Below are 144,179 nucleotides of genomic sequence, written 5' to 3'. Positions count from 1 at the left end.
AAATTGCAGATGAAATTTAATGTGTATAAGTGCAAGGTGATGCATATAGGAAAAAATAACCCATGCCATAGTTACACAATGTTAGGTTCCATATTAGGTGCTACTACCCAAGAAAGAGATCTAGGCGTCATAGTGTATAACACATTGAAATCGTCGGTTCAGTATGCTGTAGCAGTCAATAAAGCAAACAGAATGTTGGGAATTATTAGAAAGGGAATGGTGAATAAAACGGAAAATGTCATAATGCCTCTGTATTGCTCCATGGTGAGACTGCACCTTGAATACTGTGTACAATTCTGGTCGCCGCATCTCAAAAAAGATATAATTGCGATGGAGAAGGTACAGAGAAGGGCTACCAAAATGATAAGGGGAATAGAACAGCTCCCCTATGAGGAAAGACTAAAGAGATTAGAACTTTTCAGCTTGGAGAAGAGACAACTGAGGAGGGATATGATAGAGGTGTTTAAAATCATGAGAGGTCTAGAACGGGTAGATGTGACTCGGTTATTTACGCTTTCGGATAATAGAAAGACTAGGGGGCACTCTATGAAGTTAGCATGTGGCACATTTAAAATTAATTGGAGAAAGTTCTTTTTCACTCAACGCACAATTAAACTCTGGAAATTGTTGCCAGAGGATGTGGTTAGTGCAGTTAGTATAGCTGTGTTTAAAAAAGGATTGGATAAGTTCTTGGAGGAGAAGTCCATTACCTGCTATTAATTAAGTTGACTTAGAAATTAGCCACTGCTATTACTAGCAACGGTAACATGGAATAGACTTAGTTTTTGGGTACTTGCCAGGTTCTTATGGCCTGGATTAGCCACTGTTGGAAACAGGATGCTGGGCTTGATGGAACCTTGGTCTGGCCCAGTATGGCATGTTCTTATGTTGCTGGTGCTGCACATGAAGAAAGAGTATTTTGGTGAGTAACTAGTGTGTGGTACTTGCTTCAATGCCGACAGACGTTCATGGGCCTTCCCCCTGCCTTGAGCGCCCAGGCTGGACGTCCAAGCTGCGACCTTGGACTTCCGGTTTGGACGTCCAGCCGGGCGCTCAAGGCAGCGGGGTCTGTAGGAGAACCATCCACTTTCCTGGTGGAATGACATTTCAAATGACATTTGAAATGACAGGTACCAGCGCACCCAGGATACTGTATAGGCGCTGTATACCGCCCTACACAGTAAAATGGATTGCGCACGCCTACCGCTTCATGGACGCGCTTTGGACGCTGCTTGCATTTGCGTCTCATTTGAATACTGTATCGGGCGGTATGTGAACCAAATTGTGCGCACAGCAAATGAGGGTGCGCCCGGCTCTGCCGCACTCTTTCTTATGCGTCCTTACTGTATCGGCCTGTTAGAGAGGTAGTATAGTTAGGGTAGAGATAGTATAATAAAAATAAAAATATACATTACCTTGGTATTAAATCAGAAGTGTAAGATAATTATGCTAACAGCTCTTGGTAGGCTTGTTTAAAAAGCCAAGTTTTAATCCCCTTTTTAAATAATTTGATGTCAGCTTCTAGTCGTAATTCCTGCGGGATACAGTTCCATAGAAGGGGTCCAGCAATAGAGATACATCTTTCTCTTACATTATTTAGGTGGGCAATTTTGGAGGAAGGAATTGGTAGCATCCCTGTTCCGGTTGATCTGGTTCCTAACGGGGCTCCTCCCCGTGGGAGTGGCCATCACTGCAGTACCCAAGAATCCACTCCAACACCTCAAAACCATAACAGATTGTAATTCCATGGATTTGGCTCAGCTCACTGCTTTGCAGGCCATTCCAGGCCTGGCACAGCGAAACTCCGAACAACAGAATTCGTTGGACAACTTGACTGTTGCCTTTAACCAGTTACATGCACAGATGAATACACCGACTACCGCAGGTAAAGAAGTTACACCACCAGAAGTGACGGTCAAGACTACCGTGCCTCTATCTGCTCCAACACGCTTCATGGGTGAAGTTTGGAAATGTAGAGGATTTATCAATCGATGTTGCATGCACTTTTCTCTGCAACCTAACCATTTTCCTACAGCGTATGCAAGACCACCTATATCCTTTCGTATCTGGACTGAAGAGCGCTGGCTTGGGCCTCACCGCTGTGGGAGCACAATGACCCTATCCTGAATGATCTTGCCGGGTTTCTTGAACTGTTCAAATCAGTATTCGATGACCCTGCCCGGTACTCAACAGCAGGATCAACTTTGGTTCATCTAAAACAAGGTAATAAACCTTTACCAGACTTCGCCATTGAATTCAAGATGTTGGCTTCTGAATTACATTGGGACCCTAGGTGCTTGAAAACCCTCTTCTTTGAAGACCTGAACTCCCAGTTGAAAGATGAGCTGTGGCTCGTGAGATGCCTGAAACCTTAGCAGAACTGATGAAGTTGGCAGCAAAGATTGATCGCCGACTTCGCAACAGGGTTCAAGAGGTCAAGAGTCCCAGAAGACCACTTCAGGGAGAGACTCGAGTCAAGTCTGTACCCAGGCCTACACCCCCAGGTCCTGTTGCTGGTGAAGAAGAACCACTGCAATTGGGCCACAGTCATTTGACTTCTAAAGAGAGATGAACTCGAAAGAGGTTGGGACTATGCATTTATTGTGGACAAGCTGGTCATGCTGTGCAAACATGCCCTATATGTCCAGGAAACTGGCAGACCTAAGTCCTGTGGGAGGACTCTTCTTAGGTCTAACTGCACCCTCTCTTCCACTCTCTCTTCCAGTATCTTTAATCTGTGGGCCTCTAGACTACCAGACCCTTGCCTTAGTGGACTCTGGGGCAGGGGGGAATTTCATTTTGAAAAGTCTAGTAGAACATTTGTGGATCCCCACCACTACCATGATGTCTCCATTACTTTTGTCCTCTATTCATGGAGAGCCCTTACTGGGTGAAGTAACCCTGCTTACAGAACCAGTGAGCTTACGTACCGGTGCTTTTTATACAGAGACTATTTACTTCTTTATGCTAGAGAAGGCCATGCACCCTTTGGTACTTGGGCTATCGTGGCTGCAGAAACATATGCCACAATTCAACTGGGCCACTTTGGAGCTTTCACATTGGGGCCCAGATTGTCATGGCAAATGCTTGATGGAAGTCTCTCCAATACCATGCATGCCAACTACCCCGTTGTTGCCTGGGTTGCCGCCTCAATATGCATCTTTCCAAGATGTATTCTCAAAAGAAGCTGCTGATGTGTTGCCTCCACACAGATCATTCGACTGCGCAATTAATTTGAAGCCAAATATGGAACCACCCAAATGAAGGGCCTACCCCCTCTCCGTAGTAGAGAATAAAGCGATGTCAGAGTACATCCAGGAGAATCTCCAGAAAGGTTTCATAAGACCTTCCAAGTCTCCTGCCGGGGCAGGCTTTTTCTTCGTGGGGAAGAACATTACGTCCATGCATTGATTACAGAGGTCTGAATGAGATCACCATAAAGACCACTACCCCTTACCACTCATCTCGAAGCTATTCGACAGGTTACAGGAAGCCAAGATATTCTCCAAGCTTGACCTCAAAGGAGCGTATAATTTAGTTCGCATCCACTCTGGCGATGAATGGAAGACGGCTTTTAATACCCGGGATGGACACTATGAATACCTAGTGATGCCCTTCGGCTTGTGCAACACCCCGGCTGACTTCCAAAACATGATGAACGATATTTTGTGTGATTTACTCTACTAATGTGTCGTTGTCTACTTAGACAACATCTTGATATTTTGCCAGGACTTGCAATTCCATCAGAAAGATGTCAAAAGAGTTCTGCAGAGACTTCGCAAGAACCGCTTGTACGCCAAAATGCGAATTCCACAAGGAATCCATGCCCTTCTTAGGGTACATTGTCTCAAAGGTTTCCAAATGGACCCTCAGAAGCTTGAGAGTATTAAAAAATGGACACAACCCACTGGCTAAAAGCTCTAAGATGATTTTTGGGATATACCAACTACTACACGACCTTCATCAAAAATTACTCTTCATTGACGGTCGCTCCCTGTGACATAGTGAGGGCAAAGGCGATCGGCGCCATTTTGAAACCAGTCCAGCACCGGCACCGAGGGTATGATTGAAGGGATGGCTCCCGGACCCCCCGCTAGACCATCAGGTACATGTAAAAGGTTTTTGGGGGGGTTGGGAGGGTGGGAGAAGCAAAGGGGTAATTTGTAAAGGGTCGGGGTGGGTTTTATTTTATCGGGCCATCGGCGCCATTTTTATCAGTGGTAGCCAAAATGGCGCCGATGGCCCGAGAGCGGGAGATCGCGCCGGGACCACCCCCCACTGGACCACCAGGTAATTTAACATTTTGGGGGGGTTTGGGAGGGTGGGGGAGGGTAAAGGATTGGTTTTAAAGGGTCGGGGTGGGTTTAGGGGTTGTTTTGGTGTGCCGGTTTTCCCGCCCTCCCCCCAAATAATAATGTCGACATAGTGAGGGCAAAAGTAGCGCCGGCACCATTTTGAATATTGGCAATACGGCCCGCGTGCAGGAGGTTGCTCCTGGACCCCCGCTGAACTTTTGGCAAGTCTTGTGGGGGTCAGGAGGCCCCCCCAAGCTGGCCAAAAGTCCCTGGGGGTCCAGCGGGGGTCCGGGAGCGATCTCCTGCACTTGTGACGTCGGGTGACAGGAACCAAAATGGCGCCGGTGCTACCTTTGCCCTGTCATATGGTAAGGGCTAAGGGCCACCGGCGCCATTTCTTTTAACGCAGCCGTGGCCCGAGAGTGGGAGATCGCGCCGAGACCCCCCCACTGGACCCCAGGTAATTTAAAACATTTTGGGGAGCTTCGGGAGGGTGGGGGATTTATTTTAAAGGGTCGGGGTGGGTTTTAGGGTGCCGGTTTTCCCGCCCTCCCCCGATTTACGATTTTTTACAATTTAAAAAAAACAAAAACCATGACGATCAGATTTCCCTCCCCCCCAGCCAAAATCGATCGTTAAGACGATCGATCACCCGATTCACATCCCTATTAGTTAATAAACCTAAAGGGCATCAGATTCGAGCCACAGCCACATCTGTGGCCCACCTCCACAATGTACCACTCTTAGACATCTGCAAAGCAGTCACTTGGTCTTCTCTACATACTTTCACGATACACTACTGTTTACAACAACAGTCTGCTTCAGATGCTGCACTGGGTTCAGAAGTCTTGTCAAACCTCCAATGCTGATGGGACTGTCTACACGCCTACCGATGGGGTCCTGAACTATCCAAAAACAACAACAGGACTCCATCACTAGCTTGGGACTCCCATACAGCATGGCTAAATCAGCCTGCTATTGGCAGGAAAAAGCAAGTTTGCTTACCGTAAACAGTGTTTCCATAGATAGCAGATGATTTAGCCATGCGTTCCCGCCCTCCTCCCTAGACAGTCAAAAAAAAAAAAAAAGGGGGACATTAGCGACTTCCTTCTATCTTGGCTACAAAGAAACTGAGGGCGAGATGGCCGATTTGCACGGGAACACACCGCGCAGATGCACAGAGTTCAAGCTCTGTGACTCACTGAGGGAAGCTCCGCCTACGAAGGTCGCCCGACGCGCTCCCATACAGCATGGCTAAATCATCTGCTATCTACCTAAAAATCGTTTACGGTAAGCAAACTTGCTTTTATAATGTATATTAGTGCTTTTTCCTTAGGGTATGTATATAAAATATCTTATAGAGATATAAGCAGACTTGTGGGAGGTCCAACCGATTTGCATGAATGAAATGGGGCTCTGTTTGCTCATTACTGATGCTGCTACTTAGTTATTTAGGAAAAATATGAAATTTATTTTGGAGATATTTTCCGTCAATTATGCCAGGTTGCAAGGTTAACTTGACGTGCTTTTGGGAGTTGTTGAGGCATGTACTGCAGGAAAAGTGCATGAGGGAGTCAGATACCAAATGGGCCGGTTTTGAAAATTCCCACAGGCTGATATTTTCCTGCAATCCATCCCTGCCCTTCAGTGGCTGTTCAATAGTACTGTGTGCTGAATAAATATTTCCCTTTGAAAACTCCAGAACAAGGACACTCCAGGTCTCCACCACCCAAAGCTCCTTGAAATAGTAAATACGTGAACGGGGCACCAATGGTGATCCCATTACTCTTGTTTTCTTTAGGATGGTGCTGGTGCAGATTCTGGTTTCCCTCTTGGATCTTCCAGGCTCTCTTTTGTTAATTTTTTATGTGTGTTGTGGGGGATTCTCAAAGCACCACAACTCTTGTTTTATATGACTTAGCTTATGAGCATAAGAAAGACCAAGCTGGGTTGGAACAAAGATCCATTTAGCCCAGAATTCTATTTAAGACAGTGGTCCCAGAGATATTAGCAAATATGTGAATCGTGTGATCGATCATCTTAATGATCGATTTTGGCTGGGGGGGGGAGGGAAATCTGATCGTCGTGTTTTGTTTTGTTTTTTAAATCGTTAAAAATCGTAAATCGGGGGAGGGCGGGAAAACCGGCACACCAAAACAACCCTAAAACCCACCCGACCCTTTAAAACAAATCCCCCACCCTCCCGAACCCCCCCAAAATGTTTTAAATTACCTGGGGTCCAGTGGGGGGGTCCCGGCGCGATCTCCCGCTCTCTGGCCACGGCTACGTTAAGAGAAATGGCGCCGGTGGCCCTTTGCCCTTATCATGTGACAGGGCAAAGGTAGCGCCGGCGCCATTTTGGTTCCTGGCTCCTGACGTCACATGTGCAGGAGATCACTCCCGGACCCCCGCTGGACCCCCAGGGACTTTTGGCCAGCTTGGGGGGGCCTCCTGACCCCCACAAGACTTGCCAAAAGTCCAGCGGGGGTCCGGGAGCGATCTCCTGCACGTGTGACGTCGGGAGCCAGGAACCAAAATGGCGCCGGTGCTACCTTTGCCCTGTCACATGATAAGGGCAAAGGGCCACCGGCGCCATTTCTCTTAACGCAGCCGTGGCCAGAGAGCAGGAGATCGCGCCGGGACCCCCCCACTGGACCCCAGGTAATTTAAAACATTTGGGGGGGGTTCGGGAGGGTGGGGGATTTGTTTTAAAAGTTCGGGGTGGGTTTTAGGGTTTTTTTGGTGTGCCGGTTTTCCCGCGCCCTATTTAACGATACAATACAAATGCCCCTGACGATAAATCAGGGGCATTTGTATTGTATCGTGCACTCTAACGATTTTGGACGATTTTAAAATTATCTGACGATAATTTTAATTGTTCAAAAACGATTCACATCCCTAGATATTAGTAACACTAAATAGACCAAACCTGAGCTCATCTAAGTCATTCCTCTAAAGATATGTGTGTAACAACCTGGCCTTTACTCAATCTCTAATATCTTTTTGTATTCTTGTTTTCTAGGAATCCATCCAGACCCTTCTTGTACTCTGCTCTATTGCTTGCTGTGATTATATCCTGTGGCAGCAGATTCCACAATTTAACTACCCGTTGATTAAATAAATATTTTCCAACATTTGTCTTGAAATTGCTAACATACATGGATGCCCCATGGGAATATTATTTTTGGACAGGGTAAACAACTGCTTGCTTGAAAAATATTCAGAGGGATAGCCGTGTTAGTTTGGTGTAGCAAAAAATGACAGGAGTCAGGTGGCACCTTATAGATGAAGTGGACACTGTCCTCGAAAGCTCATGCTTCAATAAATAGGTTAGTCTATAAGGTACCACTCAACTTATGTCATTTTTAACTGCTTGCTTGTGATTTCTTCTTTTCTCTTCATAATCCTGTAGAACTCTGTCATGTCCACCTTCAGTCTTCTCTTTTCCAGCCTTCTTTATGTAAGGGGGACCTACCCTTACTTGCAAATGTTGCCTTTATATTTAATGATCAAAGTGTCTCAACAAACCTGGTGTGCAAGTAAGTTAGTCAGTGGTCACAATAGACTGTTGTGTTCGTGCCTGTTCTCGCCCTTGCTCCACTCTCTCTACCTTAGTGGCGACTCCTTTCAGGTCTGACGGACAGTTGCTGCCGCGGCTTCTCCTCGCGTACTTCCTGGAATCCCTGGGCTGGCCTGACGCTGCGGCTCTGCCGTGTTTTTGATGATGTAAGCGCGCGTAAGCGCGCTCCAGAGTTGTACCGGCAAGGGTGCGAACCTTGGGGACGTCCCCCCGTAGTGACGTCATCCGCTTCCAGTTTAAAAGATCTTTGCTTGCAACTATGAATCGAGTTAGCAAGGGGTTTGATTGCGGGCATCATTTCGACCTGCTTCATCCTCCACTGCTCTGCCTCCACCAACTTACCTAGGGGTACCCGCTCCTCGGGGGCCCCGCTCTCTCTTCTTGATTTCAGATTGCTAGGATGGGATCCAGTACTCGCTCCATGAGGTTCTACATCCCTGAATGCTCAGAAGACTCCTTACTACCTGGAAGCGATCGCAGATGTGAATACTGTGAGTTCTATTACAGATAGGAATTGGTACTCGCTCCACAAAGGCCTATGTTCCTAATCTCCGAAGACCCCCTTCTGTCTAAGACATTATCGCAGGTACGGAGATCGTGAGTCATTATTGCAGATTGCAGATAGGAACCGGTACTCGCTCCACGAGGGCCTATGTTCCTAAAACCCTCCAAAGACTCTCTTCCTTTTCCATAAGCCAATTCATACACAGATATTTATTTATTTTTTTATTTTTATTTTTTTCTATACCGACATTCTTGTAGAGATACAAATCATACCGGTTTACATTTAACTTCAATTAGCCGTGAGGCGGTACAGAGAACTACGTTAGAAAATTTAAAAAAAAAAAAAATTTAACAGGAAATGTAACACTCTGGTCTAAGCATAGACTTATAAGATCAAGGGAGATTATTTATTGTGGGTTCTCATTCCAGACTGCATATAGGAGCCAGTCCTCGCCTACAGCTCTTGCTCCTGAATATACTGAAGACTCTCTGTTGCATTGAAGCCATTACAGATATCTACAGTTGTGAGTGTATCATCTACTACTGGTTATGTATCCAGCACACCCTGGCTACTCACTACCTATAGTCTCTCTCTACAGCTCAGCAACCCAGAGACCGCAATTCCAGTATCAGAGGGTCTTCAGCCCTGCCAGGCACATCAGCTCACTACTGCCACCTCTGATGGTTCTACTGTCTGTCTAATAAAGAACTATCTGTGTTTGTTTCCATACTCCAGCCTAGCCGGTGGTCCCTCTCAGGATATCCTCCTGGGGGCGCTGTCATCTGCCATCGGCCCAGGGATTCACCAACTTACTTTAAGTGTTCATTCCTTACACTAATAGAGCGGTATTATACAGACTGCCATTCTGTGGGAAGCCAACCCACCACAGATCATTAATTCCGCCTACGGCGTATTACAATTATTAGCTCTTCCCCTTGACAGGGTGATCCATAACAGATTGCTAACTCCCTGGCGGACTGAACAAATTGCTAGCTCCTCCCCTTAGGGGAGCAGCATTGAACACAGACTCTGCCCCTATGGTGAAATTAGTGTAAGGAGGTGTATTATGGAGGTGTGCCACTCCCCAATGGGAGAGGTTTGGAGTCTGAATAAAAGCTCTGAACCCATGTGATGCAGCAGAGTTCTTAAAAGTCAGCCTTAGCCACCTAAGAGCTAGAGGAGTCTAGAGAGTAGGATTCTAGGAGTTGGAGTCTGGGTATCCATCTCTTGATAGAGTGGTACCAGTAGGCCTAATGCCTTCATAGAAAAGGTTCCAACAGTGAGGAGAAACAGAAATATTTCCTGCCTGGGGAAAGTGGTGCATGCAGATCAGAAGACGTATTGGGAGGAGAGGTGAAAGAGGATACCTCATCCAAGGCTGAAATTTTTGGTGATGTTTATGCCTAAGAAGATTTTTGTTTTCAAAGTGGAGTTCTTGGAGAAGGAAACTATTCACCACGTCCTGAGAAGTTCCTGTCCGATACAGGAGTTCAGGCAAAAGTGCCAAATGTTGCTGAGAGAGAGGAGAAAAGTATCTTTCTTAATGAGTACTAAGGAAAGGCCCAGTTGAAGAAGGATTCCTGACCCAAAGAGCAGACCTGTTCAAGAGAGAAGGTTGATAACTGCTGAAAGAGACTGAGAATATTTTTATATCTTTTGTGAACTTGTTTGCAGTGTGGTGCATTATTCACTAGTGTACTAGTATTTTTGGCCTTTGTGGTGCCCATATTCAGTACCAAAAAACTTTTAGTTTTTGAACAATCTTGGTGTTTGACTAGTGTTTTTGATGTTGACTGGTCTGATAAGTAGAGTAGACTCACTGTGTGGGAACCCCCAGGAGGTCATGGGACCTGCTTTGCTCTGTGAGCCCCTGGGACCAAGAGCTGATCGGGACAAAGACTACATTCATATGAGAGATGACCCAATCCTCTCACTATTCTGGTTACCTTCTATATACCTTCTCAAGCTCCACCATATCGTTTTTGAGATGGGATGTCCAGAATAGCACACAGTACTCTAGGTAAGGTCACACCAGACCTTACCTAGGCATAGGCATGATAATATCTTCAGATTTGTTATTGATGCTTTTTCCAAATTATCCCTAATGTATGGCTGACTTTTTTGACTGCTGCTATACACTGTGCTGATGGATTCTGCATGTGGTTCACAGTAATTCCAAGAGCCTTTTTTTATTGTCAATGTAGAGCGTTACATAGAGGAAGAATACATCTTTTTGCGTCAGGATGCAAATTTTGGAAAGAGATTGATTAAGTTATTGCATAAATGTGTAGCGAGTTACCCGGGTAGTATATGCATCAATTTTTCAACAGGTATGTTTATATAGTGTTTTAGGCGGTTAGGCATATGGGGATAGAGTAAAGCAGAATTTCAATTAGTCTTTTTTCATTCTTCCCGTTTGGATTCATTTGTATGTAGCCGGGTTATGCTGATTGAAAGCATAGATTTACAGGTGAATGCAGTGGTTTTCCCAATGTGTGAATCTAGATATAAAGACGTTTTTAAATAACATTTATATGATGGTTTTTGAATGATATTTATAAGGTTTTTTTATTCTCTGTTATATTTACAGCTTCAAATCGATTAAGATTCTTACAAGCCTTTAAACCTTAGGCAGAAGTTTAAACTCTCCCTGCAATAGCATGCATGTGGGGGGGGGTGTTAAGGTAACTATATAATTTTTAAACACATCACGGAGTTTTTATATGGATATGTATAATATATAAAGTAGTAGTTTATATTTATTTTTATTTTAGCTTTTGGAATATAGGTTAAAAAAAAATTTTGTAATAAGTTTTTGTAATTCATTTTTTGTAATTATTTTTTGTATTTCATTTTTTGTTAGTAATTTCATGTTTTTTTTGTCATTTTTTTCTGTTATTAACTTTATAGTTTTAATCAGCATAGTTTGGGGTGTCCTGTTCATGCGATTGTTCCCCTGAGGAAGCCAGTTTGGCGAAACAAGGGCCTTGCCAGGATATTACAACAGATGTAACATTTACATAATTTATTGATTTCATGTCATAAACACTTTTGAGTATTATATACAGTTTACTGATCTGAGGTTATGCACATTTTGGAAAACTGTATTTTATTAGACTAATATAGGATTGATTATATGACATATAAATATTACTTAATATAGTCACATGATTTAATAATTGTGTGTAAAAAAAATCTTTTTGTAAGAAGATCGCTGCCGGCTAGCGCAGGACCGCCCCCCCGGGTCGACCCCCCGCCCATTAGTGAGATTTTCTAAAGTATTGCAGGCCTGCGATACTTTAGAAAATGAGGCCCCTAGTGACTTAATTTTTGTTTGATTATAGTGAAAGTGCTTTTATCCCACTCTGTTTAGAGTGTGTTTTTGCTTTATATTAATTAAGCACTGGTCATTCATACATATTGCCTGATTTGGTTGTTTGCTTTGTAGGTACTGTAATATCGGATAATATGGAAATTGCTTCTGAAATGATGATGTTTAATTATACTGATAAAGCAGCAGCAGCAGTTTTATCTGGCATTCGACATATTTTGATTCTAACTCTGATTCAGGTATAGCTTCTACAGATTGGACTCCCCTATGAGGAAAGACTAAAGAGGTTAGGACTTTTCAGCTTGGAGAAGAGACGACTGAGGGGGGATATGATAGAGGTGTTTAAAATCATGAGAGGTCTAGAACGGGTAGATGTGAATCGGTTATTTACTCTTTCGGATAGTAGAAGGACTAGGGGACACTCCATGAAGTTAGCATGGGGCACATTTAAAACTAATCGGAGAAAGTTCTTTTTTACTCAACGCACAATTAAACTCTGGAATTTGTTGCCAGAGAATGTGGTTCGTGCAGTTAGTATAGCTGTGTTTAAAAAAGGATTGGATAAGTTCTTGGAGGAGAAGTCCATTACCTGCTATTAAGTTCACTTAGAGAATAGCCACTGCCATTAGCAATGGTTACATGGAATAGACTTAGTTTTTGGGTACTTGCCAGGTTCTTATGGCCTGGATTGGCCACTGTTGGAAACAGGATGCTGGGCTTGATGGACCCTTGGTCTGACCCAGTATGGCATTTTCTTATGTTCTTATGTTCTTATGGACATCAGTCACTAAGCTAAGGAAATGGCTCATTCATACGGAATTACATTCGGCTTCTTTGAATGAGTATTGTAGGGTGAAACGAATACCGCGTAGTCTTCGTTTATATAAAGAACCTTTCCTGTATGCGCAGAATGAACAATTCATTAATAGATGGAATGCAATACTCAATAAATGTTCATATGATTTAATGCTTCTCATTATTGAAACAGCTAATGAATCGGCTACAGAGTTACAATCCCAAGTCCAAATACAGATTGATGACATTAAAACTTAGTCATCATTAGAATTATTCACTATTCAATTAACACAATATGAAGGGTCCATGGATAAATATTGGAATGAACTTAAAACAACTAAGGTCAAAAAGTTTCATCGGGATGAAGCTGATTACACAAAAGGTTATGTGTATCCTTGGATGAATAAAAACAGGCCACCACGTAAAACAGGTACATAAGAACATAAGAACATAAGATTCTTTGATTCTTCATCTAGTGATTCATCAAATGAGGATCCTGTGTCCCTGTCTTATGTGAAAAATGCATCCAAGTCTGTTTTGTTTAATTTGCCACATCAGAATGATAGTCAGGGTTTGCCCACTGATTTTTTGTCACTTCCAGTTCATCAGCAATACAATTCTCATCGGAAACCCGGCATTTTACAGGGTCCCCAGACACAGAACCAAACATTAGATCGATGTATCACAAGGTCTCAACATTGAAGACAACATTAGTCTTTAATTTGTCCTCTAGACAGCTTTCATTGACTGAATTGTCTCTTCTTCAAAAGGGTCTATCGTTTATACCTACTACGCGGTATGATGCTTTTCAAATGCGGGTTTCTTTGTATAAATTCATCAGACGTCTCAAAGTTATTCAGTTCTTTGATAACAGTTCTTCAATATTGAATTGGGGTCTATCTCGACTGTCTAAATAGGTACCTCTTGGCTCAGTGGATCCTTCTATTGCTGTGTTTGACAAATTAATGTTATGCGATTTGGAGGCTCTCGAACAAGCCCCTGTTCATTTTAGGGATAATCTTTCTGTTCAAGAGTGTGAGGCATGCTTAATGTTACAAAATGACTTGTCCATTACAATACGTCCGGTGGAAAAGGGAGGTGGCATTGTTATCTTAGATACCACAGCTTATGATAGTGAGGTGATGCGTCAGTTATCAGACACTAATTTTTACATTCCACTAGATAGTGATCCTACAGAGTCCCTTCAAATAAGGATTTTGGAGACGTTGGAGAAAGGGTTAGTCCATCGATATATTACTAGCAAAGAAAAAGATTTTTTATATGAACCTTTTCCATCTACTCTAATGTTCTATATGGTTCCTAAAATACATAAACCACTTGTGGCACCTCCAGGTCACCTAATAGTACTGGGTGTTCGATCAGTCTTGGAACCGCTATCAAAGTAAGTGGATTCATTTTTTAATCCTTTGGTAGATTTAAGTAAATCATATGTACGTGATTCTTCAGATTTTATTCTTAAGCTTCAATCTATCTCAGATGTTCAAGAGTTGTCTATTTTGGTCACCGCAGACATAGTATCACTGTACACTAATATACCTCAGGAGGCATCATTACAGTTAATTCAGGAAACCCTCATCAAACATGCAGTTATACCTAACCTTGCTGCTTTCATCACCGAATTAGCTTCAATAGCTTTGACAAAATATTTCTTCAGATTCAAGGATCAGTTTTATCAACAAATCAAGGGCATGGCCATGGGAGCCACCATGGCCCCCTCCCTGGCGTGTCTTTATGTGTCTCAATTAGAGGAGGCACATATTTATCCATCTTCATATTGAGCCCATATTTAGTTATGGGTTCGTTACATTGACGATATTTTTTTCATTTGGACAGGGTCGGTTCAAACCCTTGAAGTGTTTTCACTCTGGATTAATTCCTTGAATCCTAATTTTCAGTTCACTATTACTTTGCATCAATATTCTATTTCTTTTTTAGACCTACGGGTTTTTAAAGATTGACAATGGTTAGCAACAACCATTTTTTCCAAACCCACTGATCAAAACAATCTATTGCATTATCAGAGTTTTCATCCTTTGAATTTGCGGACGAACATTCCTGTAGGCCAATTTTACACCTTCAATGGCTATGTGAAACTCCTATGGAATACAAGAAGCAGGCGGAAACGATGCATGATAAGTTTTTATCCAGGGTTATCCCAAGAAAGCGGTGAAGAAGGCCTATAAACGAGGCTTAAATGCTAATCGCGATTTGTTATTAAAAACGTGTCTTCGACATCAATTTGATCACCCTGTCTGCGTTCTCCCATTTCGGCTAGGACCCATCAGATACAGGGCATTATATTGAAACATTGGCAGATATTGGCCCTGCATATATCATTACAGGCTAGACCCATCTTTGCCTGTACTAGGGGATGAAATTTAGTGATATATTGGTCTCTTCAGTTCCCTGGGAGGATTTATCCACATTGAGTTGTGGCCAATATACCTGCAATAAGTGTTCAGTTTGCAAACATGTTCTAGTCATACAGTCATTTTCTCATTCTTCCCTATCTTTTGAGTATATTTATTTATTTATTTAAAAACTTTTCTATACCGTCGCTAAGTTATATACCATCGCAACAGTTTACAAATAGGCACATAGGCTAAGGTAAGTAAATGTAGGATATCATACATTCTAACAGGTGCCAATAAAGTTCGGATACAATTTCATAAATAAAATCATTATTTGAGTAATGTTGGTCAAGTCCAGGTATATTATTGAGTTACTATCTCTTTGAGATATTACTTCTTAAATGTAGGATTGAGTAAATTCATTCTCATCTGCATTACCCTGTACTTTCATTCTCTACCCTCCACACTCTTTAGTGAAGGCTTTTTTAAAGAGCCATGTTTTTAAATTTTTCTTAAAAGTTTTGAGATTATTCTGTAATCTGAGTTCAGGGGGCATCGTGTTCCATAGTATGGGCCCAGCCAATGATAAAGCCCTTTCTCTCACTTGGGTTGATTTTGCTTACTGAAGGGATTGTTAGTAGTGCTTTGTTTGCTGAGCGGAGGTTTTTTTGTGGAACGTGTACTCGTAAGGCTGTGTTTAGCCAGTCTGCTTCTTTATCATATATTAGTTTGTATATGGTACATAAGGCCTTGTATTTTATCCTATATTCGATGGGTAACCAATGTAAGTCTGCTAGAGTTTCGGTTATATGGTCCCTCCTCTTTTTTCCCGTCAGTATTCTGGCTGCAGTATTTTGAAGTATACACTTAGAGGCTGTTTTGACTGTAGTACCCGTCAGGTGATTTACGTGATAGTTTGTCCTTGCTCTAAATTACATATTGGGCATAAGATATTGCCCATCTATACATGCATAATCCAACATAGAAGTTGTATCCGCACGCAAAAAATAGAGGCTCCCTTGGTTAAACACTGGATGGAACATGAACACACCATAGAACAGCTGAAATTTTGTCTCTTAAAACAGTTCCAATGCCCCAGGGGGGGCCCAGTATCACAACTTTTCCAGAATGAACAGAAGTTCATTTATCAATGGCATACAGTAACTCCTCTTGGATTGAATGGGAAGCCTTTTTATAAGTTAACTTAGTAGGCAAAGATCCCCCATCACATAATTGTTAGGTTAATGTCATCGATTTTGTGACGTGAGAGAAGGGGGGCGTAGTTTAGGGCCATCAGTTCATGCTATTGGCCCATTCATCTTAGCCAATGAGAGGTTTAGGTTTGTTAAAAGAGTCCTCTCATTGGGTAGTTTTGTCAGTCGGGGGTTTGGATTTAAGGTTAGTTTGCTTTACGCATGTTTGCCTCGACCTCGATTCAGAGGATGTTAAAATGTTGAGGGAAGGGACTTCCGGCGATGACGTCAGACTGAGTGGAGGTCCGACTCCGGGCTCCTTCAGAGTTCACAACGATAAACTTATTTTGCCATTATTCCCCGGACACGAAGATTGTCCCTTTCTAGACGCCCCAAAGGGCGAATTTCTTCTCCTTGCTTTGCTACTTAACTACACGTGGGAAAGCCTCCGGGATGACGAGCAGACTTCGCAAAACTCCACCAGACAAGACCACAGGGGCAGAAAGCAAGATGGCAGCAGAGACCAAGCTCATCTCGGAAGGGCTGTCCAATATGCTAATTTGGGAAATTACTTGGGCGGTCTCCGCAGCCCTGAATGATCAATTGCAGAAGCTGCAGTCCTCGTTGGATAAGCTGTACGATAAGTGGGCGACCAATCAGACACGGCTGGCAGCCATGGAAGCGCGTGTCTTGCACCATGACGAGTGCCATGAGGAGATGGCTCAAGCAGTGGCAGCCCTGTGTGCGAAAAATCTAGACCTGGAAGACAAAGTAGATGAGCTCGAGAATTGGGCTTGGAGGAACAATATTCGGGTGGTGGGCCTCCCAGAATTGCTCCAGGCTGATGCTTTACATCATTGGTTTGAAACTTGGTTGCCAACTGCTTTGGAAGTGGAAGTCGCAGGCAGGCCCATTCTGGTAGAACGGGCTCATCGGTTGGGCCCACAAATTGAACCAAATCGGAGGCCATGCCAAGCCATCACCCGATATCTCAATTTCATGGACAAACACTGTATACTTCAAGCCTATAAGAAAAAGAAGGAGTTGTTTTATGAGGGGCATAAAGTTCTGATTTTCCCGGACTTTTCAGCTAGAGTGCTTGCGGTGTGCCGGGAAATGACCCCGTATTGCTCACAATTGTTCCAGAAGGGGATTTGTTTCTCCCTTCAGCTCCCGGCAAAATTGCGAGTGTTTCATCAGGGGGAAACTCGACTTTTCACCAATAAAGAAGAGGCTCACAGCTTTATGGAGGGCCTGTAACTGACGCTCTTTGCTAAGCCGTATTGGAGCCTCTGTGGGTCGGACGGCTCTGTGGAGGCCTTACTCAAGGGACGCTACGTAGTACCTGTCTTTCATCAGGGGATTGTTGTTACTACTGGATGGTCGCGGACTCTCTGGAGCCCCAGAGTTCTTGGTATACCCCGGTGCCTGTGGTATTTTACACGGGTGGCAGAAACCGGATGAGTAGGGAGAACCTGGGACTTTGGATATAGGGGGTAAACAGTGTATGGGATGGGTAGTTTGTATGGATGGGTATGAATGTGTGAGTGTCTGCGAGTGTGCCCTGTGTGCGGGAGGGCTGCTAAGTTCTTGGACCATTGATTGATTGCAAGGCTTTTTTGCTGGCTGGCTTTTTTCTGCTCCTTGTGGATACAGCACGATGGGGGGGGGGGGGGGGGTCTCTGCTGGGAGCCCTGCCAGCTTTTTGGGATAGTCTGAGCAGCACTCCTGACAGTTGGTCCATTTTAGATGGCTAAGATTGCTATAGGCTCCTTGAACATTGCAGGGCTTCATTAACCTATTAAGCGGAAAAAAATGCTCCAAGAACTTAGGAGAAAAGGGACAACTATTGCTTTCCTGCAGGAGACACATTTGTTGGATGCTGAACATCAGAAGTTGAGGCGGGAATGGATTGGTCAAGTGTTTTATGCCTCTTTTTCTACCAGTCAACATGGGGTGGTGGTGCTACTTGCCAAATCCTTGGATTTTCAGGAGGAAATCAAGGAGGTGGACCCAGAGGGTAGATACCTTATCGTGAGAGGATTGTTGCAGGGCCAGAAAGTCTTACTGGTAAATGTGTATGCCCCAAATCAATACTCTTGCCGTTTTTTTTAGCAGTCTGGTCTCTAAGTTATCCGAGTGGGAAGAATATAGTATCCTCATGGGGGGTGACTTTAATAACAACTCCCTCATGGACTGTAAGCCGGCTAAAACACCCCGAAAAAAACAGGGGGATATAGGGATCAGTTTTTTATGCAAGGATTTGCAGCTGATAGACATTTGGAGGGCGCAGCATTTGGAGGAGGTGGGTTTACTCATTTTTCCCACTCCCACAATTTGTACACTCGCTTGGACTACATACTTTTAACGGAGTCACTATATGCCAGGGCGGAGCAAAGTATTATTGAACCCACTCCCCTTTCAGATCATGACCTAGTGATATGTCACCTAAATTTCCTCCTTGGGGACAGACCTTCCCGGATCTGGAGAATGCCCCCCTGGCTGTATGAGGACCCTAAATTTGTACTTTTTCTGAAAGACAAGTGGAAAGACTATAGTGCTCTAAATGGAGGAAGGGAGGTAGATGACATAGTTTTTTGGAACGCGGCCAAGGTGGTTCTCCGAGGGCATATTTTAGCATACCAGGTTAGCCAGCGGCGGAAGCTCCTTGCTAACCTTTTGGCATTGACTAAAAAGGTAATCATCTTAAAGCGTACTCATATGCACTCCTTAGATGATAAGGCTAAACAAGACTTAATGATTGCCCATAAGGAATTAAATGCCCTTCTCACTCTCAAAGCCCAACACAATTTGCTATTTTATAAATTCCGCTTTTACCAGTGGGGTAACAAACCGGGGAAATTGTTAGCAAAACTTCTTAAAGGTAATAAGGGACCCCGGGGAGTTATTAAACGCGTGAGAGGCAAGTCTGGCCTAGTCACTAGCACCGTGGATGTTCTGCAGGCTTTTACTAGTTATTATTGACAGGTGTATACGGCCCAGCCGCTGGCCCTGGGGAGCAGGGAGGCTTTTTTTAAGGATCTGGCATTGCCCAGCTTTCTGATATTGCGCAGCAGAAGCTAAATGCGCCTATTAACCCGGAGGAAGTGATGCAGGTTATCAAACAACTGTCACTTGCCAAAATGCTGGGCCCAGGTGGCTTAGGTCTGGAATTTTATCGTACCTGGGTCAACAGGTGGCACCCCCACTGGTGGACATGTTCTAGGCCGCGCGTAGCAGGGATCATCTGGACAAGGATCAGAACATTGCCACCATGGTCTTGCTTCCAAAGCCTGGCAAGGATCTGGACAGCCCTGAGGGCTATTGACCGATCTCCCTCCTTAATCAGGATACCAAAATCATGATTGCCGTCCTGGCGGCCCGGCTGAATAGGGTGCTCTCGGACTTAGTACACAGAGATCAGACCGGCTTTGTCAAGGGACGCCTTCCCACTTCTAATCTTTTAAAAGCTGGCCTTGCAGCCCACTTTGAGTTGGAACCCGGATGGGGTTCTTATCAGCTTAGATGCGGCTAAGGCATTCGACTAAGTGGAGTGGCCTTACTTACAGTGGGTTTTAGGGCAATTTGGTTTGGGTGGGGATTTTATTGACTGGGTACAATTGCTGTATACCGACCCCCAAGCTCAGATCCTGGTCAATGGGGGTTCTCTCTCCGCCATTTGCTTTGGGGTGGGAGACTCGTCAGGGCTGCCCCTTGCCTTCACTACTCTTCGTATTATCCCTGGAACCCCTGGCAATTAAATTACGCACACTACCTAGGTTTCAGGGCATACACATTGGCCAAAAGCAGATTAAATTGGGATTATATGCTGGAAGGAAGTGACGTCACCCCTCATGCGAGCAGCTTAACTCTGCTGCTCCGTGAGCACCGCGGGCCAAAAACGCTGAAACCGCGTGATTTTTTTCTTTTTTTTTCTCTTAAAAACGAGCGATCGCAAGCCGAAGGGCTCCTGCACAGAGGGGCATGACGGCCAAACGCAAAATTGGCGATTTAAAAAAGTTCTCCTATACCAGGGACGCCGGCGAAAACAGCGGCGAAAATTGCAAAATGGCGCCGGAGCACCTGCTCTCGGAGAGCGAGGAGGGGGTGCCTGCCATGCTGACTCCGGAGATTTCAGAGCCATTTCGGGAGGAAATCAGAGGTTGGTTTATGGAACTGAGGCAGGACATTAAAAACTATAAAGCAGAAATCACTAATTTAATAGCTGACATGAGAGAGGAGAATGCAGAGCTGGGCAGAAGGGTGGATGAAGCTGAGATCTGGCTAGACACTCAAGGGGAGGGCTGGACTCAGATGCAACTCTGCCATCAGAATCTACAAGCTACTTGCCAAGCTCTAGCCGACAAGGTGGAAGATATGGAAAACCGAAGCCGGAGAAATAATCTCCGGATCAGAGGGGTGCAGGAAACGGAGGAGAATGGGGATTGCTTTGCTGTGGTGGAAAGAATTGCTGCTTTCCTCTGGGAAAATGAAGAAACCTTGAAGGATACCACCATGCCTAATATTCTTCTGGATAGGGCACATAGAGCGCTGGGACCGAAACTTGCAAATAGACCTAGAGACATAGTGGTATGTTTTCATTCTTTTACTCTGAAAGAAAAGCTCTTTAATATCTCCAGGAGCAAGCGCACGTGGCTTTGGGAGGGCCAAGATATTGCTATCTTCGCTGATTTGTCCTCAGCTACTTTAAAAAAATGTCAGGAATTCCACTGTGTTACCACTAAACTTCAGGAGGCTAATATCCGGTACCGCTGGCTTTATCCTGGAGGAGTGTCCTTTATGCTTCAGGGAACTACACACAGAGTCAAGACAGTCATGGAGGCTAGTGCGATTTTGAAGGAGGCAGGTATTGTTATCGAAGTACCACCAGTGGCGAAAGGAACCAGTCCTACCCTGACCCATATCGCGACTACAATCAATTCTCAGCCTTGCTGGCAGTGAGTACCCAAGGGACGAAGACGGCTTTAGAGGAACCCTGCGAATGATCATACGACGGACAACGTGGACTAACTGAGTTTTGGTTTAAATACATGCTGGACCTTTTTTATGCTCGTTAGTAGAAAAATTGGCGGTTATTTTATGTTTAATTCGCCACCCGTTTAGGTGCCATGAGGAGAGACGACGATTTCCTCCATGTTCATTTGGAGCACAGGGTTTGTGCTTCTGGGTTTGATGGAGGGGGAGGGCGGGGGGCTGGGATTTGAGGGGATGGCTTATGGCAATGAAGGTGATAATGTTAATCTCTACAAGACAGTGGATCCTGGGTGGTGGCTTCATAGAGGGAGGTGGCAGGATAGGAGGGAGTTTTTACTCTAATGGTTACTCTAAAAATGTTTCCCTTAACACTAAAGGGCTTAATAGCCCAGGTAAGCATAAATTATTGTTTAAGGAATTAGACCGGATGAAGGCCGATGTGGTCTTACTTCAAGAAACCCATCTCCGAAAACGATATCTGGGCCTTATGAAACATCCTAAGTACCCTCATCAATATTGGGCGGCTGCAACTCCCTCCTCAAAGTATTCGGGGGTGGGAATTTTATTGCACAAAGATGTTCATTTTGAATTTTTTTTTTTGTCAAAATAGTTTTTATTAGCCAGGGTGGCAGAGACAACCAGCAAAAACACCATACAACTTGTAAAACACAATACGTAAGTGCATGAGTAGAACAATACAAACATGGTAGAACCAGCAAAACTCAAGGCACTGCCCAGCCCAATTTTTCGTTTTCCCCCTCCCCCTAGGTCCCCCTCCCAGAACCCGAACCCCCCTGCCCCAAACCCCATTCATTCATCCAACATTCACACCTTACTGCCCCCCCTCCCCTGCCCCTGCCCCTTAGAGGACCACTTTAGAGTATACCCATTGCGACATAGTTCCTCCTGCAACGATTTGGGGAAAGTAGTAAAACAATTATCCCAACAAGCACAATACATGGAGTCAGGTCGCCTCTTGCCCGCCAAGTAGTCCAGGCGTTCCAATTGCGCCAAAGAGGCCATTCTTCCAAACCAGGCGGCCAGGGTAGGCGCAAGCAACGGCTCTGTCCAGCCAGCCAGGATCGTGCGACAGGCCATCAAAACAGCAACCCTCTCAAAACGGGCCTTAGCACAGCTGCCAGGTAAGTGTCGAGGAGACATACTAGAAATTAGCATCCGGGCATGAAGTCGCAAGGACCCACCTATGCATTTCCCCACCACCTCCAGCACTGTCTGCCAAAAGGATTGCAGTGATGGGCAGGAAATCAAGCGGTGCACCAAGGTACCATCAGCAGCTTCACATTTAATGCAGGTAGGCGAGGTAGCCAACTTCATCCGAAACCGCCGAACATCATCATAATAAAGGGCATGAAGAAGCTTAAACTGAAGCTCCCGGAGACTGAGATCAGGTAACAGCTTATATAAGTCCCGACACCAGCTGGACATCTGCCTCTCCGTGATCGGAGAGTCCAATACTGTGGACCACCGAACAGCCATACGTTGCACTGGAGCAGCATCCCCAAGCTTCTGTCCCAGTCTCTTCCAGCTGGTGATGGTGTTCCGGAGATACGCCGTGTCAAAAACGGTATTAGCAAACCGTATTTCAGCTTCAAGCGCCTGACGTGTCCAAGCAAAGGCAGTCAAGTAATGGCGGGCCTGGAGATAGGCAAAAAATTGTTTGGCAGGCAATTGGAAGGTCCGCGCCAACGCAGCAAAGTCCAGCAAAGTACCTGAAACAGGATCATACATATGAAAGGCAAACAGCACCCCCTGCTCTGCCCAGTAACGAAAGACTGCTTTACAATCACGCCCAGGGAGAAATTCCACATTATTTAAAAAAGGGAGCAGCAGAGATCGCCCACCCGATAACCGATATTTTCTCCGCAGCCAGCGCCACGCTTTGATACACGGGGTTAACAGAACAGCAGGATAAGACGCTACCCTACGCTGATCCACCCTCATTTGAATAAGATTCAGTGGAGACCCCGGGGTAGACATACGCTCCAACATCCCCGCATCACAGTAACGATAGGACCCCGTTAGCCATTCCCCCACGAACCTCATCTGGCAGGCCACGTTATAAAGCCGGAAATCCGGCAAATTCAACCCCCCACATTCCCGCGGGTATTCCATAGCCACATAGGCCAAGCGTGCCCGTCGTCCCCGCCACAAAAACGTTTGTATGGCAGAGCGGAGGCGGCGCACCTCGGCTACCGTCAACCAGCAAGGGAGCATGTGTAAAATATATAAGAGTTTAGGCAGCAACACCATTTTTACCAAGGCGCCCCTGCCAAAAAGGGAGAGGGGCAACATTTTCCACAACCCCAATTGATCCTGGAACTTGGCAATGCAGGGAGCTATATTTAAGGAGTGCAACTGCCTTAAGTCCCGCGGGATCACTACCCCTAAGTACTTAAGCTTGCCAGCGGCCCAACGAAAGGGGAACTCCCCCACCCAGGTAGCAGAAAGGGTCTCATGTAAGGGCAGGGCCTCAGACTTATCATAATTTATTTTTAGACCCGCAACCAAATGGAACCTGTCAAATAATTGAATGATGGCGGGTACACTGGTACGTGGGTTCCCCACAAATAATAACAGGTCATCTGCAAACATGGCCAACTTCAGGGGATGCCCATCCAAACTTAGACCACCAATGTCTTTTGCACGCCGTATACAAATGGCCAAAGGCTCCAATGCCATAACAAATAAGACAGGAGATAAGGGGCACCCCTGCCGCACCCCCCGAGAGATTGGGAAAGCCCCAGTGGGCAGACCATTAATCAAGATAGTGGCGCTAGGTTGTTGATAGAGCACCTGGAGCCATTTGAGGTACGCCCCAGAGAACCCATATTTGTGTAGCACCCAAAACAGGTATTCCCATGAAAGCGAATCAAACGCTTTTTCCGCGTCTAAACTCAAGATCAGTGCTTCAGCCTCTGCCTGATAGCTTAATGCGGCTATCAAACGTCTCACATTCCTCACCCCCTGACGACCCTGGATAAACCCAGTTTGGTCCTCATGAATGATGCTGGGCAAGACGGGAGACACCCTGGCAGCTAAAACCGAAGCCAGGATTTTGACATCTACGTTGAGCAGCGATATTGGGCGATAAGAGCCCACCTCCGCCGAATCTTTCCCCGGCTTAGGTAAAACTACGATAACAGATTGATTGGAGGCCGGCGTTATGTGACCAGTATGGAGTAGATCAGCGTAATACGCGCGCACAGGCTCAAGCACCCCAAAACTCAGTATTTTATAATATTCAGACCCCAACCCGTCGAGGCCCGCCGCCTTGCCCAGGGAAAGCTTTTTGATAACCGCATAGATTTCTTGAGTAGTGATTGGACTATTCAGCATTTCTAACTGGTCAAATGTTAACTGCGGCCAAGGTAAGTCCGCAAACATCGCATCAGCGAGGCCCTTATCCATTGGCTGGGAGGCATATAGGGTCGTGTAATATTCTAAGAACCGATTCGCTATACCCTGCGGAGTTGTGTGGTGCACCCCATTCCTATCTTTAATTCCCACAATCGAGGCCCGCTGGCCTCGTGGTCGAACCAGATGGGACATAAGCCGACTGGCACGGTTACCATACTTATACAGCTGGTAACGGTAAAATCTAAGGGATTTAGAAGCCCGCTGATGCAGCAAACTATTCAGAGCCTCCCGCGCCCGATCCAATTGGGCTTTAGCCTCCTCAGACAGAGCCCCCATATGAGCGCTTTGGGCCGCTTTAAGAGCTCCCGTAAGCCTCAAAATTTCGGCGTTACAGCGTCTATTTTTCTTAGCCACATACGCAATAATGGCCCCGCGCATGACCACTTTCCCCGCCTCCCACACAGTCGATGGGGTAACCTCCGGGGTCGTGTTGTGCTCTACATAGTCCTTCCAGCAGGCCTGCAAGTACACATGAAATTCTTTATCTAAGTAGAGATCAGGCCGCATGCGCCATGAGTGCGGGGGTCGAACCGTGAGCCCCCAATGCAGAACCATAGTCACTGGGGCATGGTCAGACAATGCAATAGTCCCTATATTAGCCTCCCGTATTTTAGCAAAGCACTGATCGGAGACAAGCAAATAATCCAACCTAGAATATACGTTGTGCGGGTGAGAAAAGTGAGTGAAATCACGCTCTTGCGGATGTAAGATACGCCAAATATCCAGCAATTGGAGCTCGTGACAAAGCAAGTTTACCCCCTCCGTATCCTCCCCTCGGGAAGTGAGCTTGGAGGGTGCATGATCGAGCTGACGGTTGGCCACTATATTAAAATCCCCGCCCACTACAAGACTGTAGCCCGAAAACTCGGTCAGGAGAGTAATCAGGGACACAAAAAACCCCCGGGAATATACATTAGGGGCATAAACAGCACAAAAAACAATACGTTGTTGGTACAAGGTGCCCGCCACTAAAACATATCGACCCTCCACATCCTGGCAAATCCGTTCCAGCTGAAACGGTAGATTTTTGTGAATAAGAATGGCAACTCCCCTTTGGCGCCTATTATAGGACGAATAATATGCTTGACCCACCCAATCTCTGTTTAATTTGGCGTGTTCCGCGTCTTCCAAATGCGTCTCCTGTAAGAGCGCTACCTGCGCTTTCATACGTTTAAATAATGCAAATAATTTGGTCCGCTTAATTGGGGAGTGGATACCATCCACATTCATAGTAACAATTTTAACTGGCTCCATTACGTTATAGCAGGGACATAGCCAATGTGAAAAAGGAGAGGGGTTAGCCGAAGCCGCCCCCTCCCCCCGCCCCAAGTGTTGGAATCCCTCCCGGCCTCCCAGCCTAGGCCTTGAGGGGAAGTTGCAATCCATACTCGTGTCAGCAATAGAATATGCATAAACCAAAATCCCTGAGTCCTCTTCCCTACCCCCCCCCATCCCTGAACACTCACACACACATACATACAACACATCCACGCCAACAAAATAAGTTTCCCCCCGCGGTCCCTAGGGCTCAAACCAATAAGCGCCATAGGAACACCCTTGTTCTCTCCTACTCCCATCTCCTGCCCCGCTCCCCCCCCTGCCGCTGCCGCTAACCCTAAACAGTAAATGCTCAAGCCCACCTAGGACCCCCACCCCCCAACAGCAGATACCTCCATGACGGCCATCAGGTAAAAGCTAATAAAGTCCACAGAGTCCATCCGTATATATTAGGCCCCGAAGCACCTAGGAAAAACTCAGTGGGGTAAAAGTCCCTTCCCCGCAAGAAGCCCAACCTCTCGGAACAAGAGGCTCCCGGTCTCATCACTGAAACCCCACGATCCAGACTTCTGAACCATAGCGGGTGAGAATCCAACAACGAAGTTCCACGTAACAAGAACTGGAAACATTGAGGTCGGTGGAGAGAAAAAAAACCAAGAAAAAGGACAAGAAAAAGGCCCTCCCAACTGCGATGCAGGCCTCAAAGGTTAGGCTCCTCATTCTCCAGCTGCAGAGGGAAGGCTTGCCACGAATCTTTCAGCCTCCTCCTTAGAGTTGAAATACAAGGTTTTATTTTCATGCTGGACACGCAGCTTAGCTGGGTAGAGCAGGGCAAAGCGAATCCCACGCTGATAGAGTGCCGTACAGGCCGGAGCCATCGCCTTCCTCTGCGCCGCCGTGGCGGCTGAAAAGTCATTAAATAACAACAGCTTGTGGCCCTTATATTCCACCTCCTTCTTTTGGCGATATGACCTCAAAAGGCGAGTCTTATGGTCCCAATTAAGGATCCTGGCCATGACCGGTCTCGGGCGCCCCAGGCCATCACGCATGGGCCCCACGCGGTGTACCCGCTCACATTGGATCCCATCTCCAGGCAGTAGGAGGCCTACCTGCTGCGGGAGCCACTGCTCGACAATTTCCTTAAGGTCCCCTTCCTTCACCTCCTCTGGGAGGCCAATAATTTTCAGGTTGTTCCGGCGTCCCCTGTCCTCCTGTTCCTCCATCTGAGCCAAGAGCTCTTGCTGCCTGCCCTGCAGACCCACCAGCCGCTGCTCCGTCGTGGCCACTCGGTCCCCCAGGTCTGAAAGAAGGCCCTCCGCGGTGTCCAGGCGCTTCGCATGGCCCTCCACCGCCGATTTTATATCTTCCATCGCCGTTTGTAATTTGTAGAGGCGGCCATCCAGCGCTTCCGTGACTCGCTGCGAGATTTTTTGCAGGGCCTCCTCGGTGACCGTAGCAAGTAGGGGCTCTCCAGGCTGGGCTGCCGCGGCCATCTTGGCTACACGCGGTCGGTGCGGTCGGCGCTCAAGCTTGCTCCGGGCACTCGATCTGCGCATCACCCGCGGGTCCGCTCAGTCTTTCAGCTGTGCGGCACCACTTCCAGCCCTCGATCGCGTAGTCAGTGCGGCGAAACGGCAATTTTTAAAAGGTAAAATTTGCAGATACAGGGGAGCGGAGCCACGGAGCTTTCCCCCTTCACTTCCGTCTCCCTCGCGTCATCGCCGGAAGTCCCGTTCATTTTGAATTTAAGGATCTTATTGCAGATCCATCAGGTCGCATGGTTATGGTGAAGCTTTCACTGGGGGGGGGGTGAAATCTTATCTTTAGTCTCTGTATATGGGCCTACTGCTCAAAAGGCAGATTTTTTTCGATCCCTAACTCACACTTTGGCTTCTAAAATAGAAGGATCTCTCATTATTGGTGGGGACTTCAATTTGTCCCTGGACCCGGGCGAGGACACTTCTACAGGGCATAGTTCGGATCCAAAATGGCTCGACGGGCACTTAAAGGTCTGATGGCCGATATGGGCCTTTTGGATATTTGGTGCACTCGATTTCCAAAGTCCAGAAACTATACGTTTTACTCTACCCCACATAATAGCTATTCAAGGATTGACATGTTCTTAGGTAGTAGAAACATATTACCTCGGGTGACGAAAGTGGAAATAGAGGCCATTGTGTAGTCGGATCATGCCCCCATTTGGTTTTCCTTACAGCTTAAAGATTATGATCGAGGGGTACACTATTGGAAACTGAATGATTCTCTTCTTAATAATCCGGGTTTTATTACCCACATAGAACAAGAAATTCAGGACTATTTAACATTTAATGATAATAGGGAGGTGAATGCTGGAACGATTTGGGAATGTTTAAAAGCAGTTTTACGTGGGAAATTTATAGCTAGAGCCTCTTATCTTAAACGTCAAAGAATAGCAGAACGAGAGCGCCTAGTGCATCGGCTGACGGAGATAGAGAAAACTCATAAACGGGACCCAACGCGAAAGGGTACTCTTGCGTCCCTTGAGGCTGTGCGCATGCAAATAGCGTCCCTAGATGCTGCTGCTATTGTGTTTCAGCTTGAACGGACACAACAAAAATATTTTGAAGGCGGTAATAAAGCTGGGAAACTATTGGCTCGCAAATTGAAACGCCGACAGGATCAGACGACCATTGTTAAAATTAAAAGTCAAGAGGGCACCATGTTATCCACTGGCACGGAGATCAGGCAGCGCTTCCAGCAATTTTACTCTGAATTGTACTCTGCTAATGGTCAGATAACACAGAGTGACATAGAAGAATATCTAGAGAATACTGACCTGATCGCCTTAGAGCCTTCACAGCAGTTTATCCTGGATAAGGATAGCTCTGAACTTGAAATTCAAAAGGTTATTCAAAACCTCAAACCTGGAAAATCACCTGGTCTGGATGGGTTTACGGGGAGGTTCTATAAGCAGTTTGCTCCACAGCTTGCCCCTATTTTAGCTAAATTTTTCAAGTCCTTGAGGGAAGGACAGTCACTCTCACCGTCGGCTAATACGGCCGGCATAACGATCTTGGCTAAACCTGGCAGGGATCCTACGGTATGCGGGTCTTATAGACCAATATCTCTCATTAATATTGATTTGAAGATCCTTGCCAAGATATTAGCAAATCGGCTAAATGGGTTCTTGTCCCAGATTATTCATCCAGACCAGGCTGGCTTTATTCCGGGTAGGCAGGCCAGTGATAACGTGCATAAAATACTGGATATGATTTGGTGGGTAAAACAACGTAGGATACCAGCAGTGGCTCTCTCGGTTGATGCCGAGAAAGCCTTTGATGTAGTTCATTGGCCCTATTTATTTACTTTATTACAACGTTTGAATTTTGGGCCAAACTTTTTACAGTGGCTTCATCGACTTTACCAGAATCCCTTGGCATGTGTAAAGGTTAATGGGAGGTATTCGTCCACCTTTCAGGTTCAGAGAGGCACAAGGCAGGGTTGCCCCCTGTCACCATTGTTATTTGCTATTTTTTTAGAACCTTTGGCCAATAAAATTCGGAAGAATCCGGGAATTTCTGGGGTACAGGTGGGCGCTTTCTCCACAAAGATATCACTTTTCGCGGATGATATTATGCTCTTGATTACTGAACCGGAGCAATCACTTCCACTAGTATCCCAAACTCTTAAGGCTTTTGGCAAGGTCTCTGGATTTCGAATCAACTGGGAAAAATCAGAGCTTCTTAATGTAAATGTCACAGCCGACATGGAGCAGTCCTTGAGGGGGAAATTTAGATTTCGATGGGCACCCACTAGCCTTAAATATCTAGGAGTATATATCAGCGCTACACAGGATATGACCAAGCTCAATTATGATAAATTATGAGCTCAGATAACTAAAGATTTGGAAGAGTGGAACCGATACAGGATTTCTTGGTTTGGGCGCATAGCTGCCGTGAAAATGATGATTTTGCCCAAATTTTTATATTTGTTTCAAACGCTTCCCTTAGCCATACCTAAGCAAAGCCTCATTATTTGGCAGAAACGCCTGTTATTCTATATTTGGGGGGGCTGCAGACCTAGAGTGGCTCGTAAGATTCTCTACAGAAATAAATCCCAGGGTGGATTGGGTATACCTAATTTAGAAAGATATTATACAGCTGCTAGATTTAAGACGCTGGAAGATTTATTTTATTTATTTATTTATTTATTTGACATTTTTCTATACCGACATTCGCACGAGACATCACATCGGTTTCCAGATAACAGCAAATTCAGCCAACAGGGCTTTACATTGTAACTGATATTATAACTAGGGGGAGGGGAGGGAAGGGGGCAGGGCAGTAACTTGGAACTGAATGAGTATGCTGGGAAGAGAGTAGGGGAATAAGGAGGATTATTTACAAAAAGCAGGAGTTATTTACATTCTGTATACATTCTAATATGTGCATTCAATATATGTACATTCAATATACACGGGGGGGAGTGGGGGGGGACTAGGTTAGAGAGGGATGGGAGGTAGGGGGGGTGAGAGCGGGGTGATAGAGAGGAAGGGGTAGGGGGTGGGGGGGGTGAGGGGGAGGAAAGGGTCTGTGTGAGGGGTGGAGTGGATTAGGGGGGGTGTGGGGGGGGGAATGGAACTGGGATGGCAGATTAAGAGTAGGCGTGTGTGAAAAGCCATGTTTTAAGTTTCTGTCTGAATTTCTTTGGACAGATCTCAAGGCGTAGACTGGTGGGCATTGAGTTCCTTAGCTTGGGACCAGCTAAGGAGATGGCGCGTTGTTTGGTGGAAGCGAGGTGGGATAGTTTGGGTGTAGGAGTGGGTATTGTTGCAAGGTATGGTGATCTGGTTGGTCTTGATGTCGTACGAAGGTGTAGAGTGTCGGAGAACCAATGCATATTTGGGTTGTGGATGGCTTTGTGTATGAGAGTTAAAGTCTTAAAGATGATTCTTGAGGATATGGGGAGCCAATGTAGTTGTTTAAGAATGGGCGTGATGTGATCGTTTCTACGTGTGCCTGTTAGAATGCGTGCAGCTGCATTTAGTAGGAGCTGCAGGGGGTTGTGGTATTTTTGGGAAAGCCTAGTAAGATGGCGTTTGCGTAATCTATTTTGGATAGGATGAGTGCCTGAAGCACAGTTCTGAAGTCGCTGGGATGCAGGAGTGGTTTTAGTTTTTTGAGTGTGTGTAGTTTGAAATAGCATTCCTTAAGGGTGGTTTTGATGAATTTTTGCAAGCTGAATTGGGTGTCAAGAATTACACCAAGGTCTCTAACATGTTGAGCGAAGTTTGGGAGGGGGTGCAGGGAGCTGACATTGGTGGGTGAGGGATTGAGTTGTTGGGGGGCGATGATCATTAGTTCAGTTTTATTAGTGTTTAGCGCTAGGTTGAGTTGTGTGAGAAGGCTGTTGATGGAGGAGAGGGCACTTTCCCATTTTAGGAGGGCATTGGGTAGTGAGTCTGTGATGGGAATGAGGACTTGTACATCGTCGGCGTATACAAAATGTGGGAGACCAAGTTTCTGAAGGAGGTGGCAGAGGGGTAGGAGGTATATGTTAAATAGGGTTGAAGATAGGGAAGAGCCTTGGGGTACTCCGCACGTGATATTGATGGGTTTGGATTCATTCTTTCCTATTTTGACTTTGAAGTGTCTGTCATTAATGAAGGATGTGAACCATAGGAGGGGATTCCTGAGATTCCAATTTCAGTCAGCCTGTCGAGTAGTATGGAGTGATTGATGGTGTCGAAGGCTGCTGATATGTCTAATAGGGCTAGGATGTATGTGTGACCCATGTCTAGTCCTCTGATGATGTAGTCCGATAGTGACGTCAGGAGGGTTTCGGTACTAAATTGTTTGCGAAAGCCGTGTTGTGAAGGTAGGAGGATTTGATGCTGGTCTAAATAATTAGATAATTGCGTGTTAACAGTTTTTTTGAGGACTTTCGCAAGAAACGGGAGATTGGAAATGGGGCGAAAGTTGGTTGGGTCAGTGGGATCTAGTTTGGGTTTTTTTAAAATGGGTTTTACGATGGCTAGTTTAAGTTGGTTGGGCACGTTGCCGGAGGCCAGGGATGTGTTAATGAGGTCAGTTAGGGGTTGTGCGATGCAATCTGGTATAGATAAGAGTGCTTTGGTGGGTAATGAGTCTGAGGGGTGGGAGGAAGGTTTCATTTTACTTAGTATAGATCTGATTTCAGATGTGGATGTGGTCTCGAAGGCATCCATTTGGTGATTAGGGGCTTTCAGAGAGGTTTTGGTGGGTGAGGGAGGGGTGGTAAAGCGTGAAGCGATGTTAGCTATTTTGTTGTGGAAGTATTTTGTGAGCTCGTTGCATTTGTTGTCGTTTTCTTCATCTGGAGTGGAGTTAGGAGACGTTTTTGTTAGGCCTGCGACGAAGGAGAATAGGGCTTTAGGATTGAACTGATAGTTGTGTATTCTGGTAGCGTAGAAGTCTCGTTTGGTTTTGAACGTGTTTGATCTGTAAGTGTGTAGCGAGAATTTATATTTGTTGAGGTTGGAGGCGGATGGGTCTTTGCGCCATAGGAGCTTCTTACAGAAGCCCTGGATAGTGTTTAGTCAACAATTACTGGCTTCCGTACCGTTGTGTAGCCTTCTCTGGCAGCCCAAAAAGACTTGGGTTCTTCAGCCCCGAGATATTCTACCACCCTCAATGCTACTCCCTTTATAGCTATGGGAATCTAAGAAATCTTGGTTGGTAGGAAATCAGGAATTTCATCATAGCACATATTTGTATGCTAATTCCCTATTTACTCCAGGTTTCGAAAGTCAGGCCTTTCAAGGATGGGCTAAGAAGGGAATTCAATATTGGGGGCAGCTATGGGGAGCACAGAATTTATTAAGCTACCGGGAGTTACAACAAAAATTTGATTTAGCGGTCTCTGATGTCTATCTATATCTACAGCTGCGTCATTTTGCTCAGTTTCACCATTTACAGGGGCATTTAGTGCAAGGGAAATCTGACTTTGAACGTTTGTGCTTGAATACATATCAAACGACTAAATTACTATTGAATGTATATGCTTTTCTGGGTAGGGAAAGCTTCCAGAAACCCACTTATGTTAAAGCCTGGGAAGCAGACTTACATCGCACCTTTGAGCAGGGTGCATGGGAGGCGCTCTTTTCTCAAACGGGCAAGGGTTTAATAGCATCACATATCGTTGAAAATGCTTGGAAGATAGTGTTGCGATGGTATTATTCTCCAGAGAGGGTACATCGCATGTATCCTTCATTTCCTAAACAATGTTGGAGGGGATGCTCGGCTACTGGTAGTTTTTTCCATATGTGGTGGGAATGTACAGCCTTGCACCCATTGTGGTCTCAATTGGAAACCTGGTTGACTCAGATTTACCGGCTCCATATACGCATCCTACCTCAACAAGCTTTGCTGGGGTTTCCCTTGTCTCTGGGGAAGGACCAACCCGATACTATGGTCAATTATATATTTTCGGCGACTAGAATAGAAATCACTAGAAGATGGAAATCCCCTCAGGTCCCTACGCTAGGGGAAGTTCAAAGCAAAGTGGAACAAATTTACAGGCTTGCAGAAATTACGGCTCATCTTCGACACACAGTGGGCAGTTTTAGGAGTGTTTGGCATAAATACTACGAGTGGAGGAAGGGGTTGGGAAGTTTTGTCAAGGTTTAAATGCTGCTGTGGGAACTGTCAAGAGATTGGGATATCTGTTGCCTCTTTATTTTCACCAACCACTCAGGAGACTTAGATTAATGTACACTTTACCTTGTTCTAGTATACCTTAGAATCTATTCGCTGGCGGTTAAATATCACTTATATATTATCACCTATATATTATTAGCCGATAGGGGGGAGGGAGGGGGGGGGGGAGGGGAGGGATAAAGGTTCCTATTTTGGTACTGAGCATTCCGGTGTTTAGTAATGATATATCACAAAACACAGTACTATTAATTGATATTTGATGCTTTAATATGCTTTTATTGCTCTATACATACAGGTGTTATCTGATGTTAGTTACATGCAAATTGCTATGTAAACATGTTATATATTTTGTATCGATGCAAAATTGAGCAATAAAATATTTAAAACCAAAAAAAAAATTGGGATTATATGCTGATGACATGATGCTGTTTCTACGGAACCCTGGTGAGGCCTTGGAGGATATTTTACAGGTCATCGATCTTTTTGGCGCCTTTGCAGGCTTCCGCCTTAATTTGACCAAATCAGAGGTGCTGCCGCTGGATATGAACCTCCCGCAGCATTGGGTGGGCCCATTCCCGTTAAGCTGGGCGAATCAGTCTATCAAGTACTTAGGTATACATCTGGATGTGCAGAATAAACGGGTATATGTAGCTAATTTCTTGCCAATTCTGGAAAATGTCGGGCGCCAGTTAGATCGATGGTGGGGACTTCCGCTGTCTCTTCTGGGCAGATGTGCTGTGATTAAAATGGTAATTTTTCCTATGTTTTTATACTGCCTCCAAATGTTGCCATTATGGATCCCGGACAAAGACCTGCGCAGCTTTAAATCGATGATTGGACAATTTGTCTGGGGGAAATGGGCCCGTATCAAATATGACACCTTGAGACTGGATAAGGGACTGGGGGGCACTGCTCTACTGGACTTGCAACTGTATAATGTTGCCTGTTTGCTCTGTCATATACAAGAATGGGCTTCGGGCAAGGCTAAATTCGACCCAGAGGAGTTGTTACCAGCCTGGGCGGAGCCATTTTCTCCACTTAATTTACTGCATACACCGAAAGCTAAAATTGATCCTCGGATCTGCCTTTTGAATGCAGGCCTGTCGTAAGGCCTGGAAATGGTGGCGGATGGCTATTCATTGCAGCAGTCATTTCTCCCCCCTCTTGTCTTTGGTGGGCAACACCGACTTTCTGCCGGGACAAGGAAGTAGCATCTTTCATCAGTGGGCAGCCCGTGGATTGAGGCTATTATGGCAGTGGGTGGATGAGGAGACCATCACCCTTTATTCCTTTCAACAGCTACAAACACAGTGGGTGCTCCCTTCCACGCAGTTTTTCGCCTACCTGCAGGCCCGCCATTATTGCTTTCAAATCTGCGAGGGTGGCCCAAACCAACTGGTCTTGTCTGATGCGGAGGACTCTTCCTTTGATACCCCGCCACACTTTATCAAAATTAGGGTATGGATGTATCAGCTGAAGGCCGCGCTGCCTGCCAATCATCTAGCTCATCTTGCGGCTAAGTGGCAGGACGACTTGGGGGAACCTATCACTGTGGAAATCCTGAAGAGAGCTTTCTCTGGCATAGGGCGACAACTGCCCTCGGCGGTGTTTCAGGAGACGCAGTTCAATTTTTTGCATCGCACTTATCATTCTCGAGCCAGGGGGGCCACCAGACATTTATGGCTGTCGGACCTTTGTCTCAAATGTGGCACACAGCTGGAGACCCTTTGCCACATATTCTCTGGATGTACAAAATTGGGACGCTTCTGGTCGCAAGTCCAGGGATGGTTGGAACGGGTGTTAGGATGTATGATCCCCTTGTTCTATCTACACCTCCTGAGGGAGGGCGAGAAGCTTCCATGAGGGGTCCTTAAATATGTCTGCCTCGCCTTGGTACTGGCAAAAAAACAAGTTTTAATGACATGGAATTCGGACTCCTTGCCATTCACTCCTGCTTGGAAAAGTGCAATCCATCAAACAGCTAGGATGGAACTTTTATGGAAACGTTCTATACCCCACCCGAAATTTCACATCTCTCTCCGGCCATATTTCCAGCTGTGGGAATGTACGATTCAGTTATTGTAAGACTCTTTGCTCCTGTGGATTTGGGTGCAGTGGGTGTGTGATGTATGAGTGAGTGTGTGAATGTGGTAGTGGGAGGGATGGAGTTGGGGGGGTTGTTTGCTACAAACAAAAAAATTTGTAAAACTTGGGATCAGTGAGCAAAAGGTTCTTTGTGTACTGTTCCATGACTACTTTTGTTCTAATGTTCCTTGCTTGTTCGTCGGATGCGTACCTTTTGTTTGTATATGGTTCTGTTTGCCGTAGATCCTAATAAAAGATAATTTAAAACAAAAAAATGCTGAGGGAAGTATGTGTTTAGGGGTAAGCATGGCAGTGCCGTTGAGGTAAGAATTAGTTTTGTTGTTTTGGTTATCTATATGATTTTGTGTTAGTAGGTGTTAAAATATGGGGGTTTGATTTAACGCTAATTGAAAGCAGGTATGCCGGTATGCTTTGTTGTAATGAGCTTTTTTTTTGTCTATGTAGAGCATTGCGCACATCGGGAGAGGACGCATACATCTTTTTGTGTCAGGACGCAAATTTTGGAAAGAAATTGGTTAAGTTATTGCCTAAAAGTGTAGCGAGTTACCCGGGTATTGTATATATCAATTTTTCAACAGGTATGTTTATATAGTGTTTTAGGCGGTTAGGCATATGTAATAGAGTAAAGCAGAATTTCAATTAGTCTTTTTTCATTCTTCCCGTTTGGGTTCGTTTGTATGTAGCCGGGTTATGCTAACTGTAAGCAGTAGATTTATGGGTGAATGCGGTGGTTTTTCCCGTGTGTGAATCTAGATATAAAGACGTTTATAAATAACATTTATATGATGGTTTTTGAATAATATTTATAGGGTTTTTTATTTTCTGTTATATTTACAGCTTCAAATCATTTAAGATTCTTACAAGCCTTTAAACCTTAGGCAGAAGTTTAAACTCTCCTCGCAATAGCATGCATGGGTGGGAGGGGTGGGGTGTTAAGGTAACTATATAATTTTTAAACACATCTCGTTGGAGTTTTTATATGGATATGTGCAATATATAAAGTAGTAGTTTATATTTATTTTTATTTTAGTTTTTGGAATATAGGTTAAAAATGTTTTTTTGTAATTAGTTTTGGTAATTCATTTTTTGTATTTATTTTTTGTATTTCATTTTTTGTTAGTAATTTCATTTTTTTTTTCTTTTTTTTCTGTTATTAACTTTATAGTTTTAATCAGCGTGGTTTGGGGTGTCCTGTTCATGCGATTGTTCCCCTGAGGAAGCCAGTTTGGCGAAACAAGGGCCTTGTTAGGAAATTACAACAACAGACACGAGGAACATCGTTATTATAATACAATTTATAAATTATCATTAGATATTGTTTTTCTCCCAGGACAAGCAGGATGGTAGTCCTCACATGTGGGTGACATCATCAGGATGGAGTCCAATCACAGAACACTTATGTCAAAATTTCTAGAACTTTGACTAGCACACTGAGCATGCCCAGCATGCCACCAACCCTGCATCCAGCAGGGGTCCCCCTTCAGTCTCTTTTTTTCCGCGCAGCAGTAGCTTTGCGGATCTTTGGAGCTCTGTGAGAATTTCTCACAACTTTCCTCAAGGAAACTAACTTTAAAAATTTTAAACTTTTACCCCATCCTGGGGTCCCCCATCGACCGCTGATACCCGTTGACGCCGGTAAGTTTACTTCATCCTTTGCGGTTGGTTTCTGGCAGTGTTTTCATCGGTGCTCGATGGCCACCGATTGCGCGCCGCCCATATTTTTTCAAAAATTATGGCAACCAGGCTCCATAAGTGCCCCGAGTGCCCGAGGACGATGTCCATTATGGACCCTCACGACGTATGTGTTTTATGTTTAGGCCCCGCTCATGACGTCTAACAGTGCACTAACTGTGCCCAAATGATGCCAAAAGGCCACAGGGCCCGTTTGGAAAAGATGGAGCTTCTCTTTAAGCAAGTATCTCCATCTGCTCCAGCTAAAGCAACACCGAGTCGCAAGTCCTCTTCCTCAATGACTCCATCGCCATCGAAGTTTCAGCAACATCAAGTCATCGATGACCTTCCTTCACCATCTTCTGTTCGTTCGAAGGCATCAACGTCATCTTCCACGGTGAAGGAGAAGATCCAGACGGAACACCGAGAGAAGCATCATCATCACCATCGACGAGACATTTCTACCAATGCCTCCACCAGCAAGCCATCGACATCGGCATCGACGGAACCACTGACAAAGAAGTCCCGGGGAGAAGGGGCCCCATCCCCTTCTGGACCTGGGACATTGAGGCATTCCCCACCGGCACCAGTGCTGGGAGCTGAGACTCCACAAATACATGTGGACCCTCTGGCAACGCCCCCTCAGCCTCCACCTCCAAAAACTGTGCCACCAATGCCAGCTTCCAGGGAAGAATTGGACCGGATAGTCCAAGAGGCAGTTCTCCAGTCACTTCGAGGGTTCCAGTCTCCACCGACACCGGTGCCCATGCTGGCATCTGATCCAATGCCTACCATGCTGGCTCCACTGCTTGACCGTCTCAATGTTTTGATTGGTGCTTTGCCATCGGCACCGCTTCCTGCCATGCCATCGGCACTCCTGAGACCACCGACACCGATTCCGTTGTCCTCGGATAAGGAATGGAATTTACCAGTGACAGAGCCTGTTCCAGGACCATCGGGTGTACTGCCACCCCGATGTCCATCGAAAGCACCGATTCCATCGATGCCTTCACTGTCCTCATTGCCTCCATTGATGCCTCCATCCTTCCCATCGGTGCCACCTCCAGATCTGACCGGATTTGGACCAATACCTCCATCTAAACACTCTCAAGTGGCTGGAGATGCACCTTATGATCCCTGGGGTGATGATTCTTCCGACACTCAGGACTCAGATGAAATCCTGTCAGAGCCTTCACCCCCAGAAGAACGTCACCGCTCCCCTCCTGAAGACCTCACATTTGTCAACTTCATCAAGGAGATGTCTGAAACCATCCCTTTTAAGTTACAAACGGAGGAGGATGTCAGGCACAAAATGCTAGAGGTGTAACAATTTGTCGATGCCCCTAAAGAGGTTATGGCAGTTCCAATTCATGAGGTGCTCCTTGATCTGCTACAACACAACTGGGAAAAACAAGGCACCGTTCCATCAGTAAATAGAAAAACTGATGCCACCTACTTAGTCCAGTCAGCTCTGGGGTTTCAAAAAGCCAACTTCCCCACCAATCTGTTGTTGTGGAGTCTGCTCAGAAAAAGTTCAAAAGATCTCGACCTCATTCTTCTGCCCCTCCAGGTAAAGAACAAAAATCCTTGGATGCCTTTGGACGAAGAGTCTTCCATGGCTCCATGCTGATGGCAAGGATAGCGGTTTATCAGCTTTATATGACTCAATACTCCAGGAATCTTTGGAAAAGAGTCCAGGACTTCTCTGCAAACCTGCTGGATGAGTATCAAGAATGTCTTAACTCCATCCTTCAGAAAGGACTCGAAGCTGGGAAGCATGAAGTTCGGGCAGCATATGATATCATGAGAGGTCTAGAACGGGTAGATGTGAATTGGTTATTTACTCTTTCAGATAATAGAAAGACTAGGGGGCACTCCATGAAGTTAGCATGGGGCACATTTAAAACTAATCGGAGAAAGTTCTTTTTTACTCAATGCACAATTAAACTCTGGAATTTGTTGCCAGAGGATGTGGTTAGTGCAGTTAGTATAGCTGTGTTTAAAAAAGGATTGGATAAGTTCTTGGAGGAGAAGTCCATTACCTGCTATTAAGTTCACTTAGAGAATAGCCACTGCCATTAGCAATGGTAACATGGAATAGACTTGGTTTTTGGGTACTTGCCAGGTTCTTGTGGCCTGGATTGGCCACTGTTGGAAACAGGATGCTGGGCTTGATGGACCCTTGGTCTGACCCAGTATGGCATTTTCTTATGTTATGTTCTTATATTTTTGACACTGCCTCAAGAGTATCGGCAGCAGGTATAAGCGCCAGGCGCTGGGCATGGCTCAAATCATCTGACCTACGCCAGGAGATCCAAGAGAGGCTATCAGACCTTCCATGTACCAGGGATAATTTGTTTGGCGACAAAATTCAGAAGGCAGTTATGCAGTTAAAAGACCATCATGACACCTTGCGTCAGCTCTCCTCTCTCCCTTCGGAATTCCCAGCTACAACCAAGAGATCTTTTAGACAGGATCCTAGGAGATTTTCCTATAAACCACATCGGTACTATCCTCCTCTGTCCCGTACTCAACAGACTAGACCTCCCCAGAGAGGCCAGCCTCGACAACCCAGGGCTCCAAAAGCCCAACCAGCTCTGTAGACTGGTCCAGCATCGGGGTTTTGACTCCTTTCTACAGAGCAGCAGTCAACCTCCAATCTCACAGTTATTCCTGTAGGAGCTTGTGCCTTTTCCACAACATATGGTGCACAATTACTACGGACCAATGGGTCCTGTCTGTAGTCAATCAGAGTTACCATCTAAACTTCCTCACCCTACCACTGAACACTCCTCCTTGTCCAGCGGTAGCTTCAATCAATCACTCTCCACTTCTCGAGACAGAGCTCTTGACTCTTCTGCACTCCAAAACCGTGGAACTGTTGCCTCGACTGCAGAGGGGTCAGGGGTTCTACTCTCGGTATTTTCTAATACCAAAAATATCAGGAGGCATACGTCCTATTGTGGACCTATGTGCCCTAAACAAGCATCTCTACAGAGAAAGGTTCAGAATGGTAACCCTGGGCACCATGCTTCCTCTCCTACAACAGGGAGATTGGCTCTGCTCTCTAGATCTCCAGGAGGCTTATATGCACATTGCCATATACCCTTCTCATCAGAAATATCTCAGGTTCATAGTAGGCCACAATCATTACCAGTACTGGGTGCTACCATTCGGACTAGTGTCAGCACCCCAGGTGTTCACGAAATGCCTCGCAGTCATCGCAGCTCATCTCCGACAAAACAACATTCATGTTTATCCATATCTGGACGATTGGCTCCTCAGAGGTCTGTCCCAGCAGGAAGTGCTCCACTCCCTCCATTTCACCATCAGCCTACTACAATCCTTAGGATTCCTAATCAATGACCCCAAATCACATCTGTCTCCTTCACGTACTCTTTCGTTCATAGGAGCAGATCTAGACACTATCCAGGCCAAAGCGTTCCTCCCAAACAACCGAGCACGCTCATTATCAACCTTAGTGAAAGTAGTGCAAACTCGCCATACAACCACAGCTCACCATCTACTAACCCTCTTGGGTCACATGGCATCTACGGTTCATGTAACCCCAATGGCTCGACTAGCCATGAGGATAACACAATGGACTTTAAGGTCCCAATGGTCCCAGTCAAATCAGCACATGTCCCACATCATCCACGTCACCAACCAGCTTCGTCTCTCACTAGCTTGGTGGTCAAGGGAGTCCAATCTTCGCACAGGACTACCTTTTCAGCCTCAAGAACCTCAAATTATTTCTAACAACAGATGCATCCAACCTGGGCTGGGGAGCCCATGTCAACAACCTCCAGACCCAAGGAACCTGGTCCAAACAAGAAGCAAAGCACCAGATAAATTTCCTGGAGCTTCGGGCAATTCGATACGCCCTCTTTGCATTTCGGGATTGCCTTTCCAACAAGGTAATCCCAATTCAAACAGACAACCAGGTAGCAATGTGGTACCTCAACAAACAAGGGGGCATGGGCTCTTACCTTCTATGCCAGGAAGCGGCACAGATCTGGGCCTGGGCTCTTTCCCACTCCATGCTACTGAGAGTGACATACCTGGCGGGCGTGGGCAATGTACTAGAGCCGGACCTTTCATCCCCATGAATGGTTCCTGGATCTCACTGTAGCAAACCAAATATTTCACCAGTGGGGCTGCCCACACATAGACTTTTTTGCATCAGTCCACAACCACAAAGTGGACAACATTTGCTCTCTACACCACAGCCACAACACACCACCATAAGATGCCTTTGCCCACTCGTAGACAATGGGTCTTCTTTATGCCTAGCCTCCACTTCCACTCATCAGCAAGACTCTCATGAAGTTACGGCACGACCAGGGAACAATGATCCTCATAGCCCCTCACTGGCTGTTGGTATTTGAGGTAGTTGTGGGTGGATCCTTGGGCCAGTGGCAGATGACCAAGCCCCGGGGGAAGATCCCGAGAGGGACCACTGGTTAGGCTCAGAGTATGGAGTCAGACACTCACTAGTACTTTTATTAAACAGTATATTGAACCAACAGAGGTGGCAGTAGTGAGCTGGAAGTGCCCGGCTGGGCTGTAGTCCTTCAGATACTGGAACAGCGATCCTGGATAACTGAGCTGTAGAGAAACTGAATATAGTGAGTAGGCAGGGTATGCAGAGTTCTGGAACAGAGCCTTGATGGTAACACTCACACAATAGTCTCCTGAAGCAACCCAGGAGGGGTGGAATGGATTAGGCCCTCGAGAAGCGAATACCTGGTTCCAGGGAAAGCTCTGAGAGAGAGATGGTAACTCACTGGTGTTGTAGGCAGCGATGACTTCCAGGCAGAAGAGGTATTCAGCAACCAGTCCGGGAACATGGGCCCTCGAGTTGCGAGTACCGGCTCCAGACTGTGACCTGAAAACAAGGAGAGAGCGAGGCCCCCGAGGAGCGGGTACCCCTGGTAAGTCCGAGGAGGCAGAGAAGCTTAGGTAGCGTAACCGTTGCTAATTCGATTAGTTAGCGATTCTAGAGACCTTATATATCCGGTACAGATGATGTCATCTCAGGGGGACGCCCCTGAGGTTTGCACCACTGCTGGTACATCAGTCGAGGTTGCGCCGCGCACACGCGCACCCTTAGGCTCTTGTGAATCATGGCGGATTGCAGCGTCGAGCTGTTCCGGGGACGCCAGAGGAAGTCGGCAGAAAGACGCCGCGGCAGCCAACCTTCCACTTGAGCAAGAGGGAGTCGCCGAGGAGGTAAGGTGGGCGTAGTGGAGACGTCGGGCAGCCACGGTCGCAACACTGGCCGCATCAGGTTTGGTTCCCCATCCTATGCGACCTCTCAGTCCAGCAACCAATTCACGTGGGTACAGATTCAACACTGATAACGCAGAACAACGGGCTGTTGCATCATCCGAACCTTCACTCCCTGCCTCTGACAGCTTGGATGTTGAAAGGTTAATACTACAATCCCTTAACCTTTCTGACAATGTGTCCCAGGTCCTCGTAGCTTCATGAAAGCCTTCTACTAGGAGATCCTATCGTTCCAAATGGAAGAGATTCTCTGCATGGTGCACCACAAAGGAAATAGATCCTTTTTCCTGCCCCATTCCAAAGTTCCTGGACTACCTCTGGTATCTCTCGGATTCTGGCCTACAAACTTCCTCCATCCGTGTACGTCTTAGGGCAATTTCAGCTTACCACAAAGAAGTAGGAGATACCCCGATCTCAGCGCAACCCCTAGTTGGACGCTTTATGAGAGGATTACTACAACTGAAGCCTCCAATACGTCCCCCAGTTCCGTAAACTGGAAAAAAAATGGATTAGAAACCATGACTCAACTCTTCTTCAAAAATTCAAATCACTTCTCCACAAGTATCGTAAATCAACAGATGAAGCCAAGAAAAACTATTACACAACAAAAATTCATCAATACCAATTTAATCCACGTGCCCTCTTCCAATATGTCTCTAACATCATCTCCCCATCAACTAACAGCTACTCTGAAAATGAAGATAAAAATAAATGTGAAAAATTAGCCTCCTATTTCCAGGACAAGATTTCCAAAACCATGGCTCGATTTAACCACCTTCACTGTCAGTAAACATATCACCCACAAACATATTGCCCACAAGCACCACAAGCTCCTCTCCCATACTCTCAAATTTTGATACATCTACTGCATCAGAAATTGAAACAATACTAAAAAAAATCAAACCAGCCTTACACCCAATTGACATCATGCCAACTAAAACACTACTTGCCATTCCTACCAGGATTGCACCTGCTATATCTAACATCATAAACAAATCCATAACAGAAGGGGTTTTCCCTACACAACTCAAACACGCTATAATAAAACCCACCCTCAAAAAATCTGACCTGGATCCCTCTGAGCCGGCTAACTATCGGCCAGTCTCGAACCTCCCGTTTCTGTCGAAAATCCTAGAAAAAGTCATAAACAAGCAACTCACAGACTTTCTAGACGAAAATCAATTACTCTTCCCTTCACAATATGGATTCCGGAAGAACCATAGCACCGAAACCCTGCTTGTTTCCCTCTCAGACTCCATACTAAAAAACCATTGATACTGGTCACTCTTATCTTCTGGCCCTACTTGATATATCATCGGCATTTGACACTGTAAACCACAATACCCTCCTCTCCCTCCTCTCACAAATTGGCATCACTGGCACTGCATTAGGATGGATCCAATCTTTCCTGAAAGATAGGACATACAGTGTCAAGATGGGACACCAAACTTCAAAACCCAGAAATCTATCACAAGGTGTCCCACAGGGGTCCTCACTTTCATCAACTCTATTCAACGTTTATCTATCTCCTCTTTGTAAACTTCTTATTAAATTGGAGCTCCGTCATTTCATTTACGCCGATGACGTACAGATCCTCATTCCCATCAAGGATTCACTGGCTAATGCTCTAAAAACTTGGGAAACTGCTCTTGCTGAAATAAAAAATCTACTCATGGAAAACTTTCTTGCTATAAACACTAACAAGACCGAACTCCTCATCATCACACCTCACAAGAATACCACTGCTAACACCTCACCAATTATAACAACAGCCCATCCACAAATACAGCATGTACGCAGACTTGGGGTCATTATTGATAATCACTTTTCCTTAAAGAATTTCATCTCTTCCACAATTAAAAATGGCTTCTTTAAATTACATACCCTGAAAAGAATCAAACCCCTCCTACATGCTCAGGACTTCCGGACTGTGTTGCAAGCTACAATTCTACCAAAAATAGACTACTGTAACGCATTACTTCTAGGTCTACCAAAAAACACAATTCAACCATTACAGATGCTGCAAAATGCTGCTGCTCGCTTAATTACCAATACTCGACGACACGAACACATCACCCCTGCGCTCATGTATCTACATTGGCTCCCTGTTACTTATAGAATCACTTTTAAAGTGCTCTCACTCATCCATAAATCAATCCACAACCGAGAGATGCAATGGTTTTCTGATCAGTTTATTTTACACACATCTAACAGACCAATAAGAAATATCCACCAAGCCAAACTAACCTATCATCCACTCAAACACATCAAACACGTTTCCACAAGAGAACGTTCTTTTTCTATTGCTGGTATCAACATCTGGAACAATATGCCTTTGGACTTGCATCTCGAAGCCTGCCACAAAACTTTCAAACAAAACCTCAAAACATGGTTGTTTGAACAGGCGTTCTATCAATGATCAAGGACTAACATTAAAATACAGTCGCCCCGTATTACTGTGCACCTGATCCTTGCCCTGATAATGCTACACCCTGATAATCCCACTGTTCATCTTTCCCCGTCCTCCCCATGTTTGCAATGTCTGTGAATCAACATAAACTTGTCATTAATGTTGCCTCCAACAGATTAATGGCTTAAGTTTCTCTCGCGTTTAATTATTTTAAATTATATATAAATGGTTGATTATAGTTACAATAGTTATATATTGGTCTATGGAAACATTATGTAAAGCCGCAAGCTGCGAATTGTTTACTTACTCTATAAACTGTTATATGTAAAAGCTGTTGCCAACTTATTTTATTTTACTGTTTAATTATTGTATAAACTGTTTTAATGTAAAGCCTGTTGCTAATATTACTGTTTACTGTAAACCGAGGTGATGTATACCTATACGTACCGCGGTATATAAAAATCTCTAAATAAATAAATAAATAAATAAATAAATAAACAATGTGGGATCTTAATGTTGTCCTAGCACGACTTATGCGTCCTCCGTTCGAGCCCCTGCATTCCTGCAAGCTTCGACACCTCACTTGGAAAGTGATCTTCCTCGTTGCTATAACATCAGCTCGCAGAGTCAGTGAACTACAGGCATTGGTAACATATCCACCGTATAACAAATTCCTCCACGATCGTGTGGTACTCCACACTCACCCTAAATTCTTGCCAAAAGGAGTGTCTGATTTCCACTTAAATCAATCAATAATACTTCCCACCTTTTTTCCAAGGCCTCACTCACAACCAGGTGAAGGGGCTCTGCATTCCTTGGACTGTAAATGTGCCCTTGCATTTTATTTAGACTGCACTGTAGCCTATAGAAAGTTCACCCAACTGTTTGTTTCCTTCGATAAAAACAAATTGGGAGCTTTGGTGGGCAAGCAGACCCTGTCCACCTGACTGGCAGACTGCATCTCTTTCTGCTACCAACAATCAGGCATTCCGCTACATGAACGCGTAAGAGCGCATTCAGTAAGACCTATGGCAACGTCAGTAGCACACCTCCATTCCATACCTCTTGCTGAAATCTGCAAAGCTGCAACATGGAGTTCTCTCCATACTTTTGCGGCTCATTATTGTCTCGACAAGACTGGCAGACAAGACTCAATCTTCAGCCAGTCTCTTCTTCGTAATTTGTTTCCAGTTTGATAACCCAACTTCCTTCCAGTGACCCACTGTGAAACTCAGGCTGCCCTCCTACCCAAAACCACCCCAGTTGTTGTGCCTGTTGCACGTCGTTGGGTGTTTTTGGCTTATTATATTTGGACATCCTTTAGCTCGCTACTCACCCACATGTAAGGACTACCATCCTGCTTGTCCTGGGAGAAAGCAGAGTTGCTTACCTGTAACAGGTGTTCTCCCAGGACAGCAGGATGTTAGTCCTCACGAAACCCGCCTGCCACCCTGCAGAGTTGGGTTCGCTTACGTTTAATTATTTTATTTTTCGCTCATACTTTTTACTACAAACGAGACTAAAAGGGAACCCCTGCTGGATGCAGGGTTGGTGGCATGCTGGGCATGCTCAGTGTGCCAGTCAAAGTTCTAGAAACTTTGACAAAAATGTTCCGTGATGGGCTGCATCCTGATGATGTCACCCACATGTGAGGACTAACATCCTGCTGTCCTGGGAGAACGCCTATTGCAGATAAGCAACTCTGCTTTCAATATATTAATTGGGTTAATTTGCTTAATGTATAAGTTTAGTTCAGTTTGCTGTATGTAAGGTGTGGTGTGGGATATGAATGAGGAGTCAATTGTCATTTGTGAGTGTTTGGGTAACATTTAGTATGAATGTGGTTTTGATGTAACATTTACATAATTTATTGATTTCATGTCATATACACTTTTGAGTATTGTATACAATTTACTGATTTGAGGTTATGCATATTTTGGAAAACTATTTTATTAGACTAATATAGGATTGATTATATGATGTATAAATATTACTTAATATAGTCACATGATTTAAATAATAATTGTTTGTAATAAAAATCTTTTTGTAAGAATTTTTTCTTTGACTTAGGCCTGGGTTTTCTAAGGTCACAGACCTTAGAGAATCCAGTGGTAACGGGGGCGAGGGGGCGAAGCAGGGGTCGGGCTTGCGAAAGCCGGCAGGGATCGCACCTCCACGGTGCAATCGCTGCCGGCTTTCACACCCAATAGCGCCAGATGTAGAGAATGTAACAGATCGTTGATGTTCATTTGATGTATATCTAAATTATCTTCTTCTGAAGAATCACTCGAAATGCTATCGAAAGTACGTGACTTTTTCAAAAATCTATTTTTATCCATCCAGGGGCATATATACCCTTGAGTATAGTCCCGTTCATCTCTTTGAAATTTCTTAATTTTAGATGCCTTTAACTCTGACCAATACTTTTGCATATTATCTTTATATTCAGCCAATTGTAATGCAAAAGACTCCGGTGTTGTTTTAGTTTGGAGTTCTGAAATCTGATTATCTATTACTGACTTACAGGGTCATTTATCAAATAGCGTTAAGGCGTTTTCGCATGCGTTAAGCATCTTTAACGCATGCGAAAACGCCTTTAATGCATGCGATAGCACCATAACATATGGTGCAAATCAGAAAAAGAGGAGAAGTGGGTTCACTGTTAAGCTCCTGGGGGGGGGGGGGGGGAGAGAGAGAGAGAGAGACTAGCCATAATGCCCTCACACTAGCTTGATGGACTCTCTACCTGGGTAACATCAAGCTAGGTTGAGAGAACATTGCACAAATCTCATCTTTGAGTGAGTTTCCTCACTCCAAAGGTCATCAAATCTTCACAAGAGAGTAGGGATGTGAATTGTTTTTTGACAATTTAAAAAAAATCGATATTTTTTTTAAATCGTCAAAAATCGTTAGAGTACGCGATACAATAGAAATTCCCCCAATTTATCATGAAAAATCGTTAATGGGCTAGTGTCCACTAACGGGAGTTATTTGGGGGGAGGGCGGGAAAACCGGCACACCAAAACAACCCCTAAACCCACCCCAACCCTTTAAAACTAAACCCTTACCTTCCCCCACCCTCCCTAACCCCCCCAAAACTTTTTACGAGTACCTGGTGGTCCAGTGGAAGCCCCAGGACCGATCTCCTGCTCTCGGGCCATCGGTGCCATTTTGGCTGCCACTAATAAAAATGGCACCGATGGCCAGATTAAAAAAACCCACCGACCCTTTAAAAATGACCCCTTGCTTCCCCCACCCTCCCGAACCCCCCCAAAACCATTTTTAAATTACCTGGTGGTCCAGTGGGGGTGCGGGGAGCTCTCGGGCCGTCGGCTGCCACTAATCAAAATGGCGCCAATGGCCCTTTGCCCTTACCATGTGACAGGGTATCCGTGCCATTGGCCGGATCCTGTCACATGGTAGGAGCACTGGATGGCCGGCGCCATCTTGTGCTCCTCCCATGTGACAGGGGCTGACCAATGGCACCGGTAGCCCCTGTGACATAGTAAGGGCAAAGGCTATCGGCGCCATTTTGAATACTGGCAGCCGACGGTCCGAGTGCAGGAGGTCGTTCCCGGACCCCTGCTGGACCACCAGGGGCTTTTGGCAAGTCTTGGGGGACCCTCCTGACCCCCACAAGACTTGCCAAAAGTCCAGCGGGGACTTTTGGGGGGGTTGGGAGGGTGGGGGAAGCTAAGGGGTTAGCTTTAAAGGGTCGGGGTGGGTTTTTTGTTTATCGGCTGGGGCACAGCCGATAAACAAAACCGCGATCGGGCCCGATGGAAAAAACCCCACATGTGAATCGGAACCGGAATCCAAACCGATTCCGGTTCCGATTCACATCTCTACAAGAGAGCACTGTTCTGTTCGTACATCTCACTTTGAATGTCAAAGTGGCCCCTAACCCCTACACTAATACCTAAACCTCACCTCTAGTTACTAGGTGGGCCTCCCATAGAGATATAAATACCTATCTAGTGTGAGGCCATTATGGCTAGTCTCTCTCTCTCTCTTTCTCTTTCTCTCTCTTATTCACCCTCCTCCATCCGCCCCCCCACACACAGACACACACACACACTGTATTGCAGAGAACAGAAGGGGAAGGGATGATACTGAAGCAGACACTGTGCAAAGCAAATAACAGACTCAAAAAAAAAAGGGGGGGTTGAATTAGCACAGGGCTGAAACTTATGAGCTGTAGTGCCAATTGTCAAGGCTTCAACCCTGGTCGTGACGAATGGCACTACTGCTCACAACTTTCAAACTTTGTGCTAATTCAACCCCATTTTGAGTCCATTACCAAGGGCTTAATTTCTGGCAGAACAACCTAGAATGGCGTTCTGCCACGTTATTTCTGGGATCTATGAAAGCGGAGCAAAGTTGACAGTGTATATCAGTTCTGGCTCCCCTGAAGAAGCAGAACAGAGCCAGCAGTTGCATGGATCATTTATGGCCATCACCCCTCCCCCCAGCCCTGGCCAGCTCACCCCCCTCCACAGTTCCACTTCCTTTTTGTCTACAAATTAGCCCCTGGTTTGCATTTAAAGAAGGTGCCCCTGGGCGAACTGTTTTGAACAAGATTATAAAATAATGGACATAGATTGTATTTTCCATGAAAAAATCTACCTGCATGAAAAGTGGGTGCCAAAAGTCCATGAGTACTTTGTAACCACTGCAAGTTTCAGAGTGAAAGCATCCGGGGACATTCCCTTTGGAATTTGGTGCAGAGCGCAAGAATAGAAATTGCTCACAGACTCTGCAGCAAAGTGTGGCAGGCTGAAAACAGATATTATACTCTATTATTCCTTCAAAACAGCCATAACAATGATGCTGTTTGGCACTGGACAGAAACTCCCCCCCCCCCCTTCCCCACACACATCACCAAGCTAATACTGAAATTGCATTTGTTGTCCCAGCAAACACAAAATCTGAAATCTGAGGGGAAACCCTAACCAATGGCTACACCGCTAAGTGATTCTAGGTTAATTTGAAAACAAAATGTTCCGACATCTGTATTTTTAAACTTTTTTAGTAAAGCTCAACTCTTGCGCAGTCACACCTCAGGCACCTGCACAGAAAGAAGAACATAAGGTCACAAGAGAACTGCACGTCCCACAAGCAAACCAAAGAGTTTTAGGGATCCTTGCAGACATCTAACTAAAAGATGTTAAAATCCACCTGATAGGACCAGCTGTTCCCTGCTCAGTGGCACAGAGATCCCTGCCATGCATCCTTGTGCCCATCTTAGTAAACTGACAGTGGCCTCTACAACATGCTCTCCTAGCCAGCTCGTTGGTGCAGAGACCCCTTTTAGGCACCATCCAAAAGTGCTGTTGAATTTATGGTAAAGCATCAACCACACCAGCCCTACTTAAAGAGCTTTCCCAGGAAGGCCCCTGTGAGATATCAATGGCCCAAGAGTCCAAAGCTGCAGATGAAAAATAGGGCAGTGTGCAATGAATTATTGCTGGGCTCTGACTCTAAGGATTAATTTAGATGGCCATCTGCTGGCTTTTGGATGGGCTCTGGGCTTCTCCCATCCTGTGACAGGAGCTTGCATGCAGAGTTATAATCTACTAGATTCACAGAAGCTAGCCGGTGACTGAGGTCTGTGAATGCAGAGCTCCTGCTAGCTCAGACTGCCCAGATTAGGAAACAGCAGGTTTTCTTCCAAGGAGAAAGAGGGAGATAGGGAGACAGAAACAAGGGAGAGACAGTGAGAATGTGTATGTTTGTGTGCTTGCAAAATTTGCCCCTGGGGCTTCCGCTTGCATCACTTGAGTAGGTGTATAAAAATGTTGCATACCTGCTCCTTCCAGTTACTACCTGAAGAGTTTATAGATCGAAAAACCTGCTCTGGAGAAGGAGAGGGAGAAAGACATCTTGTGGAAAAAAAAGAAGAGAAAAAGGCCGGCTAGTAAACCTCCCACACAGGTGAGTTCACTGCACAAGTAGGCAACAGGTAACTGCCATGGCATTCTTTATATTTTCTTAGCCTTTTATTCTTTTCTACATATGTTTAGCTGTGTATGTGTTTTTATTCATTAACCTTTAATTATCCTTCTTGCAAATATTTGTTTTAATGGCAAGACATGCAATGGTAGCATATTTTACTGCCATAGGGTAAAAGCTAAAGTTTAGAGGATGGAAATGAAGAAAAAATGCATGGGGGTAACTTGCTGGTGCAGTGGTTACTACCCTTAATTAATAAGCCTTCATACAGTTGATGCAACTCCAACATTGCTCTCTGCTTCAACGGCAGGGGGAAAACAGGAAAAGGGGAATTGGATTCAGACAGCAACCAACAAGGACCCTGACTTTTACAGTCTGGGGAAACAAATAAGCATGGAGGTAACTTGCTGTTGCAGCTGATACTACCCTTAACTAATAAGCCTGATACTTTTGATGCAACTCAACATTGCTCTGTGCTTCAGCGGCAAGAGATAATGGGGAATTGGACTCAGACAGCACTAAACAAGGGCCCTGACTTTTACAGTTTGAGAAACTGATAAGTATGGGGGTGAACTGTACAGCACAGCAGATACTAACATAAACTTGCTGGGCAGACTAGATGGACCGTTTGGTCCTTTTCTGCTGTAAGAAAGAATATAGGCAATAACCTAGAATGATAGCAATCTCAGCCAAGCTGAACTGTGGCAGGGGCAGTGTCCATGCTATCAAGTTTGAAAGTACACACTGTCTCAGGTGGGTACTGCTGAGTGCAGCAAGAACACAGAATCTTCATTTCTTACACTAAAACAATGTGGATAGAAGAGGGTTGATCTGGACCTTCGGAAAGAGGTCACAGGTTTGAAAGTTGTTCTGTTCATGCTATATAATGAACAGTTCTTAGGGCTGTATAGAGATGTGAGAAGAGATTATAGTACTTTGCTTAACATCGGCCTGCATTACACAATGCTAAATTGCTTTTCCTTTGCACCACCCTTCCTGACAGGTTGCTGCCCAGCACACCTGCCTACTTATTGCATCAACCATGCATATACACACCGCATGTGAATATACTAGGACAACTGCAGCACTTCTGATGCCAGCATCCTTAGTAAACTCCTGTTTAAAGGAGTCCTCCAACAGTGTCAGGTAACAGGTAGAATGGAAAGGGAATTTCTTTTCTGAAATTGAGGCATTATTCAATGGTACCTAATTAACTGCCAGAATCTGGCTGTACAGAGGAGGTTGAACAATTAAGCTAGGACTGGAACTTCCTAGCCCCCTTGGATTCCTCAAGGTGGATCTCACATGAGATAGAGCCCATGTGACTCGCGAGACCTCAGATCTCCATTTAGATTCACCCAATCTGAAGTCAGAAATGAGACAGAGATGAATAGTAGAGGTGTGTGCATTGAAAATGTTTTCATTTTGTTTTGGATTTCATTTCTTTTTTTCCCCCGTTTCATTTCTTTGCTTTGTTTCATCTATTTAAAATGAAATAAGCAAACAAAACTAAAAGAAAAGAAACAAAAAAATGACAGGTTTGAGACCTACCCCTCTCTCCTACCATCAAAGGTTTAAAATAAGCACTGCCTAGTCTTGCCCATGTTCTCCCTGGACCCTCCCCAGCATCTTACGCATCCATGAGGTCAAAATGGGGCAGGTGTGATTCCTTGTATACTCTCCCCCCCCCCCCCCTACCAGTGTAGTAGCCAAAATGGCATTGGCCTTAGGTCAGCAGGTATTATTTTGGATTAGGCTGTTGCAAGAGCAATGAGGATCACTCCTATCCTTTTTCAACCCCATAGATGGGGGTAAGGTGTTGGGGAGGGCATGGGGAGAATGTGGGCAAGCCCATTGTGGGAGGGGGCATTCTTTTTAAGAATGAAGTGGCATAAGAGGAAGGAGATTGGAAACAAAGTACAATTTCATTTTCAGAGGGGTAGCTGTGCTAGTCTGGTGTAGCAAAAATGACACGAGGCAGGTGACACAATTATAGACTAACTAATTTATTGAGGCATGACAAAGTGGATTCTGTCCTCGAAAACGCATGTCTCAATAAATTAGTTAGTCTATAAGCTGTCATCTGCCTCGTGTCATTTTTGCTACAATTTTATTTGATTTTCTTTTGTTTCCGAAACGAATGGAAATGAGATATGAAATCTCAATGAAATTTCCTATTTCATTTCACACTAAAGCTTATCCCTAGTGAATAGCTATTGGGGAGGCCAGTGAATAAAAGAAATGAGATTCCACATTTGAACAGAAGCTGCACAGGAGACTGAATTGAACAACAATGAGCATAGAAAGATGGGTTTGGATTCTGCCCAGCTCCAAGCTGCAGAATGCATTATCATTCTCATTATATTATGTATGACCCTCATTATCCTTTGTCCAATATGCAAGGGCAATTGGATAACATCAGTATCCTGTAGGAAAAAATGGGAAACCCGAACTGTGTACACACAGGCCATGACATTATTAGTACTAAAGGTAAAATACAAAGAGGAGGAGTAGCCTAGTGGTTAGAGCAGTGGGCTTATAAACCAGGAGACTAGGGTTTGAGTCCTGCTGTTGCTCCTTGGGTAAGTCACTTTACTCTCCATTGCTTTAAGTACAAAACTACAGGCCAATACAGGAGAGTAGGCAAACACCAATTCTCAAGCCCACTGACAGCCACAGGCATCGGAAACCAAATGCCGGCAAAATTGAGTATCTGGTTTTTGACCAGACAGCCATGGGCAGACTTAAAATTTTTTATTTTTTTTTTACTTTTTTTACCCTTCGGGACCTCCGACTTAATATCGCCATGATATTAAGTCGGAGGTCCCGAAGGGACAACTGCTTTTCTGTGCACTTTCCCAGTGCCTGAAGAAATTAGCGCCTCCTTTGGGTAGGCGCTATTTTCTGAAAGCAAAATGTGTGGCTTGGCTGCACATTTTGTTTTCTGAATCGCGTGGGAATACCTAATAGGGCCATCAACATGCATTTGCATGTTGCGGGCACTATTAGGTTTGGGGGATTGGACGCGCTTTTTCGGCCCCTTACTGAATAAGGGGTAAAGCTAGCGCATCGAAAACGCGGCCCGTTAGATTGTAAACCCTCTGGGGATAGGGAAATACCTATAGTACCTGAATGTAATCCACTTTGAAGTGCTGCAAAAAGCAGAATATAAATAAATATTGCTATTTTAAGTTGCAGGCCTGCCTCATTTGTACTTTCCCCTTCATTTTGTCCTTCTCACCTCTCCCCTTGCCTTTGCTCTTGAAGGAATGCTGGGTGCTGTGTTTGAAGTTTTGCAACTTTCCAATCCTATCTACTACTATCATAGAGTATAATATAGGACCATTAGACTCGTTTAATCTGCCTAATTCCATTCCTGTCTCAATGCAATGGACTCCAGTTGATCTCTGGCTCTCCCCTCACCTCTTGGCTTCTGGAGATCCTCTGTGCTTATCCCAGGCTTTTTTTTTTTTTTTTTAACTCCGTTACTATTTTTATCTCCACCACTCTGCTAGGAGCTCATTTCATGTATCCGCTACCCTTTCTGTGAAGATGTATATAAGAATGTAAGAACTACCATGCCGAGTCAGACAAAGGTCCATTGAGCCCAGCATTCTGTCTCCAACAGTTGTCAATCCAGATCGCAAGTACCTGGCAGATCCCATAAAGCAGAACTAATTCCTGTTACCAGCTCCCAGGGATAACAATAACTTTTTTTTAGTGTACCCAGCTAATAAGGTGTTATGAACTTTTTCTCCAGGAACTTGTCCAAACTTCTTTTAAATCCTGCTATGCTAATCGCCTTGACACATCCTCTGGCAACAGATTCCACAGTCTGATTGTGCGCTGAGTGAAAAAGTATTTACTTCAATTTGTTTTGAATCTGCTGGTTGTTAGTTTCATGGCATGTCCCCCTTGCTTTAGTATTATTTGAAAGGATAAATAACTGTCCTTTATTTACCCGTTCCACCCCGCTTATTTTATAAACTTCTATCATGTTCCCTCTCCGCTGTCTCATTTCCTAGTTGTGGAGCCCCAGCCTGCATAGCCTCTCATCATAGGAGAGACGTTCCATCCCCTTTATCATTTTTGTCACCCTTCTCTGCACCTTTCCTAATTTTGCTATGTCTTTCTTGAAATGGGAAGACAGGAACTCCATACACGGTTGCCCCATGGGTCAATACAGAGGCAATATAATATGTTCTCTTTTATTCTCCATTCCTTTTTGGGTCATTTCTATTTGTTTTTTTTTACCACTGCGATGCATTGAGCCAAGGATTTTAACGTATTATCCATAAGGATTCCAAGGTCCTTTTCCTGGATAGTGACTCCCAATACAGAATCCAGCATCATGTACCTGTGGTTGGGATTATTTTTCCCTATGTGCATCACTTGTACTTTTCTACATTAAATTTCATCTGCCATTCAGTTACCCAGTCTCCTAGTCTCACAAGGTCCTTCTGCAATTCTTCACAATGCGCTGTTTAAACAAATTTGAATAATTTTGTGTCATCTGCAAATTCAATCACCTCATACTTAGTTTCCTTTTCCAAATCGTTTATGAATATGTTAAACACACTTATTCCTCTGCTACCCTACTAATGACCTTTCTCTATTTGGAAAATTGGCCATTTTATCCTATCCTTTGTTTCCAGCCTTTTATCCAGTTACCAACACTGTCTCCTATCCCAACACTGTCTCCTATCCCATAACTTTCGGGCCAATACAGTAAAAGTCACGGGAGAGCCGGCGAGCGCCCACTCTCCCGACGCGCGCACAGGCCAGTGTCTTGGGCACGTGATTCAGTATCAGCCCGTGCGCAAATTAGGGCCCACGGTAAAAGGAGGCGCTAGGGACACTAGTGCGTCCCTAGCGCCTCCTTTTTGACAGAAGCGGCAGCTGTCAGCGGGTTTGACAGTCGATGCTCAATTTTACCGGCATCAGTTCTTGAACCCGCTGACAGCCACGGGTTCTGAAAACGGACGCCGGGTAAATTGAGCGCCCATCTTCCAACCTGCGGGCTGTGGGCAGATTTTTAATTTTTTTTTATTTTTGGGGCCTCCGACTTAATATCGCTATGATATTAAGTCGGAGGGTGTACCAAAAAGCAGTTTTTTCTGCTTTTCTGTACACTTTCCTGGTGCCGGCCGAAATTAACGCCTGCCTTTGGGCAGGCGTTAATTTCTGAAAGTAAAATGTGCGGCTTCGCTGCACATTTTGCTTTCTGTACCGCACGGGAATAACTAATAGGCCCATCAATATGCATTTGCATGTTGCGGGCGCTATTAGTTTCCGGGGGTTGGCCGTGCGTTTTCCATGCGCTATTACCCCTTACTGTATAAGGGGTAAAAATAGTGCATCGAAAACGCTTGGCCAAACGGGGGCTAACAGTGCGCTCAGCCTGAGCGCACTTTACTGCATCGGCCCTTTTGTAATTCTTCTGAAAGTTGAAATACAATATCAACCGAATCACTTTTATCTACATGTTTGTTCACAGCTTCAAAAAATTCTAAAAGATAGGTAAGACAAGACTTACCCTTGCTAAAAACATGTTGACTGTTCCCTGTTAAGCCATGTCTATCTATACAGCCAGTGGCTTTGTTGTCAAGAATAGTTTCTACCAATTTGTTACTCCTGAGTTTATATCATGCCCTCTTGCTAGAGAGTTCTTTAATCTGTAAAAGGTTTGCTTCTTGTGCCTGATTTATACCTTTGAGGTACTGGAATATCTCCATCATATCCTCTTGTTTTTCCTCTCCTGTGCTCTACCACTTCCAGCACTGCAGAGATTGTTGTAATTAGGTGTACTTTTATCTGCCTATCAAAACACATGCAATATTTAAAAGTGATCACCAAATGTTCTCCAATACGCACATCTTATGAAGGGATATAATTTGCTTGCAGAACTTACCACAGTGTAGGAAATCCTGGAGTCGTTTTTTTTTTAATAAACTGTGCTTCATTAGTCCATCATCTAAGAAATTGCATTATGTAGGGAACTGGGCACTTGGATCCTACATGTAGTGTGAGGCATGAGTTGCACAACATGCATCCAATCCCCCAAATAGTTAGGTTTTTTACAGCCCTCAAACCCAACAGTGTTTATTCTGTGTAGAAAATCTTTTGATGCCACACACAAATGACTTTTGCCTTTATATTGAAACATCTTTCTTTTCAGTGAGCACAGAAAGAAATTAGGTTTCTCTCATAGGGTCCTTGTCGCAAGTCAATAACAGTGTATTTTATCTTCAGGAATGCGGTCAGCAAATTCACCTTTCTAAAAAAACAATTGTGAGCCTGAACATTTACATATAGCTCAGTTATTTAAGTCAACTAGTGGAAGAGCCCATCAAAAATGCTAGGCACAAAAGGCAGGTACTCATGTAGACTCACCCAATCACCCCTTCCCCCAGAAATCTACCTTCTTTCAAGCTCATATTCATAAGAACATAAGGATTTACCACACTGGGCCAGACCGAAGGTCCATCAGGCCCAGTATCCTGTTTCCAACAGTGGCCAATGCAAGTCACAAGTACCTGGCAAGATCCCAAACAGTAAATAGATCCCATGTTGCTATTGCACAGTGATAAGTAATGGCTATTTTTTGTGTATTTGGTTAATAACAGTTTATTGACTTCTCCTCCAGGAACTTGTCCAAGTCTTTTTTAAACCCAGCTACGTTAACTGCCTTAATCTCATCCTCCAGTAATGAATTCCAGAGCTTAACTGTGAATTGAGTAAAAAAGAACTTTCTCTGACTTGTTTTGAATGTGCTACTTGCTAACCTCATGGAGTGCCCCCTAGTCTTTTTATTTCTTGAAAAAAACAATTTACATTTATCCATTCTACTCCACTCCTGATTTTATAGGTCTCTATCATATCCCTCCTCAGCCTTCTCTTCTCCAGTTCAATACACACACACTTTTAACTGCAGAGAGGCTGGTCTGTGGTCTGAAGCATGGTGTGTACATGCTCTCACATTTGCACCTGCAGAAAAAGCATAAAATGCAAAATTCAGTCTAATCCTTTAATAGGATTGCTAAGGGACAATTTGGGAATGAAGCCCCAAGAGGAAAGCCTAAGTAACCTGAAACACGCATCAAATAGGCTGAGAAGGCAGAGCAAATATGTATTTCTGAGCATGAAAGGCAAAACCAGTTTCGTTATTATTTCAGATTTTTTTTTTTTTTTAATACTCTTTACTTGCATGAAGGTGTATGCAGCAAATCAATTTGAACAGCATGAGGTAAAAAAAAAAAAAAAATCCACACAACCCATTCCCTGAATTCATCATTCCGCTATAAATATAGCGGAATGATGAGCCGTGAAAAAAAATGGGGCGGGGGCGATAGTGAGCAGGCGGCTGCGTTGCGGCGGTGCATTTTTACCCGCCACGGTTGCGGCCGCGCTGCACACTATCACTCCCGTAGTGCCACTGAAATAGCCTTAGCTATTTCTGGCGCTAATGCGGGCAATAATGTGCGACACATTATCGCCCGCAGTGCTACAGGTCCCAAATTTTCCTAAACCCCGCCTAAACCCTGCCCAAACTCCTCCCCTTTCCCTAATTTACATTTTCAATTCACGAAACAGTAGTTATCGTGTGCGTTAGGGCCCTAACGCACACGCGACAACGGCCCATCCCGATTTGAAGAATGACCCCCAATAGCAGAAAGCAGGTTAATGACTCTGACGAGAGCAAGATATAAAACATAATCACACTGCCAATAACAAAAAAAAAACAGTAGACTTTTCTCCCATTCTGTGTCTATGGGGAAAATGCTTAGTAAATGAGGTCTTCATTTATTAATGAAACCCCTCTCCCCATAATTATTATGTCTAAGGGACAATTTTGAGTGCGACACCGAGAGATGAGTCTACAGAACTATAATCAGGCATGAAATGCCCCAAAAGGTCAACGCAAATAAGCGGTCTTGAGAATGATGAACACAGTAATCAGTACACAAATTTAGAAAATGTTATCCAACACAATACAAAACAGGCTTGAAGATCCTGACAGAGTGTGAATCCAAAGAAAAGTAAAAAGTATAGTCCAAGTACAAAATGCAAGATAATAAGACTTCGTACAACACCAAATTCAGAAGTCATAGTGAAAGTCTGAAAGCTTCAATCTGGTGAAAGGCCAGAATTCAAGAAAGTTACAGCCAAAGTGCAAGTATGCCCTGAACATCTTTAATGTTCAAAGTGGGCTGATCCAAAATTGGAATGTCCAGATGTTCTGTGGCCATTGAACTGCAAACAGAGGGGCTGAATGTTTCCAGGAAGTTGCTGTGGAGCATTGAGCAGCTAGTAAAAGGTTTCTTATGACATTTCTTGGAAAGGCAGAGACATTCTTTAGAGAATGTGCAGCGAGTCAACAAACCTGCTCGAGGAGAGGAATCAGACAGTGCGACAGACCGCTCCTTCCAACCTCCTTCAGGACTGAGTCTTTTCTTACAGCATCGCCAGATGTGACCAAAAGAGCCCAATTCACCACGTTCTCTTCAAGCACAGAGGTGAAGTGGTTTTGTCCCATCTATACATTTTTTCAAGGGTAACGTGTACATATAAGCAGATATTTTTGGGACCTGATAAAATTGAATGAAATAGAGCATTTGTTTTTTGCAGTCACATATTTAGGCCCAACAGTTGGAAGACATTTCTTGTTCCAATAGAAGTTACGTTGGCTAGGTGCATATATAATCTAGAAGTCCTATCTTGTAATAAGGTTTTTAAATAAGTTTTCAAAATCAATACTGTCTAGTAAAAAAAAAAAAAAATAGCAGTTTTGGCCAAGTGAAATAAAGTGCTGAATTTGAACGTACTGAAAAGGGACCAGAAGACTATTGGTCAGAGAATATAGTTCTTATTCAACCAATTTACTTCAGAGGCAAAGAATAGGAATGTTCTTTTTGAATATTGTCCTTAATTTATTGCACTGACAAAATGGGGCATCATTATGCAGTCGAGGGAAAATTAGTTGGTTTTATAATTTTAAACCAATTTGCCTCACCCATGGGTTAGCACTAAATCCCTGCACCAAGAGAGGCATGAATTGTAGTAATGGTACCAGAGCTTAAGGGAAGGGAAAGATCACATCCTAGTATTCTCAGCACAGTGGCCTTTTGAGGGAGATTTTTATTGTATGAGAAGACGACTGTGGAGTGACTGGGCACACCAGGGCAGCCTTGATGTGAGCATGACAGGAGCTTTTACACATCAGCTCCAGCAATAGCATTGGTGCATGGACCCTGGCCAAGAATTCGGTACATTGGGAAGGGGCTATAAAATAAGAGAGAAATTCCCCAGGTAGCTGTGAGTGAAGGTTCATGGTGCCAGATCCCAGCCCTGGTTTTGACTGAACTGGAAATAGAAAGGAGCAGGAGGAGACTACTGTCGAAATAACTGAATAGCGGAGAGGTTCCTTTTTGGGTAGCAGGTGATGCTGCTGATAGGGGAGGAGATAAAAGTAGTGATATTTATTATCGCATTGATAGCAGAAAACAATATATGTAGAAGCAGGACATCAGGGATCAAACCTCAGAATCAGTCAGTAATATACGAAGGCATAAAAAGCTGTGCCTATGGGAAAAGTCTTAATGAGAAAAATACACACAAAAATGCAGAGAGATAACCTGTGTCCTAGATGTATATTTACACACCACTGACATATTTAGAATGTTGTAGGCACCTACAGACAGAATCTACTGACTGTACAGCAAATAACACATTGAAAAAGTATAAATAATTTTTCTTTCTATTGTAACTAGAAAGTTTTCATTACAGTTTAGGATCTAGCAACCAAGAGCTTTTGACTTGTGTCTTGCCTACATAGAAACAATTTACACTGTCTGGTGCATGGCTTCTGAAACCTGTCCCGATGACCCCACAGCCAGCTGAAATTTCAGGAGATCCACAATGAATATGCATGAGGCAGATTTGCATGTTTTGGAGACTCAGCATATATACATTTAACCATCCAGCTAGCATGTTTTGATGGTGTGTTGGCTTATAATGTGAATGTTGCATGTGCTGATGTTGTGTTGACCTATATTGTGAATGTTGCTTTTGTAAATCGTTGGGATCTTCTTTTGAAATGACGGTATATAAAATGCATACATAAATAAATTTACCATGTGCAAATTCATTGTGGATATACTGAAAACCTGACTAGCTGTGGGGTCACCGGGACAGGTTTGAAAACTTCTGGCCAAGTGTATGGTTTGGTATCACATATCTAACCTTAAATATTTTGACATATTTGTATGTTGATGTATTGTTATGATGCATATTGATAGTTTATTGTATTCCTGATGTATTACTTTTCTTATGTATTGCTATTTTTTGTATTAGTTTTTTTTATGAATCATTTTGGGTTCCGTTATGTCTAAGAAAGATGTACAGGAACATAACATACTCTAGTGTGACAGGTCAACCAGGCAAGTGATGACAGGCATGAACTGCAGACAGATTTCACTGATGCAGACTGCTTTTGTCACAGTTTATTAACAGATAGTTTTGCTGCTTTAAACAAATCTCTGACTTCCTGAACAGGGTAAAAGTAGAAGTATTGGTCCATTGCTTCAAGAAATTAAGACAGGCAAACAATTGTACAGCTCAAGTAGTCATTTACCCTCAAGTTAGCAGACTTCTGTCTCTCCTTAGCATAAAATGTATAGTTTATCTGATCTCCACCCTGTTTCAAGGCTGCAGATCTACCCACACGTTTGCTTTCCATCGTGGGGGGGGGAGTCTCATGGTTGTCCCCAGAAAGCTCTCTTTTTCTTATGAGCAGGAGCCCATGTTTGTTCTTCCCCAATCAGCATTTCTAAGTGGAAATTGCTCACTCCTCAGCAGCAAGCACCCTACCTGCAGCTGGGAATGTGCAAAGGTTTAACTCTGTGCTCTCAGTCCATTTCCAGGGACCATAGCAGAGGCATTCACACTACAGCACCTGTCCGATTTCACCTATTAACTGCTTTTATGAACTTAAAAGTCCAAACAAAGCAGAAATAATGTGAAAAATATCCTTATCCGTACTAAAATAACCAAAAAGTTAAAAAAAAACCCCAAAAAACCCCCAGCCTCATTACATTCCCCGCTCAAATAAAGGCTGGACAATCACTATTCACAGTAGGGGGACTACTATTTTAGGGGGGAAAATAATCCATGCTGTAGTTACACAGTTAAGTTTCATGTTATGGGCTACCACCCAGGCAAAAGATCTAAGTGTCATAGTGGACAATACATTGAAATTGTCGGCTCAGTGTGCTGGGATGATTAAAAAAACAAACAGAATGTTAGGGCTAATTAGGAATGGAATAGTGAATAAAACAGATAATATCATGCCTCTGTATCGCTCCATGATGAGACCGCACCTTGAGTATTCTTGTCGCCGCATCTCAAAAAAGATATAGTTGCACTGGAGAAAGTACAGAAAAGGGCGGCCAAAATGATAAAGGGATTGGAACAGCTCCCCAATGAGGAAAGGCTGAAGAGGTTAGGGCTGTTCAGCTTGGAGAAGAGACGGCTGAGGGGGGATATGATAGAGGTCTATAAAACATGAGAGGACTAGATTGGGTAAATGTGAATTGGTTATTTATTCTTTCAAATAACAGAAGGACTACGGGGCACTCTATGAAGTTAGCAAGTAGCACACTTAAAATAAATCGATAAAAATTATTTTTCACTCAATGCACAATTAAGCTCTGCAATTTGTTGCCAGAGGATGTGGTTAGTGCAGTTAGTGTAGCTGGATTTAAAAAAGGTTTGGATAAGTTCCTGGAGGAGAATTCCATAAATTGCTATTAGTCAAGTTGACTTACGGCCGAATTTTAAAAGCCCGGTGCGCATAAAAATCGGTACTTACGCGAGTGGCTAGGCCCTGCGCGCAATTTCAAAAGGGCCAGGCCACTCGTGTAAGTACTGATACATGCACAAGTGCCAGGCCCTGAAAAAGGGGTGGGCTGGGGGGGGTGGCGAGGTCTGGGCGGGATGGAGGCCGGCCGGGACAGCGGCCATTAGCCCCTGTCCTTCTGCTCCTGAGAAGCAGTAAGTATTAAAATAAAAAAATTGAGGAAAGGTAGGTTAGGTTTAGGGGGTGGGGAGGAGAGGGGAAGGGGAAGGAAGGTTAGGCAGGAAGGTTAGAGAAGTTCCCTCCCAGTCCACTCCTTAATTGTGGTGGACTGGGAGGCAACTGGGGAAGGCCCAATTGCGTCGCTGCACGTACTTTGCAAAATTTTAACACCCTCCTTGCGCGTGCCACCTACATATGCATGCGCTGCCAACACATTTTATAACATGCCCATGCCAGCGCGGGCATGATATAAAATCGGCACGTCCATGTGCGAGCGCTGGGAACTGCTTGCACATGGACGCATGTGCGCATCTTTTAAAATCTACCCCTTAGAGAACAGCCACTGCTTATTACTGACATTGGCAGCATGGGATCTACTTAATGTTTGGGTACTTGCCAGGTACTTGTCTCCCGGATTGGCCACTTTTGGAAACAGGACGGTGGGCTTGATAGACTCTTGGTTTGACCCAATATGGCAACTTCTTATGTTCTTATGGCTCTGCTCTGAACACAGTCATGCCTTCTCCTTCCAACCTTACTCATCTCTTTCCATTCTTTTTTCTTAGAATAAGTTGGAAAAGGAAGAGATGGAACCTGGAGAGCGCAGTACTCTGGAAATCACAGCCATGGATTATGATGAGTGAGTGATTGCCTCTCCCTACCTTCCTTTTTCTTTCCCCTCCCTGTTTCCATCTCCTTGAGACTTGCTCACTGTCAGGCTGCTACAATAAACTCGCGTGGAAAACGGGAGCTCAGTGTTGAGCACCCGCTTTTCCAACGCGCGCCCAGCCACCTCTCCTGGGCACACGATACTGTATTTAAGTGAGGGGTCACACTAAGAAAGGAGGCGCTAGGGACAATAGCGCACCCCTAGCGCCTCTTTAGCAGCGGAAGCCCAGGAGAGGTGGCTGTCAGCGGGTTTGGAAAAAAGACTCAATTTTACGAGCGTCCGTTTCCCTAACCTGTGCACAGCCCCGGGTTAGGAAAATGGACTCTTGTAAAACTGAGCATCTGTTTTCCTAACTCATCTGCCGGCACGCTTTTTTTTTTTTTAACCTTTTGGTTCCTCCAACATAATATCACCACAATATTAAGTTGGAGGATGTACAGAAAAGCAGTATTTTCTTCTTTTCTGTACACTTTTTCGGGCTGCTCATAAATTAACCCCTGCCTAAGGGTAGGCATACATTTCTGAGTGTAAAATGTGCGGATCAGGTGCACATTTTATTTTTCTGTATCTGGGGTCAATGACTAATAGCCTCTTCAACATGTATTTGTATGTGATGAGCGCTATTAGTTTCGGGGGCTATGGATGCGCTAAACCCCTTATTGTATAAGGGATAGTGGACGCGTGTCCAAAATGCGCGTCCAACAGCGGGTTAAACAGTGCACTCAGCTGAGCGCACTTTACTGTATCGGCCTGTGTATGCCTAATGTAATAATGTAGGGTATGTAGTTTTACCCATGGCTGTGAGCACATTTTTGGTGTGCAACCTAAATTCCCAATGTAGCAAGGTGTTTTGCACACAGAACATGTGCACTTAAAACTATTCGTATTGCTTAGCATCCTCACATAGAAATCCCATGCTAATGAAGGCATTAGATATTACTCCCCTCCCCCATCCCCACCAATGCAGGGGTGTGCTGGCTTACCTCAGGTTTTCTTAGTGCTGGAAATTTTACTTTGGGTCAGAGGTGGAGTAAAGTTTCCAGAGCTGATGTTAGGAAGAAGAAGGACTTATGATGCCGGGACCTGTAGTCAGATTTTATGCACAGAAAACTTGCTTTCTGCACACAGAGTGTGTTTTCTGTGCATAAATATGATTTACGCGCACAATAAATGTTTTCTGTGCTGAAAGCATTTTTGTGCACATAAATCATATTTTATGTGTACAAACTTAAATCATGTTTTGTATACATAAAAGTCTTTTATGGCACAAAACATGATTTTTGTGTGCAAAAATCCTGAGAGACTTCCAGAATTAAAATTTGGAATCAGCCTGTGCTGAGTGCACAATTTAGCTCAGGTTTGTGCATGTTTTGTGTTTCTGCACCTTTCCTAACTCCTGATGCATTAACATAACAGTTGCTTACTGCACTAGGAGTTTGTATTTTTTTTTTTTTTTTTAGCACCTGCATTAAGAAACCGTGCACTGAATTTCAGCCCAGTGTTAATTCTGGGCTTATTACATTGGCCCTTGTCAGAGGGGCAGTTAAAGGTTGCATGCTAGCCCATGCATTTCATTGAAGGCAGTCACTGTGGAATGGAAAACTTTCTGCACAGGCAGGGGCACCATTCCCAGAGCGCTGATCCTCGTGGAATGTGGAACAGCTGGTGTAAGAAACAGCTTATGTGTGACTACAAGAAACATGTCCCTGGCTAGAAGAGAGAGGGATAGAGGATGAGCAGTGAAAGAGGAGGCAGACGGGAGGACACACCAAGGCAGGACTGAAAGAGGGAAAGTCAAAGAAGAAGAAGAGGAACGTGTCAAGTTACCACAAGAGAACAAAAGGAGAGAGCTGAGCAAGGGGAAAGTTTGAAAGAGAGAGGAGAGACAGAGACAAAAGAGAAAGAAAGAAGTAGAGAAAAGGTTTATTTTTCTGTTTTATACTGAACCACTTTATTTGTTACTTTGGCACCACATGTATAAATTGTCATGCCAATAAAGTTTCCTGACTCTGATAAAGAGGGACAGAAAGTTCTAGCTAACAAGTTAGGTGAACTGTACAGTGCTAACAGCTAATGTGGGAGCCGCACGATCCCACTGATGAGGAATTACCATGTAGCAGACAGGCTGTGTAAACAAACATATGTTTTTTGGGGGGTTTTTTAAGAGAGTTTCTAGCCTGTCATGAAGCTTATGGCAGCAGAGTCTATTTTAGGGGTCATGATCATATATCACCAAGAGAGACTGGCTTTCAAGGTTGTGAGCTTAAATAAGAAATGTGTCCATCCATCTTTTTCCAGTAGTCAGTAACCACTTACTTGATTTCTGGGTTAACAAGCTTATGTGGGATGGAGCTGCAAAAGAACTGATATGTCTAATAAGGATGTGCAATATGGTAATGGCAAGAAGAGTTCAACCTTCAGAATAGACACAACCTTATATGACATTATTTTGTTCATAAAGACTATATATTTACATAGTTGTAACACACACACCCACACCCGCACAAAACCAAACAGAATAGGGGGAGCCAAGAACCTCGAGGCCCATGAGTCTGCCCATTCTTGACAGTATGGCAAAGTCTACCTGATCTCAAGCTTGATTCTTACATCATATCAAATCCTCTCTGCTTATCCCAGACTTCACTTCTGTTGCTGTTCTGATCTTCAGCGGAGGACAGTGCTCTGGGTGAAGAAGTGAGCCTTGCAATGTGATCCTTAAACAAAAATCCTGTAAGTCTGGCTATTCTGGTTAAAATGTAATTGGAAAAAAATGTTTGGTTCACTTCTTTTAATTCCCAAATCCTGTGGGGTTTTTTTTGTTTGTTTGTTTGTAGGTACTTTACCTTTGGATTTAATTCTAAAGGAAAGAATGACAGCATTACTAAATAATCCCTAACTTCCTGAATGACAAAAGTCAGTGCTTTCTTATCCTGTGAAGATCTATCTTGCAGTCCTTTACCCTCTTCTTCTCTGGCCACATGCTGGGGAAGCCAAGGCACAGGGAGGGGATCCAGGACCTGACCCGGCGAAACCGGGTGTTCATACCGTGCATTTGCACGGGGAGTTGCACACCCGGGGGAGGGGGATGGCCGCCGACGGAGAGGCTGTAAGCCGCCAGCGGCCAACGGAGAGGCCCGTCTTCCGTTTGCGGAAGCGATGGGGGCGCCTGAGTGTTGAATCCCGGTGCTGGTGAGGTGGGTTCACACTGCGCGGGAGGGGAGCGTGAGAGGCTGAGATTCCGGGGGAACGTGGAAGTGGCTCGCACTTCCAGGCATGGCGGCGGGAGAAGCGCCTTTCACTTTCACCTGCACAGACTCCGCGCTGACCCGCAGCGTGGGACGGGAGAGACGAGAAGAACCGCGGGAGTTTGTGGGGGCGAGGGAGGGAGGGACTTTCCCGGGACGGGGGTTTCTGGGAGCCGCGATGTTCCAGCTCCTCAAAATGGCAGAGAATAATTTTACGTGAGAAGGGCGCAGCTTCTTGGCCCTGGGATTGGAGCCAATCTCTGTCTGCTGCTCTCTTTCCTCCCAGAACCGCGCGGCGGGTGGGGGAGCTGAAGAGCCGCAGCGGGACAAAGACAGCCGAGCCGCTCTGCTTTAATTTATTAAACTTTTTAACCCTAGACGCACAACCTCGCTCCCCCCCCCCAAAGCAGCAAGGCCCGTGGGGCCATGGTGGAGCTCATCCCATCACAGCCAAAGACAACACGAGGCCATGTGTGTATGTGTGTGAGTGACAGAGCATGTGTGTATCTGAGAGCTTGTGTGTTTGTGCACGTGTGTGTACCTGTGAACGTATCCGTGTGAGAGCCTGTGTGTATGTTTGTGTGCCTGTGAGAGCCCATGTGACACACACATAATGTATCTGTGAGGGAGAGGGAGTGTGTGAGAGAATGAATGTGTTACTGTGCATGTGTGTGAGACAGCAGATAAAATCTGGGCATTCCTACCTCCCCCAATCCACGACAATCTCAGGGTGACTGGAAATAAGAAGCTCACAGGTATGGAGAACAGGAGAATTTTTGTAATCCTTATTAGTTTTAATTATTGGGTGTAATTTGCTAATTCTGCTCTTCCAAAATATTTAATTTTGGGAGGTGGGAATAGAACATTTTTTAATTATTGAATTTTTTACTCATCAGATATTTTGAAATATTTTCTTGGTGTTTAGGAAATTTTGTATATTTTATTCATTAACTTTGAACTATTTATTCTTTTTATGAATATGATTTTACTATTATGATTGTTTTATATTTCTTGATTTTATTATTTAATGTTTTTATGAACAATGGTAATGTTTCTGTTATTCCATTGTTGCTCTGCATGTAGAGACTGGCTTGTTGTGGGTTCCACTTCAGTTCTCAGCACATTTCTGTTTATACTTTCTGATCTCTTTATTCTATACTTGGTGAGGGTCTGTCTGTGTTCTGCATATGTGACCGAGGTGAGATATTTTGTTGGCATGTAATTTCTGTGAAGGCGTCTATAGCAGCCTGGTTTACTAATAAGAGTTTTATTGGTGTTCTAGGGTCTGGCATAATATGTGCATAGATAAGATTGTTAGGGTTATTTTGGTATGGAAGGTTTACTATATTGTAATGCTAACTGCCTAGGATAAATCTATGTTTATGTATCTTATAGTTTTTGTTGATTATATATTTATCTCTCTCTAATTGTTTCTTAGTTTAAATTCTGTACTGTCTTCCATTGCCCAGGTTTTACGCTCCCTGTTTAATGTAACTTTACTTTCTACCTTGATGTTAATTGGTTTCCCCTCAGTTACATTGTAAACAGGTACGATAAGACCTAGTCTTGAGCATCAGTATAGTAAAAGAAATTAAATAAATAAAATAAATAATTCTGTTCATTCATGGCTTTCTGAGGGCCAAGCACACACCCAAAACACATTACAAAAAGTCTAATTCCATAGGAGTTCCAAATGTCTTTTTTTTTGTAGTTTTCTGGTTTGCACCAGAGGAGTGCATGTAAATATAATATGCATGTTGTGTTATTTTTGCCTCAGCAGACTGTACTTTTGAATGTTCTTTTTCATGTAAAATATAGTATAAATGCATATATTTTATGTGTCTGAAAAGGGTGTGTGGGGTGGTATGTGTGCAAGGCTGTAAGGTTTGCCTAGGTTACCTAATACTCTTCCCTATCCATGGGTTCTGGGGTGGGGATGCCAGTTTTTTAAAAATATAGATTGCAGGATATATTACAAATAGCTTTAAAATCATATAGTGCTTAGAACTCGAAATCTGGAGACACCAGATCAGATCCTACTTCCACCAACCACAATTAGCCTCTTTATGCTAAAACTGTAAGCTCCTTAAGGCGTGCAGAGCCTTTGTATTAAAGATTTATCTCGTACAGGCCTGTGTACACTGAGAGCGCTGGATATGTAGTAAGAGTTATGTCATCAGCCATGGAGCATTTCAGCGGAGGAGGGCACCCCTCGCACGTGAGCAGAGCGTGAACTGTTTACGGGATTTTGCTGCCCTTTGGGAATTACTACAAGCGCTGATGTACCTACGAAAGGAAGGAAGTCATGTGAAACGTCAGTAGATGGCATAAATGAGTTTAAGCCGAGCTAAAAAACGCCACTTCCTCTGGAAGGGGAGAAGCTGGCCAGCCTTCCCAGGCTCTGCAGCGAGAGCCGACAAGGCAGCTGGACGGCGATTGCTGGGAGCCCCAGGCAGGGGCAGCCTGGCCCCCGCATCCTGGACCCGGGCGAGCTGGTGCAGAGCGGCAGGGAAGATGTTCATGTGAAAACAGCGATGGCTGCGATGTAAAGTCTTTGCTTCCTTATTTCTTGCTGGGGTGGGGGCCAGACGAGGCTTCACCGATGCTGAGGGTGGAGGGACAGGTTCATTGATGTCGAGGCAGCTTAGCTGCAGCCGGGGGGGGGGGGGGGGGGGTTACTTATGCGGGAATGAAGGTGGCATTGCACGATGCCGAGCTGGGGGGGGGGGGGAGTTAGTGGTTTTGCGTAATTCGGATAGAGGATGTGAAGGAGATGTTTTATGATGCCGAGTATGGGTGGAGGAAGAAGTTGTTTGATCGGGGCGGGGGAGTGGGGAGAGAGAGTGGAGGTGGTGTTGCATGATGCGGAAGTGAGGGTGGAGGTGGTATTGCCTACTGTCGGGGGGGGGGCGGTAAAAGTGGTATTCCGTGATTACGGTCACGGAGGGAGTGGGAAGATGGGAGCAGGGTCGCATGCAATTTGCCCCGGGATCAGCGATTGAGTTTCCTCGACACCGGCGGAGGGAGGGGGAGGGGGATTTGTCCGAACTAGATATTGCAGCGGGTAAGCTAAAGGCTTTTCGTCGCGGCTCAGCCTGTGCCATGCAGGGTCAGACCCATGGTCCATGGAGCCCTCTATCCTGCCCCGGGTAGAAGAAGTATCCAATAGCTTAATCCTCACAGCCCTTGCTGGGAAACTTTGCACTTTTCCTCCATGTCGTAGGAGCCCTGCAGGCTCAGGCAGGTGTCCGTGGCTCCGGCCACTTCTCAGCATCCTTCCCGGGCGCTCTCGGTATTATGACCCCTTTCTTTACTGTTTGAGGACGGCCGTTGCTTGGTTTCCTCGGATTTCATTTTCTTTATTGGCAAGAATTCCAGCAAGATTTGCCATTTCATAATTTCCGTTGCTAGGAGACAGTAGAAGGCTCCAGGGAATAGATTTTGTTTCCATGGCAACCAGAGCTGGTGAGCTCTTTAAATTCCCAGAAGGGGAGCACGTGGGAGTGTGTGGGTAAAGGAGATGGCAGGAGGGCAGCCACAAGGTTTGCTTTGGCAAGGCACTGGGTGTGAGGGACTTTGGAGGCAGAGCTGAATGTGAGGGTATAGGGCAGTAGGAGAGTGTGCCAGCTGTGGGGGTGAATGAACAAGCCAACCTAAGATTCACCCATGTTTCTTTGACTCTCTGGTTTTAAGTGTTGAGTGTTTATGGGATTTGCTAGAGCTTTTCTCCCCACCCACAAAGACTGCTTTTTCTCTCTGTGAAGTGCACAGCTGTAGTGTCCTTTGATATCTGATCAATAATTCATTACAAATTGCTTCCAAGTTTAGAGAGGGCCAGTGCTAGCTTTTTTGCTGCCCTGTGAAAAATTACTGTGCTTCCCCCTCCCCCCCGATTCATTCAGTGTCTGTCCCGGGCCCATCAAATAAAGCCCAGCTCCGTCCTGCAATCTATATTTTTAAAAACTGACACGTCCCCCCACCCTAGCACCCATGGATAGGGAAGGGTATTAGGAACCCTAGGCAAAACTTACAGCCTTGCACACATGCCGCCCCCCCCAGCACACACACACACTCTCCGACACCCTTTCCAGATGCACACAATTAAATTATGCTTTTATAATATATTTTACATGAAAAAGAACATTAAAAAGTACAGTCTGCTGATGCAAAATTAACACTTACAACATGCATAATAATAATTTACATGCACGCCTGTGGTGCCATCCAGAAAATCCTGCAAAAAAGGCACTTGGAGCTCCTATGGAATTAGACTTTTTGTAATGTGCATTGGAAGTGAGCGTGGCCCTCAGAAAGCCATGAACAAACAGAATTATCATTGCAATATAGTAAACCTCTCATACCAAAACAACCCTAACAATCTTATCTATGAAAAGGCAACACTGCACACATTACATCAGGCCCTAGAACACCAATAAAACTCTTATTAGGAAAACAGGCTACTATAGATCCTTTCACAGAAGTTACATACCAGCAAAATACCTCACCTTGGTCACATATGCAGAACACAGACAGACCCTCACCAAATACAGAATAAAGAGATCAGAAAGTATAAACAGAAATGTGCTGAGAACTGAAGTGGAACCCACAACAAGCCAGTCTCTACATGCAGAGCAACAATGGAATAACAGAAACATTACCATTCTTCATAAAAACATTAAATAATAAAATCAAGAAATATAAAATAATCATAATAGTAAAATCATATTCATAAAAATAAATATTTCAAACAGTTAATGAATAGAATATACAAAATTTCCCAAACACCAAGAAAATATTTCAAAATATCTGATGAATAAAAAATCCAATAATTAAAAAATGTTCTATTCCCACTTCCCAAAATTAAATATTTTGGAAGAGCAGAATTAGCAAATTACACCCAATAATTAAAACTAATAAGGATTACAAAAATTCTCCTGCTCTCCATACCTGTGATCTTCTCATTTCCAGTCACCCTGAGATTGTAGTGGATTGGGGGAGGTAGGAATGCCCAGATTTTATCTGCTGTCTCACACACATGCACAGTAACACATTCATTCTCTCACACACTCCCTCTCCCTCACAGATACATTATGTGTGTGTCACATGGGCTCTCACAGGCACACAAACATACACACAGGCTCTCACACAGATACATTCACAGGTACACACACATGCACAAACACACAAGCTCTCAGATACACACATGCTCTGTCACTCACACACATACACACATGGCCTCATGTGGTCTTTGGCTGTGATGGGATGAGCTCCACCATGGCCCCGCGTGCCTTCCTGATTTGCGGGGAGGGAGCGAGGTTGTGTATCTAGGGTTAAAAAGTTTAATAAATTAAAGCAGAGCGGCTCAGCTGTTTTTGTCCCTGGCTCTTCAGCTCCCCCACCTGCCGTGTGGTTCTGGGAGGAGAGATAGCAGCAGACAGAAATGTGCTCCAACCCCAGGGCCAAGAGGCCGCACCCTCCTCACACAAACGTCTTCTCGATCATTTTGAGAACCTGGAACATCACAGCTCCCAGAAATCCCCGACCCCGGGAAAGTCCCTCACTTGCCCCCACATCCCCCACAAACTCCTGCGCTTCTTCCCCGTCTCTCCCTTCCCACGCTGCGGGTCAGCACGGAGTCTGTGCAGGAGGAGGTGTGTGGTGCTTCTCTCACTGCTCAGTCTGCACAGAGACGTCATCATGCCTGGAAGTGCGAACCACTTCTCACCACCACTCCCACTTTCCCTGGACTCTCTCCTTACCCCAAAATAGAAGCTGGAATCTCAGCCTCTCACCCTCCCCTGCCGCATGGTTTGAACCTCCCTCCCCCTGCCACCAGCACCGGGATTCAACTCCCAGGCCCAGATTCGACACCCAGGCACCACCCTCCCCCAATCTTCTGCAAACGGAAGATGGGTCTCTCTGATGGCAGCCGGCTCGCTGCCTCCTCCGGGTGTGCACTCCAGGACACGCCGGGCCTGTTTATAGTTAGGATTTCTTAAGAAGCAGCATTTGGAAAGTCATGTACTGGTCATAAAGGCAAGGGTTATGAGAGTAATTTACTTGGAAAACTCTTCTGCAGAGGCTCAGATTTGGATGGGGATTCCTCTCTTGGCAGATAGAGGGAGAGGTGTGGATTCCTGCTCCCTTCTCTGACTCAGCTTGCTCTGTCAGTGTATGAGCTTCCTTATAGCCTGTGTCAGCTAAGTTACCCAGGTTACTTAATGACTTGCCGAAGGTTATGCACTTCATGTGAGAGCAAGGACTTTGCTCAGGTTGTGTTTGCGTAATCACCTTACAGTCCGTTGAATGTCTGAAGTGTCAGAGGTGCTTCCGATGGCTGCTTGTTGACAGTACTGCTATTCTGGTCTCAAGGCTCTGGCTGAAAACTCTGAGCTCTTGTCGCTATATGTGCTTCTGCTGAGTGGGAAGGAGCTGGTGGGAGAGGTTGGTGTTCTGTCCGAGGATCAGGCAGGAATCTGGACCAGAGGTTAAGGAAGAGCAGTTGAGGATGGACTAGAAAGCAGCTCAGGAAATGTTTGCCATTAAAAAAAAAAAAAAAGTCCAAGTGTACAGTTAAGTTGGTTTTTTTTTTTTTATAAAATTTAAAAGTGAACAGAAAGAAGAGTAAAGTAAGAAAGGCTGGGAATGATGGTGGGGGAGGGAGGAGAGCCTGTAGTCATGGGTAGCACTGAGGGAGGCTGTGGTGGAATGAGGACGTAGACAGGGCTTCTGCAAAGGGAGGCGGGAGGAGAAAGGAGGGCAAAGGATGGGAACGACCCTCGTGGCGGGAGGGGGTAGAGGATTTAGACAAGGCTGGTATATAAGGAAACTGGAGAGAAGGGGAGTTGCATGACTTGGCATCCGAAACCTCCAAAGAAAGTTGCTTTTCTCTTACCTTCTGTAGCATGTATCCAGGTGTCCTCTTTTTCACAGACACAGCAGTGCCTGGGATTAGGTTGATAATGCATCTGAGTCCTCCCTGGGACCTGCAGGGAGCAGTGTGTTTAGGAAGGGATAACGTTTAATTTAAGATAAGCTGGTGGGGTTAAGCCCCTGTCCTGACACCACTGACGGGTGTGAAGCAGAAGGTCCTGTTGCCACCGCTGGAATGAGTAGAGGTTTCACAGTGCCTTTCTGTCCTGCCTTATCTTCTTAGATCCCAATTAATGGACTCCGACATGGATTATGAAAGGCCAAACGTAGAAACCATCAAATGTGTTGTGGTTGGGGATAATGCAGTTGGCAAGACCCGCCTCATTTGCGCTCGTGCCTGTAATGCCACGCTAACACAATACCAGCTCCTCGCAACCCACGTGCCCACAGTGTGGGCCATCGACCAGTACCGCGTCTGTCAGGAGGTAAGTGGCATGAACATGAAGACGGGGGGGGGGGGGGGGGGGGCTTATGAATGTCTATGTGACAGCAGGACCTTTACAGAGAGAGATCATGGTAAATAAATCTCATCACTTTCTTTAGCTGGATGATCAAAGAACTAGATCTGGGTGGACTCTGGATATGCTGTAATTAGATTTCAGCAAAGCTTTTGATAACAGGCTCATGAATAAATGAGTACCCAGGGGTTTTTCGCTCCTGTAAAAAACGGTCCCATACATGCGTACGTGGGCCGCACGCGAGCAACACGAATTTTAGGGAAACCGGAAAGTATGCATGTACATACCTGTGCGAGCATCAAGAATTAGGAGGCAGAAAAGGAGTGGGGTCAAGACTTTCGGTCCTGAACACCAGGAGGGAGAGGGAGAGAGAGACTATGACTCTCTCTATATCTCCCACTGTAAGAGGGGCACTTTCAACTCGGGGTGCGTTTTGGGTGGAGCGGTGTGACATTGGTCTGCCTAGGGTGCAAGGGTAACATCGTCCCTCCCAAAACGCACCCTGAGTTGAAAGTGCCCCTCTTACAGTGGGAGATATAGAGAGAGTGTCATAGTGTCTCTCTCTCTCTCTCTCTCCCCCCCCCTCCCCCCCCCAATGGTCACTTGTGCGAGCAGGTTACTAAAATATGTTGTAAAGACTGCACACATATGCACGGCAGGGATATTTTAAATGGCACGCGTGTACTTGCACGCACGATATAAAATTAAGCGTGTCTTTGCGTGTGTGCCCAATGTGCGCGCCTTTTAAAATTTACCTGTAAGATGGTAAACTGGATTAGAAGCTGGTTGAATGGATAGACCACAAAAATGAGTACTAAATGGAGTAGGGAGCTCATAGTGGGGTACCTCAGGGATCACTTCTAGGACCGGCTGTGCTCAATATTTTCACAAGTGGTGTTACAGTGGGGTTAGTAGGAAAAGTTTGTCTTTATGCAGAACTTAGTATTGACACTCGAAGCAGAAAAATGAGTGATCTAGGAAAGCCTGAGAAGTGGTCACATACATGGCATTAAGATTCAGTACAAAAAAAAGTATAGAGTCCTGAATTGGGGGGGACGGGGGGACAGAAATCCAAAGAAGCAGGACATAACGGGGTTGAGACATTGATGTGTGCCATACAGACCTTGGGGTGATCATGTGTAGTCATCTCAAGGCTGCAAAACAGTGCGACAAGACAGTGGCGAGAGCCAGAGGAGTGCTAAGGTGCACAGGGAGAGGTAAGGTATAACCAGGGAAACAGGAAGTGAGGTCTCACCAATAACCGTGTCTGGTTCTGGAGAAGGCACCTCCGGAAGGATATAGCCAGAGAAGAGCTACCAAAATGGTGCAGGGTCTGTATCTGTATAACAGAGGAGAGGTGAAAGGGACATTCAGATACCTCCAAGGCATGATAATAAACAAGCAAGTCTCTTCAGCAGAAAGGAACTTCTGGAACAAGAAAACATGAGGAGGTAGACTCAGAAGGAACATGAGGATACATTTCTTCATAGAAAGGGCAGTGGGTGTATGGAATGACCTCCCAGAGGAGATGGTGAGGCAAAAATGGTAACAGAATTCAAGAACGCCTGGGACAAGCGTAGAGGATCCCTAGTTGTGAGGGAGTAAAGGGAAAGTTGGAGATCAAATTGTATCTAAGATATTGCATATGGAAGTAAATTGAGCAGGCTAGAAGGGTCATATGGTCCTTATCTGCCCCCAGATAATCTGTTTCTGTGCTTTTCAGTGAAGCTCAGGGGTGGAGAATGAGAGTCTATGGTGTGTTCTGATTGACATAGCAAATGGGATGCCCTTTATGGGGAACTCTGGCAATGCAGCTAATCACAGTTTTCAGGATGTCAAGTCCTGTCACTGGTGTCCATGACTAGCTATAAGGCCCCAGTTCCAATTGATCAATATTTTATTGTTAGACGGTATATAAATCATGTAAAATAAATAAATACATATTGCTTAAACTTCTTGATTTCTCATTCCTCTCTGCAAAATCTAAACATCCCTTGTCAGGTAAATCTTTCATATCACCTTCCTAAAATACTAGGTAGCAATCAGTCACTCAAGTGCTCGGTTGGCTGACACATTCTCTGCCTGTAATCTGTATACAGTATCGTCTGTATGCAGTGGAATAGCAGTCCCTTATTCCATTTTGGGCTACAGCAGAACCTTTCCCAGTGAAATCTTTCAAAAGTTAAAAACCTTAAAACATGCAGTTATCAAAGTGCTTTATAATAAGCTGAGCCAAGATCTCCTGACATCAGTATCTCTTAGCATATAAGAGTGTTATCACTGCTTCACAGAATCATTCCTTTGCACTTGTCTTGTGATTCTCTTGCTAAATATCCACAGAATGTTGCTCTTATGTACAGTAGTAAGCGACACTGGCCATAGCACATCTTACCTTCTATCTGCGCTGATTCATATTCCCTCAGGTTCTGGAACGCTCACGGGATGTAGTGGATGATGTAAGTGTGTCGCTGCGACTATGGGATACATTTGGCGACCATCACAAAGATCGACGTTTTGCTTATGGAAGGTGAGCAAAATAATACCATGATCAAAATGTGGAAACAGGGTAAAGGGGATTTCAGTGATCATCTCCTCAAGTGCTGATTCCCTCTAGGGTGATCGAATTGAAGGAAAGCCTTATGTTAATACACAATTTGTATCAATTGTTACTATTAGAAGTAGAAAACATAACTTGGATCACTGTATCTAGCAAGGGCATACATGTAGGGTAATAACTGCGTATTCAGGATGGCATTAAAAGCAGTGTCCATTTGGTCACGTCTCCTGATCTTCTCTCTCCTAGGTCTGACGTGGTAGTGCTTTGTTTTTCTATTGCTAACCCAAATTCCCTGTATCACGTGAAGACGATGTGGTACCCTGAGATCAAGCACTTCTGCCCACGAGCACCTGTCATCCTTGTAGGCTGCCAGCTGGACCTTCGCTACGCGGACCTTGAAGCAGTGAATCGAGCCCGGCGTCCCTTGGCCAGGTAATGTACCCTGCAAGAGCACAGTGGAGAAGAGACGGCTGAGGGGGGATATGATAGAGGTGTTTAAAATCATGAGAGGTCTAGATCAGGTAGATGTGAAATCGGTTATTTACTCTTTCAGATAATAGAAAGACTAGGGAGCACTCCATGAAGTTAGCATGGGGCACATTTAAAACTAATCGGAGAAAGTTCTTTTTCACTCAATGCACAATTAAACTCTGGAATTTGTTGCCAGAGGACGTGGTTAGTGCAGTTAGTATAGCTGTGTTTAAAAAAGGATTGGATACGTTCTTGGAGGAGAAATCCATTACCTGCTATTAATTAAGTTGACTTAGAAAATAGCCACTGCTATTACTAGCAACAGTAACATGGAATAGACTTAGTTTTTGGGTACTTGCCAGGTTCTTATGGCCTGGATTGGCCACTGTTGGAAACAGGATGCTGGGCTTAATGGACCCTTGGTCTGACCCAGTATGGATAAAAAAAAAAAATCTCGCTACCTAACTAGAGCTGAGGTTTTCAAATTTTAGTGCTGCTGAACAGCTAAATATAGCTACCTCCTGCATTTAGCTGCTCATAAAAAAAACTGGCGTTTCAGGAGGTGGGAGATTTATCTGGCTAATGCTGAAATCCGGCTAGATTTAGGAAACATTTTCAGCTGTAACCTGTCTGGCTAGGCGGTAGCTGAAAATGCGCTTTAACTTAGTTGGTTAAAACACAGCGAGCTAAGATGCTATTCAGCAACTTTTTGAAAAAAATGCTTTCCCCCATATCTGCTATCACTTGTGTGCAAATGTCTAGCACTGGTTGTCCCAGTCTCTTTCTCCAGTGAGTGGAGCTGGCTGGAGATTGGTACCATTCCAAGGGGCTGGCCTCAAGAGCAGCCACTCCAAAGCATGGTTCTGTTGCCATTTGTTGGAAGGAACTATTGACGTACCCTACTATAAGCAGTCAACCTTTGCATTTCACTGGAGCATAGACCTGAGACATGGATGGAAATCATTCTGTTGAACAAGGAATGCCAATTATTTTTCCTCCGCCAATCCCATCAAGGAGACATCTATCTTCTTCCTTTTTACTTAATCTGTCCCTTTAGTTTACCAGCTCTTTTCTTTGAAATATGAGCAACATCAAATTAAATATCCCACATACAAGATTTGCTTCCTGATGTGTACTGTTGGGATCTTAAATGTTAAGTACTGATTTGCCTGAATGTGTAATGGATGTTGTGTTCATAAACTAGATGGGCCACAATCTCTCTTGATGTAACAAAAAATATTGTCACAAAACGGGATGTTTTATAGATTATTGAGCTGTTTGAGTAGCTTATGATGTTCTGAATTTCCTGTTCTAGGCCTATCAAACCCAATGAGATTCTTCCTCCAGAGAAGGGACGAGAAGTCGCCAAGGAACTTGGGATTCCCTATTATGAGACCAGTGTGGTTGCCCAGTTTGGTATCAAGGATGTCTTTGACAATGCAATCAGAGCTGCCCTTATCTCCAGAAGACATCTCCAGTTCTGGAAGTCCCACTTGCGCAATGTCCAGAGGCCGCTACTCCAGGCTCCCTTCCTTCCTCCCAAACCACCTCCACCCATTATAATCGTTCCAGATCCTCCTTCTGACAATGAAGACCGTCCTGCTCACTTGCTGGAGGACCACTTGTGTGCTGACATTATCCTGGAGCTTCAGGAGCGGATTAAAATCTATGCACACAAGATCTACCTCTCCACTTCCTCCTCCAAATTCTATGACCTGTTCCTTATGGACCTGAGTGAAGATCTGCAGAAGGGTTCTGCCAGTAATGAGCGGACGTTTCACAAGGAGGAGAGACAGGGCAGGGAGTTTCTTATGAGAGCTGCCAGTTTTGACATTTGTGAGAGCACCGAGGACATTAGCTCTGGCCAGCAGTGCCTTAGAACTTCTACTAGTGATGGAATCTTGAGGTCAAGTACCTTTCAGAATGGAGAACTTGGACTAAGGAGGGGGAGGATACTCTCCTCCTGGAGCCGGGCATTTATTAGCATCCAGGAAGAGATGGCAGAAGAGCCTGTCACCTATAAACCCCGCCTCATGATGGTAGTAAAGATGGATCCATCCATCCAGCCAGGTCCCTTCCGTGCAGTGCTTAAGTACCTCTATACAGGGGAACTGGATGAGAATGAGCGAGACCTCATGCAGATCGCCCATATTGCAGAACTGCTAGAAGTATTTGACCTCAGAATGATGGTGGCCAATGTTCTGAATAATGAGGCCTTCATGAACCAGGAGATCACCAAAGCCTTCCACGTCAGGAGAAGCAACCGTGTGAAGGAGTGCCTGGCCAAGGGCACCTTTTCTGGTACTGTTTTTGGCGTTTCTGTTAGCAATGGTGATAGAACCCTATTCATGGGCCCTGTTTTGAAAGCATGGGGGCTGGGTCATGAAAAGCTACCACAAGATCAAATTTCTCCCTTCCCTTTTTAAGCTAGATGAGCCATTTGTTCTTTCTCTGCCATCTTGTTTTGTTTTTCTATGCATGCAGTAGGTCTGATATTTTGACAGCACATGCTCGAGTTTAGCTGCAGATCTTTGTAAATTTCCGGCATCCTGTCCGCCACAAGTAGTTTTCCATCTGCAGCTATTGCATCAAGGTGGGCAGTTTTCACACTGTCTATACTGGAACAGAGACAGTGCATGCTTCATACCCTTGGACTTTGCACCCATTTTGAAAGGGAAAGTGCATGCACTCGCTTGCTCCTACTTTTTCTGCAGTTATATGTTTGCTGGAAAAGCACATACAAAGATTTGAAAATGCTTCCTACCTGTGTACTTTTCCCATCCCCCAGCCTAATCGCAGCCCTGGTGGCAAAAAAGTATGCACATGATGGAAGAGCATGCAGGCTCTTAGCTGTATTGAGAGGGGGTGTTTTTCAGACAGCTGATTCGCATGGGTGAAAGACTTTAACTGTGCAAACTGCTTTCAGTATTGTCCTTGAAGCTGTAACCTCTCCCTGGATCACTTTTATGTCTCTGTGCTGAAACTGTCACCCTGCTCCATGTCAGTTTTCAATCAGGCTCAGAGGTAGAGTTGAACTCCCCGAGTCTGCATCACTGGTGAATTTTGCAATGAGCAAACCCATTCCCAGGATTATGTCAATGAAAGTTCCCTGTACATACCCAGATCAGTCCAGACTCCTGGAGTTTTGCCTCCCTACCAGCAGATGGAGACAGAGAAAGTTTTATTGATACTGCCACCTAACCTCATGTGCCACCTGCAGCTCCTCAGTATTTCTCTGTCTCCAGAAGATGGTAGATGGGCAGACCTGCAGCTCTGCAGTGTTTATGATATTTTTAGAGTTTTGGAGCCTTCCTCCTGGGGCTTTTTGGGTCCTAGTGGGTCCTTCCCTGACCGGTTGAGGTGGATGAGCTGGGGGTTGGTGTCCCTTGTGTATGCTCGGTCCTTGCACCCTTGAGGTGTAAAAGTGGTAGTCCAGATCCCTTCCCTTCACAAGGTTGCTGAGGCGGCTGCAGGCTCAGGGTAAAAGATTTTGTTTTGTTTTCTTCTAGCTATTTGTAGCCAGGATACTTTGAGCAGTTTTTTGTTTCCTCTGGCATTTTTGTAGCCAGAAGAAGCAGACCCTGCCTGGTTTGGGTAGCTGGGTGTGAAATTTGTAATTTGAGGTCAGTGTATTTCAAGCTGCTCTAAGGTAAGCTTTTAACTGCAACCATGATGGGACACGGGTCCATCTGCCAAGCGAGTGGATCGGCACGCTCGTGGCTAAACAGAGAGGGGCTATGTTCCGGCTGTGCTTCAAATGGGGGGCTCCCCAGCTGACAGCAGGGGAGTACTAAAAGGCAGCGATTAGTTTCCCTCTCATTGCCCGCAGCGTGTTGGAGCTTGAGGCTGGCAGAGGATCCCTTCCCACTTAGTGCGGGAATGGTGGCCATCTTGGATTCCTTCATGGCCATTCCTGCATAGGCAGGAATGGCCATGAAGGATGTTCCCCCGTGTTTGTCCCTGGCTTGTTGTGGCTCTGGAGAGGAGCAGGAAGTTTCCGAGGGGGGAGGAAGTGCAGGCTGTGCCCCGATCTGTTTCTTCACAGCCTTTTTTGCCAGACCTTGTTTTGTTGCTGCACGAGGCCTATTTGGCTAAGCAGCAAGAAGGGTCCTCCTCTAGGGAACAAATTTGACCATCCGGAGAACAGGGTGAGGGGTCCAAATCAGCTCAATCCTCTACCAAAAGGGTCCTTCTAGTCAAAAGGTCCTTCTTCTCAGTTGGGTCTTCGTGGGGGGGAGTCTGAGGAGTCAGTTGGTTCCCCAGAGCACACAAGGGATCCTACAGGGCTTGATTTGCCAGGGGATCCAGGTCCAAGAGATGATCAGCAAGAGGATCCGGATGAGTTTCCGGTTTTTGAAGGGGATGACCTAAAGGTAGTCTGTCTGTTCCAGCAGGAAGACCTGGAACTCTTAATTCCTCAGGCTCTTCTGGAACTCGGGATCAAGGTACTGCAGGAATATTTAGATTTGGAGGGAGCGGATCCAGTCCTGAATGGGCTGAGGGGTCCATCTAGAGCCTTCCTTTAACACAAATCCGTAAAGAAGCTGGTGGAAAGGGAGCGGGGAACTCCCGATGAAGGCCTGAAGGTGGGTAGGGCGATGGCAAAGCTGTACCCTTTTCCTAAGGTTGATGCTGCGGTCTCTGCGGTTACTAAGAAGACGACTATACCTGTGGCGGGGTCCGCAGCATTGAAGGATGTGCAGGTTTGGAAGTTGGAGGTGCTTCATAAGAGGAGTTTTGATATGTCTGCTCAAAGCCTGAGAGTTGCTATTTGTTCTAGTTTTATGCGCCAAGTTCAACAACTGCAGGAGAGTCATCCAATTTCTGGTGACGAAGCAAGCAGGGCGGAGCATGTAGAGGTGGCAGTTGCTTATGGGGCAGATGCCTTATGTGACTTGGTAAGGACGTCGTCAAATTATGGTGTCTGTGGTCTCGGCCAGGAGACTATTATGGTTGTGCAACTGTTCCACTGATGTATCCTCCTAGTCGCAGTTGAGTTCTCTGCCATTTAAAGGCAAACTTTTGTTCGGAGAAGATGAAGAACTTGGGCAAGAAAAGGGAAATAGACTGCCTGAGGATAAACCTAAGGGCAAGAGATTTTTTCAGGTCTGTTCCTGGTTTCAGGATAGTAGAAGAACTTGTCCAGCTAGAGGAGTGTCAGGGCACAGAAGCAGTTCGCATTTCTGGGTCAGTCCTCTCAGGGAGGCCATAGACTTTGATGCGTTGAGCGTAACTTCACCTGGAACAGATTGCGGCATTGCACATCGCAGGGATCGAAAATGTCCAAGCAGGTTTTTTTGAGTTGCAAGCTCTTAGATCCAGGAGAGTGGGAGCTTTCAGAGACAGCGATGCAGCTCACCTGTGAGAGATGGGGTCTGCCACATATGAATCTAATCGCGACGCGCCAGAATGCCAAGGCTGTTCATTTTTTCAGTCAGCAAAAGGAGCACAGGGCCGAGGGTATTGATGCTCTAGTAATGCCTTGGCCCCAGGGGGTGGGGGGGTACTGCTGTACGTCTTCCCCTCCATGGCCGCTAATAGGCAAAGTGTTGCAAAGGATAGAGAGACATCAGGGCGAAGTGGTGCTGGTGGCTGCAGAGTGGCCACATCGACCATGGTTCACGGATCTAGTCAACTTGGCCGTGGATGGGCCGATTCGCTTCGGACATTTAACAGGCCTCATTTGTCAGTGGCCCATATTTTCAGACCAGGCTGCTCACTTTTGTCTAGCGGTATGGCTTTTGAAAGGAGGCGTTTAAGGCGCAAAGGCTATTCCGAGGCGGTGATTACGACACTTTTGCAGGCTAGGAGAAAGTTGACCTGTCTTTCCTATGTGAGAGTCTAGAACAGGGGTGGGCAATTCCAGTCCTCGAGGGCCACAAACCTGTCGAGGTTTTAGGATATCCTAATGAATATGCATGACATAGATTTGCATACAACTGAGGCAGAGTGCTTGCAAATCTCTCTCATGCATATTCATTAGGGATATCCTGAAAACCAGACTGGTTTGTGGCCCTCGAGGACCGGAACTGCCCACCCCTGGTCTAAAAGGTCTTTGAAGCCTGGTGTATGGAGCATGGTGTGCTACCTCTGGAGGCTGCAGTTGTAGATAGATGTCTTATCCTTTCTGTAGGAAGGTTGGTCGAGGGCCTGGCTCTAAATTCTCTTAAGGTTCAGGTGGCTGCTTTAAGTTGTCTTAACGGATGTTATTCGTTTTCTACGGGGTGCAAAGAATTTGCATCCTCTGATGCAGAGAGTTTGCCCACCTTGGAGTCTTAATCTTGTCCTCAAAGGTTTGTGTGAGGCTCCTTTTGAACCAATCAGAAGGGAGACTCTGAAGGATTTGATGCTTAAGATTGTTTTCTTGGTGGCAATCTGTTCGGCTAGGAGAGTTTCCAAGTTACAGGCCTTGTTGTGCTGTTTCTTAGGTTTCTGACGGGGGTGTCCTTGCGTATGATAACTTCTTTTTTACCGAAGGTCGTTTCGGCGTTTCACATAAATCAGACAGTAGAGCTTCCAGCTTATCTAGATGTGGACTCTTCTGCTCCTCGTGCACGGGAGCTTAAGTTTTTTGATATACGCAGGGCATTATTAAGATATCTGAAAGTTACTAATGATTTTCGAAGGTCGGATCATCTTTTTTTTCTATGGAGTGGTCCGAAAAGAGGTTTGCAGTCATCTAAGACTACCATTGTGTGGTAGCTTAAGGAGGCTATTGGGTCGGCCTACATATCCAAGGTCGTCTGGTTCCGAAGGGGTTATGTGCTCATTCAGTGTGCTCTTAGGCTGCTTTGTGAGTGGAGACTCAGCTAGTTTCTCTGTAGAAGACATGTAAGGTGGTGACTTGGAAGTCTCTGCATAGTTTTGCAAGTCACTATTGTCTGGATGTGGGAGATGCATATTCTCAATGCTTTGGCGAGAGTGTTTTGTGAGCGGGACTCTCCAGGTCCCACCCAGAGTAGGAAGCTTTGGAACATCCCAGGAGTCTGGCCTGATCTGGGTATGGTAGCACAGAGGAGAGGTGGAGTGAACAGCACATACATATAGGGGAAATCACAACAAGAAGATGTGCGGCATACAATGTACTGGACAATAATAATATAACAACCAATTATTTATTTTACATTTGCACACTGAAAAATGTGCAAGGTATTTAATATATAATTTACAGTGTTGTAAGAGCGACAGGGCCCCGACACGGCCGTGTTTCGCTTCCAGCTGCGTCAGGGGAACCGAAGTTTGACAGAATGTCTATGTGTTTTGTAAAATAGATGATTTTAAATATTGAAGAACCCGCTGAATCAGCTTACAAGGTAACTTGAGAAAGAACTCGGGTTGTTGGGGTTGGCTCATAACGCAGAGCTCAGATTGCTGGAGGCATTGCGGCTAGAGTAGGTGATAGACTCCGGAGAGGTCAACAAAACCGCAGATATCGGGAGAATTTCAGAAGTGGTAATTTAGCCGAGTGGACAGAACTTTTCCTCTGTAGTTTTGGACATCTGATATCGTACGGGTTAAGGTAGTGTATTATGTATTTCCAAATTATTGAAGATGGGCCGGTCCGGCCTCCAAGTAGCGAAAACAAAGATCCAGAGGGATGTGCACTTCACCTCTGTCCAGTACATTGTATGCCGCACATCTTCTTGTTCTGATCTGGCTATGTACAGGGAAAGGAAAATTGGTTCTTACCTGCTAATTTTCATTTCTGTAGTACCACAGATCAGTCCAGAACCCACCCAGTCTTTGGAGGGGGAGAGTCATCCACTCAGTCTATTTTCTGGTTTTTCTATAATGCAGATTGTTTTAAAAGAAATAAGTTCGAGTTTTTTGATGAATTTTGATATAGTTCAATACTGAGGAGCTGCAGGTGGCACACAAGGTTAGGTGGCAGTGTCAGTAAAACTTTCTCTGTCTCCATCTACTGGTAGGGAGGCAAAACTCCAGGAGTCTGGACTGATCTGTGGTATTACAGGAACGAAAATTAGCAGGTAAGAACCAATTTTCCTTTAAATAAGGTTGAACCCAATGCTGAGTCCTGTGTGACACCCTCCCTCCCCCCATTAATTAACATTTCCTTCAACAGCATCTGACTCACGGTTTGTGTGTTACCTGGGCACGTCTATCCCCAACACATTGTTTTCCTTCGAAACTACTCAACATGAAAGGGCATGGACACTACATACAGCATGTTGTATATGGATGATGAATGATGAGTTTTCGTCCTGCTGTTCCCAGAGCCTGCCCCTATCTCTGTTTGTGTTCTGCAGTCACAAAGAGTATCCTAAATTTTCTTTGCTGCCCACTTTGCTTGCAGATGTGACCTTTGTCCTAGATGATGGAACTATCAGTGCCCATAAGCCTTTGCTTATTTCCAGCTGTGACTGGATGGCTGCCATGTTTGGGGGTCCTTTTGTGGAGAGCAGTACTAAGGAGGTGAGTATTAAGAGTCTGCATTTGGGCAGATATGGGGGTCAGTGGGATATTGGGGTGATACCACTTTATTCTTACTTGGAGCAGTAGCCTAGCAGTTAGAGCGGCAGGCTAAAAGCAGCAAAACCAGGGACCAAATTCCACCAAGACTCCTTGTGACTTTGGGTAAGTCACTTTACCCACCATTGCCACAGGTACAAACTTATTGCAAGTTCTCTGGGGATAGAGAAATACTTACAGTACCTGAATGTAGTGCCAAAAAGCAGAGTATAAATTATTATTATCAATGAGAATGGTTCCCATCTCAGCTTCCCAAACATATCTTTATGTGTTTATATGCTTCAGAACATTTAATATAATGATTTTGCAATATAAGAAAGACCTTTATCTTGCAAATTCATAAAGAACTGTAATGAAAACAAGTCATTTTAACATTGCTGACTCCAACCCCACCAGAGCATTTGTCGTTTTGCTGCAACAAATTCTCATCTTTGATTGTGCAAGGCCCACATTTCCTGGAGAATGTCTGCCAGAGGAATGCAGTGTTGTCTCAGCTGAGGACATCACACCAGAGCTCTCAGCCTGTAGGAGGAGCAATCCTTTCTTGCCTCTTTCTCTAGGTGGCTATTCCCTACACCACTAAGAGCAGCATGCGAGCTGTGTTGGAGTACCTCTATACTGGCCAGTTCACGTCTAGCCCAGAGCTCGATGCCATAGACCTCATCATCTTGGCCAATCGACTTTGCTTACCACACCTGGTCGCCCTCACAGGTAACTCACTCCACAGACGTGCCAGAGCATGTGCGGTGTGACACCCTCTAACCTCAGTGTGTCTGTATGTGTGTGTTACAGTCACTGAGCAAATGGTGCCCTGGGAAAAAAATTGTTGCTGGTGCCATCTTCTTCACTCCTCCCTCCGGTCACTCTCTTCCTATTCTCTGCCTTCTCTTCAAGCATTCTTTCCTCCTTCTCCCTCTACCTGCCAAGCATTCTCCCTTTTCCCCACTCACATATCCTTTCTCCCTCTCTCCAGGCATATTATCCCCCTTCTTCCTCCTTCCATACATTCTCTCCCCTCATTTCAGGCAATCTCTTTTCTCTCCTGGCATTCTTTCCCTACTCCAGACATTCTGCTTCTCCCTCCCTAAGGTAAGACCGAGAATTCATCAAGCTCAGCATCCTGTTTCCAACAGTGGCCAATCCCAGTTTCAGTCACCTGGAAAGTACCCAAACATCCCATGCTACTAATGCCAGTAATAGCAGTGGCTCTTCCCTAAGTCAACTTGTTTAATAGCAGTTTATGGTCTTCTCCAGGAACTTATTCAAACCTGTTTTAAATTCAACTATACTAACTGCCCTAACCACATCCTCTGGATTTTCTCCGATTTGTTTTAAATGTGCTACTTGCTACCTTCATGGAGAGCCTCCTAGTCCTTCTGTTATCTGAAAGAGTAAACAACTGTTCCTGATAGTACCCCGGATCAGTCCAGACAAGTGGGTTTATTCATCCCTACCAGCAGATGGTGGCAGAGAACAAAACTTTGAGGGACTGCTACTTAACCGAGAGTGCCATCTGCAGTCCCTCAGTATTTCTCTGTCTCCAGCAGATGGTAGAGATGCAAACCTGCAGTCTGACTGAAAATAAGTAATTTGGAGAGAAGAGAGTTCGAGTTCGGAGGATCCCTGAGGGGTTAGGTTCCTTTGTGGACCATCCTTCAGGTGGAGCCATTCAACCGGGAGGTTGGGAACCTCTAGCTGGTGTTCACCCACAACGGTCCAGAGGTCCTGATAGCCAGTGGACTGGCTTCCTCACGACCTCTGAGGTCTCCTGCGAGCTGCCAGCCTTGAAATGGAAGTACCTTTGATTCTTTTTGCTGGGAGTATTAAAGTTTGTTTTAAAAAAAAAACCAAACTTCTTTTTCAAGCAGGAGCTTCGGTCGGAGCTCGGCAGGAGGGCACCTATGACTGTGGGAGCAGTCAGCGTTGGCAGAGTGGGAGAGTGAGCACCCTGCTCTCTACTTTTGCTCGGGGGGGGGGGGGCAGTAGGAGGTGTGGTTTTTCCATGCACCGCAGCTGACACGAGTGCAGCCTATTTTTCCTGCGCAAGGGTGGTCTGTTTTCCCGCGCACCACAGAGGGCGTAAGAGCCGCTCGAGTAGGCTCGTCAGCATGGTGTCCAGTTCAGTTAAAGGGACAGCATGCGTGGCCATTTTCTGACTGCTGCAAGCAGGGATCACTGGTGTGTTCATTGTACGACGGTGGGCTTAATGGTGCCCAAACTGATGATGGCTGCTTGTGGGGCGTGTGGTATGTGGTCTGCACACTTCAATGCATGCTCACTGTGCTCAGGCTGTTCCTCTTGGGAAGAGGGAACTTCAGCAGGGCTACCCCCAGTCATCTGGGCTTGTAGTCTCAGGCACCGGAGGACCCCAGAGCACTCTTGCGTCTGCGAGTGTTCATGGGCAGGGTGTCTCTGACTCCCCAGTTGCCTAGGGTTCCCCTTGTCCACTGTCACCAGTGGGACAGGTCCCTGGGGAGCGTCTGCATGGGGGAGGGGAGTCGGATGAGAGCCTCATGGAGGATCCAGAGGGGTCTTTCCCCGGAATTTTGCACTTCTTCTTCATAGGGATTTTCTGGCAAGGAAACGTTAAGGGAGAAAGCATTCCCGAGGGCAGCATCTGAGTGGTTCTTCCAGGAGACCGAAGATGAGATCTTCAGGTGGTTCCAGAAACCTTCTCTGCCGCCTGGGTCTCGGACATGAGGGTCCGGAGGATGAATCTGATGGCTCAGGAGATTCTGATGGGTTCCAGGAGGATCAGTCGGATCCACGAGGGGTAGAGCCGGATGCAGTTGCGAGACCACATACGGACCTGGATGTTCATAAGGATGGTCCGGATCCGGATAATGATCCAGTCTTGGAAGGGGATGACCCTTGAGTAGTCCGGCTGGTTAAAAAAAAAGGGAGGAATTGCATCCCCTTAATCTCCAGGTGCTGGAGGAACTAGGGGTTAAAGTGACTCCGGAGGAGTCGGATAGTGTGGGCATCAATCTGGTCCTGGAGGGACTGCATGGTCCGCCTACTGCCTTTCCCCTGCCTAAGAAGATTTGGAAGCTGGTGAACCGAGAATGGGATTTTCGGGAGTGGGCCTGAAGGTCGGCAGGGCAATGGCTAGACTTACCCGCTACTGGAGGAGTCCTTGAAGCTTGTAAAAGTGGAGGCTGCAGTGTTGGCAATTACCGAGAAGACAACCATCCTGCTGGTGGGTTCCGCCACATTGAAGGATGCTTAGGTCCACAAGTTGGCAGTTGAAGCGGAGATTTGAAGTCTCTGAGTATTCGGGCAGCAATTTGTGGCAATATGATGCAGAGGGCATGCCTTTGCTGGGTTCAGAAAGTGCAGGAGTAGGCTTCATCTGGGGATGTGAGTATTCTGCAGTCAGCACTCCTGCAGGCTGGAGTGGCCTATGTCGCAGGTGTGCTATACGACTTGGTGCGCACTTCGGCGAGAAGCATAGTCTCGGCGGTGGCGGCCTGGAGACTACTGTGCTACTCAATTAGTCGCCTGGCATGTGGTCCAGGGCCCAGTTGTGCAATCAATTTTTTAAGGGGAATATTTAGACCAGTTGATGAAGGTGCTGGGAGAGTCTATAGGGAACAGGCTGCCTGAGGACAAGAAGGTGTTTCTGCCACGCTCCCGTTTCTGGGATTCATGTAGGTTTTATTCGATCAGGAGAGCTCTGGGAGCAGGAACGAAACAATCGAGTGGATGGCAACAGTCCTTTCGAGGTTCCCGAGACTTCCAGAGATGTTGCTGGAAAGGGGGCCAATGGAGGAAAGGCAGCCAACTGAAGCCAGGGTCGCCCATTCCTGCCTAGAAGCAGTAGAGGGCAGATTGTCCAGCTTTTGCGAGCAGTGGGCCAGGATTACCTTGGACCACTGGGTTCTGGAGGTCATGAGAGACTGTTACACTCTAGTATTTTCATGCCCAGTTCGGGCGGCCTTCCTGGAGTCCAATGTCGTGTCTGGTGGTATGAGAGAGGCAGTGAAAGGGATCCTGCGGAGGTTTCTGGACCTGAACGTGTTAGTTCTAGTTCCCTCGAAGAGCATGGGTGCGGACTGTATTACATTTACTTTGTGGTGCCCAAAAAGGAGGGCATTTTTTCGGCCCATTCCTGACTTACAAAAGGTAAACAGGTCGTGGCGGGTCCCGCGTTGAAGGATGGAGATGTTACGCACGGTTATAGCAGCATTGCGCAGAGGAGAGTTCCTAGCGTCGATGGTCCTGACAGAGGCATACCTCCATATTCCCATTCGGAAGGACCATCAGAAGTTTCTTCGCTTCGTTCATTTTTCATTTCATTTATTAAGATTTATTAATCGCTTGTCACATACAATGTTATCCAAAATAAACATGACAAACAATGAGAACTTAAGTTTCATAGAAACTATATAATCCAATATCTTGTTTACAAATAGTCTAGAAGTTGCTTAATTAAACCAAACAAACACATCACATTTATCACCTAGGATACGAAGATCATCTGGACTAACAGACTTTAGAAAACACTAAAGGCACGATGGAGTAGAAAATCTTTCAACAGACGTGTAATTTTTTCACATTATCTAAGGTACGCAGTTCAAATGGAATTAAATTCCACAAAGCTAGTGCAGCAATCGAAAACGCTTCATGGTACTAGGACAGTATTTTCAGTTCCGAGGTCTTCAGGTTAGTCACAGTGCCCAGAACCTTCACGAAGGTCAGGGCGGTTCGCCAGGGCCTGGAGGCTTTTCTGTCCTGGCTCAAAGGGCAGGACAGAAATGATGGTTCGGATGCTTTTCTGACAGTGCGACAACAGTGGAGTATCTCAGTTGCCAAGGATGGACAAAGAGTCACTCTGTGGCTCTGGAGGCCCAGTGTTTGTTTGCTTGGGCAAAACTCCATCTTGAGGAACTAGCGGCTTTTGTCACCGGATTTCACATCGTACATTGAGGTTAATCCGGGCAGGGTGATTCTTGTGGCACCTGAGTGGCCGCACTGGCCATGGTTTACGGACCTTCTTCATCTAGCAGTAGATAGTCCCATTCACTTGGCCCGTTTGTCAGGGTTTCTGTGACAGGGACCCGTAATTTCAGACCTGGAGGATCGCTTCTGTCTAGCAGCTTGGCTTTTGAGAGACAATGGCTTCACTTGAAAGATTATTCAGAGCCTGTGATTGCTACTTTGCTTCAGGCAAGGAAGTCTTCCACGTATTTGGCTTATGTCCGAGTATGGAGAGTCTTTGAATCCTGGAGTTTGCAGAACAAGGCGCAGCCTTTGAAGGTGGATGTCCCGCCGATTTTAGCATTTTTGCAAGATGGCTTGACCAAGGGTTTGGCTTTTAATTCTCTACGGGTTCAGGTGGCAGCCTTAGGTTCCCTTCGAGGTAGGATTTGGGGGGAAATCATTGGCATCTCATCCGGATGTGGTTCGTTTCCTCAAGGGGCAAAACATTTGCGTCGTTCGGTTCAGAAGATTTGTCCAGCATGAAATCTGAACTTGGTTCTTTGGGTGCTGTGAGGTCCTCCCTTTGAACCGGTTAGGAGGGCTTCGCTAAAGGACTTAACCCTGAAGGCTGTTTTCCTGGTGGCTATCTTTTCCGCTAGAAGGATTTCTGAGCTGCAAGCTTTGTCATGAAGGGACCCTTTCCTGCATTTTTCGGAGGAGGGGGTTTCTTTAAGGACAGTTCCTTCATTTTTTGCCTAAGGTGGTTTCCTCCTTTCACCTCAATCAGGTGATTGATTTACCAGCCTTTCCGAATTTGTCTGTGGATGCTCCTATGGCGAGGGAGCTTCACTTGGATGTGCGCAGAATTCTTTTGCGATATCTTAAAGTGACAAATGGCTTTTGAAGATTTGCTTATCTGTTTGTCCTGTTCAGTGGTGCTAAGTAGGAAAATAAGGCGTCCAAGGGCACTATTGCATGATGGCTGAAAAAGGTGATAGCTTTGGCTTATATCTTTAAGGACTGGTCGGTGCCAGAGGGGTTGAGAGCGCATTCCACTAGGGTGCAGGCAACCTTGTGGGCGGAGGGTCAGCTGCTTTCTCTGCAGGAGATTTGTCGAGCAGTGAAGTGGTCTTCTCTACACATTTTTACCAGACATTACTGCTTGGATGAGGCCCCATTTTGGTTGCCCTTCTCTGGACTTTCACCAGTGCATCTATATCTTTTTGAGATACGGCGACCAGAATTGCACAGAGTACTCAAGGTGCAGTCTCACTATGGAGCGATACAGAGTCATTATGACATTCTTCATTTTATTCACTATTCTCTTCCTAATAATTCCTAACATTTTGTTTGCTTTTTTTGACCGTCCCAGCACATAGAGCTGATGATTTCAATGAATTTTCCACTAGATCTTTTTCCTAGGTGGTAATATGGAACCTAACATTGTGTAACTACATCAAGGATTATTTTTCCCTATATACATCACCTTGCACTTGTCCACATTAAATTTCATCTGCCATTTGGATGCCCAATGTTCCAGTCTCACAAGGTCTTCCTGTAATGTATCACAATCCGCTTGTGATTTAACTACTCTGAATAATTTTGTATCATCTGCAAATATGATTACCTCACTTGTCGTATTCCTTTCCAGATCATTTATAAATATATTGAAAAGCACCAGTCCAAGTACAGATCCCTGAGGCACTCCACTGTTTACCTTTTTCCACTGAGAAAATTGACCATTTAATCCTACCCTCTGTATCCTGTCATTTAACCAGTTTGCAATCCACGAAAGGACATTGCTTCCTATCCCGTGACTTTTTAGTTTTCTTAGAAGCCTCTCATGTGGGACTTTGTCAAATGACTTCTGAAAATCCAAAAATACACTACATCTATTGGTTCATATTTATCCACATGTTTATTAACCCCTTAAAAAAAATGTTACAAATTTGTGGGTCCCTTGGGTAAATCCATGCTGGCTGTGTTCCATTAAACCATGTCTTTCTATATGTTTTTGGTGTTTATATTAGTTTCCACTATTTTTCCTGATACTAAAATCAGGCTCACTGTGTTGCAGTTGAGATACTGGGGCAGAGGAGTAGTGGACCCTTGGGCCGGGCTGCAAGGAGAGATCCTTATGGCAGACCGGGAGGCGGAGTCAGTGCCTGGCAAGGTTTCACCCAGAGCCTGGAATCCCCCTGGGAGGAGCCCATAGGGACCCAGGCCCTCGGGACTTAGGCTATGCAAGGGAAGTACGGAGGCTGGCCTGCGGGAGTCAGACAGTAGGGCCGAGGAAGGCAAACACCGGACCGGGTCCGGAGTCGGACAAGAGTAATAGTCCAGCAGTGGTCCGAGACAGGGCCCGAGGTCAGCAGGCAAAGTTCAGAGGCGGGCCGGAGGCTAGGCAGAGTGCTGTGACGGACCAGGCTCGAGACAGGCGACTGGCAGGCAGGCCGTGTACTGGAACAGACCGGGATCGAGGCAGGCGGCTGGCAGGCAGGCAGTGTACTGGAACAGACCAGGATCGAGGCAGGCGGCAGCCAGGCAGGCAGTGTACTGGAACAGACCAGGATCGAGGCAGGTGGCAGGCAGGCAGGCAGGCAGTGTACTGGAACAGACCGGGATCGAGGCAGGCGGCAGGCAGGCAGGCAGTGTACTGGAACAGACCGGGATCAAGGCAGGCGGCAGGCAGGCAGGGTACTGGAACAGACCGGGATCGAAAACCAGGAAGTCCAACAAGAAGGTCACTGAGGCAGGTACTGGAACGGAAGGCAACTAGTATTCAGAGAACCTCGTTGCAAGGCGTTTAGTCAGAGTGGGCGCCGGTTAAATGCGATCCGGGGCGTGACGTCAGCAGAAGGGCTGTCCCAACTTCCGGGTGCTGGGCGCACATAAGGACCTTCCTCGCGCGCGCGGGGCAGCAGAGGGGCGGAGCTTCGGGTGGCCTGGACTGCGTACTCCACGTGGCGAGACCACGACCGAGCGGCCTACAGGACCAGGATCCCAGCGTGCCCCGGCGTGGAGCTGAACGGAGGTAAGCGGAACCGACCCCGAACATGGGAGAGGTGGTCGGGACCGCAACAGTACCCCCCCCCCCCTTTACGCCCCCTCTTCAATGGACCAGGCTTCCCTGGGTGGTCAAGGTGGAATTGCCAGAGGAGGTCTTTGTCCAAGATGTTGCGGGCAGGCTCCCAGGTATTGTCCTCATCTCCGCAGCCTTCCCAAGCTAAGAGGTACTCCCATCTTCGATTGAGGAAACGTACGTCGATGATTTCCCGTACTTGGTATGTAGGGTCCTCCGCTACGGCTTCATCAGAGGTGTCCGGCGGCTTGCGGTGGAAGCGAGAGAGAACCAGTGGTTTTAGCAGAGAGACATGGAAGACGTTGTGGATTCGTAGGGAGGATGGTAACCGCAAACGGTAGGAGACCAACCCTACCCTCTCGGCGATCCAGAAGGGTCCACAAAACTTAGGTGCAAATCTCCTAGAAGGCGTCCTCAAATTAATGTTCCGGGTGCTGAGCCAGACACGATCCCCGGGGAGGTACACTGGAGCAGGTCATCTGTGCCGGTCAGCACACCGCTTGGCGGACGCAGCAGAAGCGGCCAACTTGTCTTGGGTAACTTGCCAAAGGTTCTGAAGTTGTTGGGCGGACAACTGTGCTGCGGGCGAGGAACTGGGTGTGGCAATGGGTAATGGAGGTTTGAGATGTTTCCCATATACCACCCGAAAGGGTGAGGTTCCGGTGGCAGCGTGAGTGTGATTATTGTAAGCGAATTCTGCCCAGGGCAGAAGTTCGGACCAATTGTCTTGCCTTTCATTGATGAAGGCGCGTAGGAATGTCTTTAGTGAGCGGTTCATCCTCTCCGATTGCCCATTACTCTGTGGATGGAAGGCGGTGGAAAAGCTGAGCTGAACCTTAAAACACTTACAGAGAGCCCTCCAGTATCGGGCGGTGAACTGAGGCCCCTGGTCGGAGACAATGTCCTGGGGGAGTCCATGAATTCGGAATATGTGTTGCGCAAACAGAAGTGCCAGCTCTGGTGCCGAGGGAAGCTTGTCATTCACCCTCTCCCCTGGTTCCAATCCCTTTCTTCTGCTTGCTCTCTCTTTACCCCCTTTCTCTCCAGATTTGGACTGCTTCACCTTGATTGCCTGTATCCTCTATCTTCTCTCTACCCAGATAAGGTCTATTCTCCCTGTTTCACCAATTACAGGCCTCTCTCTCCCTTCCTCCTCATCTGGTGTCCTCTCCCTCTATCCTGGATCTTCTCTCCCTCTTCATCTCTATCTCTCAAGTTCTCCTTCCCCCACCTCTCCCTCTCTCTCCTTCCACTACCTTACAATGTAATTATCCTGCTCTGTGCCCCCATTTCCCAGTACTTTCAGTCTCCCCACCCCTTTTATCATAACTATATCTCCAGCTCTTCTTTGGGCCTTCCACAGCTGGCAGGAGTCACCTCCATAATCCCATAATCTCACAGCTCACACCTTGCAACTAGCTTAGTGCAGTAGAGGAAGTTGATGCACTATTATGCAACACTCCTGCCAGCTACACGCATGGCAGGAGGGGACTTGGAGGTAGACCCAGTCCACCAGGCTTTGGCTCGTGTCCTCAAGCCAAGTCTTACACTGGGAGTCTATGATCGCCACTGCTGCCTGGCCCAATAGCTGATCAGCCCAAGGGGCAATGCTGGCAGTGCCTGAGGCACCCCCTCATCTCAAAAGCATCCCAGGTGACCACCCAGCTTGCTCTATCCAAAGGCCAGCCCTGGATACGGAGGAGTGCGGTGTGACACCCTCTAGCCCAGGGATAGCAAACTCCAGTCCTCGAGTGTCACAAACAGGCCTGGTTTTCAGGATATCTACAAAGAATATACATGAGAAAGATTTGCATGCAAGTGCAGGTCTTTGTAGATATCCTGAAAACCAAGCCTGTTTGTGGCACTCGAGGACTGGAGTTCACCATCCCTGCTCTAGCTTCAGTGTGTGTGTGTGCGCGCGTGCGCATATATGTATAGGTGTGTGTGTGTATGTGCATGTATTTAAAGACCAGTGTGGTGTGACAGCCCCTAACCTCAGTATTTATGTCTTTGTGTTACAGAGCAGTACACAGTAACAGCACTCATGGAAGCTGCTCAGATGCATGTGGACATTGATGGAGATGTTCTGGTATTACTGGAACTGGCTCAGGTAATATTATCTTGCAGTAATAATGTATTACTGTGACTAAGTCCAGATGGAGAAGCAGAAAGACAAAGAGGTGAAGGAAACGAACCTGGCAGATGTGTCTAGAGTGCAGGAACAGTGAGGATAGGGAAGGGCTAAAACCAAGAAGAGAGTGGACAGAAGGCCTGGTGGGCACCGCTCTGATCTGAAGAAGTCTTGGGCAGAAGATGCATGCTTCTTTAGGGAAGTTTAAGGTCCAGCACAGATCATTGTATGTTGTGTTTAGAGCCTTAAGCAGTTTTCCAGAGTGACATGTATCACCTGATATTCACAGCAGCTCATCCTGTTGAAGTGATCTGATTTCAAAGAGGGTCCCAGGGTAATATACCCAACTGGAGGGACCACAAGGCCATCAGGCCTGGACTCTCAGAGAGCGGCTGTAAACATTTCTTGCAGCATGCAGTGAGCTGCTTCTAGCTCTGTCTACCTTTGTGAAGGCAGAAAGAACTACTAAATGTCCAGGCCTGGCAGGGGTCAGGTGTGATCCCACCTGACCAGATGATAGGATGTTAGCATCAGTCTCTGTATTGTGCAAGTTTCATTGTCTAGAGGACCGGCCCCCCTCCCACACCCACAGCTAGTGAAGACAGTGAGTAACTGTAAGAGGTGATAATGCCCCTTGTACAGGTCTTTGGTGAGGCCTAATTTAGAGTGCTGTGTTCAGCTCTGAAGTCCGTATCTGAAGGGGGAATAAAGACAAGATGGAGGAGTCCAGTGAAGAGTGACCAAAATGGCCTGTATCAGAAGAGAGTAGAGGCTGAAGGCTCTGAATATGTACATCCTGGAAGAGAGGAGGAACAGGGGAGATATGATACAGATCTTCAGATACCTGAAAGGTTTTAATAATGCGCAATTGTCAAACCTTTTCCATTGGATAGAACTAGGGGTCACAAAATGAAACTTCAGGGAGGATGACTCAGAACCAACGTCAGGAAATATTTCTTCACGGAGAGGGTGGTGGATGCCTGCTATGCCTTTCCGGAGGAGGTGGTGAAGACGAAAACAGTAAAAGAATTCAAAGGGGCATGGGATAAACACTGTGGATCCCTAAAACTAGAGGATGGAAATGAAGAAAAGAGTGCATGGGGGTAACTTGCTGTTGCGCTGGTTACAACCCTTAACCAATAAGCCTTCATACTGTAAATGCAACTCCATCAGTGCTCTCTGCATCAACGGCAGAGGAAAAGGGGAATGGGATTCACACAGCAACCAAAGAGGGCCCTGACTTTTACTGTCTGGGGAAACAAATAAGCAGGAGGGTAACTTGCTGTTACGATGGTTACTACCCTTAACCAATAAGCCTACATACTGTTAACACAACTCAATCATTCATCTCTGCTTCAATGGCAAGTAGTTTCAGGGAGCTGGATTCAGACAGTAACCAACGAGGGCCCTGACTTTTATGGTTTGGGAAAGTGATAAACATGGGGGTAACCTGCAGGGCTCGGCAGATAATACCATAAGGTTGCTGGGCAGACTGAATGGACCATTTGGTCCTTTTCTGCTGTCATTTCTATGTTCCCATCACCCTGCTGGGAGGAGTACTGCAACCTTGGCTGTGGCAGGATTCATCCCCTTAGCCTAGCCATTGCAGTCTTTGACCAGGGCCCACAAACTGTAGTTCCCTGTGGAACTCAGCTAACATGGACTCAAAGGCTAGCTTCTGGATGTCACTATTGAGCGATGGTGGACCATCCACCCCAGGGGCTGTGAGCACTGCCTCCTGCCAGCTGGTTTGGGGAACAGAGGACTTGGCCCAAGAATGGTGCCCAGGGCTTCCACATGGCAGTGCACAGCACTGTCACTAAGCTGGCCTCCTAATAACATCTGTTTTTAACTAAATGCTGACCAATCTTTCAAGTCAAATATTCCTGTCTCTTACAGTTCCACTGTGCCCACCAGCTGGCTGACTGGTGTTTGCACCACATCTGTACCAACTACAACAACGTCTGCCGCAAGTTTCCTCGGGACATGAAATGTATGTCCCTTGGTGAGTGCTGTTTTACATCTGTGAGCTTTCTCCCTACACCCGGTCTCAGAGCTGCTTCCTCTCCCTCAGTGTTGTAGCTTGTAAGGACCCTGGAACATATTACCCATGGAAATTGTGAATTCTCTGTCTTTTGAGATTTTTAGGAATATGTTTAGGGCTTCTGATTTTAGGTTTTAACCAATAAACCCTGATAAAACACCCCCAATACAAAAACATAATAAAATAGGTGTTTATTAGATAAATACTGGAAAAACGCCACTTCCCCTAGTACTCTCTCACCCCTCCTTTGACTACTCTAGCTTCTCAACTTTGTTTTTGTGCTGTTCCACTGTAACGACTCCTCAGTTGCACAAATGTATGTATTTGATTCAGATGGAAAAGGTACCCAACAATAGTAATTGTGCTACGAAAACAATGATAAACACTGTTTTTTGGTAGCTCACCAAAAAACTGCTAATTAGCTGGAAAATATACACTTAAATTTACAATTTATAAACACCTAAAATCAGAAGCCATAAGTATATTACACAACCATTTGTTTAGGACAGTTATAGAAAGGGCAAATTTATAGCAACCCATGTAACTTATACCTTCAAAAATTCCTAAGTTGCACCAGTTCACAAAGGGGTAGATTTTATAAATTTGCGCACAGGCGTACTTTTGTTCGTGCACCAGGCGCGAACAAGAGTACGCAGGATTTCAATAGATACATGCGTAGCCGCATGTATCCATTAAAATCCGGGGTCGGCACGCGCAGCCTGCCTCCGTTCCCTCCGAGGCCGCTCCGAAATCGGAGCGGCCTTGGAGGGAACTTTCTTTCGGCCTCCCCCCACTTTCCCCTATCTAACCCACCCCCCCCCCGGCCCTATCTACACCCCCCCTACCTTTGTTGAACAAGTTACGCCTGCTCGAGGCAGGCGTAACTTTGCGCTTGCCGGGCCGGCTGTCGCGTGCCATGTTCCGGTCCGGAGGCCGCGGCCATGCCCCCGGAAGACGCGCCGGTTGCGACACGTGTCCGTCCCCCCCAGGAAAGCCCCGGGAGTTACGCGCGTCCCAGGGCTTTGCGCGCACCAGAAGCCTATGCAAGATAGGCTCGGCGCGTGCAGGGGGGGTTTGGGGTAGGTTTTCGGGGGTAATGGGGCGGATTTTCAGAGCCCTGCTCGCCTAAATCCGCCCAAAACCGGGCGGATTTAGGCGAGCAGGGCCCTGCGCGCCGGGAAGCCTATTTTACATAGGCCTACCGGCGCGCGCAGAGCCCCGGGACTCGTGTAAGTCCCGGGGTTCTCCGAGGGGGGCGTGTTGGGGGCGTGTCAGGGGGCGGGCCCGGTCGCAGCATTTCGGGGGCGTCGGCAGCGTTTTGGGGGCGGGTACGGGGGCGTGGCTACGGCCTGGGGCGGTCCGGGGGCGTGGCCGCGCCCTCCGTACCCGCCCCCAGGTCGCGGCCCGGCGCGCAAGAGGCCCGCTGGCGCCTCTTTGTCGGGGGATTTATGCCTCCCTGCGGGAGGCGTAAATCCCCCGACAAAGGTAAGGGGGGGGTTTAGATAGGGCCGGGCGGGTGGGTTAGGTAGGGGAAGGGAGGGGAAGGTGAGGGGAGGGCAAAGGAAAGTTCCCTCCGAGGCCGCTCCGATTTCGGAGCGGCCTTGGAGGGAACGGGGGTAGGCTGCGCGGCTCGGCGCGCGCCGGCTATACAAAATCCATAGCCTTGCGCGCGCCGATCCAGGTTTTTAGCAGATACGCGCGGCTCGGCGCGTATCTACTAAAATCCAGCGTACTTTTGTTTGCGCCTGGAGCGCAAACAAAAGTAGGCTATTCGCGCTCCTTTTAAAATCCGCCCCTATGCGCGTAACCCTCTGAAATCTACCCCAAAGCAAATAACATGCACAATCTAACCACACAGAGTTACACCTGTGTGCAACTTGTGTGTGTTACCTTATACACATACTTTTTAAAATAAAAATTATGGGGCGGATTTTCAAAGGGTTACGCGCATATTTTACGTGCGTAACCCCAAAAACCCGCTCCTGCGCGTCGCCAAGCCTATTTTACATAGGCCCGGCAACCCGCGCATGCCCCGGGACACACGTATGTCCCGGGGCTTGAAAAAATGGACAGGCCGGGGGCGGTGCGGGCCCGAGGCCTCCGGCACAGCAGTTGTGCCGGCGGGCACAATCTCGCAACAAAGGTCGGGAGGGGGGTTAGGTAGGGGAAGGTTGGGGGGGCAGAAGGAAAGTTCCCTCTGAGGCCACTCCGATTTCGGAGCGGCCTCGAAGAGAACAGGGAAAGCCATCGGGGCTCTCCTAGGGCTTGGCGCGCGCAAGGTGCCCAAGTGTGCACCCCCTTGTGCGCGCCGACCCCGGATTTTATAACATGTGCACGGCTACACGCGCATGTTATAAAATCGGGCGTAGATTTGTACGCGCCGGGTTGCGTGCACAAATCTACGCCCACGTGTAGGTTTAGAAATCTGGCCCTAAATGTGTAAGCTATGCCCCTTGGAACATCTGTTTTTTGTGCACATAAAAAGCATGAGCAAAATCAGGTTTGTGCATATTTTTATGCACACAACCTTCACACAGTTTTATAACAAGCCATTTAAGTGCATGATCCCGTGTTTTGTGCACATAAATGGCTTTGAAAATATCTCCTTTACTGTGGTTCCTGGCTGGGCTCTAGAATTCCTTTGTTGCCCTCTCTCTCTGTCTCTCCTGCACTGCACTTGCAGCATTGCCAGGCACTTCCTCTCCAAGCTGGGGCAAACCTGTATACCGCCAGTCCCAGTGCCATTAAACTTGAAAGCCAGCCGCAGGCCAGGGACTTGTCTATGCTGGAGAGCTCTCACGGAGATCTCTCGTTCCTCAGAAAGAGGTCTCATATAGGGCTATCACTCGTCAGACAAAAGAGCTCTCATTTCTTGGGGGGTGGGGCAGAGCGGGGTTTTATAAAGGCCTTTGCTCTTCAGGGTGTGGAGTTATCAAGGGCCGTCACTCCTGAAGAGGATCTCATGGAGGGTTGCCAGGTTACCTACATGCCCTAGGATTGCTGTTTGTCAACTTTCTATGCATTTCTGCTTTGTTTTAGCAAATCAAGAGTATTTTGAAAAGCAGCGGTGGCCCCCTGTCTGGTACTTGAAGGAGGAAGATCACTATCAGCGTGCGAAGAAAGAGCGTGAAAAGGAAGACTACCTTCACCAGAAACGGCAACCTAAACGGAGGTGGCTTTTCTGGAACTCTCCATCCTCCTCCACCTCCACCACCTCCTCCTCCTCCTCCTCCTCCCCCTCCCCTGCCCCTGCTGTGGTTTGAAAGACCTTCTCCAGTGAAGGCTGTGGACATACCAGCACCCTGCTTCTCTAAGGCGGGAGAACCAGCTAAATCCGTCAGAGGAAGAAAGGCTGGCAAGCATGCTGCAGGAAGCCTGGCGAGAGAGTCCTGCCTGTCTCAGTGCTAGCCACAAACTGCCAGCACCTGACCCTACTAATTCTTTGGAACTTGACTATCAGCAAAATTAAAATATATGTTTACATAGGTGTGATATTTTTTTAAATAAATATAAAAGGAAGCATATTTTCCATCTTTTCCTTTGATTGTAGAATTGGGTGAAGGAGCTGCCCTGTAATGTTTTGCAGATCCGCTCCTGGAAATGATCTGGATCATGGATTGAAAAGCTTGTGCTATCAATATTGGACTTTATTTATAAGTAAATGTGTGTCCATCTTTAAGTCAAGTTTCCCTACACCTTAGGCCTATGGTATCCTGTACACTGGATCCATTTTGGTCCACACTAGGCACAATATCATGTACTTACAGTACATGCAAAAACAGCACTAGAAGAGCACAAACATATCCTAACTTATCCACAAAAATACAAAAGAGAGATAGGAGTCACATATTTTAGAAAAATACTAAACGCAAGATGAATCACATGCTGACAGTTGTGAGACTTTAATACAGTCCGTATTTCAGTGCCAACAAGATAAGTGTGTATACTTTTCTCTGAATTGAATATTGCTCCCTAAAGCAATCTACAGCTGAAATATTAGCTAATGTCAGGTCATCTGATCAGGATTGTGGGTCATCTCACTGGGACTTTATGTTCTTAATAACTGGAACTTTGTCATCTTTTTAAGCTTGTATGGGCTATATTTATAATTGAAATTTTTATATGCTTAACATCAAAATATACTAAATAAATTACTGTTGAACACTATCACAGTTCTAGCAAGGGTGAATGATTGAGAGGACTGGTGGTGGTCATAGGTTTTGACTCCATGACTGGCTTGCTGACACCTGTTATATATCAGTCTTTGATTAAAAACAGTTATGACTGGATTCGGTGTGGTTTAGTATTTTTCTAAAATATGTGACTCTGATCTCTCTTTTGTAGATTTTTTTCTTACATACTGCAGCCATCCCTACCAGTGTTCAAAGAACGTATTGCCTTAGTCAATTTTTAATTAATTCTCATTTATAGAAATTTCAGTATTACAAGTTGAACAAGTAATCTTGTTAATATAAGAAATGCAGATAGCTCATCAATTTAATCCAGTTTTTGTAATATCATAGCAAGCCCAGGAAAGGAAAAGATACTCAGCCCAAATTTGCCACCATCTAAAGCAGTGGTTCTCAACCGGTGTGTTGCCAAGAACACGCAGGTGTGTCGCCACACTTCCCGGTCCCCCGCTGACCCAGCTGCTCCCCCTCCCGAGCAAAATAGGTCCTCCGCCCAGGCTTAAAATGCTGATAACCTGGGCAGAACACAGCAGGACAGCTGGAGTCAGCAGTACCGGCATGCTCTCTTCTTCCCGCCCCGCAACCTGGAAGAGGAAGTGGTGAGCAGCGGGTGCGTGCGCGGGAAGAAGAGACCATGCTCGTACAGGCAGCGTTGGCCCGAAGAAAAGAAGAGGCACGGCCTGAAAAATGAGCAGCGCAGCTTGGAGAAAAACAAAGAACGTCGTCAACCCCCGCGGCCGATGGGACTCCTTTCTCCGCGAGGGCTGAAAATGAAGTAGGTTGCTGCTGCCTTTAGGGTTAGAAGTGGAGGAGGCTGCTGCTGGCACTAGTTCGGGGGAGGGGGGGAGAGTGAGTGAATGAGCAAGTATGTGCGTTTGAGATCCTGTGTGTGAGTGAGAGAGCATGTATGTGTGCATGTGAAAGCAAGTACGTGTGTGAGAGCTGGTTTAGGTGAAGGGAGCACGTGAGTATGTGATTGAGAGCATGTGTGAAAGTGAGAGAAAGAGCATGTTGTCTGTGTGTGATTGAGAGCTGGTTTAGGTGAGGGAGCATGTGAGTATGTGATTGAGAGCATGTATGAAAGTGAGATAGCATGTGTGTGATTGAGAGCTGGTTTAGGTGAGGGAGTATGTGATTGAGAGCATGTGAGAAAGATAGGGCATAAGTGTCTGTGTGTGACTGAGAACTGGTTTAGGTGAGGGAGCATGTGAGTATGTGATTGAGAGCATGTGTGAAAGTGAGAGAAAGATAGAGCATGTGTGTATGTGTGTGATTGAGAGCTGGTTTAGGTGAGGGAGCATGTGAGTATGTGATTGAGAGAAAGAGAGAGAGCATGTGTGTCTGCGTGTGATTGAGAGCTGGTTTAGGTGAGGGAGCATATGAGTATGTGATGGAGAGCCTGTGTGTAAATGAGAGAAAGAGAGAGAGAGCATGTTTGTAAGCATGCAAATGAGTCTGTGTGTGAGAGAAAAAGGCAGCATGTGTGTGTGTGATTGAAAGCCTGTGTGTGTAAGCCTAAAAAGATAGCATGTGTGTAAATGTGTAATTAAGAGCCTATATAAGTGAGAGAGAAAAAGCATGTGTATATGTGAGCAATTGAGAGCCAGTGTGAGAGAGAGAGAGGAGAAAGTTGCAAGCAAACCATCCCTCCTCCTGCTAATTCAAAACAATCTCAGGGCACCTGGATATCAAACGTTCCCAGGTATGCAGAGCAAAAAATTGTTGTATCATTATTTTTCATTACTGGATCTTTGTGTCTGCTATTTTGAATTATTTTATTGGTATCTAGAAATTTTTTATTTGAGTTTTTAATTATTGGGTATTCCATTCATCCGCTGTTTTGAAATAATCTGTTCTTTTTGTTAGTATGGTTTTACTGCTACTGATTTTATTTCTTGATTTGTTTTATAACGATGGGAGATGTTTCTTTTTTTCCTTTGTTGCACTGCATACAGAGTCTCTTGCTTATTGCGGTTTCCAATTCAGTTTTTGTCTGCATGCTTCTAGTTATGCATTTTGGTCTCCCTATGAGGAAAGGCTGAATAGGTTAGGGCTATTCAGCTTGGAGAAGAGACGGCTGAGGGGGGATATGATAGAGGTCATGAGAGGTCTTGAACAAGTAGATGTGACTCGGTTATTTACACTTTCGAATAATAGAATAATAGAATGACTAGGGGGCATTCCATGAAGTTAGCAAATAACACATTTAATACTAATTGGAGAAATTTTTTTTTCACTCAACGCACAATAAAGCTCTGGAATTTGTTGCCAGAGGATGTGGGTTCAAAAAAGGTTTGGATAAGTTCTTGGAGGAGAAGTCCATTAATGGCTATTAATCAATTTTACTTAGGGAATAGCCAGTGCTATTAATTGCATCAGTAGCATGGGATCTTCTTAGTGTTTGGGTAATTGCCAGGTTCTTGTGGCCTGGTTTTGGCCTCTGTTGGAAACAGGATGCTGGGCTTGATGGACCCTTGGTCTGACCCAGCATGGCAATTTCTTATGTTCTTATGTTAGGTGAGGGTCACCACATGTGATTCAGGTGAGGATTTCTGCTGGCATGTATTTTCTGTGTAGGGCTCTATAGCAGCCTGACTTGGTCCGTTTTCCTAATAGGAGATGTCTTGGTGTCTTAAGGCCTGGTATAATATTTTCAGTGTTGCCTTTTCTTAGGTAAGGTGGTTACTGTTAAGTGCTGGAAATTGGTGCTGTTTTGGTGTGGGATATTTACTGTTTATGCAATTTCTGTTCAGACAGAATATGTATCTTTTTTCTTGTGTCATTCTTAACAATAAAAATAATACTGGACCTTTATTTTTTATTTCCGTCGTAAATTGTAATGAGCAGTGGGTCACACATGTGGGCATGGTCTGTCAGGTGTGTCACGATGGGAGAAAGGTTGAGAACCACTGATCTAAAGGGCCATTATAAATGTAAAAAAAAAAGGCTGGGACACAGTTAACACTCCTGGGTCAGCCTGCCCAAACCAGCTTTAGTGCAGCCTCATGCTCATTTATTTAGAGAATTTGTCTGCCCATTCAAAATATATGCTTATAGCGCATTACAGGCAAAGAATACTAAAATTATACTAACATGAAATACAGTCAGAATATGTACAGCAGGAGGTCCGTATTCATTATCCAGGGAATAGAGAAGTTATCCGGTTATGGACAGCTGGATAACTTGTCCCAGATATTCAGTGGGATAAATGTCCCACTTTCAGTTATCAAGATAACCATAGCTGGATAACTTTAAAAGTAACTGGATAATTCTGAATATCGCCAGTTAGATGTCAAATTATCAGGCAACGGTTAGCTGGATAACGTTAGCCTTAACTGGCTGTAATCAAATGAAAATAGCCAGTTCAGTGCCAAGCTGCAGAGGTCCAACAAAAGATCACGTGGCCCTATCGCTCCTCCCTCCAAATGCTCGGCCCTTCCATCTCCATAAAGATAAGAACGAAAAGGCCAGTGCGTTGCCTCCCTCTGCCGGAGCGAGCCACGTTTTTCATTACTGCTAGTCTCCAGGGCTCCCTTCCCTCTCTCCACCCCAGCTCTAACCCTCCCCATGCCTTCCGTCTCAAAGCTCTTCAGCCTGGATCCCCTCGCTAGGGAAGTTAGGCTTCTCGGGGAGAGAGAGGCTTCCAGCACCTCTCTAGCACTGGCAGAAGTGCCAGGCTGAGGCTGCTCTCACGATCCAGGCTGAAGCATTCCATACTGAAGGTACTGGGAGGGTGGGAGAGTTAGGTTTGGGGTGCAGGGAATGGGACTTAGGGTTGCCAACTTTTCTATGGAGCAGGGCCGTGGGGGAGGCCGGCCGCAGCCACGCACACCCGGCCTCCCTTTTTTTCCCTTTTAAATCAAGCGTTGATTTTTTTTCCTAGGCAGATTCTTCCTGCCTGTCTTTGGGGCTCAGTTCGACTCTCCTCTTCCTCTGCGACTCCCAGGAGGTCAGCACAGCTGTAGGAGAGGCAGAGGGGGACGGAGAGTCAAACCGAGCCCCGAAAACAGGCAGGTGATGGGAGCACTGCCAGGCTGCCGCCTCTGATTGGTCCCTGGCCTTGCCTGAGGTTACCCTTGTAACAGGACACTCTACAACAGGCTGCAAAACCGGGCGGCTACCAATAATGAAAAATGTGGCTCGACCCAGGAGCATGGGGAGGGGGTATGGCGGGGGCTAGCACTGGCCCTTTTATTTGTATGGAGCTGGAAGAGGTTTGGGGCTGACCATTTGGAACCTAGGCGGGAGGGGGACAGTGATATAAGGCCACTAAGCCCGCAATCTTGTACTTGAACCCTGAAACCAGGGGTGGATTGCCCTATCGGGGGATCGGGCTCCCATCACGAGACTTTTGTTTTGGTTTTTTTTTAACTTCCCCACAGAAGAAAAGATGGGCGGCTGCTAGGGTTTTCAGGCATGCGGTGGAGCATCCAGTTAGAAGCCCCGACCAGACAATAAAAGTCCGGTTTTGCAGGTGAGTCCTCCTCTCCCCCCAACAGTCTCTTAGTTACAGGGAGAGACAGGCAGGGTGAGAGCTTCTCAAGAGGAGAGCTGCATCGTATTCCTGCCCCCCAGCTCTTTTCTTATGCTGATTGGCCAGCATAGGGAGAGGAAGTGGGAGGCACAGCAGAGCTCCACGGATTTCTGTAGCAATGACCTCTTGGTCCCATTCCCCCTCCCCTCTCACAGCATGCTGGGCCAGGACCAGGAGAAGGTGGAGAAACAGACATACAGATGGATGTTCAGGGTGATGAGAGGAAAGAAACAGCAAGGGGGTGGGACAGAGACAAAAAGGGGAGATACCTAGATACATGGGGAGCATGGAAGGAGGGAGTAGGTCACAGGATCTCTTGCTCAGTCCTGCTGACAGCTGCAGCTCTCTGGGAAATTGCTCCATAGGATGTAACTTCCCCCCTCAGGTCTCACTGCTAACCCATGCCTTGTCCCATAGCATTCTGGGACTTACCTGATGTTAAACAGAAACATATAATGTACTGCATTGACCCCACCCCCCTTCCCCTCTCTGCCCATGCCTGTACCCATCTCCTGGCTCTTTACCCTGCCTATTACCTCACTGCTCCCCTCGAGCCTATTGCTGGGCTGCTCAGTACCCCGGGTAATGTAAGTAATATGCCTGGAGGGGGCAGGCAGTACCTCCTTGGATGACATGACTGGCAGCCACATAGGAGCTAAGGAATGCTAGTTCCACTACAATGGTGGCCAGCCCCCTCTTGTGACAGCCCTGGTTCTCCCCTGTTCATACCAGAACATTCATACTACACTCTCACCACAAACATTCAACCACATCCTTAACAGAAAACCCTTACCACTTCCACCCTACCCCAACCCTCACCTCTCCACTTCCCTTAGTTTATAGCAAGATTATCTAACAGGAGGAAAGCACTGGAACAGAAATAGACTAGGCTAACCAAATCAGAGGAAACCACCCCACGAAAAGTATAGATGCAGAAAGCAGATAAAACCATGCATATCCCTGTAGTGGAAGATGTAGGCCCCCCTCGAAGCTCCATGCCATTGTGTTTTGTAAGCTGTGTTCCACATCCCACACTGGATATCTGAAGGCAGATTGAAGAAAATCTCCCATACTGCACAATAAAGCTCATCTGGCTTGCTTCTGCCCAATTTTGAACCTAACCATTCCATTTGCATGAGCAGAGCCATTTTCCATAGCCAAGAGTTAATAGTGGGTGGTGCCTCTTCTATCTACACAGCCAAAATACATTTGTATGCAATCTGGAGGGCCAGCTGTATAAATTTCTCCCCTGCCTTGCATTTGACCGCTGCCACTCCCTCCACACCCAATAAGAGTACAACCACTCCTAGCAATCGCAGTCCCAGTACATTGAGACACAGTGGTTAACACTGCATTCCAGATCCCATCTACAGAAAGCAATAAACAAGGGATCCCTTTTCCTCTCCACATTTAATACACAATGGAGTGGGAACCAGGCCCATACGATATCTCCTTATATCATCAATAGAAGCCTAATGCAACAGCTTACACTGCAATTCCCTCATACTGGAGTTGGGAGTAAGGTAATGTAGAGATATGAAGCAGTATGTCAAGGGCGAGGGAGTTGAGATGAGGGGTCTGTAGCCTCTTTTTACACATTTTATGCCAACTAGCAATATAATTCCTCAGGAGGGACACATCTTGGAGCTCATGAGCAAAGAAAACTTCCAGTGAAAAAGAATCAGCTTCCCATTTAAAGGAGCTCAAATAATGCCATTCTTGAAGGTATTAAAAAAAAAGCCTAGGGGGGAATCTGGAAAGATTATCGCAGCATAGCAAAAGTTAGGACAACAGGCTTACTAATTGCGTATAAGCGTAAGATGAACTTAAGTCCCAGCTTAGCCCAACCATTAAAAGTAAGAGCGTATTCCACACCAGGAGAGAATCCCAAATTGCCCAATAGGGGAAGTAGCAGAGATTGATAACCCAGTAGACCCCACTTATTCCTCAAGCATCACCAGGCCTGCGTACCAGGATATAACAGAGTCCTAGAAAAGGTCAGACGCCATAGTTCTCTTTGTGGGGCCTGTATTAAATATAGCGGCAACCAGGGTGCTAGAATATTGTCGAGTAACGCAGGTTCACAAAACGTATATTTATTGGTAATCCATTCACTCACAAACCACAATTGACACACTGCATTATAAAGGCGCAGATCAGGAAAGTCAATGCCCCCCGCTTCCTTCAAACATTCGAGTTTAGCATGGCTTATCCACACACCTTTACCAGTCCAGATAAAAGTTGAATGTAATTTATTATGGTCATTTATTTATTTATTTATTTATTTATTTATTTAAGGGTTTTTTATATACCGAGGCACGTTTGCAAAATTATTGTACTGTAAGCCAGCAAGGGAGCATTTGTTATTTATATAGGATCTTTGGAATAATTACCATTTTTAGGAGCGCACATCTGCCAAACAAGGACAGAAGGAGGGACTGCCAAGCCCTCAACTTCAACTGCACATGCAGGATAGCGTATTTAATGTTTAGCTCATACAAGAAGCTTAAATCTCTAGGGATCCACACTCCCAGATACTTAATTTTATTAGACGCTCAGGCGAGAGAAAACGGGCCTTCCCAGGTTTCTTCCAACTTCAGATTGCGCACCAATACCTCAGACTTTAAAAAGTTTATTTTTAGGCCCGCTATCTGATTAAATTGTGAAAAAATGTGTATAATTGAGGCTATGCTCTGTCTGGGATGATCCACAAACAATAAAATAAAATTGCTATTTTCGCAGATGATAAGAAGTTCACCTTGAACCCAGCATCTTGCCTCAGTTTTGATGCCAGGGGTTCTGTCTCTAAGATGAACAATAGGGGTGAAAGGGCACTCTAGACGGACTCCACATTTTAGGACAAAAAAGTCTGACAGAACCCCATTAATAAGAATGCGAGCACGAGAGTTACTGTACATAACCTTCAACCACCCCCATAGCCTACCAGAGAACCCATATTGGGATAATGCCCAAAACATATATTCCCAGGATAAAGAGGCAAATGCATTTTCTGCATCTAGGCTGAGAATAAGTGACTCAGCCTTGAGATTGTGATTTAGTGTAGCAATCAATCTATGTACATTTTTTACTCACTGCCGCCCTTTCACAAAGCCCGTTTGGTCAGTATTAATTACCAGAGGGAGGACACTGTTCAATCTGTTAGCCAGAACAGCAGCTAGGAGTTTTATATCGACATCAATAAAGGAAAAAGGGTGATATGAATCCACCTCCAGGAGATCCTTACCCTTTTTAGGCAGAACAACTATTACTGACTGATTCATATCAGCGGATAAAGAACCTATAGCTACCAGGTCATTATAAAACTGAGATAAGACAGAGAGTACCGGGAACTTCAAGATTTTGTAAAATTCCGTTCCCGGGCCATGAGTCCCTGCTGCTTTCCCATGCTTCAGGCCTTGAATCACAGAAAACATTTCACCATCCCGAAGTGGGGCATTAAGTTTTTCCACTGTTTCCTGCGAAAGATATGGCCATGGAAGGTCCCGAAAAAAAGAATCGTGTACCTCCACGTTCATTCCCCTACTACTGTAGAGAGCACTGTAATACACTAGAAATCTTTTTGTAATGTCAGAGAGTAAGTGCTTGTGATTACCCGAGCCATCTCACATCCCCACTATGCATGATTTTTGGCCCCTTATCTGCACAATATTTGTGAGGAGCTTGCTGGGCTTATTGCCAGACTTGTACAGCTGATATTGAAAAAGACTTGCAAGCCCTCTGATGTAGTAGATGATTCAAGGCTGCTGGAGCTTGATCCACGTTAAATTTAGATGTGGACATGTCAGCCATAGGCTGAGACTGCGCAGATTTCAGGGCTTTAGTTAAAGTCAAAATCTCCGTATTGTGTATTCGTTTAGTTTTTGCCACATATGCAATTATTTGACCCCCTTAATGGAGAAATTACTTACCTGAGACGGACTCAGGACCAATGGGTTATGCTCCCCTGCCAGCAGATGGAAATGGAGTCAGGTTGCAAAGCTGACGTCACAGTACATATACCCCTGTAGTGACCTCACCTCTCCAGTATTCTCTTCAAAAGCTACTGTGACATACTAGTGAAAGGACTTAATTAACAGAAACCTTACTTATTTCACTTTATATCCATGAGGTCAGAAGAAAAACCTTGCCTCACCTGGTGTTGAAGCAGACTCCCAGATACTCCAAGGACTGGGAAGGTTTGAGACTGCTCTTGGCCAGGTTTACTATCCAACTGAGTTCCTGTAGCAAGGAGATCACTTTGTTGGTTGCCAGGAGGCTCTCTTCCATGGACTTGGCCCGGATCAGCCAATCGTCCAAGTATGGGTGCACCAGGATCCCATCTTTCCTCAATGCTGCCACCACGACCACCATAATCTTGGAAAATGTTCTGGGGGGCAGTACCCGAATCTGATAATGTCGGCCCCGTACCGCAAAACATAGGAAACGGTGTTCTTTTTGGATTGAAATATGTAGGTAGGCCTCAGATAGGTCCAGGGAGGTTAGGGACTCTCCCGATTGTATGGCCATTATCACGGAGCGTAAGGTCTCTGTGCGAAAATGAGTCACCTGCAGGTGCCGGTTGATACTTTTGAGGTCCAGGATGGGGCGAAAGGAACCTTCCTTCTTGGATACAACAAAATAAATAGAAAAACATTCCGTATTTTCCTGGAGAGTAGGTACTGGGAGCCCAGCCCTCATCCTGAGGAGCCTTGCCACTCCCTGCGTCTTGTGCTGGGAGGGGCAAGGAGACATCATGAAATGTCCTGAGGAGTGCTGTGGAATTCCAGCGCATATCCTTCTCGTATGACTTCCAGTACCCATTTGTCCTAAGTGAGCTTGAAAACGTGCGCAAGATGGTGCTGCCGTGGGCTACCACGCAGTGTGCCGACCAAGCCTATAGCGGGGCCTAGCCTACTGGGGGGGCTGCTCATCCCGCTCGGCAACCCAATTCTCCTTACCCCAATGGGAATGGGAATGATGTCGGTACAGCGTGCCAAGCACAGAGACTGGGGGGAGTCCTACTGGAAATCCCTCTAATCGTCTCTGAATCAGAAGGTAAATTTATTTTTATTTTTATTTTTTTTTTAACCTTACCTGGCTGGGCTCAGCACTTAACTGGCTGCGGGGGGGAGGGGGCTTTGATAGTCACTGCCATGCTTGACTTCCTGCACCTGCTGCCTTTCAGCTGCCTAAGCAACAAAGTCCACGGCAGGAACCGGCTACCGGACCAAGGCACAAACTCTGAGGGATCTCAGAAATCGCCTCAGGAATTCTCAACTGGGGGAGGGACCTTTAGGTATCGCCGCAGGGCTCAATTTTCTCCAATTTAAATGTAGAATGTCTCCTTCCTAAGGTACAACAATCCTCATAGGGCGAGGTATGTCCACCATCTGCTGGAGACAATGAATACTGGAGAACTGAGGTCACTACAGGTGTGTACGTACTGCGACGTCAGCTTTGCAACCTGACTTCATCTCCATCTGCTGGCAGGGGAGCATAACGCATTGGCCCTGAGACCAGCTGGCTACACACGCTAGGAAACACTGCTTTTCCGGCTTCCCAAAGCAAAGAGGGGGGTAGTGGTAAGTAACAGATATTCCTCCCAATGTTTTTTAAGGTATTCGTGAAACCCTTTATCTAAGTAGAGCTCAGGGCTCATGCACCAGGAAAAAGAGGAGCACTGTGAACGCCCGACCTTTACTCCCAGACACCAGGGCATGATCAGAAATAGAAGGTGCCTATAGTAGCTTCCCACACCCAAGGAAATAGTCCAGAGAGTAGCAAATAATCCAATCTAGAGTAGGATTTATGGGGGTTAGAATAAAAAGTAAAATCCTGCGCTCCTGGGTGGAGAACTCACCAAAAATCTAGTGCCCGACTCCTTGGAGAGAAAGTCAACACCCAGCCCCTCCGCCTTCCTATCAGTAGCCTTGGCAAGTTTACAATTATTTGTCAGTCTGCCACGATATTAAAATCACCCCAACCACTAATTTATAATAAGGAAAATTTTAAAAGGTGGCCTACTAACATAGTAAAAAATTCATGAGAGTAGGTATTAGGCACATGGAGATCGCAAAAAACAATCTTCTGTTGGTGGACCGTACCTGCCACAATAAAGACGTATCCCTCTGAGTCTTGGACTTGGCGCTCGATCTGGAAGGGTAAGTGATCTGGAAGGGTAAGTGTTTATGAAGGAATATCTCTACGCCAATTTTCCAAGTGGTAAAGGAGGAATATACGCACTGTCCCACCCATTGACGGTTTAGTTTTTTATGCTCGATGTCGAACAGCTGGGTCTCCTGCAAAAACACTACTTGGGAATGCAACCTTTGAAATATAGACAATAGTTTTTTGTGTTTAATTGGGGAGTGGATCTCTGCTATGTTAAGCAAGGTTATTTAACCTTCACCATGCTGGAACAGAAGCGATACAGACTGACTTCGGCCCGCTACAGGGCTAGCAAAAAGAACAATTTCACTGTCCTGAGGCTTCCCAGCCTAAGTTTCCAGACCATCCAAATTCCCATTTTACTCCAGTGCCTGAGCCTCACAGCAAGAATAGAGAACATCAATTCCCCCATTACTGAATCGCTCCTTCCCCCATATCCATGAACACTTATTCATAGTAACTTAAACCCAAAGCTCACCACTCAAACTATAACCCTCCTTTCGCTCCAAGGAGACTTGGCATTCCCCGTGAGAATCTACACTACTGCCAGGGTGCGTCTCATGGATCCTCTCCCCCCCGAAAAATATGGAACCCAGTAAAAATATGTGGTATAAATCACAGCCCATGTGGAGGTCCCAATAAGCCCCAATCTGTTAAACAACAACCCAAAGGTGAGAACTGGTGCAAAGATAAAAAATAAAAAGATCAACAATAGTGGAGTCAAGAAAAATCCTGAGTGCAATAAAGTGAGATGGCCACTAGGTGCTTGTGTTTGGAGTAACCACTGGAGCTGCACTCATAAACTGGCCATCCCATAAACCACGCAGACAAATCAGTGAACAGGCACACAAAAATGCAGCAGAAACGTTTGCTTCTGTTCATTAGTAACCGAGTATGCCAGGTCACTGGAAAAAAACAAAACAAACAAAAAAAAAAACTTATAAAATGCAAAACATCAGAAGTCCTTCTGGGTCAGCTTCTTTCACATCCAAGATTGTAGAGTTGTCCATGGTGCCGCATGTTCACCCCACGTTTCTGTTAGCAAGAGTTAGCAGGAATGAAGCAGCCTCTTCCTTAGTGGAAAAGAACACTACCTTTTTAATCAGAGTGAGCACTTAGTTTAGCGGGAAACGGTAAGGCAGAGCGAATCCCCATCCGGTGCAGCTCTGAACACACTGATGACATCTCTTTCCAATGCACGGCTACGCGAGTTGAAAAATCATTGAGGAGTAGAAACTGATTTCTCAAATTCAGTATTGGGGTGTTGGCGGACCACACGCCACAGTTTAGGCTTGTGGAACCAGTTCAGAATACCGGCCTGGGTTTATGTTCCGTAGCAGTCCAATGCGGTGAATCCGCTCACAGCGAAGGGGATCTCCCGCAAGTACCAGGCCCACTCGCTCTGGCAGCCATTTTTCAAGAAAATCGTAAAGTTCCTCCTTCCACAGCGTTTCAGGGAGATGATTTTAATGTTATACCGGTTACGGTTTTCCTGGTCTTCCAGCCATTCTGTCAGTGCTAGATTTTGTTCCTTCAGCTCCACTATATGGCGCTCAGCGTGGGCCAGCCTGACCTCCTGGTCTGATATGCAATGTTCCACTTGATTTAGCCTTTTCGATTGTCCTTTCAAACTTCCCTTTATATCATCCATGGAAATTTGAATGTTGCTTAATGTATTACCTCCCTCTTCATTTAAGTTTGCTAAAATCAAAAACGTTTATCACACCAAATCATTCCATCCCCATATACACTATCACCGGTTATTTTTATGTAGTATCCTAAGATTCTCTGGTAAGATATCTATGTAACCAATCATGTTCATTGCTTGAAAACATCCCTGATTATTTTTTGTAAACTGATGTGGCCTGATGTGATATACTAGTTCAAATGTCAGTATATAAAATAAATATACACATTTTAATCAAATGTTTGTCCAAAGCAGCAGCGACACTATTTGAGATCTGAAGTGGTACCGCTGACGAGATCACTGCCAGCAATTTTGGTTCCCTCGGTCACGGCTGCCATTTTGGGAACGCTGGGGTTCTTTTCTCGACTGCTGCAAATATGTCTGCTGCTCATAGCCTGGCCACCACTCCTCGCAGATCACAGCGACTAAAGCTCGACCCCCCCCCCCCCGTGCAATGCGCTATGTACGAAAAGATGACGATTCCAGGGTTGTGTTTATGGCACTTTTCAGCAATATTTAGGAGTAGTAGTCCCGGTGCTCTCACACCCAATCTCCGTTTAGCTCAGGAAATCTCAGTCACTTTCTCTTACTCTATGCTCAGCATCCTCCCTCCCTCACTCCCCTCCCCCACCCGTCTACAGTGCCCAGCACTTCCCAGCATCCTCTCTCTCCCACTCTCTGCCCAGCACCATGGATGGATTTAGGATTTTGCTGCCACCGCCCCCCCCCCCCCCCCCCAACCTCCTGCAAGGCGCTGTTACAGGGGAGCATAGGGCTGTTCTCTGCTGAATGACAGCAGAAATCTAGTTCTTTCAATACAAATGTACACAAGGTGGCATCTTCCAAAAGGAAGCTTTAAATCCTAGCCAGCCTGCTGCCCCCTAAATGTTTGTCGCCCTAGGCATAGGTATAATGGGTGCCTATTGACAAATCCAGGTCTGCCCAGAACATCATCATCCCTCTCTCTGCTCTCTGTCCACACTCCTTCCCTTAAATTATCAGTCATTTGTCTCCTCCCCCATCACACCCGCAGGTGTCTATCAACCCTCTCGGCACCCCCTCCAGCAAACCCCCAGCCTCAGTCTCCCCTCCTCATTTCTTCAGCTGGCTGACCGAATCTGCCAGCCACACTCAGCCACCAGGGCCTTCTCCTTCTTTTTGGCTAGCAGGGCCCAGGTGACCTTCCAGTCCCTGGGCCTCCTCCTCATTTTTCTTTTTGGCTGGCAGGGCCTGGGGAACTCCAGCTGCAAGACTCCTCCTTATCTTCAGCCATTTCTACCATTAGGCAGGGTCCTGGTGTAGTGTTTTTTATATCCCTCGAAAAGAAAAAAAACCCACTTTTGACACTTTAGGTGACTGCCTAGTTCATATTTATTTACAGCAATTTCTAACCACTTTTCTGGGTGGTTTACATTATCACATACACAATAAAAACTTCTTGTTAAAAATAACATAAAACAAAAACTTCAAATAACTTATCCAAATGCATCACGAAACAGATGAGCTTTTATCTGCTTTCAGAAGGCATTATAATCCTGTAACTTTCTCCGGGAGACCCTTCCACAAACATGGTGCACTACAGAAATAAGCTCTATTCCTTGTCTCCTTGAGTCTCACTAGTGCAACACCTGGAACGGACATGAAAGAAGCATTCGCCGAGCAGCCCTGCCTCTCCTTCTATAGGTGCCAGCTCCACTCCAGGCAATTGCTCCGCTACCACATTTCATTCTAATTCAGTGTTTAACTTAATCACATCTCCAAGGGAAAATAACAGGACAAAACTAATTAAATAACATCTAAACATATATTAAAATAAATACATGTCACATTCATAGAAACTCATTTCATGCACAGCTCCCTGAGGGTTAACCCCTAACGCCAGGGCTTTCCAAACCTGTCCTGGGGACCCTATAGCCAGCTGGGCTTTCAGGATATCCACCATGAATATGCATGAGATAAATTTGCATATATCCAGTCTCCATGCTATGCAAATTCACCTCATGCATATTCATGGTGGATATCTTGAAAGCCCGACTGGGTGTGGGGTCCCCAGAAGAGGTTTGGGAAGCCCTGCCCTCAAACAATGGTCCCAGAAGTGAACCAGGACAATGCAAAGTTACAGCTCCAGAGCGGAAGCCATTGGAGAGACAGTACCTGGGCCAATATGATGTGTTGTACAAAACCCCCAAGATCCGTTTACAGGACTACATCCTGAAACACTTTGAAATGTTAGTTTCATAAATATGCACTTTTCAAGCCATCGTTTAGCCACAAGTTAAACATGCTTGTTCTTCTTGCTTCCATCTTCCTCCAGAAGGGGAAAATCTTTGTATAATTCATGGTACAAAATCATAACATAAGTTATGACGGCTGGGGCCAGATCAAAGCTCATTGGAGTCCAACATCCTGTCTCCAGCAGTGGCCAAGCCAGATGATTAGGAAGTACCCGGAAGATCAGATTCTTTATTGCTCACTTCCAAGGATAAGCAGTGCATTTCTGCACCAGCTCATAAGCATTTCCTGAGAGCTGAAATCCATTTTTCTCAACACAAATGTACACAGGGTGGCATCTTCCAATAGAGAGCTTTAAATCGACAGCTTTCGGGCAGGACGGTGCCAAAAGGGGATGTAAGCATTTCTCTGCACCTCCCCCCACCCATTGAATGTGCACTGCATGCCACCAGCACTTCAAGGGACATGCTCGCTTCTCAAACTCCCTCGTCGTATCTGTACCCCGACTTCTGGACAAGCTCTTGTGTGATCTTGTCTGCCACCCCTTGGAGATCAATCCTGCACAGCACAGCCAGTAACACATTCACAGTCGCCTCCATGCCAGCTCTGTCCATCCAGCTGTGCAAGAGCTGGAAATGCTGCTCCCTCACATCAGAGGGGTAATTTTGTTCAGCCGCCAAAATCTCATTGTCCGATACTTTAAGGTTTCTGAGAAACCTTCGCCACTCTCTGAACGGCACGTTGTCTATGAAGATGTAGAAGGACTGACTGACGTCTGTGTGAGAGCAAATGCAAAGAAAGAAATACAAGCGGTTAGGGCTGATGCCGTCGGGGAAATTTATGACATTGAGCACTTCACCACCCCCTCCTATGTCTGTCTTTTACAAAAGCTACAAGTCTTGCTGCACTCCTCATCACGAGGACACAATGAGGATGAGAGAGACAGGGAGAGATCTGTCCCGCACTGCGCCTACTCCTTTACAGTCGGAGCTGGTGTTGTCCCTGAGCCCTCATTAACAGCAATCAGCACCTCAGGGCTAGCCCAGTGGCAAGTGCTCTTCACTGCTGTGCGGAAGACCTGGGTTACATTCCTGGGCCAGGACTGCTCCCTGGGTTGGCTGGGACTGGGGATGCTGCAGAGGCAGCACCGACAGCCCCTGGGGAGGAGCTGACCCAGTCCTTGGCTCAGTGGGGAAAAGCTAGCAGGCAGATTTAGGATCCAGAGGGAGCCGCAGTTTGCGGTCTCTGGCCAAGAACTGTCACCACAATGGCTGGACAGAGGCAGAAGGGCAATGTGAAATAGGGGAGAAAACCCCTGGGTTCTGACTGAGCTGGAAGCCCTAAAAAAAAGAGAGAGAGAGAGAGAAGGAAACTGCTGGGCCAGAAAGAAACAGAAATAAGAAACCATCCATCACCTGCATGCTCCCCAGCTTCCACATGTCTGGCCGCCGGCTGGCACGGAAGCCCATCAGGCCTGGATTCAGGACACTTACCCGCTGGTTCATCTCCAGTCCCAACAAGCAGGAGCCTCCTCTCCTGCGTCTCCATCTCCTCGTTCCGCAAGTTGTCCCTTCCTTCTACCTCTGCTTGGCAGCATTTTCTCGTCAGCGCGTGCAAGCAGCCCTTGGAGACAAACACGCCACCTTTATAATCAGACACTTTCCAACAACAAATAGCTCCTCTCAGTATCGTGTGCTGGATAGAAAGCAGATAAAGGAGCCTCATTGCTCCAGTAACTCCTGACAGCTGTATGATGCCACATTCCCACCCCCACCAACACCCAGGGGGAAAAAAAAAAAAAAAAGCTTCCCCCAGTCTTCTGAGAAATGTTTGCATCCCCAGTTCCCTAAAGCACGTGCACCAACCTCCCCTCCCCCAAAAAAATACCAGTCAGAAAAGAATAAATAAATGAAAGCTAATTACAAGTACTTACCTGGAAATACCGCAAGAAGTTCTTAGATCCTGTAATATTAAGAGAAAGGCATCAGTGTGAGAGGGTATGACCCCCCCCAGAAAGCCCCACTCCAGCTATTACCAAGAGGGGGTGTGACCGCAGCCATCACCTGCTTCAGCCCCTGCTTGTTCCTGAACTCAGCTTCTGCTTTGATTACCTCAGGCTGAACTCTGTGCTTGGCCTTCACTACTATTGTATCCCCCTGTGGGCCTGTTCTCAGGGTTTTGGACTGTATTAAGGTACATGGGCATGTTAGTCACTCACATCGGGTCTATGATGTTAGCCATACTTCACGAGCTATGGAACTAGGAACCTCTTCTAAGTATCTAATACGTATAATCTCCTAATTCCTAATCTTATTATGTTCTTAGTTAACTGCCTCCTTCTACCCTATTTTCCAGCTACTTAAGCTTCCAAGTTTATCCACCTTGTTGATTGTAACTTTGCTCCTTTTGTTAAATGATTATTTATTGTTAAAGTTTACCCCCCCCCCCCCCGTTCTGTGTAAACCGATTTGATTTGGTTATTACCATGAAGGTCGGTATAGAAAAGAGTTAAATAAATAAATAAATGAGCTATAAACAGCCTGGCTCCAGCTCCAGTTATTGCCAAGAAATGCTATGACTATCTCCTTTGAAGAAAGCTGCAGCGTCCTCTTTCCTTCTCCCCCAGATACTGTCTTCATATTTCCATATTCTACTTGGTCTCAGCTCGCTGTACAGTTTCATTCGTGCCGGGGTCAGGGGTAGGCAACTCCAGTCCTGGAGTGCCACAAACAGGTCTGGTTTTCAGAGCATTCACAATGAATATTCATGAGATGCATTTACATACCATGGAGCCAATTGCATGCAGACCTGGAGTTGCCTACCCCTGGCCTACATCCTGCCTGCTCAAGCTAAACCTTTTCCAAATAATTCACTTTTAATTAAACTCTGCAGCACACTCAGCAGATCTGTATTAGACTATCCACCCCGTCAGATTTGCTGTTTTCTCACCTGGTATATTTTTTTTACAGAAATACACGCAGACTAGAATTAACACGAGCAGCAGGATCCCAACCACAGCAATCGTTATAGCCCCAGATTTGCTTATCCCTGCAAGAGAGAAAAGAAACAGAGCATAAACCAACCAGAGTCGGGAACCTCAGCCCCAGCCCGAACAAAACTGAGCTCCATCACAGGAAAGAAAAGCGAGAAATGCAAACATGGCTCCATATTTTCAGGATATGTTGATCCAGTCCTGGTTTTGCCCCCCTGCATGCAGGGATCTGTAGCCTTGCTTTTCTTCACAAAATGAATAGGGAGATCTGAACTACCAGTGTCTACTTGCAACCCAGGCCTGGGTCAGCCTGTCACGAAAGAACAAGAAAAAACCCACAGTCAAGTGATGACCCTACCTTCCACAACCCGGTGGTCACTGGGCACAATGGCACCCCAGGGTAGAGGTTCTTTTGCCATCCCCTTTCCCTTTGGGGTCACAGACTCAATAGGGTGGCATGGCCCCTCCCTTCTGTGATGGCCAGCTCCAAGCCACATGCTCCTGGTTTCACCCACCACTGCCTTTCAGATATAGTTCTGATTTCCCTAAGAAAAGCCCCACCGTGCATCTCTGTGTGCCAGGACTGACATTCAGCTTTCTGGCCACTTTATCTTCAAACATAAAAGAGATCCTGTGGAGGAAGTGTGTGCTCCGCCAAAACTGTCTCTGGTGGAGGAACTTGGCCTGAAAGTTTAAAGTTAGCAAACTTTTGTATTCCTTAAAACAGAAGAGACATATAGAGCTCATCTTTATGACACAAACTATATATATATATATATATGTATATATAAATAAAATAAATAGGCAGGCCTGGTTTTTTGAGCACTTTACATAAAAAAACTCATATTGCCTGATTTTTTTGTAGTATGTATACATAATTTACAAGCGGGAAGTAGGAGAAGCAACATGAGAAGAGTACTATCAAAACTGTACCAGTGTAAACATTTCTGCCCATTCTAAAAATGTTCAATACAACTCCCACTCAGTGACTGGGACAGGACCTGAAGACTCCACTTACCAGGGGGCCTGTCTGTGTGGGCGACACACTGAATATCGGCAGTGGCATTACAGGGACTCACCAAATTCTCTCCTTCAGGGCAGCTGAAAAACAGGAAGTCGGAGAGGGAAGATGAGAGAAACGCAGGGAAGGGAAGTGAAGAGTATGGGGGAAAGGGCGGAAGGAGATGAAGAACAGGGGAGGGGAGAGGAAGATGGAAGGAATAGGGAGGTGAGCACAGGGAGGGAGAAAGGGAAGGGAAGAGAGGCGGGAGAGGGAAGGAGTGAGAGCAAGGGCTCCTTACAATCAGGCTGATGCAATACACTGTGCTCAGTCCAGCGCACTGATTAACCCGTAGTTGGACGCGCGTCCACAACCCCTTCTGCTCTAAAGGAGATTAGTGCCTCCAAAACGAGTGTCCATCCCCCCCCTGAGACTAACAGCACTCATCACATGCAAATGCATGTTGATGAGGCTATTAGCTATTCTCCCCTCATTCAAAAAAAAAAAAAAAAAGGTGCACCCAACACACACATTTTTACCCTCAGAAATTAACACCTGCCTGGAGCAGGTGTTAATTTCTGAGGGTACTGCCTGCCCTCAGAGACAACATACAACGTGGTCAAGGAGGCTCCGTGCGATGCCAGGGAAACCCATCCATTGTCCTGCCTGGAGCAGGTGTTAACTTTTGAGCAGCCCAAAAAGTGTGCAGAAAAGCAGAAAATACTGTTTTTGTGTACTTGCAACGACTTAATATCATGGCAATATTACGTCAGAGGAACAAAAAGGATATGAATGTTTAAAAAAATAAGATAAATAAAAGTGTGCCGGCAGGTCAGATTAGGAAAAGGGACGCTCAATTGACGAGCGCCCGTTTTCCTTACCGGCTGACAGCCACCTCTCCTGGGCACCCGCTGCAGAGGAGGCACTGGGGGTGCACAATTACCCCTAGTGCCTCCTGTTTACCGCAGTAGTCGATTTAAATATTAAAATCGGGTGCCCCAGAGAGTTTGATCAGCGTGCGTTGGGAGAGCGGGCGCTCAATCATGAGCGCCTGTTTTTCCTGCGCCAATATTGCATTGGCCTGAATCTGCAGTAAATATCCTCCTTGATCAGTTCTGCAGGCAGCCAAGGTTGTACGACTGACAACTAGCAAACACCCTCACCTAGAGGGTAAGCAGGGACAGGCCAAATGGTTCTTATCTGCTGCTATCTTCTATGTTATGTATGTCACGACATGCCTACTTATGACACTGTGTACTATGTGAGTCACTGTCCATGTGCCATGCATGTTGCTCTCTTGTCTTTTTGGAGAAATGGTCAAAAATAAACAGGCTCAAATTCATAAAAGGGAGACACAAGTTGATAAGCAATCGCTGGCAAAAGAGAAGGATAAGCACATGTTCGCTCCATTCAGATTACTTGGATTTCTGGTGAAAGACTATTTTGTATATTTGAATTTGTGCGTAAAAAAGAGTGACAGCAGCTTTAACTTGAAATAACAGTGGAGCATTTTAACGGAGATAAAGACAAGTGCTCTTATTTATTTTTGGAGGACAGCAGTTTCAGCTTGAAATAACAGCGGGGCACTTCCAGTTTGCAAAAGAGATGGGAGATAAAGACAAGTGCTCTTTTCCTTGAAGACACATTGATAAGCATATGCTTGCTCTACACTGTTTATTTTTGGGTTGTGTGGGAAGGATTCATTTTATATTTTTCATGCGTCATCTTTGAAACAATGAATCAGTAAATGATTTGCAACAGTGGTGCTGTTGTCTGATATCTGCTTGATGCCCACTACGGGCAGAAGCAGTAGATTATCTCCATTCTGTGCAATAAGATCTGTGATACTGATTCTACACTTATGTTAAATTTCTATTTTTGTAAATTGACACCTCTCTTTGTGTTCTGATACATTTGAAGTGTGCTTATTGTTTTCTTATTATTAGTTACAGTGCATCCTATTTATTTCCTTTTACTTAAGCAGGTTTATTGTCTGCCACTTCCAGAAAACGTGCAGATTACGTATCAATGCACTCATAAAATCCTGATGGCCTTCATGACTTCCTGAGGGCTCTTCCAGCCCTAGCTATGATTTCATAAAGACGATCCATGCTCTCAACCCTACACAAATTTCCTGAGGTGAAGGCTGGCCACCTGGTGCCACTGTCCTACCTGGGCGTGCAGCGCAGACACACTTCACAGGGGTGATCAGGGGGACAGTAGGTCCCCTGCTTGCAACGACACACAGCGTTCCTCGTCCTGGTACATCTGCTTACCTCCTCCTCATCTGCCAGCAAAGAAATAAGACATCCATAATCCACGTGGGAACTGCCGAACCAAGAGTCTGTCTGGAAGATCTGCCCTTTCAGGTGCAACAGGAGCTGCTCCGGCTATCTGGTATGCTTTCTTTGTGGGGAGGCTCAAACTATTTGCCCAGAAAACAGACTGAAAAATGTATATATTTAGTAAGAACATAAGAAATTGCCATGCTGGGTCAGACCAAGGGTCCATCAAGCCCAGCATCCTGTTTCCAACAGAGGCCAAAACCAGGCCACAAGAACCTGGCAATTACCCAAATTTACAGCCTGTATATGGTATTGTACCCATGGGCCCAAACTGAACAAGAGACAAACACTGGTAGTCAACTGAATGTGGCATTGAGTTAAGGATTAGATTTGTGGGTGTGCCTTCTTGAAGAGACGGGATCTTTAGTTTTGATCAGGAGATGGATAGAGGTTGCTGCTTAAATTGCACTGAAATCGGGCAAAGAGTGAGAAGGCATGAAAGCAAGAAAAAAAAAAAAAACTTGGCCTGGCATGAGAAACACAGAACTGGGTGTGAGATTGTTAGTGGACAGCGTGAGAACACAAGAGGGGCAGAACCAGGAGTACACCTGTACGCCAGAATTAGGAATTTAAAAAAGGCCCAAAATCTGACTATGAACTAACAGTGGGGGCAATGTTTAGTTTATTACATTTGAAAAATCGCCTTTCTAAACATTAAATCAAAGTGATGTAACATAAAAATAAATGTTTCCAATACATGCCTGAAAACACATTCCAAAGGCAAGGCCCTTCGACACTTTCCCTCCCCCTAACCTAGCCTCTGCCCCTTTTTCTCTGCAGGTAAAAAGTATCTACACTGCGAGCAACCACACCCAGGGTGGCTGGGGGCAAATATTTACCAACAGTAAAAGTTTTGAAAATTGCTCTCCTAATGAACAGGTGAGAGGGGTGACATAGGGAGCAACGGGAAAGAAGCCATGCAGCAGAATTTTGGAGAAGTAGCAGAGGGTTGAAGGGTAGAGTCAGGAAGACCAAGGGCCGGAGATGGACATTCTGGGGCTCAAGACAGAAGCGAAGGAGTGGGCCTAGCCAGAACCAGGCTGCCTGCCCTCAGAGACAACATACAACGTGGTCAAGGAGGCTCCGTGCGATGCCAGGGAAACCCATCCATTGTCCTGCCGCCCTCTTTCATAAGAACATAAAAGTCATGCCATACTGGGTCAGACTAAGGGTCCATCAAGCCCAGCATCCTGTTTCCAACAGTGGCCAATCCAGGCCACAAGAACCTGGCAAGTACCCAATCATTAGATAAATCTCCAGCTGCTATTGCTTATTAATTACTGTAATAGCAGTTTATGGATTTAACCCCTAGGAACTTATCCTAACCTTTTTAAAACCCAGTAACACTAACAGCTGAAACCACATCCCCTGGCAATGAATTCCAGAGCTTAACTATGCGCTGAGTGAAAAAGAATTTTCTTCGATTTGTTTTAAATGTGCTACTTGCTAACTTCATGGAGTGTCCCCTGTCCTTCTATTATTTGAGAGAGTAAATGAACGATTTACATTAACTTGTTCAAGTCCTTTCATGATTTTGTAGATTTGCATCCTATCCCCCCTCACTCGTCTCTTCTCCAAACTGAACAGCCCTAACTTCTTTAGCCTTTCCTCATAGGGCAGCCATTCTATGCCGCCTTATCATTTTGGCCGCCCTTCTCTGCACTTTCTCCAGTGCAACTATATCATTTTTGAGATGCAGCGACCAGAACTGTACAGGTTAAAGATGCGCTATTTTGGGCGTGCGTTACTGTATCGAGGGGAATAGCTAATCTGGTCATTAAACACCATTAACATACCATCGGCATGCGGCAGGCGCTAATTGCAACGTGTCATTTTCAGCACTCGCTAAGGACACGTTAGAGCGCGTCCAATAGCGCACGAGCCGGGCCGCGCTTCACTGTATCGGCCCGTTAGATTGTAAGCCCTCTGGGGATAAGGAAATACCTACAGTACCTGAATGCAATCCGCTTTGAAGAGCTGAAAAAAGTGTGAAAAGTGGAATATAAGAATCTAAATAAAGTACAAATGCAGTCAAGCAAATACAGCAGAGCGCAACAGGGCAGAGCACGGATGGTCTATCAGACTATCATCCGCAAAACAAAGAGGTGATGAGTGCAAGCAAAGGAAGAATTAAAAGCACCCAGAGGTTTAGTAAGAGTTAAAAAGCAACGGGCCCAGCATAGAGCCTAGAGGGCCACCAGCAAAAGGCAAATTAACAGCTATTGACTCAGACTGGTAAGGTAAGGCATGAACTAATCAACAGCCTCAGGAAATCCCACAGGGGTGCGGGGATGCAGCTCCTGGTGAAGAGGGTCTCTAGCATTCAGACAAATACTGCCCCTCTCCTTCCCAGTGACATGGCTTATCCCTACTAAGGGTCCAGTGAGGTGAATCCCATGTGCTCTCCGGCAAGCTCTGCATCCTTGGTAGGTGAGGAGGAAATTCAAACATTGTCATCTTCCTCCTCTCCATGTTCAGCCTTTAACCACTTCCTCTCTACCCTCTCTCTTCCTATCCCATTGCTCCTCTCCCATCACGTGTCTAACTCTGCCCCTCACTCCCTCTCTTTTATTCCTTTCCCCACTCTCCCCTCCTCTCTCCCATTGCCCCCATTCCTCTCCCCTCGCCCTTCTCCCCCATTCCTCTCCCCTCACCCTTCTCCCCCATTCCTCTCCCCTCACCCTTCTCCCCTCACTCACATTCCTTGCCCCTCACCCCCATTCCTCTCTCCCGTTGCCCCTCGCCCCCATTCCTTTCCCCACTCTCCCCTCCCATCCTGTCTCTTTACCAATCCTCTTCATCCCATCCTTAACTTTCTCAGTCTCTCTTCTCTTATTCCCCTCCCACCTTTTCCTTTCCTCTCACCCCACCTCATCCTCTTTCACTCCCTATCCTCCCATTCTGTCATCCTCTGCCTGCCCTTTCCTTCTCTGTGCCTCTCCCCCCCCCCCCCCCCCCCCCGTTTTCTTGTCTCTCTTTACTGCTCTCGGCCTCCCTCATTGTGTGGGTGTCTCTCTCTAACCCTCTCCCCTCTTTCATGCTTTGCCCTCTGCCCTTCTTCTCCTCCTCTTCCCTTCCTTGTTCCGTCTCCCTTTCCCCTGCACCCTCCACATACCTGGTTTACAGCGCCTACATGGCAGGCAGTGGGAAAGTCCATTGGGGTACTCCGTGTAATCAGTTCCCTCTGTGCATGGGGAGCAGGTGCCCTGGGAGGCAGGAGCCTCACAACCCTGCACATGATCACCTGCGGACACGAGGGAGAGGAGAGGGAAGCCAATAAGCAAGATGAATTCCAAAAGCTGGAATCAAAGAAGCATGGCCTGTGATCCACAAATACCTCTCTCTTGCCTGACAGAAGGCAAGAGAGACTGCAAAATGACAAACTGTGAGAAGAGATTTGTCATGAGCATGACAGGTGTAGAGGGGAATGAGAATGCTGCAGCTCTGTACTGGGGAGCTCTTGAGATATACAGCAGCCATACGTTAAAAAAAGCCTACTATATTGTTGAGACTGCAATCTATATTAAGGCCACCGGGTGGCACTGTTCTGCGTAAGGGATTCAACAAAGAAGGGAGACAGGATTTCCCTCATTGCCTGTCCTTCCTACTGTACTTTTGTTGTTTTCTCTTCAGTTGCTTTGCGGTTCTTACTGATCCTTCGTTGAGGATATGCTACTCATTCCTTATCTCGAGCTGTAACAAGATGAAAAGCCCTATATTAGGAGTAGATAACTCTGCTTCTAGAGCGCCACAAACTGGTCTGGTTTTCCGGACATCCCCGGTAAATATGCATGAGATATATTTACGTACTGTAGAGGCAGTGCATGCAAACATACCTCACATGTAGCCACTGATATCCTGAAAACCAGCCCTCTATGCGACACTCCAGGACCAGAGTTGTCTACCCCTGACCTAGATCCTAAGTAAAGTCCTGTTTCAGATTCCTACCATGTCTTCCTTCTTGAGATTTTTCAAATGTAAACCGGTATGATGTTCCCACTAATACCGGTATATAAAAGTTCCTAAATAAATAAATGTTGGAACATGGGGAATGCTGCAGCTCTGTACTGGGCGCATGGGGAGATGCTGTACCAGGGGGCATGAGGGAATGTTATAGGCTCTGCACGGGGATAGAAAAAGGGGACACTAAGTTTTATACCTGAGGGGCGGCAGGAGAGGAGTGCGGCAGATTCTGTACCTGGAGAGCAGGAGGGTGGGGGAGGGCGGCTACAGGTTCCGTACCTCGAATGAGTGGGACAGAGAGGCGGGTGCTGTAGCTGAGGGCAAGGAAAGGGGATGCTGGAAATATTGTACCTGGAGGGCACATCTTGCACCTCTTGTCCAGTTCATTTAGGTTCTCGGAGGTATCATAGGCACGGTCCTTCTCCTTCCCATTCTGTACAGCATTGTGGGACAGTCCTGGGTCCCTCTCCAGGGGAGTATTTACTGCCCCGATTCCCACCTGCAAAGGCATGAAAGATCCCATGGTGAGACAGGAGCTCTTGCTAGATCCCACAGTGCCAAACTGCACCACAAACACTGATATTTCATTGCAAGTCTTGAAGAGATGGACAGACACACACCCCTGCTATTAATCCTGTTATCTGCTTCAGCACTTCTGTTTTCCTCTGGGATTCCTCCATGCTGGTGAGGGAGGACTGCACTGCCTGCCCACCCAGCAGAAGCAGGACAACACCTCCAGCATCCCAGTGTGTGTCCATCTGCTTTCTTCCTGGGCTTTTGTAGCACCCCCGATCCCTCACACCCCTCCCCCAAATGGTCCATCCCTCAAGTGCTTAATACTATCCATAATACACAAAATAATATGTGAAAAATAAACTGGCTAAGTGCATCCATAAAACTCCACTCACCAAACCGAAATCTCCGTTCAGCCAACAAAGGTCAATTAAAAATTCCACCTACATGCCACAAACAACTTACCTCAACTCGGAAGACAGCCATTTTCCGAGGAAGCCCCAAACTCTGGAACACCCTCCCAACCAAACTGAGAACACAGCAAAACTTAAAAACCTTCAAAAAAAGAACTAAAAACTTGGATGTTCACTAAAGCCTATCAAAACACCCAATGACTCAATGCTACATATAAACACGCAGAGCCAATCCAATGCACGTAATTAACCTGTACAGTTTAACAAATGAACTATGCTTATAACGACTACGATAACAATCTGTTAAACATTGATACTTTGTAAACAGTTGTGATGGCGAAACCGAACGACAGTATATAAAACTCAATAGATAAATAAATAATGTTCGTACACATAAGACAAAAATAAATTCATTTACATATTTATTTATTTTTAATTTTTATGTACCGACATTCTTGTATAATATACAAATCATACCGGTTTACATTAAAACAGGAAATGCAGGAAAAATGTTACCTTTGTCAAATACATTTAACATTAATAACAATGAAAATTGTTAACAAGAGATAACAACTATGAAAAAAGAGAAAGGTAAACAAAAGTGGAAGAAACATAGAAATTAAAAAGAAAAAAAAAACAAAAAAAGGTAGCACCAAGGGTTGCACGAAGGGGAGAAAGATTAAAAAAAGGGAAAAAAAGGGTCAACCAAGTTGCAAGTGATACATATCTAAGTGGACTAACACACAGAGGGGTAGATTTTAAAAGAAGCGCGATCAGCCTACTTTTGCTTGCGCATCAGACTCAAGCAAAAGTACGCTGGATTTTAGTAGATACGCGCGGAGCCGCGCGTATCCACTAAAATCCTGGATCGGCGCGCGCAAGGCTATCGATTTTGTATAGCCTGTGCGCACCGAGCCGCGCTGCCTCCCCCCGTTCCCTCCAAGGCCGCTCCGAAATCGGAGCGGCCTCGGAGGGAACTTTCCTTTGCCCTCCCCTCACCTTACCCTCCCTTCCCCTACCTAACCCACCCACCCGGCCCTGTCTACACCCCCCCCTTACCTTTGTCGGGGGATTTACGCCTCCCGGAGGGAGACGTAAATCCCCGCGCGCCAGCGGGCCTGCTGCGCGCCGGGCCCGCGACCTGGGGGCGGGTACGGAGGGCGCGGCCCCGCCCCCGGACCGCCCCGGGCCGTAGCCACGCCCCCGTACCCGCCCCCAAAACACTGCCGACACGCCCCCGAAACGCCGCGACGACCGGGCCCGCCCCCCAACACGCCCCCGACACGCCCCCCTCCGAAAAACCCCGGGACGTACGCGAGTCCCGGGGTCTGCGCGCGCCGGGAGGCCTATGTAAAATAGGCTTACCGGCGCGCAGGGCCCTGCTCGCGTAAATCCGGGCGGATTTACGCGAGCAGGGCTCTTAAAATCCGCCCCTAAGTGAAGGACTAGCTTAGTGGTTAGAGGAATGGGCTGCGAACCACGAAAACGAGGGTTCAAATCCCACTGTTACTCCTTGTGACCTAGGGCAACCCACTTTACCCTTTATTGCCTCAGGTACAAACCTAGCCACAGATGCAAAAATGTGTGCATGAGCTGTTTTAGATGTGCTAGAGCTAGACTACCACTTGATGCCTGACAGTGCCCCTCAGATGTTAACTGCATGAGATGAGGACATTAGCTATTACACCCCCCACCCCCCCCCCATGGGGTAAAGCACTGGGTGCCCAATACACACTTTTTAACGCAGCAAATTTAACTCCAGCCTTGGAGGTGGAGTAAAGTCAACTTGCAATCAAGGGCTCATGAAAAAACATAAAATAGGGTCTCTGTGTTGTGATAAGTGTGTCCTCCCCCTCAGTATCATTGAGACACCTTCATTTACTGCTTTTGGTGGAGAAAAATAATGGTATATTTTCACTTCATTAAAAAAAAAAATCACTTTTCTTATCACCACATAACTGGATATCCATAGCACGGGGCGCCTAATATTTTGCTGAGGCTGCTGAAGTGAATTATAGGAAAAAAATAAAAATAAAAAGCTGATCAAAAGAGACGCTCGTATTGAATGCCCGTTGCAATAAACTACTGAGTGCTATGGACACTAAGAACATAAGAAAATGCCATACTGGGTCAGACCAAGGGCCCATCAAGCCCAGCATCCTCTTTCCAACAGTGGCCAATCCAGGCTATAAGAACCTGGCAAGTACCCAAAAGCTAAGTCTATTCCATGTTCCCATTGCTAATGGCAGTGGCTATTCTCTAAGTGAACTTAATAGCAGGTAATGGACTTCTCCTCCAAGAACTTATCCAATCCTTTTTTAAACACAGCTATACTAATTCTCCCTTAGCACACGCTCTTTAACACTGCCTCATTTAAATATTGCATCAGGCACCCAGGGGATGTGGTTGTGCACATGCTAGGGAAATGGACGCTCAATGCGAGCACCCATTTTCAAGCACGCATCTTATTGCATTGGCCCCTTAAATTGCAAACCCTTTGGGGATAGAGAAATACCCACAGTGCCTGAATGTAATCTGCTTTGAAGTTCCAAAAAGCAGAAAATAAATAAACAGCACAATTCTTTGCTCAAGAAAGGAAATAACAAATCCATGATTAGACTACACACACATTTCATTCCTGCAGCCTTTTTGTTAACAGTGAAACTGTGGATTATAGCTAATTTTGAGTGATTGCAAGTGGGCAGCCCTCTTCATTTATATAAGAAAACGGAAGATGGAGGGCAGGGTGGACTCTGGAAAGAGGATGATTAGGTGGGGCTCCAGGTGTTGTCAGGGACTATTTCATCTAATTGGGCAAAAGCTGTAAGAAATCATCAGAACCAATCTGTACTGCGGGGTGCTGTACAAGAAGAGAGACTGGAGGATGAGAAAGCAACACCACCCACCAACAAAAAAAATAGCTCAAACCATCTACGCATAAGGTTTGGAGCCAGAGCCAAAAAAACAAACAAAAAACTGGAAATTACATCAACACTGCTCGGAAGCTTACACAATTATTAGCCAGTTAGACACTTTTACACCATGATTTAGCTGCAGTCACTCCATATAGCCTCTGCCTCCTTATCTTACTATTATTTTACATCAGAATGGTGTAAGGGGGTTTGAGATCCTTTTTATACCTGAATTATACTGCAGAGAAGGAGGGGCGATGCTCAGGCTGCAGTGCTGCATGTAAAGGGTTAATTGGGGCTTTCCGTCCCGGAGGCAAAAATCACATGTAAAGTTCTAATCCCGCGTATTTGACATGATGAGGTCATTAAAAAAAAAAAAAAAAAAGTAAAACAAAGAATGCTTGGTGTCATTACAAGATGTAATGCTGGGACCTGAGCACTGCTGAGGACATGATGTTGCTAAAAATAGCTCTCAGATTTTATGTAAACTGCAGATTAGCTGGGTCCAAACTCCAAGGACACCTTACCTCATCTGCATGCAGTCAAGAGATAGAACCTTCCGCTGACACACCCAGCAGTCGTGCGCATTCTAAACACCCCCAACACGTGTGATACACACACGCACGCGCGCAGGCATACCAAGCAGGAGCGCGCACCCCTTACACACATCCTACCCTTCCCCCCAAGCATGCAGTAGGCAGCTATACCCACACTCCTAGCTGGCAGCGTGCACTGCATACACACAAGACTCACTGTGCGTGTGTGTGTGTAAGGGGAGGGGAAACGATCAGAAAGGACTGAAAGTGCCGGCACTTTCTGTGGCTACTGGAATCCTGTATTGGGCTTTGGCAGATGAACATGTCCAGGCGAATCAAGCTCAACCTGGACCTCTAGCACGAAGGAGAGAAAGTGGGCAGAGCAAGGCATTTAATGTCTGTGATACCCCATGTGCGTGTCTCTCTCACGCTGTGTCCGTTCTCTGTCAGCTTTCCCCATTTTGCGGCTATTGGAATAATTTCACATGCAAATTGGCATGGCAATTTTACCTGTGACTTTCTAAGTTTGATGCTTCTCATTCTGTCACAAAACTAAAGACTTAAAGGAACAGATTTACATTCCAATATAAAAGTTGTAGATGATGCCAACCATCGCGGTCGACTAACACTGCAACCACACGACTTTATGCGAGATTTATACTCCGAAACCTTTACCTGTGACACCCTCACTGCACTCGGCTCCTGTCCCTAAAACCATCAAAGCTAACAAGGGGCTGGAAACCAGGGTCCCCTATTTGGGACCACCCCTCCCCCTCTTGTAGTCATCCTTGTTGTCAAAGCAATATATGAAATTGTAACCACTTGGTCGACTAGTTTGACAACCCGCGAACAAAGCGTCACCAGCTAAAAAAGTTTCCTGCAGCTGCCTCGGATTGCGATTACCTGGCACAGGAGAACGATGAAGCCGAGGATCAGGCTCATGCCAGCCGGCTCGCGAGCGCTCAGTCCAGGGGAAAGCTCGCTCCTAGATGCAGGGGCGCAAAGCCATGGCCCCCCCTCTCTGTCCCGGGGCGGGCGTCACTTCCGAGCCCTCTCCTCTGCCCCGGCCTGGATCCTGCGCTTTGAATGATTTTCAGGACAGCCGCGTGACTCTGCTGCAGCAAAAACACGACAGGAGCCGGGTGGCAGCGACCCCTTTTTAGACTAAACAGCGTATTAAAGTGTGAGCCTTCGCCGAGAGCGTCCTCTTCCCCAGCGGCACGGAGAAAAGTTAGAAAGAAAACTCCTGAGTCCTATGGACCTGCGCTTCCGGGAGGAGGAGCGGCAGCGGCTCAGTCCGCCCCAGCCACCGACGCAAACCTTCCTCCTTCAGCCCCCCTAACCCACTCCTCAGCACCGTCTCCCCTCCCTCGCCACACTCGGGCCGCCCATCTCCTCATTCCACCCTTGGATTTCCTATCCCTCAGACATCCCCGGCACTCCCTCTCCCCTCCCAGAGTCAGATTCATAGCGGAGCACTTGGGAAGCGCTAGGTGCGGGTGGCTCTAAAGCAAACAGAAGCAGGCTCCTCTGTGGCCTGGACATTTGGTGCCTTCAAATATTTGGCGCGCTAAATAGTTGCCTAAATCAGAGCCTTTTCTACTCCTCAACACCATCTCCCCTCCCTCACCCTGCTCCAATCTCTTCCAACCTTTAATAACATATCTTCTTCCTCACATTGCTCAGGCTTCTTTCATCCTTCCCTTATACACCATCTCCTGCCTTTTATCCCTTAATATCATTTCCCTTCCCTAATCCTGGCCTTGCTATATAACCCCATCTGCCCTCCCTCACACTTCTCCAGCTCCTACCAGCCTCTTCTCACACTTCTCCCTCCTGCATCCTCCATCATACGCCCCACCTCTCACACTCTTTCTTCTCTCCTCCCTTGACCCTCACAAGCCTTCTCCTTGCATGCTAGCTCTCTCCCTCCTCTCTCTATTACTGCAAGTTATTGCCCATTTAAGTTATAGGCCTCCAGAGAAACGTTTCTTCTCCAGACTCATGTCAGTAAAGATGAGGCACATATATGTAATTTCCATGTGTTCAGGAAGCACTACCCTTCCCTTAGTTAGCTAGAACATGGAAGAACATGTTTTCAGGATTCATGGCTAGAGTAAGGATATATCTCTATGCATGATATTGCAGGAATGTCCCCACAGAAGCCTGGAGAGCTGGACCATGGGCATTTACCTTGGGAAAATCCCTGCCTAAGTGCTCTTCAGAATTATGCAGAATAACTGACCCAGCCCTCCCCCTGCTCCCAGGAACATGGATTCAGATTACACCATGACACAAACTAAGTAGCCAGAAGTGGCCAGATAGTCATAAAAAAAAAAAACTGAGCTGCAGACCTCATCCTACCTATGCTAAGCAGGTTCCTGAGGTACAGAGGAATGCAGTTTACCAGCAGCAGTTTAGAAGTGATTCAGTTCACTGCAACACCTGACCCCTCCCTCCATATGCGTTTCTGGCCACTCCTTACCTGTGGTGCTTTCTCCCTCATGCCGCTAAGATGTTCTCTTAGTGACAGTTTGGGGGTTCGTTTTTTTTTTATTCGTTGTTTTCAACTACATTTTCCATGTAACTGCTAGATATCAGAGAGGCGCAGACACAGGCCACCCTCGGCTGGAGCTTCTCTTATCGGCAGCAGAAGTAACAGACTCAAGGAAGAAGCCCTGAGATATTCCAGTTTAAGCTATCTTCTTATTTCAGACAGGCCCTGTCAGTTCCTGAACACCCTCCACTCTCCTCGTTCTGGCCTCTATGGGATTTTCCCCATAGATGCAAAATGGGAAAACCCCATTAGTACCTTTGACTTTCAAAGGATGTGAAGTATATTGCTTCTTATTCTCCCAGCTGTGTTATTTGGCAGTGACGTTTATGCTCCTGGAAAGAATGCATTAGGCAGTGGGTGGTGTTGCCAGTTTGTCCATTAGAAGGGAGAGGCAGGTGATGTGTGAAACCTGCTGTATTACATAACAAGTTCCTTGCTTGGCATGAAACTTTGTGCTATGGTGTAAGAGCTGCTGGGCTCAGTACTGAACAGCCAAACACCAGTGAGCGGAGCACCAGCACGCCACTCCTCCTGACATCATTCGCTTTCACACAGGCTGATACAGTACAGTGCGCTCCGGTGTGGCGCACTGTTAACCTGCGTTTGGACACACATTTTTGACGTTCTAGCTTTACCCCTTGAGTAAGGGGTCGAAAACGCGCGTCCAAACCCCCCCCCCCCCCCCGAAACTAATAGCGCCCACAACATGCAAATGCATGTTGATGGCCCTATTAGTTATTCCCGCGCGATTCACTAAGTAAAATGTGCAGCCAAGCCGCACATTTTACTTTCAGAAATTAGCGCCTACCCAAAGGTAGGCGTTAATTTCTGCCGGCACCGGGAAAGTGCACAGAAAAGCAGTAAAAACTGTTTTTCTGTACACCCTCCGACTTAATATCATGGCGATATTAAGTTGGAGGTCCCAAAGTAAAAAACTAATTTAAAAAAAAATTAAATTAAAATCAGCTTGCGGGTTGAAAACCGGTCGCTCAATTTTGCCGGCGTCTGGTTTCCGAACCCGTGGCTGTCAGCGGGCTCGAGAACCGATGCCGGCAAAATTGAGCATCAGTTGTCAAACCCGCTGACAGCCACCGCTCCTGTCAAAAAAAGAGGCGCTAGTGTCTCTAGCGCCTCTTTTTACCGCGGGCCCTCATTTAAATACTGAGTCGCTCTCCCGTGACTTTTACTGAATCGGCCTGACAGCTTTGCATCACCACCAATAATTTCAGAATTAATCTGTTTAAAGAACAACCTTTATTTTTTTTTTCTGTTCTGAAGCCAGCAGTTTGAGCTTGCAGGCCACAGCCTCCACCTCATAGCTCACTGGATGAGCGAATCTTGCTCTCTTTGGGGTGGGTGGGGAAGCCTAGCAATTCTTTTTCTGAAGTCTCAGTCCTGCTAAGCAGAGGAAGACTATGGAAAAGATCCAGATTGTCATTTAGAAATCTTTATGGAGAGAGAGAACAAGACTTTGCTCCATGAGGACAGATGTGCAGCTTGAGCTGTTGCTGTCTGTTCCATCCAGTGCCGGCCCATCTCAGAACGGTTAAGAAGAGGAGGGGGAGCGTACAGAACTGTCTATCAGAGTCCTCCCTTCTCCCTGCTCTTGGCTCGATTGGCAGATTTATAGCTGGAGGGAAAGCAACTTCAAGCTATTTCTTGGCAGTAATGGGCTGGAATTAGAGACATCAATAAGTCCCCAAGTTAGGCATGCCCCAACACCCCCCCTGCCTCTGCCTAGGGAGTGCAATGAAAGAAACACCCACATAAAACATATAGAAAGAACACCAACACCGCATGTGAATCATCACAGGTTGTATATTTAATAATTTGTCCGTGCCCTCTCTTATATGTGGGACGTACCAGTAGAGCTATCAAGATTCGCCTCCGTGAACATAGAAGTAGAATTAATACTGGCAATATTGAAGCTCCTATAGTAAGTCATTGCCAACAATTTCATCATGATTTCAGCGATCTCCAATGGACAGTGTTGGAGCAGGTACTTAGCTCTGATCGCGGTGGCGATCAGCCCTATCGGTTGAACTATCGAGAACAATGGTGGATATACACTCTTGCCACAGAAGCACCAACAGGATTAAATGACAACGTTGAATGGACATCCTTATTATAATATCTATTTTTTCACCTAGTCACTGATTGACAGTTCTAAGCCACACCCCTTAAATTTTTTTCAAAATGTTTTTCAACTTCCTGTTTCCCGCTTTAAAAGCTCCGTTTGAACTAATGACGGGTTGCTGTCAGAATTCGAGCTGAAGCTATTACCAGCATTTAACAAGCAGAAAGACAGTGATCTAAAGTAATTTGAAAGATGAACCATGTGAGACGGTTGATGTCATTCCTCAAAAGATAAGTTTAACTAAATTAAATTATTTGTTTATAATTTCAGACACCGCATTGCCTTCCCACCCCTGAAGAAGCCATCGAAACACGTACCGTGTCGGGTTGGGCTGGTGTTCTTTCAAACTGTCAAGATAAGTTTAAATTATTTCTGCCTTCTGCATAACCATGATTGCTTCAAAATAAGTGGTTACCGATGATTATAAAAGATGGTGTAGCATAGTCGCAAAAAGTTTCCCATGACATGCAAAGCAGTATATAAATAAACTGCATACCTTTATCTTGAGGCATTTTAAATAAAGCCCGAGTGAAATATATGAGGTATCCACAACTAAGCAATTATTACAGATCCAGCTCTTTTATGTGGGTGTTTCTTTCATTGCATTTATTTGAATATACACCACTGTACCACAGTTTTTGTCGCTCTGCCTAGGGAGTGTCATCACTGGTAAAACATGGAGTGGACGATGGCGGGGGGGGGGGGGGGGGGGGGGGGGGGGGGAACAGCACCTGTGCTGGTGCTCTCCTACAGGTACACTTTGCACTCAGGATTTCCCCCATATTGGAGTCCTGAAGAGGAAGGTCTACAGCTATCTGGGCTGAGACGTAATGGGAGCAACAGCTCCCCAAGACCCACCTGATGCGAGGAGACTGAAGGACCTTTCAAACCCAAAATAGTGACTCATGACTCTATTTCTCTGAATTTGTTGTAATCTGCCTTGAGACCAGGCTTGGAAAAAGGCAGAATATCACATGCTGGGAGTGAAACCCTCTCTGGGCTCCAGAAATACAAATCCAGCCCTGGATGCAGAGGTTTCTAAAGAAAATGCGGTTTCAAGATCTAAAATGGAGAATTTGCAGAATGATCAGAACTTTCTTAGGACACCAGGGCTGGTGCAACCCACTGTGCAAATCGTGCAATTGCACAGGGTGGTGGCCTGGAGAGGGGGGTGATCTGGGCACCACCGGGGGGCCTAAATCAGCCCCAAGATAAAGAGAATGCCTCCAACACCGCCACCACTGGACTCCAATCCACCAGGAGGTTACGATCCAGAAGAGGTTGCCACCCACCTGGCAGTTCCAAACCTGCCAGGCGGCAAGAAGAAGATGGCAATGCCAAAAGACTATCCAGGTGTTCCAGGGCTGTCCGGTGGTTCCCAACCCTCTGCGCGGCTGAGAGAAGGAGCTGCAGGGCCACCCAGCAGTTCCTAACCCACTACGTGGTCAAGAGAAGGGAGCATAAGAAAAAAAGGCCATAAGGCAGTTCCCAACCTGCCCCATGGTAGAAGTTAAAAAGAGGAGGGCCCAGGGCTGCCGGGAGAGTCCTTGGTGTGTATGAAAAAGGGAGCCAATATATGTGTATGTATAAGCAGGAGGGAACCTGTCTGTGTGTCTGAGCATGTGTGTGTGTGTATTTGAGCATGTGTGTCTGAGGTGTTTATGTGAGTCTGAGCTTATGTGTTTGAAAGGAGCACTCACGTGTGTGAGTGTGTGGGCGTACATGTGACTGTGTGATAGGGAGCATGTGTGTGTGTCTCATATGTGTGGGAGAGAGAGTGTGTATGCATGTGTATGTCTGAGCATGCATGTGTCAGCATGTGTGTGTCTGAGCATGTGTATTTGAGAGAGGGAGCATGTGTGAGAGAATGTGTGTGTATGTCTGAGATTGTAGGTATGAGAATAAAGTATGTGTGAGCATGTTTATGTAAGAGGGAATGTGTGTATGAGAGAGAACGTATGTGTGTGTATCTATAATGTAGATATATATATAGAGAGAGAGAAATATATTTATATCTATAATAGAGGAAGGAGAAAGTTTGTACATCCCTTTCCCACTAATCTACAACAGTCTAAGGTGAATGGAAATCAAAAGTACCCAGCTATGGAAAGCATGAATCCCTATCCTTATTATTAGTTTTAATTTTGGGGTGTTATTTGATGTGTCTGCTGTTTTTAAATATTTTATTGGTAGTTCGGAAATTTAAAACAAATTGTATATGAGTTTTTAATTATTGGATCTTCCATTCATCAGCTGTTTTTACAAAAATCTGTTTATTAGTATGTTTAGACTATTATGATTTATTCATTTATTACATTTCTTGATTTTATTGTTTAATGGCTGAGGATTGGTGCTGGTTCTGTTTTTCCATTGTTGCACTGCACCCAGAGTCTGACTTGTTGGGGTTTCCAGTTCAGTTTTTGCCTGCATGTATCTATTTATTCTTTATGGTCTCTTTTTTATGTGAGGGTCTGCCTGTAATCTGTATGTGTGACTAAGGAGAGATATTCTGCTAGTTTTTAGGAATCTATAGCAGCTTGGTTTGTTCTGTTTTCCTAATAGGAGATGTAGTGGTGTTTTAGGGCCTAGTATAATATTTGCAGTGTTGCCTTTTCATAGATAGGGTTTTTACTTTTTAAGTACTGGCATTTAGTGCTGTTTTGGTGTGGGAAGTTTATTATATTTTAATTGTAATTTGCTCATGGCTTTCCGAGGGTAAGACCCACACCCAGCTTGCGTTTGAATAGCCCTAATGCCATATGAGTTCCAAGTGACTTTTTTTCAGGGTTTTCTGGTTGGCATCATAGCAATGAATGTAAGTATAATATACATGTTGTGATATTTTTTGCCTCAGAAGACAATACCTTAAATATTCTTTTTCATGTAAAATCTGTTATCATAAATGCATAATTCTTAACTTTGTATGTGGAGAGGGTGGGAAAGAGGGGTGCAAGGGTATAAGGTTCACCTAGGGCACTTAATACTCTTGTGCTGGTCATGGGTTCTGGAGGAGGGGGTGAAGACCCGGAGAATGGGGGGTGGGGGTGTGTGACAGTTTTTTAAGCTTAAGTCGCTGGAAGGCGCTGGGCTTTTTTTTTGGTGGACCCGAGGTAGAAACTGAATGAAAAGGGGAGAGGCGGCACAGGCAGCAAAAAGGATAGCACCAGTCCTGAGGACCTCTATAATCTCTGCGAGAGAAACGTTTTTCAAGATGGTGGCTCTGGAATACTCTATTGAAGTCATGCCTACAGTTAAAAAGAAATGTACTATCCGCCATTGAAGGTGGGCTTGGAAAAAAAACAGTTAAAATCGTTTAATGCTCAGTCAGAGGCTCACGTAAATTTGGATAGCTTGGGTGTCTCTCAGTTGCTGCAAGCTTCTGTGGAAGTTGAGAATATTTTCACTACACTTTTAATATCTTTTGTTTCTTTTTTTTTTTCAATGTAAAGAGAAATTTTTTTCTGGGTTCTAAAATCTCCATATTTCCAGATGTTTCTAAGTATACACAAGGGAAAATGAGGATACAGCTAGGGCTGGGGAACACCCACCAGGGGCAGCAAAGGACTTCAAGGCAGGACAGAGTGAATCTTCTGCCTGGTCCAGCTGCCTCCTCCTCCGCAGGTTGAGCCCTTGGGTTCTGGTGGCCGGCAGACTGAAGCTGGAACTTGGAGACAAGGATTGGACATGGAGGCAATGCAAGACTGGATCCTGAGGCAGGACAGGACTGGATACTGTGGCAGAGTGGGGCTGAGTACTGAGGCAGGGCAGGGCAGGGCTGAATACTGTGGCAGAACAGGGCTGAATATTGAGGCAGGGCAGGGCTGATCCAGACATGGTCAGGGCTAGACAAGACAGACCAGGACAAGGCAAGGGCAAGACAGAACAGAATAAAGAACACAGAGGCCCAAAGGCATAAGGCCCTGAGGCTGCTAATCAAGGGGAGGCTTGAATAGGCCACAAAGCAAGGTTCCAGGTAATAGAAGGCCCTAAGGCCACAAGGCAAGCTAAGGTAGAGCGGCAAGGCCCAGAGGCCACAGGACTAGGCAAGGCAGAACTGGAAGGCCCGCAGGCTACAGGACTAGGCAGAACAGAGCTAGAATGCCCAGAGGCCACAGAGCAAGATAAGGTAAAACAAGACCAAACAGAGAATGGAGTAGACTTGATGATGTCATCAGGTGTAACAAGAGGCAGGGCTGATTCATGAGCCCATGGAGACTATGGCTGGAGCGAGAGCAAATATAGTTCCATGGGGACCTCTGTTGGCAGGGAGGCTGCATAACAGGCTGGATCGTAACAGAAATGTAATCTGTTTCTATTAGAGCTCAGGTTTTTCGTAGGTTCCCTTACAAATGCTTGATCAAGTTTCAAGGATCAAGATATATTTTTTGGGACCGAGAGTACTTAATTTCTTCAGAGTAAATTCAAGAGGGTTGTAGAAGCTGAACTTCTTGATAGCTGTTTGGGAATATTCGTGTCTTATCAGAGAGTGTTCATCTCTCCTTCACTCTTTGTTAAATACTAACCATTGTGTTAGGAAATTTTTTCCTTAAATGTTTTCCCTTTCTTCTTTTCCCCTACAGTAGGCTAAGGCTTATATTTAGGCTTTTTTCCTTTTTGAATTTTGTTTGTATAAATGAAGTGTTACTTTGTACGTTTCTTGATGTAATGATATAAGTACTATAGGGAAAAAAGTTCAACTTGTGTGTTTGCTTCCAATGCTGAGTCACATCGTTAGAGCTTTGCGTGGTTGATATAGATTTCCTACTTCTGATTGCATAACCCAGTACTGAATGAAGCCTGTGGCAGGTACCTCCTCAAAGGGCCCACAGCCACACACCTGCCTTTAGACGGCAACAATGTATTACCCTGGAGGGTTCAGAGGCCTCTGAGCCAAGAAAATGTCTAGCAGGTATGAAGTCGATGCCTGTGGGTTGGGGAGAGAAGGAAAAAACAAGGAGAATTCACATAAACAGGAGGGGATTTCTATATTGGTCTCTTACAAACAGCACTGACTCATTTGCACCACACCCTCGATGGACGACACACTTAGGCAGAGCAAGCACGCTGCAAAAATAAGGTTAGTATTGGGCCTCAGGCTGTCGAGGTGCATTACACAATGTGGACCTCACAGCAGATCCACCATCTCTAAGCCGTTCTATCTAAAGTTTTACCTGGCCATCGTGATTCATGGTATTATAACCCGAAGGTTAGGCTATTGTAACTCACTGCTGATAACCTTCCTGATAGGAATGTGAACAAACCAGTTAAAAATGGGCAGCAAAATGTTGTATTAGTGGCTTGTAAAGGGAGGGACTGTATTACTCCAATTCTTTAGGACCTCCGTTGGCTACTTAAAACACTTTAGGGCCCAATTTAAGACGTTTTATTTAGTTCTGATTTCTTATATACTGCACTTATATATAAAACCCGGGCCAGAGCAGTGTACAACAATAAAAACAAAATGATATAACATCATTAACAAATCCTTAACCTGAAGGAAAAGTGAGTAAATGTACACAGTAAGGCAAAAGATGGTGCAGAGGTCAGTAATAAGGATCTAGTGTATTCCAAGTGTCAAAAACAATCGCATAAATTAAGACAGGAAATACTTCAAATGTCCAGAATGGATTTTTTTTATCCTTGAAATACTAATATTCATAGATATCATGAAAACCACCGAGTCCCCTGACATGTACGTGTGTCGCGGACGAGCTGCATCGAGAGGTATTGTATACTAGAAAGAGTACACAAAATGATATCAGAAGCAAGCACCTCAAAGAAAAATCTCTGTAACCCCTAGGAAAACAAATAAACATACCTGCTTATGTCAGCAAATATAACATATGTATAAATATCTGTATATAGCATCAAAGCGTAAACAGAAATGCTACAAAAGGAAGTAGTATATATATTTCAAAAAAGTGCCAATAAATCACATGATCTCATACCACCAATCACAATAGCTAAAGAATTCAACCAATCGAAAAGCAGGCATAAAAAAAGTGTCAAGAAAACATTTGCATAGACCTTTTAAAGAAAGAAGCATACAAGAACATGGAACTATAGAACATGGCAGTAATATTGTCTACAAAAAATACTTACATGATACAGAAAATACATCAAGCTGTAGACCTTCCTCTTCAGACATTCTGGAGGCTACCCTGCCCATAATCTCAAAGATATTTTATCTTCCTTCATTAAAAAAAATCAACAGAAGTAAGGGTGTTAAGTTCGTGGACCCTTGGGCCGATCGGAGCCTGAAGAGGAGCTGCTGTAGGTGTTTGCAGCAGCGACCCCGACCGGGCGGCGGAGAGGAGAGACTAGTGGCTGGCCGAAGGTGGAACTCTGGGAGCCCTATGCGACCAAGAGCTCTGGCGAGGGCAGAGGTGATGAAAGCGCTGGCACTGTGTCGAGGAAACCTTCGCCCTGGAAGCCGATCCTCCCCCGAGAGGAGCTCGTAGGAGTTCGGCCGCTGGGACTTAGGAGATTCACCCTGGAAGCCGGAGTCCCCCCAGGAGGAGCCCGTAGGGACCCGGCCGCTGGGACTTAGGAGGGCCCGCGGGGGCCTGGTCAGCTGTGGTCCAAGGTTGAGTGCCGAAGGGTCGTTGCTCGCCAGTCCAGAATCAGGAACCAAAGGATCGCTGTCAGCCAGTCCGAGGTCAGGAGCCAGAGAATCAACGCAAGCCAGTCCGGGGTCAGAAGCCAGGGGGTCAACGAAAGCCGGTCCGGGGTCAGAAGCCAGAAGATACCAAATACCAGTCCGGGGTCAGGAGCCAAGAAGATACGTCAGCCAATCCGAGTCCGAAGCCCAAAGGAGACAAGACAGTCCAAACGCAGCAACAGAAGGCAGGAACAAGCCTGGGAACCTTGTTGCAAGGCCAAGACTAGGCCCAGCTGCAGGGTTTAAGTACCCTGCAGCGTCTGACATCACCAGGAGGCGTCCCCGAATATTCCCGCGCTGGTCCCTTTAAATATAGACCCGGGACGCGCGCGCGCGTCTAAGGGGCGGGGCTTATCGCCGCGAGACGCCGGCTGCTCCGGCGCGGCAAGGAGGCAGTAGGGGAAGCGTCTGCAGGCCCGGGCGAGGTGGGGAGACGCCGGGCCCGCGGCGGCCGAGGTCCCTGGAGGCCCGGGGCGCGCGGGGCCCGAGCGGAGCGCCGACGAGGTAGGGGAAGATTCCGGGGGCAGCCCGGAATCGCAACAAAGGGAAACGGGAAGTTTACAATTATTTGAATTACAGAAAAAACAACCGAGTCAGGAGAAATCCTTAAATGTTACAGAACTTCTTGAGCATTCAGATTCAGAAATAGTCCAGTCTTCCACATTGATTGTTACACTTATGTTAGAATCTGACAGAGAGTGGATCTTTAAAAAATTCTCTGTAAATAGAACTAAAGAATTTATGGGATGTAAAGTACAGCTTTTTCCTGATTTAGCACCATCAAGTCAAAAATGTAGAAAACAATTTCTTCAATTAAAACCCCAAATCCTTCAAATGGGAATGAACTTTATACTGAAAAACCCCTGTAAGTGCTTGATAAAAAATGAAGGTAATACTTATGTATTCTTGCAACCAGAGCAATTAGTTCAGTTTATTGAGTACAGAATGAAACCCACTAATAGCTCCACCCCTAGGCCCACATAATATAGTTCTGGGGTTGAGAAGTCAACTCTCATTCAGATTTTATCCCTGGATTAGTAGAGAAAAAAAATGTTGATTAGTAGTTAATTGGAATTGTGTACTTTGGAACCATTTAGTGGGCTAAATAACAGGTGTACTCTCACCTTTTTTTGAATGTCAGATAATTATTTTCCGGTCTGATATCAAGTAGTGCCTAATTCCATATTTCTGTGCTGACACTGAAAATGCCCTCTTCTAGTGTTCGATCTTACAACCCTCACAGACGGATAGAATTTGCACCAATACACCATTTGCTGAATGTAAAGAATGATTAGGAGTATAGCTATTACATACCTGGGAACTCTCCGGATTTGGCCCAGAGACTCCAGCATTATGAACAAATTGTTGCGCCG

At 45.9% G+C, this 144,179-nt stretch overlaps 2 protein-coding genes across 15 annotated transcripts; one reads left to right on the top strand and one right to left on the bottom strand.

Annotated features, from left to right (window-relative positions):
• The first annotated feature begins 50,599 nt into the window (after window positions 1–50,599).
• RHOBTB2 (Rho related BTB domain containing 2) lies at window positions 50,600–101,490 on the top strand. Of its 9 annotated transcripts, none has more exons than XM_029603766.1 (11): window positions 50,600–50,868; window positions 63,529–63,602; window positions 74,034–74,235; window positions 76,692–76,795; window positions 77,072–77,257; window positions 78,612–79,597; window positions 85,611–85,729; window positions 86,347–86,497; window positions 95,813–95,901; window positions 97,822–97,927; window positions 101,006–101,490. In XM_029603766.1, the coding sequence occupies exons 2-11, from the start codon at window positions 63,550–63,552 to the stop codon at window positions 101,227–101,229; spliced, it is 2,220 nt and encodes a 739-aa protein (XP_029459626.1). In that variant the 5' UTR covers window positions 50,600–50,868; window positions 63,529–63,549; the 3' UTR covers window positions 101,230–101,490. The 9 variants fall into 9 exon arrangements, with proteins under 9 accessions (XP_029459626.1, XP_029459629.1, XP_029459633.1 ...); XM_029603769.1 differs by lacking the exon at window positions 50,600–50,868 and adding an exon at window positions 66,270–66,362 and having other exon boundaries at window positions 101,006–101,229; XM_029603773.1 differs by lacking the exons at window positions 50,600–50,868; window positions 63,529–63,602 and adding an exon at window positions 67,614–67,632 and having other exon boundaries at window positions 101,006–101,229.
• A 14,408-nt stretch (window positions 101,491–115,898) lies between these two features.
• On the bottom strand, window positions 115,899–132,808 carry LOC115092645 (tumor necrosis factor receptor superfamily member 10A-like). 6 transcript variants are annotated; one of them, XM_029603759.1, is made up of 10 exons: window positions 132,355–132,806; window positions 127,429–127,576; window positions 126,230–126,358; window positions 125,068–125,091; window positions 122,942–123,056; window positions 120,788–120,870; window positions 119,727–119,825; window positions 118,711–118,739; window positions 118,193–118,400; window positions 115,899–117,552 (listed from the first exon to the last, which is right to left on the bottom strand). In XM_029603759.1, the coding sequence occupies exons 1-10, from the start codon at window positions 132,391–132,393 to the stop codon at window positions 117,254–117,256; spliced, it is 1,173 nt and encodes a 390-aa protein (XP_029459619.1). In that variant the 5' UTR covers window positions 132,394–132,806; the 3' UTR covers window positions 115,899–117,253. The 6 variants fall into 6 exon arrangements, with proteins under 6 accessions (XP_029459619.1, XP_029459621.1, XP_029459623.1 ...); XM_029603761.1 differs by having other exon boundaries at window positions 118,271–118,400; window positions 132,355–132,796; XM_029603763.1 differs by lacking the exon at window positions 132,355–132,806 and adding an exon at window positions 131,443–131,562.
• Between the last annotated feature and the right edge of the window lie 11,371 nt (window positions 132,809–144,179).

Source organism: Rhinatrema bivittatum, chromosome 5 (genome assembly GCF_901001135.1).
Source record: "Rhinatrema bivittatum chromosome 5, aRhiBiv1.1, whole genome shotgun sequence".
Taxonomy (NCBI): domain Eukaryota; kingdom Metazoa; phylum Chordata; class Amphibia; order Gymnophiona; family Rhinatrematidae; genus Rhinatrema; species Rhinatrema bivittatum.
Note: the sequence above shows the minus strand (reverse complement) of the source record. Positions and strands in the feature narration are given on the sequence as shown.

Bases quoted from the DNA above. Each gene is read 5' to 3' on its own strand.
- RHOBTB2 (XM_029603766.1), top strand. From the start codon at position 63,550: ATGGAACCTGGAGAGCGCAGTACTCTGGAAATCACAGCCATGGATTAT. The intron at 74,236-76,691 runs GTAAGTGGCATG...ATATTCCCTCAG, and splicing joins AGTACCGCGTCTGTCAGGAG to GTTCTGGAACGCTCACGGGA. The intron at 79,598-85,610 runs GTACTGTTTTTG...CTTTGCTTGCAG, and splicing joins GGCCAAGGGCACCTTTTCTG to ATGTGACCTTTGTCCTAGAT.
- LOC115092645 (XM_029603759.1), bottom strand. From the start codon at position 132,393: ATGAGCCTGATCCTCGGCTTCATCGTTCTCCTGTGCCAG. The intron at 127,577-132,354 runs GTAATCGCAATC...ATGCCTTTGCAG, and splicing joins TCATCGTTCTCCTGTGCCAG to GTGGGAATCGGGGCAGTAAA. The intron at 123,057-125,067 runs GTACTGTAGGTA...CTTTGCTGGCAG, and splicing joins TCAAAGCGGATTGCATTCAG to ATGAGGAGGAGGTAAGCAGA.